This window comes from Cryptomeria japonica, chromosome 4 (genome assembly GCF_030272615.1).
Source record: "Cryptomeria japonica chromosome 4, Sugi_1.0, whole genome shotgun sequence".
In the NCBI taxonomy this organism is placed as follows: Eukaryota; Viridiplantae; Streptophyta; class Pinopsida; order Cupressales; family Cupressaceae; genus Cryptomeria; species Cryptomeria japonica.
In genome coordinates, this window is record NC_081408.1 from 490,688,605 (window position 1) to 490,832,783 (window position 144,179).

Here is a 144,179-nt window from a genome sequence, read left to right on the forward strand (position 1 = left end):
CTCTCACCTCTCTCCTTCCATTCCTTTATAGATACTTCCCTCTCCCCCTCTCTCCACCCCCTAATTACTCTCTCTATCTCTCTGTTCACCTCTCTCCCCATCTCTCTTCTCTCTTTGTTGATACTTTCCCCTCTCCCCCTAATAATCCCAAACTCTCCCTCTCATTCTCTCTTCACCTCAATCACCCTCCACCCCCCCCCCCTCTCTCTCTCTCTCACACACACACACACACACTCTCTCTCTTCCCCCCAATTTCACTCTCCTTCTCACCTCTCTCCCCCTCTCCTTTTGTTGATACTTCCCTCTATGCCTCTCCTCGTCCCCTCTGAATTTTGTTGCTAGAGATGGGAAGGAAATGTAGAGAGACTAATCTAGATCTTAGGGAAGAGAGAGTGAGATAGAGGAGGAAGTGATGAAGAGGTAGACATATAAGTGTAGATATTGAGAGAAGGAATGAGGGATTCAATGAGAGTTAGAGAGATAGGTCTAGAGAGAGATGTATAAATATGGACAAAAGAGGGAGGAAGAAACAAATAGGTGGAGTTATAGGTTTGCATCTTAGGAGAGAGAGGTAGGAAAGGAACAAAGAGAGATAACATGGTTTATCAAAATTTATTAATCTCAATAAAATTCCTAATTTTTTTTTATTAATTACTTATTTAGTGTTTCAAATATTTTGAGATGATTGTTACAAAAAATTCATGAAAGAGGGAATTCATGTGAAAAAGTCGTAAGCTTTTGATGTTTTAAAAATGAAGGATGAATTTAAATTAATTATAATTATTTTAAAAGAAATATGTAGAAACACTACCTATTCCATATCATAGAGCTCTGAATCACCTTTCCAATGCCTATAAAAAATCAAAATTTTGATATGAAACACAAAAGTTATGCCCAATTTACTAAAATATGTTTTTTAAATATTTTTCATAATGGATATCCAATTTAAACAAATATCTGATTTCAAATAACATAAATTTTCCCTCCATTTTTTGCTCGGGATTGCTTTGGGATTTGGCTAGGACATGCTAAGCTTGGAAAGTCAACACAAAAAATGTGTTTTTGAGTTTTCCTTGTTTTTCTAGACTTCGCCCTAGTGGCTGACGACTTTTTTTTTAGCCGAAATTGATAAAATGAAAAGGGTTTTTTAAGGACATTCTCAACTTTCGAACAATATTAATTTTTGCTTATTTTGAATTTAACAAATAATTATTATTCATTTTCTAGTTGAATTTTGACTAAAGTCCTAATTGATAGGCTAATTGAAAAACATCTATAACTTTCAAACGGTATCGCATTTTTTGAATCTGAAAGATGCGTCACATTCTCTACTTCACATACTATAGGATTTTTAAAAAAATTGAATTTCATAAAGTTTTGACCAAGTTAAGGTGGTCAAACACACGAATTTTTATATTTCTGAAAACTTGTAGTAAAAAAATAATAATTAATTATTTACTTACAAAAAAATATGTGACACATCCGGACATGAGTCTACTACTTATATTTAAAATCTTATAAAAAAAATATTATGATTTGATTTGTGGTTAGGGTGGTCAGACATACACCTACTTCTAATCTTTTTCCTTAATTTTTTTCGTGCTACTGCATTGAAATTTTAAATTTTCATCAAATAGATATTTTTTTCAGAAAAAAACTAGTAGCTTAGAAACTACATTCAATTTGCTACAAATTATGTTCTTACATATTTTTTAAATAATGTTCATAATATATTCAAATTTTCATGTCAAGTTGCATAACTCTATTTTTTCTGAAATTTCATTGCCACTTAAGAGCCTTCTTTGGCCCACCACAATCCTACACCTACCCTTATAAGACTTGCTTTCTCATGTGTGCCATGTATCTGAGTGTTTGGTCTAGCTTTGGAGGTTGTGGCAATATTGTTTTAGGATGATCTAAGTCTTGATGGGAATTGCAATGAGTCATGCCTCTTGATAGATGTGTTTTTGGGCCGTTAGTAAAGGGCTACATGTTTCATCTATATGTTACCTTGTTGTTGACTTGGAGTGATTTGCGTCAATGCTTGGATAAATTTGCATGCTTGGGAATGAGTGTCAATGATGTTTTTGGTCCTTTTTATCTTTTGTATAAGACTACAATGGGTTTTGATTGCTCCATGAAGATGTTTTGGGTTGACCTAATGCAAGTTTCATGTTTCCCTTCATTGACCAACTTGGAGAAGGATTATTGAAGGTTGTGGAGCATATATGTTGAAGATCATTTGTGGTAGAGGTGTGTGGTGATTGTGGTAGTTGTGAAGTGTGCCCAAAAATGCTTTATGCATATTGGAAGCAGTTAGCTTTAGGTATCTACATTTAGATCTAGAAGTTTGCTAAAGGCAGTGAGCTGAAGGTAGTTGATGGTGTAGAAGTGTTGCAGTGGAATACTCATCAATCATTCATTATATTTGAGGTCGTTGCCTCCTCTGTAAGTGTGTGATATTCAAGGAGTAGTGAAATTATTTTGGTTGTAGCGATAAAACTGTATTTCTAGGGAGTTGTATCTTCCTTGGGTTGTATCCCTAAAACAAAGTTGTAAATATGTTTTATTTTTGTGAGGCTATATTTGGGTAGTATCTCTTCTCGCCGTGGTTTTTTTCCTATTTTTTTTTTTTCACGTACATCTGGTGTTCTCTTGTGCACTTGTATTGATTGCTTTATCTTTCATTGTTGTTGACTAGTTTAAAGATCTGAATTAATAGTTGGATCATAAAAGATTAAGTTTTAAGGGATACTGATTCACTCCCCCTTCTTAGTATCGGGTGTGTTCAACATTTCATACATCAAAAAGCATAAAATTGGGTTCCCTATATTTTTATATTTCAATCCTACTCCAATATATATTCCCAAAACTTATAAATTTTATGACCTTAGTTCCACTAAGTTTTTTCCTTCACAAGTAACCCTAGTTTTACATTCCTACAATAACTAGCTCTCTCAAATTTGAGTGCATTTTTTTTGTTCAATAATTCTTTTGTTTTCAAAATATGATTTAGTTTATTCAAACAAATTTCATTATTTCACACCATAGATCTAGGTTCATTAATTTACAAAAAATTAAGCATTATCTATATTCTTTAGTGAACAAGAATCCTACTTCAAATTCCTTGTAAAATTTGTCACTTCAACATAAGGACCTAAATCACCTTTCTAATACTTATACTTGTCACACAAGATAACCTCATAGCAAGATCCTTATTTGCATTGTTTGGAAACAATTATAATGAAAGACGATATAACCATCATTAATAACTAACCATGACTATGCAATCACATATTATACACAAATTTGTTAAAGTTACAACTTACACTCAAAATAGAACATTAAAGCATATCCAAATTGCCAAATCATGTAATCACATTCAAGGGACCAAAAATGAGGGATGCTATAGGTAAGTCTTAGCAATGATAGAGGGAGGAGAGGAATGCATGACATGTGTAGAATAGGATGGACACAGGACACTAATAGGGTGAATGTAATGAATATATGCGATGGTAGTATGATGAAGATTAGTCATGATAGCATGAGAAACATCAAATTTAGGAGGGATAATTGTATAAAAAGGTTGCATGGTAGCAAGGAAAATACACCATACAAAGTACTTGAAGAAATATCCTTAGCACCAATGTCTTAAATAATTTTAAGGCATAGGGCTTATTAATCAATAAAAGTGAAGAGAATCCACTGGACCTACGTGGGACTAGCAACACTAGCCAAATTGACAAGCTCATTAGAAATTAATTGTGTACAGTAATAAAGCAATGTCATGCCTATTCATCTATTCCAAGTGTCCCTTATGTTCAAAGATTTCTTCATGATGAGTGTTATACATTAGATAATCAAAGATTCCATTTTCAATTTGTTTCTTTGCTATTGTGGAATTTAAATGGAGGCTCCTTCTCAAAGGCAAGATTGGATGAGAATGAGGCTTTGACATAAACTGAATATACAAACCCCAAAAAGGAATAAAAATGATGAAACAAGTATACATAAACCCTAAATGACAAGACTTAAGGGGGTTTAAAATTAGACATGTTCAACAAAAATGAAAGGAAAGAAAAATAAACTTTCATATAATGTAGGGGTGAATAAGGCAAAATAAGTGAATACTAGTAAATACCCTAGATAAAGTAGCTAGCACAATGACAACCCTAAACATGCTTTGCCAAATGACAAAGAAGGGATCACGACTTAGCTTTGGAAGTGGCAACTATGTATTTGTCTATAGACTAGTCTCTATGGTCCAAAACTCTACTTAGCAATCAAATATGTGACTAATAAATTCTAATAAAATGGATATTGTATTTTTTTGTTGTGGGTTGAACTTACACATGTGGAATTGATCTCTGCATCTACAAAAATGACCTCAACTCATGGATTCAATCTATATTGACAAAAAACAAATTGTGCACTTTTGACCACTTGGAATATGTTAATCTTAGTGTTTCGAACCTATGTCTAAAAATAAGAAGTGCTGACAAACACTTAAGGGAGTTTACTAAGTGATGATCCTTCTCCTTTTGGTAAATCTTTGGATCTCAATCTAATAGTTTTGGAACAAAGATTGAAGATACATGCTATCATGCAATATGCTCTAGTCTATTAATATGTAAATGATGATGTAAGCTAATGATATAATGTGATACTCTTACATAATAATTAGTTGGATCCTGCTTCCTCTTGAATGTCTAAGTGAATTAAGGTTTGTCCATTTATACAACACCTAGCACACAAATTAATAGTTTTGTGCCCAAACTGAAAAGTTCTAGAGTCGCTTCTATAAACCACAAATTTGACCCAAGAAAGAGAATAGATAAATATAAAAATCAAAGATCAATCCTTAAAGATGTGTGAAAGCGTGGAAAAAATTAGGTTCAATTAATTTACCAACTTTTATGCAAAAACATACCATTCATATACTAGGCATTACATTAAGAATAATTTAATCAAAATAAACAAAAATGAAAGAAAAAAAATACAAAAATGATCATTTTCGCCCCTATAAAGTAAAGAAATTTCAAATGCAAATAAAAAGAAAAATCTGTCAAAATGTCCATGTAAATATATCTAATTTAACCAAATTTAATTATATAATTTTAAATTATTCTTCATGGACCCATATTTTGTGGAAAAATTTTTGTTTAAATAAAACCCATTTCCAATATAATAAAGATAATTTATAATTAAATAAAATAATAGAACGTTGGGAGCACGGGCTCTATTAATGAACCACCGGGCCTTCCCACAAATAAAATGAAACAGAATCCAAGGAGAGCATACAACGGTCAAAATAATCGACGGTTCGGAGAGCCTTGACCAGTCAATCCAACGGCTGAGAATCCACCATATTGACCGTTGTAGTATAGCCCTCGTATTCAATCTTAGTACGTCATTCCAACAATGCAAAGCCTATATACGGAGGATTATACATTTTTATGTTATCTCTGTTATTCATACGATTCACTGTGCATCACACTTTACAGTCTCACAGCTCACAATATTATCTACACATTGATACCGATCTTGAAGAATCTGTTGCGAAATACGCTTAGAATCGACCCAGTTGGTTGAAGTTTAAATACTTCTTGCGTGCAGGGTTGCTTGAAAGAGCTTCCACCAGGATTTGAGGATTCTTTTTCTCTGTTTCCTGGGTCCTTTCTTGTTAGATTTCACATTGCTTCTGCAGTATTTACTGATTTCTTTTTAGTTTTTGTTATTATTGTTGTTGTGGTGGTGTTTTGTTTTGCTTGTAGGAATGGATGTCTTGAATATAGATTGGAAGAATATTGACAGCAGATTTGTGAGGGATGAGTTTTATGAAAATATTCGGGCACCTAAATGGTTGGACTTCTTGGCACTGGAGGAACCTGTGGATGATGATGCCTGGTTCTGCAAGCCTGGTACGGTTTTTCAATCTATGTAATAAAGGGTTTGAGTGCTTTTAGTATTTAGGCCCTGCGTTTGAAATTTTGAGCGTGAAAATTAAAATTGGATAATCTTGCATGGTCGAGGATCCATAAATTTAATATCTTTGGCACCTAATTAAGGCCTTTAGATTTCCATGGTCCATTCTGTTGTGTAATGGTGTTTCTGGATTTAACCCTGTAGAGTTTTTCATCAATGTTTCTGATTATACTTCATTACCCATCATCACGAAACAGATGACAAGATGCATTCTTGAGCATGCATTGATTTCACTGTGAATGCAATTTGGTAGAAATTCCTGAAGTTCTTTGATGACCAGCTCTTTTTGGTTCTGATGGTAATATTTCATTGCATTCATAAAAAAGAGGCAACTCTTTCCATTAATGAAAAACATGGTTTGAGATTTTTGCACTCCGAAGGTGCATTCTTGAGCATGCATTGATTTCACTGTGAATGCAATTTGGTAGAAATTCCTGAAGTTCTTTGATGACCAGCTCTTTTTGGTTCTGATGGTAATATTTCATTGCATTCATAAAAAAGAGGCAAGTCTTTCCATTAATGAAAAACATGGTTTGAGATTTTTGCACTCCGAAGATGCATTCTTGAGCATGCATTGATTTCACTGTGAATGCAATTTGGTAGAAAATTTTCTTTGATGACCAGCTCTTTTTGGTTCTGATGATAATATTTCATTGCATTCATAAAAAAGAGGCAACTCTTTCCATTAATGAAAAACATGGTTTGAGATTTTTGCACTCCGAAGATTTTCAGGAGTCGGGATTTTAGAGGCAGGGTATCACTTATCTGATGGGATCTGGAAGTGCGATTCATAATTAGGCTTGATTCTGCTAAAACAATTATTGGTCCGGACAAACTACGTAGATGAAGCAAATTTGTTTATATCACCCTTTCATATTTAGCAGTTTTATAGTAGATTGCCCCAGTGTTTTATCCTATGCAAGGTGGAAAATCGTGGCAGTGAGTTGGGTTTGGTATGTGATCAAAATTGTTCAGATGGGTTGTGAGTTTCATAGCCCTCATTTTTTGAGATCTTCACATTTGTCTCGAGAGGTCTCCAAGAAGACATGAATCATTGGAATCAGACATTTCAGACGCATGATATTCTGTTTGCCTGTGAAAATCTCAAATCCTTAATATTGAGATCTTCACATTCGTCTGAAGAGAGGTCTCGAAGGAGACATGAACCATTGGTATCAGATATTTCAGACACATGATATTCTGTTTGCCTGTGAAAATCTCAAATCTTTAATATTGAGATCTTCACATTTGTCTGAAGAGCGGTCTCGACATGAACCATTGAAATCAGACATTTCAGACAAATGATTTTCTGTTTTCCTGTAAAAAATCTCAAATCTTTAATATCTTAAGTTTTTTATATCTTTAGTCAAAGGATTTGAGCATACGTGGCTTCTAATGGTGTATCAGTATGCATATGTTGGTGCACAGGGTTTATGTGTTTGAAGTTTGAGAAAAACTATGAATTGCATAGCCTTGAAGAGTATTAAAATCTCCACATTTGATCCATGATGTTGATATCTCATACTTGCAAGTTGCATAGTCATTTTTAGAGAGTTTGATGAACTTGTTTAGGACAAGCATTATTTGTTTATCTGTTAGCAAACGAGGATGTGATTGTTCTGATGGTTTTATCGGTTATCCTTGCAAGGTACAAAGTCATTGCAGTAAGTTAAATGAAAGTTTGTCTGTGACTGTTTGATATGAGATTGAAAAATTTGAGACGGGTTTAAGTTGCATAGCTAGGATGTTATTCAGATCTTCTCATTGGTCCGTACTGTTAAGTTGTGCCTAGTCATTCTCGTAAGATTCGAACATACATGGTGTGTGTTGGTGTGTGCCACTGCACAGTGATGGTGAGCATATGTGTAAATTTCGAAAGGGGTTGTAAATTACATAGCCTTGGTTGATAAGATCTTTGAGTTCAATTTGTTCTTAGCTTTTACTGTTTCAGATAAACATATATGCTATTGAAGAATTTTCGATGGAGTGTGATGCAAATGAAATTTTGTATTGCAGATTGTAATCATCCGAGAACTGCAGCCAGCTTGTTGGATGCTCCATTATTTGAGTCGCCAAAGGTTTATATTTTACTTATCAGTTCAAGTTATAATTTCTATATTTGGAATTGATTTCTGAGAGTTTCCTCTTAACTCACTAGCAAGATCCTAACATGTAGCAGGTAAAACAGCCAAGACCTGTTAGGTCTACTTCAGCAACAAGCATTTCCAGCACTACGCCACTAGGGGACAGGACTGCAAGGTGTGTATTTATTTTACCATATTAATCATTCAAATTTTTGTCTGTTTTTTCTGGTACCATTCAATGAATTGATATTTTGGGAAATTGAAATTGTTTCTTTATCTGTGCAGTACACGCAACTGCAAGAAAACTGGGGGTCCACTGTCAACTTCAGTAACTTCTTTGTACGAATTGAAGACAAAGGAAAATGCATCAAGGAATTTAAAGAAGCCATCACCTGCAGATAGAAACAAACATGCATCCAGAACAGGCAAATACCTTGCAGATGCTGAAAATGATAATCCCAATCGTCCACGTAGTGTTTCTTCTGTATCAAGCATGGGAAAGAATCCCAAATCATCCACACCATCAAATGTTGGGAAATCTGCCAAATTACAGGGTTCGAAAAATGTTTCAATTAGTCCTGCAAAACTTTCCAAACAGTATACTGCTGCCAAAGACTCTCAAAGTCCTTTGAGCATGGAGAAGAAAGGAGTTGCAAAACAAGCAATTGGTAATCTGAGCACTTCAAGTAATACTACCCCAGTAACAACCCCTGCAAGCAGTGAGAAGAAAGGGACTAAAAAGAAAATAGTTTATAATACTACTACTCCAGTAAAAACCCCTGAAAGCAGTGAAAAGAAAGGGATTAGAAGCCCTGAAAGCAGTGAGAAGAAAGGGGTTAGAAGCTCTACCGGAATCACTAAACTAACATCCAACAAAACTCCTACAAGTGATAATCAGAGTTCATCTCTGAAATCTGGTTCAGCAATTAAGGGCACATTTTCAGCAGGTAATCTCTTTGGTAAAACCCCAAGGAAAGATTTCTTAACACATCTTGCAGAGTTTTGCTCTGAAGTGAAGAAACTTGCATTGTATGGAGGTCAGAAAGATTCTGCCAAACAGTCCAACATGGCATTTAATCATGACAGCAATGTAGGCAGTGAGGAGGAAGGCAAACAGAATCAAGATGAAAAGATTAACTTTTCATATGAACGATCCAGTCTAAGTGGCTCCAAGGATCAACAAGTCATAAAAAATAGAATCATTGATGATCCTGATAAGTGCAGTAAGTCAGGACCAATGGAAATAGGAAGACTTCGATTGAGAAACAATAAAAAAGATGCTGCAAAAAGTTGTCCATCATCCAAGCAGCCAAAACTTAATGAGGAAGATTTTTCATCCCATACCAAAAATATAGTAAGTGATACATCGGGAAACATGGTGACAAACTTGAGTACTCTTCATGAGCATGAACGTGATGATTCAGAAAAAGTTGAGAACATTAAAGATTCCAGTGATCCTTTTCTTGAATTATTCTCTGGACCCATTCATGCCCATGAACAGGAAAATACTGCACATTCAGTAGATCCACAACTTGAGAAATATAAGGAAAGTTCAGAACATCTGGAAAAAGGCTTCATGGAACCACATAAGAAGTCGTTTCATGCAAAGATATTCAGCCCAAGTAGCTGGAAAAAGAAGTAAGTTTCCTGTTCTTAATTCTCATGTTGTTCTGTATTATTTTTAGCTTTAGGTCTTCTTTACATGATATGCTGCTTCTCTGAATTCAGAAGAACTGATGGTGTGGAACAAAGGGTACATCCCGCAAATAAGTATAGCTGGAATGCAGGCCAGAAGGTAAGGCTCTTTTGTGTCCTGTAGTATCATTCAGTATCATTCAAATATATAGCATAGTACTCTAATCTAGTACTCTAATCTGGTAAACTGACCTAAATTTGAAATATTATCCACAATTGCCATCATAACCTAACAATGGAGGATTGGCCTTGACCCTTCCACACACTTTCATTGCTTATGTACTGCTTGGTCCATCCAAAACGAACGAAGGTTAATATCGCCCCGTCCACTTATGCACTTAATTACTCCATTGATTTCAATGGGGTTTTTAAATATTTTCATGTGCTGATCATTTTTGTTTAGATAAGTGTAGCAAATTTTTGTTTTGGTATGTAGTTAGATGCATAGTAGAGTGGCGTATTCTTCAGTCCAGTTACCATTAAAGCAAGTGACTGACTTCAACTTTTGCAGGTACAATCTTGTCCCCCGTCTCCTCAACAGGTTTGTAGATTGTCCCAGACTTCATCGTCATCTAGCCAAGGCAGAAAGTCAACAACAACACCAATGCAACCTTTTAGGTTCAGAACCTCGGTAATTTGCCTCTTTATAATCAAATAGTTTGTTGAATTTGCTAACAATAAGTCCCTAATGACACCATTATTTTTGCATATTTGAAAGAGTTTCTTTTGTTTCATGACGACAGGAAAGAGGTGCTCTCAGAGAATACAGAAAACTGCAAAGATCTTCTTCATGTGCTGATAATGTTGTGGCCTCTCCAGAACCAAAGCTATATATGCCAGACATGTTTTGGTTCCTAAAACGTTGTGCATAGATGAATTAATAGATCATTTGTGTCGATCCCAGAATTGAGAGGAGAATAAACCTTAAACCCTGGGTACCATTCGTTTAGCTGGAAATGATTATGATCAGGATGAAAGTCTTATCTGTGGGATTATACCATCGCCCTGAGTCATATGCATATAGATCAGATGTTTTCCATTGCAGTATGCGAGAGGGAGTTCATGACAAACCTGTCAATATGTTTCTATCAAATTGAGTCATTGTATTCTATTGCAGTTTGTTAAAGTTTGTGACAAATCTGCTTATAGGGTTTTGCTGCTGTCATCCTCACGTAGCTGCCTCCATCTTGCCCCATTCTTTCTGGAAAGGTCTGGGGCAAGCTGAAATATTTGTGTTGGCTCATCATTGCTAGAGGTTTTTTGTATTATTTGGTCAAATATTTAATTCATTCATTCATTTTTTTCAAATCAGGTTCACCACACTGTTCAATAAAGTCCTGTTGTGCTGATTCATTCTGTGTTTTAGGGCTTCATGGTAGTTCCGATTACAGTAGTCTTCAATAAAAATAAAATAATGGTTGTTCAGTTAAGGTATTATATTATCTCATCAGTCTAGAAAATGTAAATATTGTCTGAAACAATGAAGAAGGGAGATGCATGCTTTGACCGTTACAAAATTTCCAGGAATTTCTCATTCTCTGGAAGCTGAAATATTTGGGTTGGCTCATCATTGCTGTATGGTTTTTGTATTTTTTGGTCAAATGTTCATTTATTTTTTTCAAATCAGGTTCACCACACTGTTCAATAAAGTCCTATTTTGCTGCTGCATTTTGTGTTTTAGGGCTGCATTGTAGTGCCAATTGCAGTAGTCTTCAATAAAACTAAAATAATGGTTGTTCAGTTAGGGTATTCTGTTGTTATCTTATCAGTCTAAACAATGTATATATTTTCTACGCTATTGTTTATCATATTAATTTATTCTTATTGTTTAGTTGTCCATTGCATTATTGTCAAAGTTTTTCACCTTGGCTATTTTGTAGGTAAGTACATTATATTAACACCTTAGCTATTTTCACCTTAGCTGCTGCATTTTGCGTAACAAACATATGTTAACTTCTCATTATATTTGCAAGGATTGCACTGCGGTTATGAGCTCCCTGTATATTTTTAATTTCTCATAAATTGTATTATATTCATCATAATAATATATTTAGATAAACAGACAGAAACTACACAAAAAGTACAAGTAGCATATTATCTAATTATTTGCTTTATGTACGTATATGTAATCTGATGTTGTCACCTTTTGCTATGGCATCTGTTGGTGTTGGTCTTTGATGATGAAAACAGCAACCTGTTTCGCAAGATTGACTATGATAGAGCTTTCAATGCTTTCATTACTATCTTCAATGAAGGTGTGCTGTCATTAGGGATCAAATGACGGATACATAGGATAGTTCTTTCCAAAATTATGGATCTGAAAGAATGAAGAGTGGAAATGCTACATGCTTTGACTGTTGCAAATTTTTCAGGAATTTCTCTTTCTCTGGAAGCGCACATACTTTATTCCTCAATTTGATTAAAAGTTTGTGATGGTTCTTTTTTAGCATTATAGATCTGAAAACAGGGAACTTGTTTTCCAGGATCAACCATGATACTTTCATTGCTTTCATTAGAGCTCAATATGATGGATACATATGATAGGTCTTTCTAAAATTGAAAATAATGATTCGAGCTTTCATTAGAGCTCAACCATGATGGATACATATGATAGGTCGTTCTAAAATTGAAAATAATGATTCGAGCTTTCATTAGAGCTCAACCATGATGGATACATATGATAGGTCGTTCTAAAATTGAAAATAATGATTTGAACTTTCTTTAGAGCTCAACCATGATGGATACATATGATAAGGGAACTTATTTTCTGGGATCAACTATGATGTAGCTTTCATTGCTTTCATTAGAGCTCAATATGATGGATACATATGATAGGTCTTTCTAAATTTGAAAATAATGATTCGAGCTTTCATTAGAGCTCAACCATGATGGATACATATGATAGGTCTTTCTAAAATTGAAAATAATGATTCGAGCTTTCATTAGAGCTCAACCATGATGGATACATATGATAAGGGAACTTATTTTCTGGGATCAACTATGATGTAGCTTTCATTGCTTTCATTAGAGCTCAATATGATGGATACATATGATAGGTCTTTCTAAATTTGAAAATAATGATTCGAGCTTTCATTAGAGCTCAACCATGATGGATACATATGATAGGTCTTTCTAAAATTGAAAATAATGATTCGAACTTTCATTAGAGCTCAACCATGATGGATATATATGATAAGGGAACTTGTTTTCTCGGATCAACTATGATGTAGCTTTCATTGCTTTCATTAGAGCTCAACTATGATCAATACATATGATAGGGAACTTGTTTTCCCGGATCAACTATGATGAAGCTTTCATTGCTTTCATCATAGCTCAACTACGATGGATACATATGATAGGTCTTTCTAAAATTATGGTTCTGAAACAATGAAGAATACAGATGCCACTGTTATTAGAGATTCTTATACAGATGCCACTGTTATTAGAGATTCTTATACAGATGCCACTGTTACTATAGATGGTGTTTGATGTTACTTTATGATTGAAAGTATGTGAAGATACAGAGGATGATTCTATTTACCATTATGGATATGAATAACCAAAGAGCTACTAGGCACTTTGACTGCTTTAAAATATGCATGAATCTCTTGGGAGGACATGTCCTCTGGTTTGTCTGCATGAACATCCTAATCAGTTTAGTCTCTACACAATTTGTGCAGAAACATTGATTGTGTCTTTGCTGTTTACACACTTTGTCTGTTTGTATCAATCAATATTCCCATTCCCCATGTAGATTATGTGCGTCTGTTTTCAATTTTGTAATCATTATTTTCTTGACGACTTTGATTAGATATGAATAACAATGAACTACTAGGAACTTTGACTGCTTTAAAATATGCAGGAATCTCTTGGGAGGACACGTCCTCTGGTTTTTCTGCATGAACATCCTAATCAGTTTAGTCTCTACACAAAAATTGTGCAGAAACAGTGGTCGTGTCTTTGCTTTTTGCACACTTTGTCTGTTTGTATCTATCACTATTCCGTTAATTCACCACGTATTATGTGCGTCTGTTTTTAATTTTGTAATCATTATTTTCTTGATGACTTTGATAACTGTTTGATGCTCGAACTTGAGTTTGAAGACATTTTCACTGTCAATATTTATATCTATAAAACACAATTCTAAATTCTAACTTTATTGGTGAACAATGACGAAATGTTACCTTGTTCTAGTTTACCAAACTTAAATTTCTGGAAGAAGAGAGGATGATGAGGGTGTGGATGGACGAGAATCCTTTAATTATATGTTGGGCACTTTGCCTGCTTTGAAATATCTAAGAATTTCTTGGGAGGACACATTCTCTGGTTTGTCTGAATGAACATCCTAATCACTTTATTCTCCATAGAAAATTCGTGCAGGGGTATTGATTGTGCTTTTGATGTTTGAATGCTTCGTTTTTTTATCAATCACTACATAGATGGGGTTTTGTAATCATTTTCTTCGACTTTGATTACCACCTGATGCTAAGTTCAAATTTGATGATAATTTTCACTACCACTGTTAATATGTCTCAAAATGCAATCCTAAATGCTTTAATGTTACACTTCATTAACCTTATGCTTCATCAAAATCTTTATGCCAACCAGTCTTAATGGTAGATGGGTTAAACATTATTGGTGCACAATGTTATAAGTTACCATGTTCTAGTTTACCAAACTCATATTTCTGGAAGAAGAAAATAGAGAGGACGACGAGGTTGTGGACGGGCCAGAAACCTTGTAATTATGATTTAGAATTTGTTATATACACTTATTTTAAATTGTTGTAGGTTGTATACACTTATTTGTCAAAGTGTTGCATGTTTTCCATTCCCACCTTGTTGAACTTACTTTATCACACAAATATAAAGAAGTCGTTGTCTATTGATTCTTAATGATGTTGCTTTACCTTCCTCATCCCCTTTCAAGTATTTTATCTTTCGATGTTGTGAACTTACAAGGAGCCAAAGATGATAATCAACTACTTATACGTTGAAGTATAGATATGTCAATGGATGAAAGTTATGGCTAACGGCTATACTTCTAAATCTGATACCCAAAAAGTTGTCACTGCAAACAATCAGCATGTTTTAGCAGGATGGTGTGAGTGTTGGACTTATCGTATCACACATAAATTCAAGGAAGTAGTTTTGTACAATATCCAAAGTGGCAGGCCTGCAACTTCAACATTTTATGGAACCTTTTTATTTATCATTGTTATTATTATTTTGATTAACAGTGTTAGGAACTTAAGATGCATTTGGGGCTTGATATGAAAAACTCCTGGCATGGTGGTTCATGGAACTATTGTTATCGTCCAAAGAAACTCAGAGCAAAATTAATGGTATAGTTAATGGCTAGGCTATACTTGTAAATCTGATACTCAAAATGTTGTTACTGCAAACATTCTGCAGGTTTTAGCAGTATGATTTTAGCGTTGGACTTACCGTATCGCATATATTTGCTAGGCAGTGGTAACATTAATGGAACCTTTTTATTTTCATTATTATTATTTTAATAATAAGATTCAATGAAATTTGAAATGGTTCTCGGTGTGGTGATCCATGGAACAATTGTTATGATCCAAAAAAACTGAGTGCAATATTATTAATGTTAGGGCTCACAATTCTTAACATTTTATAGATCATTTTATTTATCATTATGTAATACACGCAACCAAGTCGTATATAAAAAGTTTTACATAGTTTGGAATAACAGGCATCCCATAATTACATAATGACAGGAAGCCATGAGTGTAACTAGACCAAAACAGAGAACACAAAGCAGATCCCTGCACCCTACCCTTGCCAATATGCAATGAAACCCATCATAACAAAATTGTGGGCCAGGCATCATCACAATTTTCAACAAAAAATTTAATAAAGATTGAAGATGGACGAATAAACCCTTACATCATTGGAACAGATATACACCATCATCTCCAACCGGAACCGCCATGCCATGTTTGACAGCAGAATGACCGAAGAACCAGAGAATTGAAACCAAAATTTCAAAAAACATGACCCACCAGCCAAACTTAGTATTCTTCATAAAAGGCCTCCGAGAGAATGATCTCCATGAAGTCGTCCAACCACTGGAAATTGTCATAGGTGTCAATGTTTACCAACTTCCGCAGAAAGTCACAACCCATGCCAACCCATCTGCACTGTCTGTTAAGGCTAGCCACGTCCATGTTAAGAAAAAAAAGGTTGTCGTGCCACCACCAAACCAAGTCGCCATAGGTTAGCCGCCATCATAGCCTCAATATCATCCATAAGATACTTCTCTTTGAACACCTCTCGGAGGAGCAACGGAATGTTCACTGTATTTCCTTATGCGTCCAATAAGATGCCACGTCTACCCAGTCCTTAGGATGCACCAGCATGCAGGCATGCAGTTATATATATATGTAACATGTAATGTATAGATAACATGTATTGTATGCATAGGATGTGGTAGACGTTGCCATGCAATTATATGTATGTATAACAAGTAATGTATGTATAACATGTATTGTATGCATACGATGCTGGTGCATCCTAGGGGCTGGGTAGACATTGCCAAAAATGTGAGGTAAGATTTGAATTGACTCTATAACGGTTTGCAGAGACAAGAAATTCCCTACCCAGAATCATTTGAATGGCCTCATTAATGATTAAGCCAGAGATCTTGCTAATGGAATGCAGTTAGAGATCCGACACATAACCCAAAAACACCATCTGCCTTTTCTCACTTCTCGGTCTCATAGGGGAGAGACCCCAATACATGTGCACCCTAACTAAGGTCCATGTGGTGCCCAAAACCTTATTTTTTCGCCTTCCAATTGGACTGCTCATTGGACAAGCTGGTCGTATCATTTTTTTTTCCCTCTCAGACGCGTCTACCACATGTTCCAACCCCATTCATATACCATGTCCAAAAACACCCCAAATTGTACATTGTCTGAAACATGCGCGGGCCCACCTCATTAGCCTACCCCTAAAATATCCCATATCTGATAGTGTGGCCACGCGGAATCCGATCGCATGGCCACCTTATTGACCAACTTGCCTATTTTTACTACCCACCACCACCCTACATTATCTCTTACTCGCATTAACTCTGCATCGCTTCAACTTATTGCCACCTTACTGCCACGACATAGCTCAACCTTCCCAATCAAGACGACATTGAATGCACTTGCTTTTACGCCTTTCCTTCCCAACTTTCTTTTTGTTTTTCCTACTTCTTCGAGAGTTTACAGACCAAAACCTATTCACCCAACCATCATAAGATGCTCGCCTTGGTACTCGCTGTGTTGGCTAGCAATCTCCCTACATGTCCGCCGAAGTGTTTGGCTCCACTGAACATCGTTTCTTTCAAATGGTTTTGGAGTGAAAAGGTAACTAAGCACAAGTGCTTTTCCTTAAACGTTTTTTAATGGGTTTTTTGGACTGTATAACTTGCAAGTGCTTTGTTACTTCCCCTTCTTCACCTTGCAGGTAGTCGCAGAGTGGCTTGAACACGGATGTCTACCTTGTAGGGGTAGATTTCAGGTCTTCGTTTTCGACCTAGGTGAGGAATACTCCTCACTAAGACCTTGCATTGTTCGGATTTTTCTTATACTGTTTTGTTTTTGGTTTTTTGCTTCTTTTGTTTGTTTATTCTTTGTGTTTTACGTGCTCTGGGGTTTCTGTTAATTGTAAAGATGCTCTGTGTTATCAAAACATGCTCTATATCTTTTGGTTCTTCGTTTGTGGTTTTGTAAGGAAGAGGTGATCATAGTGTGCTATATATATGTGGGTTCTTCATCTGTAATATTTTTTGATGCATAATGTTGCTCTAGTCGACTGTGGTGATGATTAATCCTCACTAGGGCCTTTGACTAGTATTATTCATTTCATAGGGTTTTTTATTGTACTCTCCAATGCAGATTTGGACACTTTGCAAGTTGTAATGTGCTCTATATTTGTGGGTTCTTCATCCATTATATGTTATGATGCATAATGTTTAACGTTTTTTTGTTTCCTTGGTTGTTATTCGATATTGGTCGATTTTTTTGCGAGGGTTTGTGTTTTTTAACACAAAAATATGTGTTCATCAACACAAATATCTCCAAAAGGGAAATGTGGTCTTCGGTTAAACCTCCTATGTTGTTTTGCAAATGTAAAAAATTGGGGTATTTGTTTATGTTACTCTCCAGAGGGGTTTTTATTTATTATCTTCTAAAAAAACAGCCTACTTTTGATTTGTTGTATATGTGTGGCATGATTTCAAAGGCCTATTTTACATGTTGCGGGGTAATTTATGTTCTATAAGTTGATGAATTTTAATTGTTATGGTTAATTGTTGTAGTAATATGAGAATTACTATTAATAGTTTACATAAAAATAATAAGGATTAATTGTTCTAGTAATATGAGAATTACTATCAACAGTTTACATAAACATAATAAGGGTTAATTGTTATGGTTAATTGTTGTAGTAATATGAGAATTACTATCAACGGTTTACATAAACATAATAAGGGTTAATTGTTATGGTTAATTGTTGTAGTAATATGAGAATTACTATCAACGGTTTACATAAACATAATAAGGGTTAATTGTTATGGTTAACTATTGTAGTAATATGAGAATTAATATTAGCATAGTTAACATAACATACTTAACTGTTGTAGTAATATGAGAATTACTATTAACAGTTTACATAAACATAATAAGGGTTAATTGCTATGGTTAACTATTGTATTAATATGAGAATTACTATTAACATAGTTAACATAAGCATAGTGCATATCTACTAGCCTGTAATCAAATAAATCAAATCAGCCATCATCTCAATCTAATAGTCGACAAATACACACAAGGCATTCCAAGCAATATAATAGAGAAGTCTAGCAGTCACTTAGAACAGAGAAGAACTGCTATTAACATAAACATACTTAAATTTTGTATTAATATGAGAACTACTATTTATATAAACATATTGAGCCATTCCAAAAACATAAACATAAACATAAACACTAGTATATCTATATTTAAAAAATATAGGTAAATTATGTCGAGAGATATCTTATAATAGAAGGGAATTTGACGATTGCAACAATATTAGTAGTATACAAGTTTCAAAAATATGTACAATAATAGAGTTGCTTAAGTATGTACCAGCATTATCTAAGACGACAACATGAACCTAGAATTGAATCATTAGATAGTCACAATGCCAAGCCCACTCCTCCACTAACCTCTCAACGCTACTTGATTTTATTGATTGTTCCCTTTTAAATATTATGGCACTCTTCCACTATCATTTGAATGTAACAGTTTCATATAGTTGAAGACAAGTGGCAAGTGTTCTATTTTATTTAAAGTAGTAAAATAACACCTCCACAAAAACCAAAAGATGACATATTTCATGCATTTCCCTGCCATTTGCATGTCAAATTGTTTCAAAATCAAATTTTTGTTTACAAACATTTTGATGTCATTGTAGATGCCTCTCGGCATAAGTAACATATTAACATTAACATTAACATTACTATTAACATTACCATTAACATTATTATTAACATAAACATATTGTAGAATTAATATAATGAGTCATTCCAAAAACTGTATGCATATTAACCATAAACATATTTCAACCATAGATTGTAACTATTTAAGAGTCATTCCAAAAACTGTATCCATATTAACCATAAACATATTTCAACATATTTCAAATTGGCATGAGGAGGATCTAAATTTAAACATTAAAGAGTCCCTTAGAAAGGACCGTTATATGGGGAGAGAAGAACAATTTAATCATGACAGGTAAAAAGAATTATTTATGCCTTATTGGAAAGTCATCATTACTTGGCAAAGCGGCAGATCTCCTACAATCTTTAATTATTTGCCACACGCTTTGTGGGTAACCCGCTTCAAAATCTCAAGCAACTTTGGGAAAGAAGGAATTAGTTTGTAGAGAAACAGAGCAGATAGCCTGCACCCAAAGATGGGAGGTGACCTGAGGCGGGAGGAACTAGATAATACGTCGACTTGGAGAGCGATGCCAAAAGTCTAGGCGAAACTGGAAAAGGGTTCTCTTACTAGCTTCATGGAGAAGCTCGTGGACTATGACAAAGGTAGGGTCAACCTCGCCATTTCCAAGGATTTTGAAAACTGGTCAAATGGCTCTTTTAAAATCTATGGAGTCAAGTTTAAACTGGACGCTGGGCTCATATCTACTGTAACTAGAATACCCCATGTAGACACCTAAAATTGTCATGTCTAATTAAATAAATATTTTATTTATTTAATTATCTAAGCTTAATTCTTCTATTAATTAAATAAATCTTTATTTATTTAATTAATTCATTTATCCTCTTCTAGCCTTATTTCTCATTTAAATAAATACATTTATTTATTTAAATTATCATTTTCCTAAATTAAATAAATATTTTTATTTATTTAATTATCCCACTTCTTCTATTAATTAAATAAATCTTTATTTATTTAATTAATTCATTAACCTTTTCTACCTATGACACATGTCATTCATCTCTTAATTCTTACACTACCTACCCATTTCATTATTTTATTATTTCCTCTACCTGCCCTCTAATCCTAGCCGACCTCCTTTTTACACCTCTCAATCTTATCCCTCCATTTCATATTGTGTCTTCTATATAAGGAGATGCTTCCTTCATTATCAAATCCTAATCATTCATTCCTAATCAATCATCCTAATCACTCATGCTAATGATCTTTCATGCAACTTGCTACACTACGATCCTACTTGCAACCACATTCCGTTCTTTGTTGAGCTCTTGTGCATATAAAATCTGAGAGCAAATATATGAAGCAAGATCAATGGAGATAGGAAGAATGGAGATCAAAACTCTATTGGACATGTGATGGTATAATCTTTGTGATTTCATTTGATTTGCATTGTCTTAGGTAATCTTCATATGTTATGGTGGATCTTTGTTGATTGTTAGGCTAGGGTTTTGTGGTTGAATTCATTTAGCCTTTCAATATTGTTATTATTGTTATCCATTTTCACTATAAACATTTTGGCACGCCCCGTAGGACATGGATTTCTCTTAGATCTGTGTTTTTTGCAGATTTTTCTAACCCTATATTGCTATTTTGTAAAACAATTTGGAGAATAACCTTGTGCAGCTAGGGTTTTGGACACAAAATCAAGATCTTGGAGAGATTCGATCATATCTCACAAACGGCTAGGAAATTTTGCACCAAATTTTTTTTGCAGGTTGAAGAAAGTATCAGGAGCTCTCAAGCCAAAATTCAGAATTTTTGGAGCACCTTTTCATTTTCTATGAATTTTTTATGATTTTTCATAAAAAATTAATTTTGAGAGCAAATGAGAGAATTTTTTGGATTTTCTTATATTTTTGGAAATCTCTCATAATTATACATAGGATCTGTTCTTTGTGATTTTAATTTTGATGCAAAATATTTCCCTAAAAATCAGATCTTTAAAAATTAGGGTTTTTCCTTATTTTGATCAGATCTCACAAACCGTTTCTAATTTTGACATAAAAAATTTTGTGCAAGTCAGGAAACGTATCAGAAAGATTCAGTAAAAATTTCAGATTTTTTGGATCTATTTTTCATTTTGTATGAATTTTTTATGATTTTTCATAAAAAATTAATTTTGAGAGAAAATTAGCAAATTTTTTGGATTTTCTTACATTTTTGGAAATCTCTCAGGATTATACATAGGATCTGTTCTTTATTATTTTAAATTTGATGCAAAATCATTCCTCAAAAATCAGATCTTTGAAAATTAGGGTTTTGTATTATTTTACTCATATCTCACAAACTGCTTGGATTTGTTGCAGAAATTTTTTTGTGCAGGTTTGGAAGACCATAAGGACTCTCCAGTAAAAATTTCAGATTTTTTGGATCGATTTTGCATTTTATATGAATTTTTTATGATTTTTCATAAAAAATTAATTTTTGGAGCAAATTAGCAAATTTTTTGGATTTTCTTACATTTCTGGAAATCTCTTGAAATTTTACAGGTGGTCTTTTTTTATGATGAATCAGATCTTTGAATTGGTCAACAAAATGCATTATTGAAGGCCCCTATTTCACAAAGTCTTTTGGATCTAAAATTTACCTAACTTGTGTGCTTGCAGGAAGGGGTGATTATTTCAAACAATCCAAACTACTAATAAATCTTTGTTGTAGATCCTTGGCAAGGGTTTTTGGATTTTTATTGTGTGCCTTGTTTTCATAGACTAGCAAACACTTCAATTGGTGCACTAAAATTGAATCATTGTCTTTTGTGTCTTGAGCAATAGGCTCTTTTTGTTCAATCTTTAGAGGGCCTGTCTTCCCATGTGGTCATTAGGACTACTAGTGAGAAGAGAACGACCCAAGTGGTAGCGAGGAAAACCCACCTCTTCCGAACCACTATAATCAAATGTATTCATGGTGAAAACTATGGATAACGTGTGCTGATTAGTTCATACCGACACTATGTCTCCCCATAAACCCGTTTGATCAAATTTATTTGATCATTTGTAGGGCGTAACCCCTACCGGCTAGGAGCCTTCTGTATTTACAGAGCTGAAAGTGCCGCATGTATGGCCACACGAGCGGATGCCCTTACTAGCACCATTTTGTTTTAGAGGCCCAAATCCTTCTAGTTGTTGGGGCAGGAGGTCGGACCTCTGGTAGCGGCCCACACACATACGGTTCTTAGTAGAGATACAAAGTTCGCCATGGGGAGTTTTCATGGGGACTGATGCTTGGCTGACCCGAGAAGTGAGTGCCGAGGGTGGAGCCAGTGAGGTCAAGCATCTAAGTATCTACTCTGAATAGCGTAGCCTCGGGGGTAAAACCCCATGTGGGATCAACAACTATTGTCTTGGCCAGCCATAAGAATTGTGCTTGACTTATTTTAAACATTCAAAACATTCAAAACCAAACAACAAAACATTGTGTCTTTTGTGTTTTCAAGTGTATGCAAAACAATTTTACATCAAACAACACACTTTTCTTGGAGTCATTTTGAGTCTAAACACTTGCAAACATTGAGTCCTCAACAACATTGTGTCCTCTTGTCACGAAAAACAGTCAAACATTCAGATTTGGTCACAACCAACAACTTCACAAATTGGAAAAATTTTACAGTCCATCAAACAAGAGCAATCAGTTTTGGAATACTTGAGCTTCCTAGGTTGTTTCTCCAGGTTTCATCTAGCATTCAACCTGTCTTTGGGTCTCACACAGTCCATCATTGCTTCACATCTCATTTTACATTCACACTTGTCTAAACTTGAGTCAAAAGGTCACTTGCTTGTCCTCATCATACTTTGTCAACACACTACATACAACAACACTTTGCTAAGTGATCCCTCATCAAGGTTTCTTACCTTTGGGTCTCATTTGGTTTTACTTAGAGTCAAGGTCAACTTAACTCATCAAGAGAAACTATCCTCTCTTTGGAAGTCACACCTACTCTACTACATACATACTTGGTCTTACACTTTGGACATTACAAGTACACTTCAGACTCATTTACATTTCATCCAACTCTTGGTCTTCCATACTCTTTCCATTTTTCATCTAGTCTCACACATCTTGGTCAATACCTAGTTCATGGTTGAAACCCATCTTCAAAAATCTAGGAGAGAAACTAAAGAGGCTCAAGAGTCCGCAAACATGAGTTCTTATGAGTATGACAATGATATCTTTTTCCATTCTGATCATGCTACATTACCTGACATGGATGTCTATAGAAACATTCCAAATTTTGAGAACATGGACACTATAAACAATAATGCTACACAAAATGACAATGTGGACAACTTTTCTGTACATTCAGCAGATGTGGAAGAATCCATTATGAATCCCCATTTCAATCGATTGGTTGAGGAAATAATGAGGAGAGATAGACAATACTTCTTACACATGATGCCACAAAGTGGAGCCAAGATACCTCATGATTTTGACATGTCTCAAATAATGGAACATAGACCTTTGCAACAACCGCACTCCAATATGGATCAAAGGAGACCTAATAGTGGAGGAAATAGAGGACCACATATGGTACCTGAATCACCATCAGCTTTGCTTCAAAAACCAGAGGTCCCACATACACATGGTCAAACATATGATACTTACCTTCGCAGACCATTATGGAAGTCTTATGGAGAAAAATATGCTCAATCACATATCAATGCTAAGGATCAACCACCAAAGCAATGGGATATTCCAAGGCATGCTCAAAATTTGGACACAAGGAAACCTCATGTCAAATTTGGGTGCAACACATTAGAACATGACATGCCTGTAGAATATGGTATACATGTGCAAAATAGATATGGTGTTCCTCAACATGAATCTATACCAAGTGGTCCATATATGCAACATCATTATAGACCTCCTTCATATGAACATGTGTACGATCAATATCATCCATATATGCAACATGCACCTCCTCCAATGGGTACCTCAAACATAGGATATGGTCCAAGAAGTCGATCTCCACCTAAGAGCAATTTGGAGCAACAAATCAGGGACTTACAAAAGAAAATGGAGGACATAAATACACCGAAGCCAACATACACAATGAGAGACATATGTCCTTATCCATTTGACAAGAGCATTCCAATGCCTCCTTTTCCTACACACTTTGTGACGCCTAAATTTGATAAGTATAGAGGAAAAGGGGATCCTAAGGCACACATAAGACAATTTTTCACAGCTTGCATTGAGGTAGCAGCAGAAGAGACATATTTGATGAGATTATTCCCACAAAGCTTAGGCGATCAAGCTATGGAATGGTTCTCCCAACTTCCACCTGGTATTAAGTCATGGGGTGACCTAGCAGAAACATTTATTCAACATTTCTCCTACAATATAGAGATAGACATATCAGTCACTACTTTGTGCAACACCAAGCAAAAAGAGGGAGAATCTTTTGTATCATTTTTACAAAGATGGAGAAATCTAGCCAGTAGATGCTCTTGTGAAATTCCACAAAAACAAATGGTAGAGATGTTCACCCAAAATGTTAACAAAGAGATTGGTTATGACTTAAGGAAAGCTTGTTTGTCTACCTTCAAGGATGTTATCGAAAAAGGCTTAGCAACAGAAAAGGTCCTAATTGAACAAGGAGTCATTAAAATATTTAAGGAAAACAAAGATGACTTTAAAGGAAAAGACAAGCTAAGATTTTGGAATAAAAACAAGAATACAGTCAATGATGGTGTTGTTGATGCCAACACAATGCGACCTAAATTCATCTTTTCAGGATCAAGTTCTACAAACAATCAAGTAAATACTCAAACAACTTCCAGATCACGAAGGAAGTACACTCCATTGGGAGAACCACTTGAGTCAGTTTTCAAGAAGCTTGTGGCAAACAAGGTAATCACAGTTCCAGATTTTCCTCCATATGAACCAAAGGTTAAGCCGAATTGGTGGAATGATGATGAGTATTGTGAATTTCATAAGAGCAAGGGTCATAAGATAGGAAATTGTCATCGACTAAAGAACATCATACAAGATCTCATTGATAGAGGTGATATTGAGATCGAGGGACATTCATCCAATCAAGAACATGAGATGTTTAAGGAACCATTCCCAAAACATGACAAGGGAAAAGGTAAAGCCACAGATGATCAAGCCAACTATACTAGAGCACCTTACAACTATGACTCAACTATCAACTACATCTCGATGGACAATCATATCTCTACTATTACTATCAAGAACAAAAATCCTGAGAATCCTCCTCAGAGACCCAGGATTGTTCTAAGAGGTGTGGGATCTTCGTCCGAGTCTACCTCTGAATGTCATGTTACAACCCGTCGAGGTAAGATTACTTTGCCAGGTGCTTCCACTAAAAATGCCGCTTCTTCATCAACCAAACCAGAGTATGACCTTGTAGAACAGTTAGGGAAGACACCCGCGCTCATCTCCATCCTTGAGCTATTACGCATATCTCCCGCACATAAAGCTATTCTTGACAAAATCTTGAGAGACACTGTCGTTCCTACTGATCTGAACGTGGACCAGTTTCAAGCCATGGTGGGATACCTTTCCATTCCACACTCCCTTACATTCACAGAAGCCGATGACACCTCCGTAAGTCAGCCACATAATGCACCATTACACATTGAAGCCTTCATACACAAACATAGAATCAAACGAGTCCTGATAGATGGAGGAGCAGGTCTAAACATTTGTACATTGAGCACAATTAAACAATTGGGATATTCTGATAAAGCTGTGAATTCTACAAACAAAATCACCATTAAGGCATATGACGATGAAGAGCGTTCATCCAAGGGCACAGTCACCTTACCTCTCAGAGTTGGGCCAGTTACAAAGGATGTGGTTTTCCAAGTACTTGATCTGGATCTCACATACAACATATTGCTAGGACGTCCTTGGATTCATGAAATGAGGGCAGTCCCATCTACATATCATCGATGTATCAAGTTTCCACACAATGGAGTTGAAGTGACCGTCAAAGCAGATCCAAATCCATTCATATATTGCAACAATCTGCAACCTAGATCAGAAATAACAATCCCAGTCAATCAAGAAGCTGTTCCATCTTCAGCATATGTGGATCCAGAATCATTAAAAGCTTCTACATCCAAACAAGCAGAGCTAAAAGAAAAGTTCATGATTAAAGACATGGGATGTGGTGAGTATATCTTTCATGTTGATCAACTCCCACTGTCTCCTAAGCCATTCAACCAACAAGAACAATCTACAAGCAATATGCAAGACCAAGGAATTGGGTGTGAACCACCTAGTGTTGTGGCTACTAAGTCCGAATGCAAATCTCCTCTAGTGGTGCAAGCAACTCTTGATATCAATAGTCCTAAGAGTGGTTCCAACAAAGAATCTATTGAGTCTATCTCCAGCCCTCTTGAGAATTCACATAGCTTTACCATATCATCCACTCATTCCATTTCCACTCCACTCCCAGACTTGGATCAACAAGAATCACAAAAGCCCTTACTCATTAGGGATCAAAAATCAAGCTTTGAAAAGAAAAATTTAAAAGTCAAAAATAAAGAAAAGTGCTTCAGTCCAAATCAAAATCAAAAGCTATTGGACTCTACAAAAATCAAAGTCAAGGATAAAACTCATATGAAGCAAAAAGAGCAAGAGTTGATCTCCCCTAACACCAAAATAACTGGGGGCAAAAGTTCTACAATTTTAAGTCAAAAAGCATACTTGTTGATCCTAAGTATCCATCATGTTATCCTACTTTCACTTCTTTTCACAATCATAAGCCTTCATAACTCTTCCACTTGTTCCACACATCCATCCCCTTCTAGCGATACATCATGGACCTTTAATGGAGCTTCCTCGAAGGACTTTGTTATCAGGGATGCCCAAACTTCTTCAGGTGACACGCATACAGGCCTGTGTAGTCCACACACTAGTAATCCTATCTCAGTTCCTTTATCAAGGAAGACAGACACTCAAGCTACACATCATTCAGTCAAGAAACAATGCAACTACAATCACAAAGTCAAGCCTCGCACATTTGAGGTAGGTGACTTAGTTCTCCGAGAAAACCCCAAGAATCAGCAAGACAGAGAGAAGAAGGGCAAGTTTGAACCAAACTGGCTTGGTCCTTACATTATTACAGCAGTATATGGCTCTGGGGCATATCAGCTCTCAACTACAGAAGGTGAACCTTTGGAGGATCCTATCAACAGCATGCACCTTCGCAGGTTTTACACATAGCTCTTCAGAGTATCCTAATTCGAAAACACAAAAAAATCAAAAAAAAAAAAATACAAAAAAAATTATAAAACAAAAAAATCGTTACTTGGTGAAAACCTGGCAAACAGGCGCCTTGTGACACAAAAACATTGAAAAATCGAAAAAAGTAAAGAGAAATAATTTCGTCCAACGGTGAAAACCACTTCGGTGGCGCCCTGGGCAAGTACCATGGTGAAAACTGGGTCACCAGCGCCATGTGTAGAGACATTGCTCCTCCCTCCTTCAGGATTCTCTTTCATTATTTCACTTTGCGCACACTCACAACCTATTCGTTCATAACAAACTTACCCAGTCCCATCATGGCTTGTTATTGATCTACCCAAGATTGGTTAGCCATTCATAATAAACCTCCCTTTTCACATCCCTTTCCATCCATAATAAATCAGATCCTATCTGTGGCTAAGGCAAATCCTACGTCTAGTGATGGGTGTGGAACTGAGGACATCACATGTTTCGAGGAGTACAGTTTCTTCCAGCTTCCTTCAGTCTATTCGCGCACAATCCGCAATAAAGCAACATCGGCATCACAGATCCGCAATAAAGTTTCATCTTCTCCACAATAAAGTATCAGTTTCATGGATTCAGTCAGTTTCAGATGAGACACAGCAGCAACAATGGGCTTCAACAAATCAAATCTTTTCAACAGATTCAGACAACATTATGGTTCAGTGCTATCTATCCATTTTGTGAAAGTGAACATTGTGACCACAATCAAATAAGACTTATACAAGTGACAAGAGACACTAAACTTGAGGACTACAGTGGATGTTGGTGTTGAATCTTGGTTTTCTTTTGATTTCATCTTTTTTGGTGACATGTCTTTTAGCTTTTCCGGGATGTCTCTGACTAGAGATTCTATCTCCAGGATGTCTTTGACTAGAAAGGCGAGGATGAGGTATCGTCACCCATTTTCTCTTGCTGTCTGTGGATTGTCTCTTAGTAATGCTATGACTTGTCCAAGGATATGAGGACACTATGATTCTAGTATGAACTGGGGCATTCCTTGTTTGTGACTGTCTTATCTCCATGCAAACAGGTACAATGACTTTCTGGGTCGAACATATGCCTCGATTGTCATAACCTATTTTGCCATAATAAAGCTCAATGATGATAACGCACAAGAAGCTCTTTCACTTTCATATCTTCTGTCTTCCATCCCCCTTTCTTGATTGACTTCCATCGTCCTTCTCAAGTCCGCGTAGTCTGCTATCACATGACTGAGTATAATGACACACCAAAAATATTTGCATTTCATGTAGTTGCACCTACATTACCACATATAAGTATTTCATACATACATATAGATATCACAACTGCCTCACATCCTGCACACAACACCTGTTAGCACAATTTACATTTGCATTATCATATTCATCTGCATTACTTACATTCACATTTGCATCATGCATACACATATAAAACATAAAAGAACAAAAATATTGCATTGCATCATATACATATTTGCATCCATATCATAAGCATCACATAAGAACATCTCATCACATAGGTACACATGCATATAGCTGCCGCAAAGATGCATCATCTCATATATATATATAAAGTGTCATGATACAATAATGTCAAAATCATATGGCTACAATCACCCGCAGGTGTCTACATCATTATACAAAATGGTACAAAACTGATACAGAGGAACTCACTGATCACTTCTGCCAACACTATTGGTAGTGCTAATCCTATCCATGTCATGGTATCCCATGCCACGTGTCCCACCCTCATCTCCAGTCTTGGATCCTAGAACACTCATCTAAGGGCATCCCTGTCTCCGTCTCGATCGTACGGAATCAGCTCCCCATCAATCGGTATCCGCATAATCCTATATACATCCTCCAGGGTGACTGTCATCTCACCCATCGGCAGATGAAACGTGCATGTCTCAGAGTGCCATCTCTTAGCCAATGCAATTAGCAAACCCATGTTTGCCCGAAACTCAGGCACATATAGTATATGTCTCAAGCCCATCTCCTCGATGGCAGCTCGGTCCCCAAGTGTCAACTCAGGTCGCAACCTCTGCGTCGACGGGAATCTCTCCCATGACTCTAGCATCGACAAATACTCCTGCAGTCAAACAACTCAATCATGTCAGTTATAGTGACACTCACTGTTCATCACAAAGTGTTGCTATTTATCCTAGTGGTACTCACTGTTCATCACAAAGTACTACGTGTGTGACACTCCCTGTTCATCACAAAGTGTTACTCACATTTGCACTCCCTGTTCATCACAAAGTGTTGCTCATATTTTAGTACTCCCTGTTCATCACAAAGTACTCTATCTTGGTACTCACTGTTCATCACAAAGTGCCTTGATCTATCCTAGTCTTCCTAGAGGACCTGCTTGAGTGTATCCTCTCAGCAGCTTATCCAATCGACAACATATGTTCATCATAGAACTGCCGATTTGACCTAGAAGATGCAAATTCATACTTTTCAAATGCAAATGCGCTTACATGACATAAACGTGCATTTATTACATTACCTAGCATGCATTAATGACAACAATTAAATGCGTCAAAGTACAAGGAGGTTTGGTGGTACTTACCGGCTCTCCTGCCTCTGCTGGCCTCTAGAATCGGCGAACACGGTCGAATCTGTGAACAAAAGCCATCGCTGCTGACTGCTGCTGCCCTTTTCTCTCTCTGCACTCTAATCTTGTGAATGTGTAGATGACAATGAGGATGTATTTTCCCCCGTGGTCTATCTTATAGCCTACCCTAGCCCTCGCCTTCATTTTCTGAGTCAGTCTTCGTTATCCCGTGACTTTGTCACTTTATCCGGTCAATCCATTATATCTTGTCTTTCTTATCGAGAGATTGTCTGCAATCTTTTCAGACATTTTCATCCAATCTCTCGAGGGGGCATATCATTCCCATTCTGAGGCAACTCTGTATCAGTTCATCTTATCTTCTTTGAAACAACGCGACAAGCCGCATTGTCTCAAAGAGGGGCAAAATGTAGACACCTAAAATTGTCATGTCTAATTAAATAAATATTTTATTTATTTAATTATCTAAGCTTAATAATTCTATTAATTAAATAAATCTTTATTTATTTAATTAATTCATTTATCCTCTTCTAGCCTTATTTATCATTTAAATAAATACATTTATTTATTTAAATTATCATTTTCCTAAATTAAATAAATATTTTTATTTATTTAATTATCCCACTTCTTCTATTAATTAAATAAATCTTTATTTATTTAATTAATTCATTAACCTTTTCTACCTATGACACATGTCATTCATCTCTTAATTCCTACACTACCTACCCATTTCATTATTTTATTATTTCCTCTACCTACCCTCTAATCCTAGCCGACCTCCTTTTTACACCTCTCAATCTTATCCCTCCATTTCATATTGTGTCTTCTATATAAGGAGATGCTTCCTTCATTATCAAATCCTAATCATTCATTCCTAATCAATCATCCTAATCACTCATGCTAATGATCTTTCATGCAACTTGCTACACTACGATCCTACTTGCAACCACATTCCGTTCTTTGTTGAGCTCTTGTGCATATAAAATCTGAGAGCAAATATATGAAGCAAGATCAATGGAGATAGGAAGAATGGAGATCAAAACCCTATTGGACATGTGATGGTATAATCTTTGTGATTTCATTTGATTTGCATTGTCTTAGGTAATCTTCATATGTTATGGTGGATCTTTGTTGATTGTTAGGCTAGGGTTTTGTGGTTGAATTCATTTAGCCTTTCAATATTGTTATTATTGTTATCCATTTTCACCATAAACACCCCACACTAGGCTTAATTTCTTTCGAGACCTCAAAGTCTCCAACAATGCGGTCAATCTATTCCCGCAGAAAGAGAAAGAAAGGGTTAAAATCGGCAAAGCTACTAGGGGCTACTACGAAGCTGCAAACCTTAAGAAACTGTGGGGTTGAGTTCTGAATGCAATTATGGAATACATCACGGTTGAAGGTTAGTTCTCCAGGGCCCACACCTACCATTTCGTTCTCTTAAACCATTTCAGACACGACAAAAAGGTATCCCTGCCCTACTACCTTTTCAGGTCACTCTCCAAGTCCCTTAATAAACATAGGAATAACCCTTCCAGCCTGATTCTCCACTGCGGGATTTTTCTTCTCATCTATGAGCATTGCAAAAACCTCACCCTGCTGGAAAATAAGAGGATTTCGGCCTCTCCGAGTAAGAGAAAGATGGAAGAAGGAGACTCCAACAAGGAGAAGGCATCCTCTAGCAAAAAAAGGAAAAGTGCCTCTGAATTGGAAACAGAGAAAATTGAAAAGGAAAGCAGCGGTATGGAGACAGACGACTCCATCGGTGAAGACAGCTGGAAAGATGAGGAGCTGGGTAATGAGGAAGAAAGTGGTGGTAATGAGCCTGGTCATGAAAGCCCTATCCTCAGTGATTGCCCTGGTAAGGACAACAACCATCCGATGGAAGAAGTGGATTTCAAGGATAATGAGGAGATGGATGTGAACTCCAAGAGGGGAATGAACAAAGATTTTGAGAAGGACCGGACTAAGGACAGGGTTAGCGAGGATAAGGAAAGTGCGGGTAAAGGGCTAATCTTGGATAACCTCAAGAAACTTTCTGAGGCGAGAATGGACTTCGACAGATGGACCTATGAGCACCTGAAGAACCTGGATAAAAAGGGGAAAAACATGGATGAGAAGAGGGAGGTTGAAAACAGAGAGTAGCTAAACTGGAAGCAGAATATGGAGGATAAGGTTAAAACGCTGGAAGATGGGAAGGAAGCGATGAAAAATCTTATGGGTGTTATCCTGACTTTCCTTTCTACTGTCATTCAAAACTTGGAGGATATCGATAAGGTCTGTGACACTCCAAAACTAGTTGTGGATCTTGACTTGGATGAAGAGACCATCCAGACTGGTAGCGGTGATGCTACTCCGGTGGGTGGCACTACGAAGAGGACCAGGGCCAGTGTCAAGAAATTTGTGGCTGCTCCTGCAAAGAATCTCCCTAATCTTAGGGATAACATCAAAGAGCTGCACGAAATTAGCAACACTCTGGCAAAAGCTCTGGAAAAAATCAACTAGTATCTTCTGGACTCTAGATGGCCTGCTGGCTTTGTGGGGCTTTTTCTGGTTTTCTGCTGGTTTTTCATAGGCATGCCCTTTTTTGTTTATTGTCATTTTGTTATTTAAATTCGGCTTGTAAAGGGTTTCGGGGCCCCTTCAAAACCTACTTTTACCTTAATCAAAAACCATTTAAGAAGCCATAAGCTTCACAGGCTACAAAAACTGCTAATATTGTCTTCATAAACTACTCATAGAGTAGACTATTAGGTCCTGGAGACAACTGAGAGGGGGGGTGAATCAGTTGTCTAATAAATTCAAACCAAAAACAACTTAACCAACTTAATGCTTAATACTGGTAAACCAAACTAATATGCCGGTAGACAATTTTAACAGTTGATTGCAATACCGATAAGGATTAATGCATGAAACATAAAGACAAAGTCATCCACAACACATCACACCAATATTTGTACATGGAAACCCTGTAAGGGGAAAAACCACGGTGGGAAACCTTACCCATAATCAGATGATACTACTGCAGATAGTAGGTGTATACAAATGGGGTCTGCACATGCAGAAAGGCCAAGCGCCTAGAGCTCATTGCTCGATCACAAAATGGGAGTCACACTGACTACAATTGGATGGTTAAATCCAATAAGAATGTATTGCTCAAAATAGCATCTTCATATGCTGGATTCAATGCCGGTGTAGTTATGATTGTCTTCTCAAAAACCCTCCTTCAATCTTCAAATGATGTGTGCATGTATAGCTATTCTTATTCTCGCATATACCTTCACACAATCCTTTTTCGCATTCCACATCCGATCTTACAAATAAGATCTTACATTTATACCATAACCTAGGACCAATTTTAGTAGGTCGGCTCTACAAGATACTACAATAAAATTAATTTACATATCAATTAATACCCGATGCAATAACTGATTCAATATGTCGGCTTAATGCATTTACAACAATAATAAGTCATCTCCATAGCGTGCCATGCTGATCTAGAAAAGATAAACCTGCCAGTGTAACCTGAACCTATTTGCCGGTAACAACAAATATGCAAATGCTAATATACCAATAAACAAAACTCCAAGACAAAGTGTCCACACGATGTCTTCGACATAACCAAGTGTTTTTCATATCATTCCAAATGCTGGTGATCATTATACCTTGCCGGTGTACCAAATACTGGTGATTGTGCATGAGTCACTTGCTTGCCGGTGAATGTTGTTGATTCTCCAAAGTCCCAGAGTTGATAAGTGTTTAGTAGGTGTTGACATCAATGACAAAACCATACCAAAATACCAACAATCTCCCCCTTTGACATTGATGGCAACACAAGATGGAAAAACCATCAAAGTGCCAAAACAGAAATGCCAAATACCAAAAATCAACAATCTCCGAAAAGAGATCATAACTAGAAATCAAAATACAGATACAAAGAGTAATAATCTCTCCCAAACAACAATCTCTCCCCCTGGGAGCAACATGTGTTTTCCTTGTGTTTTTCCATACCAATCTCTCCCCCTTTGACATCAAATGCCAAATTTATTACCAAGCCAAGTTCATGTACAAAATACCAATCAATTTAGTATACCAACTACTCCCCCTGAGAAGTAGCTTCCTCATCAAAGCTGGAGTAAAAGATTTCTCTGTTAATTTTGTCGGTTGATGACAATCATCAACTTCCTAAGTCTCTACTGGTGGAGGTATGACCCCAAGCTGATCTCTGAGATATTCAAAAGTCTCCTTAGGCAGAGGTTTAGTAAAGATATCTACAATCTGCTCTTTTGTATTCACATAAACCAGTTTTATTTCCTTTGCTTCAACATTTTCCCTTAGAAAAATCAGTTTGATAGAAACATGTTTGGTTTTAGAATGTAATACCGGATTCTTAGATATATCAATTGCTGCAGTGTTATCACAATAGATAGTAATAGGTTCCTTGCATTTTACCTTTATGTCTTTCAACATTTGTTTAAGCCATAATACCTGTGTACAGTTAGTTGCAACTGCAACATATTCTGATTCTGTTGTTGATAAAGATGTACAACTTTGTTTCTTACTCAACCAAGAAACTAGTTTGTTTCCAAGAAAGAATGCTTCGCCGGTGGTGCTTTTTATATCATCCACATCTCCTGCCCAATTTGCATATGTGTATGCACAATTCAAAGTTTTCATCTCTAGGATACTATAATCCAAGATTTATAGTGCCTTGTAAGTACTGGAAAATCCTTTTTACTGTTCATTCATGATTTTCTCTAGGATTACTCTGAAATCTTGAAACAATACATACTGCATTCATAATATCAGGTCTGGTTTGTGTCAAATACAGTAAACCTCCTATCATAGATTTGTATCTAGTTGGATTAACAGGTGTAGATTCATCACGTAGTGATAATTTGTCATTTGTAGTCATTGGTGTGCTTACCGGTTTAGAGTTCTCCATCTCAAATTTATTTAGTAACTCTTTTAAGTACCTGGATTGACTCAAGAATATACCTTTATCAATCTGTGAAATCTGCAATCTTAAAAAGAATTTTATTTCTCCAATCATAGACATTTCAAATTCTTGCTGCATTTTAATAGAAAATTCTTTACATAATCCATCTTCTCCTCCAAAGATTATATCATCAACAAATACTTCTATAACCAAGATGTCATCATTAGTCACTTTATAATATAAATTGTTGTCTACATTACCTTTAGAAAAACCAATCTTCAAAAGATACTTATCCAATCTTGCATACCAAGCTCTTGGAGCTTGTTTCAATCCATACAAAGTTTTTCTTAACCTGCAAACTATATCTTTGTTATCTGTCAAAGAAAATCCATCAGGTTGTTCAATGTAAACTTCTTCTTCAAGATCTTCATTAAAAAATGCACATGTAATATCCATTTGATATACTTTGTAGTTCTTATGTGCTGCAAAAGCCAAAAATAATCTGACTACCTCAATTCTAGCTACCGGTGCAAAGGTTTCATTATAATCAATTCCTTCTTTCTGAGAATATCCCTTACACACTAGTCTTTCTTTATTTCTGATAACCTTACCATCTTCATTAAGTTTGTTTCTCAATACCCATTTAGTTCCAATTACATTTTTATCTTTAGGCCGGGGAACTAATGTCCAAGTGTTATTCTTCTCAATTTGTTCTAATTCTTCTTCCATAGCTTTAATCCAAAATTTATCTTCACATGCCTCATTAACTGACGATGGTTCAATTTGAGAAATAAGACATACCTCTTCATTTGCTAGTCTTCCTCTTGTCATAACTCCTTTAAACTTGTTTCCAATTATCTGATCTTCAGAGTGATTCAGTCTTACATACCGAGGTGTCTTTGTTTGTTGTTGTTCCTCAGTTATTGTGGAATTTTTAGATGATACTGGGATAAATGGATCTTCATTTTGTACTGGTGGATTCAGAGTAGGTTCATTTGTCAAGATTTATGTTGCCGGTTTAGAGTCTATATATATTGAAGTTCCTCTGAATTGTCCATCAATCTTTACATTTGTACTTTCAACAATTTTTTGCAATCTTTTGTTAAAACATCTATATGCCTTGCTCTTAGATGAATAACCAAGAAATATTCTTTCATCACTTCTAGAATCAAATTTGCCAATATACTCATCTCTTCTGATATAACATTTACTTCCAAAAATTCTGAAATATTTAAGAGTAGGAGTAATACCAAACCATAGTTCATGAGGGGTCTTACCGGTTTCACCTTTGATGTGAACTTTGTTGAATGTATAGACCATTGTACTAACTGCCTCTCTCCAATATACATGTGGTAGGTTTGCTTCTGATAACATACTTCTTGTTGCATCCAAGATAGTTCTGTTTTTCCTTTCAACAACTCCATTCTGATGTGGTGTCTGAGGTGCTGATAGCTGTCTTCTGATTCCATTTACTTCACAGAATGTATTAAATTCCTTAGATGTAAATTCTCCTCCTTGATCTGATCTTAGACATTTGATTTTCTTATCGGTTTCATTTTCTACCATTGCTTTGAACAGTGTGAATTTCCCAAGTGCTTCTGATTTTTCTCTGAGAAAAGTAACCCAACACATTCTAGAATAGTCATCAATGATTAGCATGAAATATCTATCACCTTGTAAGCTTTTAGTTCTAGCTGGACCACATAAATCAGTATGAATTAAATCAACAACATTATTGGATTTCTCTGGAATACTTTTGAAACTAGCTCTAACTTGTTTTCCAAATTGACATTCCTTACAGACTGTATTGTGAGGTTTGACAATTTTAGGTAAGTCTCTAACTGCCTTAATAGTGCTGATTTTCACCATGCAATCAAAGTTTACATGACAGAGTCTCTTATGCCATAGCCAACTTTCATCAATATGTGCAATTAAGCATGTCTTTTCACTGTTATTCAAATGAAAGATATTACCTCTAGTCTGATTACCGGTTGCAATTTCCAAACCAATTCTATTCATGATTTTGCATTTACCATTTTTGAATTGTAACTGAAATCCTTTCTCAACTAATTGACCAACACTCAAAAGATTATGCTTTAATCCTTCAACATAATAAACATTGTCAGTGTTATGCTTACCATCAAGAGATATTCTACCCTTACCTTTGATCAAACAAGCTTTGTCATCTCCAAATATCACTAAACCTCCATTGTATTCTTGAAAGTTCAAGAATTTACCTTTGTCTCCTATCATATGATGTGAGCATCCTGAATCAATGATCCACTCATCCTTTACTTCAACTTTAGCTGCCAAGGCCTGTTCTACCGGTTGAGCAGTAGGTGCTGGTTGATCTTTTGTTATAGCAACAAAAACCCATTCATTGTCTATCGGATCCTCATCAGAATCATCAGTCACTCCTTCGTCAACAATGTAACAAGATTTGTCTTTATTCTTCTTAAATATGTATCTCTGATATTCAAGGTTAGGCTTGTATGTTCTTCTAGCTTCCTCTCTTAGTCTAGCATGTCTATCAAGGCATCTTGAAGCCACATGACTAATCTTTTTGCAGTTAAAACATTTAAAGGGCGCTTAACCTTCATACTTACTTCCAACTAGACCTTTAGGCATTTTCCTTGCAAATAGTGCTTCAAGTTCTTCATTTTCTTTCCTGCTTTCTTCAAGTTCTCTTGCATAAAAGGCTTTCCAATCAGATTTGTCAAATGATGGAGCAGATGATGTTGATGCTTTAAAGGCTAAATCTATCTTTATAGTAGCAACAGGACCAAATTCTTCAATTTCAAAAGCTGATAGTTTTCCAATCAATGTATCCCTAGTTACTGATGTATTAGGCATTGTTCTTAACTCATTTATAGCAGTGACTTTCATTTTATATGCCGATGGCAATCCTCTTAAAACTTTTGAAACAATTTCATCCTCACTTAAGGTTCCTCCACAACATTTAATACCCAAAACAATCTCATTTACTCTTTCCATAAAAGCAGAAATCCTTTCATCTTCTTCAATTTTCAGATTTTCATACCTGACTTGGAAGCTTTCAAGTTTTGCAATTTTGACCGTGGAATCTCCTCCATTCAGTGTTTCCAAATGATCCCAAATAGCTTTAGCAGTAGACCTATCTGATAGTCCCATGATTTGTTGATTAGATAATGCGTTCAAAAGTGCTTCTCTTGCTTTGGAATCATTTTCCTCATCTTTAGTCAAGTTGGGTGGATTGGGCTACTCTGAGTAGGAGCAGTATAACCATTCTTTGTAACATCCCAGATGTCCTTTCCAAAGCAATTTAAATGTGTCTCCATTCTGATCTTCCATATGCCATAGTTGGTTCCATCAAGTTTAGGACTGTCATTCCTGAAATAGTTAGTAGACATTGGATCTCCTCAAGCTGTTAAACTTCTGCAAAAGAGGACTAAGCTTTGATACCAATTGTTAGGTCCCAGAGACAACTGAGAGGGGGGGTGAATCAGTTGTCTAATAAATTCAAACCAAAAACAACTTAACCAACTTTATGCTTAATACCAGTAAACCAGTCTAATATGCCGGTAGATAGTTTTAATAGTTGATTGCAATACCGGTAAGGATTAATGTATGAAACATAAAGACAAAATCATCCACAACACATAACACCAATATTTGTACGTGGAAACCCTGTAAGGGGAAAAACCACAGTGGGAAACCTTACCCACAATTAGATGATACTACTGCAGATAGTAGGTGTATACAAATGGGGTCTGCACATGCAGAAAGGCCAAGCGCCTAGAGCTCACTACTCAATCACAAAATCGGAGTCACACTGACTACAGTTGGATGGTTAAATCCAATAAGAATGTACTACTCAAAATAGCATCTTCATATGTCGGATTCAGTACCGGTGTAGTTTTGATTGTCTTCTCAAAAACCCTCCTTCAATCTTCAAATGATGTCTACGTGTATAGCTCTTCTTATTCTCGCATATACCTTCACACAATCCTTTTTCGCATTCCACATCCAATCTTACAAATAAGATCTTACATTTATACCATAACCTAGGACCAATTTTAGTAGGTCGGCTCTACAAGATACTACAATAAAATTAATTTACATATCAATTAATACTCGATGCAATAACCGATTCAATATGTTGGCTTAATAAATTTACAACAATAATAAGTCATCTCCATAGCGTGTCATGCTGATCTGGAAAAGATAAACCTGCCGGTGTAACCTGGACCTATTTGCCGGTAACAACAAATATGCAAATGCTAATATACCAATAAACAAAACTCCAAGACAAAGTGTCCACACGATGTTTTCGACATAACCAAGTGTTTTCCATATCATTCCAAGTGTTGGTGATCATTATATCTTGCCGATGTACCAGATACCGATGGCTGTGCATGAGTCTCTTGCTTGTTGGTGAATGTTGTTGATTCTCCAAAGTGCCAGAGTTGATAAGTGTTTAGTAGGTGTTGACATCAATGAAAAAACCATACCAAAATACCAACATAGACATGAATATATAACTACCATATTACATAACATATAAAAAATCCATACACTTAATACTGCAAGCATAAACATATAACTATTAATAAGTCTAACATATGGAGATTTTAGCGATACAGGTATTTAATGCCCTCCCCTATTTCTTTCACCTTGTGTACCATTTCTTCAAGGAGAAAATCCTTGTTTGCTTGCATGAAAGCAACAAACTCATCCAAACTGTACACTTTTCCCACTCCATTTTTGAAATGCCTCCAAGCCTTAGTCATTTTCATTTTTTCCCTTTGGCATTGAGATCAAAATATCCCACCATTATACCTGATCCGGGGATAGTTTCTAAAGTCTCCAAGGCCATCTTCATGCCCTCAACATTTTCCTATCTAACCATACGGTGGACAATGTCGTATGTGTGCAAAGCATGTCCCAGAATTTGAACTATGGGATCAAATAGAGTCTTATACACTTGTCCATCGTGGACCCATTTGACCAGAAATCCAGCTCCATAATCTTGATCAATGTCATTTTCTCCTTCTCCTATGCTTTTTGAAATAGTCTATCCACCTACTCCTCTGTGTCTCATTAGTTACCCCCTACGATGCACATATGCACTTCACCCCAAACACTTTTGTCATTTTTGTTTTATGGGCTTCTTCATAGTTACCCTTGCCTAAATGGTGTAGGAGCACCCAACATGTTCCATGCCTCCATAAGGAAATTGTGAATCTTTTAAGTCTTATTTTATGTTAAGGTTCAAAATCAGATCTTAGGACCATCTTGATGATGTTTTGAATTCAAAATAAAGAGTCGTGTTGTTTAAGGGATACAATATGACAAAAGTTGTCATTATGTAGCAAAGTTGTTATCATGTTGTCAAGATGGAGTAAAGTGTCTTAAGGGATCCATGTCTGTGTTTAGATGTATTTTCAAGGTCCATTGGATGTAATAAGGCCTAACAAGTCCATTTGTCAAGGTACAACGTCAATTGTGCAAGTTTTAACAAAATTGCTAAGTTGTCACCAATATTGTTAAAAGTTGTCATTGTAAAAAGTTGACAAATTGAAATCTCAACAGTTATATGGTTTGAAAAGTGGTTAAAGGTAATTGAAACTATTGTAAGAGGATGAGAAGACCCTTGAGAAGTTGAATGGGGGGTTGTTGATGGCAGATGTACATTGCATTCAAGAAGAAATCAAGAAATTATTGACTTTTCTAGAAATTTCACTATTTTCTCACGTTGCAGCAAATTGTACTTTTTATACAGCCTGAATAGAGAAATGGATGGTTGAGATTAATTCTTCTTCTTTTGAGAGATCATCCATGCCTTTATGCATGAACGATCTCCCAAGGGGGCATTATCATATCGAATTTTCATATCAAATCAATTATTCATATCTGGGGCATCATATCAACAATTTTGAAGACATCATTATCATATCGAATCTCCATATCAGTCTCATATCAATTTTCATATCGAATCAATTCTTCATATCTGGGGCATCATATCGACAATTTTGACGACAACATTATCATATCAAATCGACATCATCATCAGTCTCATATCGACCGATCAAAATCACATCAACATATTATATCGAAATCATTTTTTTATATCCAGGGAATCATATCAACAATTTTCGCAATAGAACCATATCAAAAAATTTGACAACAAATTGAGCGTTTTTCTTTGAATCAACATGTGGGCACACGTTGACTCAAAGAGGGGCAAAATGTAGACACCTAAAAGTTGCACAATGAATTAAGTGAATTTTATTCATTTAATTATCCCTAATTTTTTCGATTAATTAAATTAAGATTTAATTAGTATCTCTATTCTTCTAATTGACCTTTTAATCAAATTAAAGATTTGATTAAATCTCCTTCTTCTAGCCTAATCTATTAATTAAACTAAGGTTTGATTAAGTACCCTTAGCGATTTGATTAAATAAATCTTATTTATTTGATTAAAATCCCTTTTCTCCCTTTTGATTAAATTCACATTTAATTGAAAATTCCCTTTGCAAATAAATAAATCATTATTTATTTGTGAATAGTCCCCCCACTTTGCAAAATCCTACAAATGCAAGTTGCATCCATTTTGACTAAATTAGATCATTTTAACTAAAAATACCTATTTTCCTCACCCACTTGCATTCTCCTACATTCCCCCAATAATCCTTCTAGAAACCTCCTAATCCCATCCTAATCATGTCTAATCTCCTAATCATGTCCTTTCCCTAAATTTGGGGGAGTCACTTCTCCAAATTTGGAAGAATATCTGCCAAATGCATTTAAGACTTTATCTATTTCAACAAGTTAACTTGTTGAGTCTTCCAAACATATAAGGCTCTTACATAAACCACTAGTGGTTTTCCTCTTTGGGAAAGTTAGCCTCCAAAGTCTTCAAAAGGCATTTAATGCCTCTTACAAGCACACCACCCTTAGCTATGATGGTTGTCCCTTTAACCATTTTCCCATGTTGCACAGGAGTTTACCTCTTGGGTAATAGCATGCCTCTTTGGTTAATGACATTATCCAATGATGGCACTCCTTGAGGTTATCCCTAATTGCTTGCTTAGCATTTAATACTTGTTTAGCATCCTCTCAAGCCCTCTCAAGGTAAAATTTGTCAACTTGGGATTGGATTGAATCTCTCCCATAGATTGATAACTTTCAATCCTATCCCTTGTTGAGATTACTCAATCTCAACCATCCATTTCTCTATTTTTCGTATAAATAGAGCCCATTCCTTCTTCAATTCATCAAGTCTTTTGTGCATCAAAATTATAGTCACATTGCAGGTTAAGGAGCTCTTTTGTCATCACCAAGCATCAACATCATCCTCAAGCATCCATAGCACATAGTTTAGCTTCATTTAGTTATATTTTAATCTTCCATCCTAGCTTAATTTCACTTTTATAATTTTTGCATTCTCGTCTTAGTTTAATTAACTCACATAGCATACTTAGCTTTCAATTTGGAATATATTTTGTCTCCTAATCACCTAGCTTGCATCCTTCATCTTCATCTTCATCTCTTAGCACTCACTAGAATCCTAGTTGCATCCATTTCAATTCTAGTAGCATTTTTCATATAACTCATTCTCTAGGTTGTCATCTTGAGGATCAAGTGCTCTTCCAAGTGAGGGTGACCTTGAATCTTATGGATCTTTAGAGATAGAGGACAATGAGGCAATTTTAGAGTTTTTTTAATCTATTCATGTGTTTTGATTTTTAATATCTAATGCAATGCTTCATTGGTGTGTTTGAAGTGTTTTCCCTCTTGTAGGTGGAAGGCCACATTTTTGGCATACATTAATTGGCGCCCATCGTGGGGCTGGACCCCTGAAATTTTAAAATTTCTAATATTTTTCCATAGGTTCACACCCATAAAGTTTCACCATGACAGTTTTTCTCGCGCATCTGACTATTCTTATCGCTCATCTAACTGTTATTTTTGCGCATTTGACTATTATTTTTGCACATTTGATAATTATTTTGGTGCATTTAATAGATGTTTCCGCGCGTACGATAGTTTTTTTAGCGCATTTGATCTATTTTTTGGCACATTTGGTCTGTCTTTTAGCGCATACGATCTTTATTTTCACGCATATGAAATAGAGGATAAATTTTGTAACCCAAGTTTGAATTTAGGCTTGTGTAAGCCCACCAAAGGTTTTTATTTTTCACTAACTTCTTTTTCTTGTGGGTTACTAATCATTTCTTGTAGGTTGTAAGAGTTAGAATTAGGAATTTTGATTTCTTTCTAGCTTTTCAAGTTAGATTAAAAAGAACTCATTTTCCTTTGGATTAAAAAGAACTTCATACTTTCATTTTGGGCTTAAAATAAATCAAACTTTCCTTTGGGCTTGAAAAGAACCTCATTGCAAGGTAAAAAGAACAACAAAAGCACACTTTTGCTTTCTTGCAAATTAGGACAAACTTTCAATTTTCTTGCAAAAGGTAAAAAGAACAATCCACATTTTCTTGCAAGATTAAAAAGAACAATCAACTTGTCCATTTCTTACAAAGCAATTTACTTTCAAGCAATGTGCCTTCATTTCGTTGACCAGGATTTCCATTCCTAGTTAGAAAATAAATTGCCATGTGGGACTAAAATAAACACCATGCTTGCTGGATCAACATTTCCAAATAAATGATAGATCACATTGCTATGAAAGGGTAAAAAGAACACTTGTATTCAGTGTCTCGAAAGTGGTAGGTATATTCTCTCCCCTTAATTGGGTGACCAAAAATCCAAACCCACTCTTTTTCATGCTTTCTTTACCTTCAAGCATTTTACAACCTTTAGAGGGTCTTTCTTTCCGAATGCCTTGAGGGGACTAGTGAGAAGAGAACGAACCAAGTGAGTACGACTAAAGCCAAGTATTCTAACTCACTATAATCAAATCACCTTTTGAGATGAAAATATTGAGGGACAGAGCATATTTGAGTTATATCTTTTGATTTATCTCATATCAAGCACTTTGTAGGGCCTTGAGGTCTCAATCACGCTTGCATGACTACATCTTGTTTGTTACTTTGTTGGGATATAGGCCTCAATCATGCTCGCGTGACTTCAAAGGGTATCTTCGAACATAAGCCTTTACTAAAATCCATAACGATAGAGACTTTGAGCCGAGTTAGTTGCCAAACATTGGCAATATCATAATGCAAGGGTGGGGAAGAATCCTCCCCCAATATTACTCACCATATATCTCCCAAGATAGCTACCCAGTTGTGAAGCAATTCACTTTGGGTTCATTTCTAGAAAAAGGTAAAAAAATGGGTGCCCTTTAGAGGGTGACAAGGTTGTTTGAGCTGACAGAGTATTGACACTAGTGGGCTATGATATTGTTAATGACCTTTGAATAAAGAGTCTATCTGATGTAAATCCAAACCAGTGAAAACATCGGGGACTTGAAAACATCCTCAAAAGAACATACACTCAATGTTTAGCATTAGGATGGCCATTGTTTTCAAGCGTGCTATGTATTCTTGTCATAAATGCTAAAATATCTTGCAAAAACATCCAAAATCAAACTCAAAAATCAGTTCAAAAACAAGGAAAAGTCATAGGTGAGAGAAATTTTGAATCCAACCAAGCACCTTTTGAGGTGGTTATCAACATTTCAACTATCTTTAGGTGAGATTTCCATCCAATCAACATAGATGGGCATCAAAACCAAGTGATCAAGAGTTTATCATCCAACTATCTCAATGACAACAGTACCTATCTAGGTATTCAAGTTAGTCAAATCAAGTTTCCATATCGGGAGAATTTATCCATATCATTTGATGTGCTTTGTCATAGGGACCTATCAAACAAACCCTCTGTTCAACTTAGTAAGCTTGAGTATCCAAAACAAAGTATCCATCAAGTCAACAACATCAACCTATCCAAACTGAAACTTTTATCACTCATGTGACCATCTCGTGTCGCTTGAAAAAGAAGAAGCTTATTCAAAGGAAATGAGTCCTAGCCTAAATCAAGATCAAGATATCATGACTCTCCAATCTAATCCCATTTTTTGTCAAGATCCCACCTATCCATAATCTTATGATGATCCCCTAATATTTTGGTATTCCATCCACGATGATCCCCTTTTATCTAAAAAGTAGAGTCCCATTCAACATCCACCTCCTTCACTAATCTAATTCAAAATCAATAGAAAAGCACAAACTCAAATGATCCTACTCCAAGTCAAGATCAAGATCAAGGAATCCTTTCGTCCTCCAAATCCATTTTAGGTCCTTTCATTCCAAAGTCAAACTCTTCATCCTCCAAATCCATTTTAGGTCCTTTTATTCCAAATTCAAACTCTCCATCCCTTCCATTCATCTTGGGTACTTACCTCCCTCCATCCACCAATCCATCACCTCAAATGATCCATAAGAAAGATCAACAAAGGCACATATCTTTGAACTTCTTTCAACCATCTATCTAAACATCTTTCCAAAACTATTCTTCCATCATTTCCTTTATCTGTTTTGGGTCCTTATGTCCCAAAATTCAATTTTCCTCCATCTCTTCATCACTTCTCAAGTTGTGTACCAACACTCATTTTGAATACATTTCCATCTATCCTCAGACAAATATTCAAACTTTCTATCTATTATCCAACACCTCTTTTCTATCCTTCCATACCTTTCATTCAATCCATTGCATAAATTCATCATCTATGAAATGGGCATTTGTGTCATTTTGTCACATGCTTGCCCTTGCTCGAATCTCATGTTCAGTCCTTTTCCTAGATATCTATTCATGAAATGCTTAAGAATCCGAGGTTGTTCCTCTTTAATGTTTTCTTTTGGTTGGGATACACACTCAATCTAGAAAAGAACCACTTATCGTATCTTGGTACATACATCTTTTGATTACTATATCTCATACACTAAATCAATTGCTCTAAATCATTGTGATCTCTTAGTCGAAGACATGGCTAGTGAAAAATCTAAAATCTTGCTTCAACGCCATTGTAATTATCAGACCCATGTAAGTTTCATCACTTGCAAGCCAATGCAAGAAAAATAAAGAGCAAAAAGACAATATCAAAAGATCAAAAGCATGATCAAGAAAAGAAAAAAAAATGCAATGAAATGGAATATCAAAATTCTTGGCTATGGGAACATGCGAGTAACTCCATTGGGGCTATGGATGGTTGGCTGGAAATGGAGCAATATTTGTGATATTACAACGATAACCTCGTCGAGGCTATGGATGCTCGCTGGTAGTGAGGCTTTATCCAGGATGATTTTGAAGTCAGGGTAACTCATGTAGCTAGCCACGTTGGATTCTAAAGAGTACAATAATCATATGAGCCGGAATAAACCCATGTGCACACACATGGGTAATTAAAGACTAAATACCTTGATCCAGTTTGGGATTCTTCTTCCCTTTTGACAATGCTTCCTAGTCGCTAGACATGTTTGGTTGAACTTTCTGGAGGTTCTAAGTGTGGCTTGGGTCTCTATCTTTGAAAATTTCAGGAACACTTATTCGGGTGGTGCTAGATGTTGTGACAATCTTACATATTGCCTTTTTGCAAATGGAGACCTCTATGCTTGGGGGCAAAGTTCATCCACTCTATTCTTCATACCATATCTCTCATTATCCTTCCTCCAATATCCATTACCCTATCTAAATTCATCCAGTGCTATCTACGATCTTGCTTCACGATAATACATACCATCTATCCTAACTATTCATTTCTTCCATCATCTATCACTATCTATGATCTTGTTTCTCCTATCCATATCATGTCTCCATCCATATCCCCTTTTCCATCCTTGATCTTGATCAAAACTAAGGACAAAAACATGATTTCAAAAAGCTCTTGACGTGTCTCCTCATAAGCTACCTTCATCTTTCTTCTATCCATTTCCACCTCAACGGTTCAGTCATCCATTCACAATATTCCCTATCTTTCTATACATTGGGGAAACCAAATACATCTTTCTTCTAAAAGCTCCAAAAATAAAATAAAAATGTCTAAAAAAATTTTCAAAAATCAAAAATCAAAACATGAACGCATGGCCCATCCATCAAATCAACAATAGGAAAAATCTCGAAGTCTGCAATCAAACTGATCACATGTCTTGTTAATCAATTCATCACTTGAAATCTATTATCATCAACATGTCTTATACAGGGATAGGTACACTTGAAACCAAACATTCTTATCAATCATCAAGTCTTGTTAATCAATCCATCTATCAACATCAACATCAACATGTCTTATACAAGGGATAGGTACACTCGAAACCAGACAGATTGGTCTTATATGGGGTACTCAATCTTTGAAACCAAACATTCCTATCAATCATCGAGTAATCAAAACAATGACATAGATCAGTATGACAACCAAATTTTGTTCTAGTTAGTCTTATCTTTATCAATTGATGGCAGTACATGTTTCATCTTTAAAAAAATCAAAAACAAGTCAAAAAGTGCAATAAAAACAAGTGGTGAAAACCTGGCAATAAGAGCCATTTGTGAGAGAACCACTCCTCTATCTATCAGTGCTCATACCATATCTTGGGCTCCACCTGATCTAAGCCAATAGCCATTACAGAACACTTGTACACGTAGTGTTATCCTGGACATACTTAGCGTAGTCACTATCCTTGATTATCTGAATTAGTTATCCGACTCATATCCCACCATGGCTTGGTGATCAGTGTAAATATCCATATCGAGGTAGTATCAATGACAAGGGGTAAAATCTTGACCTCGTTGGGGGCATTTTGCCTTGAGGGTTTTAGACATCAAACCAAACACATAGAAAGACAACAAGTATCAAAACAACCAATAGTGACCACAACGACAATGCAAGAAGAACTAGACATCATAGAATTGAACTAATTGGAATTGAACAAAAGATCTATTTGCAAGATGTTTTACTTGACAAGAATACATTTCCAATAGCATGCATGCTTACTTTTGGTTGTTAATTTTTGCTTATCATATCTCCTAAGTGACTCAAGGATGTCTGAATGAATAGAGAAGCAAGGAAGGAATATGATGTTTTCTTTGTTTGTTGTTTGGGAGTGAAGTCTTCTACTATGCAAATTTGTCTTACGATGTGATCGGATAACATATCATTGAAGACATTTTGGATTTGTATAGGAAAAAGGTTAAACTCTTGTTTGTTTTACACAAGAAACACTCAGGTCATCTTGGTTCAATTATACCTCGACGCTTGTGTCATCTTACAATATCAAAATCCATATGTTATACACACGTTGTTATGGTTCAATCATACCATAACACTTGTATCAACTTTCCACAAATCAAGACCCGATGATGACAACAAAGGAAGCATTGACACTTTGATCAACACAGATGGAAACATTTAGGGAATGAGAATGCATTAGTATCATTTCACTATCTTTATCATCTTAATCTTCATTTAGTTGCATTATCATATCATGGCATTTAGTTGCATATCATCATCATCATTGCGTCCATCACATGCATATCTCTCTCATCATCATGGAATCTTTCTTCACTTTCATATCTTCATCATTCATCCAACTCTCATCTATTGTGTCTTATACAGGATGTATCTTTCTTGAAACCAGATGTTTTGATTAGGTCTTATACAGGATATATCGTTCATTAAGCCAGACATTTTGATCATCTTTGTCTTTTACAAGAGGTGTCATTCCTGAAACCAGACTTAATCTCAATCTTATCAATTATATCAATCCTTTTCATCTGATGCATTCTGTCATGTCTTATACAGGATGTATCTTTCCTGAAACTAGACTTTTTGATCAGGTCTTATACAGGATATTTCTTTCCTGAAACCAGACATTTTGATCAGGTCTTATACAGGATATATCATTCCTGAAACCAGATGTTTTGATCATCTTTGTCTTAAACAAGATGTATCATTCCTGAAACTAGGCTTAATCTCAATCTTATCAATTCTATCAATCCATTTCATCTAATGCACTCTATCATGTCTTATATAGGATGTATCTTTCCTGAAACTAGACATTTTGATCAGGCCTTATACATGATGTCTCTTTCCTGAAACCAAACGTTTTGATCAGGTCTTGTACATGATATATCGTTCCTAAAACCAGACGTTTTGATCATATCTGTCTTATATATGAGGTGTCATTCCTGAAACCAGACTTCATCTCATTCTTATCAATCTGGTCGATCTTATCAATCCAATTAATCTGATCAATCTTATCAAACCCATGCATATCATCAACTATCCACTATTCTATCTTCACATAACATTATTCTTCTTTCGAGAGATCATTCATGCCTTAAGTGAATGCATGATCTCCTGAGGGGGCATATCAATATCGAATCTCTATATCAGCTCCAAATCGACCAATCAATCACATCAGCGTATCATATTGAAATCATTTTTTTATATCCAGGGGATCATATCGACAATTTTGGCGACAACATTTTTCTTTGAAGTAACATGTTGTCACACGTAACTTCAAAGAGGGACAAAATGTAGAAACCTAAAAGTTGCACAATGAATTAAGTGAATTTTGTTCATTTAATTATCCCTAATTCTTCCGATTAATTAAATTAATATCCCTATTCTTCTAATTGACCATTTAATCAAATTAAAAATTTGATTAAATCTCCTTCTTCTATCCTAATCTATTAATTAAACTAAGGCTTGATTAAGTACCCTTAGCCATTTGATTAAATAAATCTTATTAAAATCACTTTTCCCCCTTTTGATTAAATTCGCATTTAATTGAAAATCCCCTTTGCAAATAAATAAATCATTATTTATTTGTGAATAGTCCCCCCACTTTGCAAAATCCTACAAATGCAAGTTGCATCCCTTTTGGCTAAATTAAATCATTTTAATTTAACTAAAAATACCTATTTTCCTCACCCACTTTCATTCTCCTACATTCCCCTAATCATCCTTCTAGAAACCTCCTAATCCCATCCTAATCATGTCTAATCTCCTAATCATGTCCTTTCCCTAAATTTGGGGGAGTCACTTCTCCAAATTTTGAAGAAAGTCTTCCAAATGCATTTAAGACTTTATCTATTTCAACAAGTTAACTTGTTGAGTCTTCTAAACATGTAAGGCTCTTACATAAACCACTAGTGGTTTTCCTCTTTGGGAAAGTTAGCCTCCAAAGTCTTCAAAAGGAATTTAAACCCTCTTACAATCCCACCCCCCTTATCGATGATGGTTGTCCCTTTAACCATTTTCCCATGTTGCACAAGAGTTTACCTCTTGGGTAATAGAATGCCTCCCTGGTTAATGACATTATCCAATGATGTCACTCCTTGAGGTTATCCATAATTGATTTCTTAGCATCTAATTCTTTTTTATCATCCTCTCAAGCCCTCTCAAGGTCAAATTTATCAACTTGATATTTGATTGAATCTCTCCCATGGATTGATAACTTTCAATCCTATCTCTTGTTGATATTACTCAATCTCAACCATCCAATTCTCTATTTTCCATATAAATAGAGCCCATTCCTTCTTCAATTCATCAAGTATTTTGTGCATCAAAATTATAGTCACAATGCAGGTTAAGGAGCTATTTTTGTCATCACCAAGCATCAACATCGTCCTCAAGCATCCATAGTACATAGTTTAGCTTCATTTAGTTGCATTTTAATTTTCCATCCTAGCTTAATTTCACTTTTGTTATAAGTTTTGCATTCTCATCTTAGTTTAATTAACTCACATAGAATAATTAGCTTTCAATTTGGAATATACTTTGTCTCCTAATCACCTAGCTCGCATCCTTCATCTTCATCTTCATCTCTTAGCACTCACTAGAATCCTAGTTGCATCCATTTCAATTCTAGTAGCATTTTTCATATAACTCGATCTCTAGGTTGTCATCTTGAGGATCAAGTGCTCTTCCAAGTGAGGGCCACCTTGAATCTTAGGTAAATTTAGAGATAGAGGACAATGAGGCCATTTTAGAGTTTTTTTAATCTATTCATGTGTTTTGATTTCTAACATCTAATGCAATGCTTCATTGGTGTGTTTGAAGTGTTTTCCCTCTTGCAGGTGGAAGACCAGATTTTTGGCATACAACACTAACTCTCATTGATTTTGGTAGAGGGATGAATTGCCTTCTTTTTGGTGTTGATTTGACTCAAATCCATTGAGTATTGAGGGTGATATAAGTGTTTTACTGAAAGCGGGTCTAAAACCCTCACAAACTAGGGTTTGTCACCAAAATGTAAATAAAATCCCATTCCACTGTCGGGAAAGGCTAGAACCTAGTGGAATGGTAGATTTAGGATTCCTTTCAATGATCTTTTTGGTTTCAATGTAGGGGATCAAGTCTGGAGCGGGTTTGAAGTGAATCTTTCCTGGCATCTCTATGTGATAAGCTTGTAAAGGGGTAAATTGTAGGCTTGAGTGAACCTGTTGCAAACCTAAGTGTTTGGGTTCCCAAATCCAGTTGATTTTGTGGTTTGGTGATTCATGAAACCAATTGGATCTATTGGTTGAATATTTGTGTGCATTTGAGAGGTAGTTGCCTTGGAGAAGAGGGCTAATTGGGGCCCTAGTGCAGTGATAGAAGCTAATTTTTGATAAAAATACTCCAAAACAACTTATAGTCACCTTGAGATATGATTTTGGGATCTGAAAAGGGTACTCAATTCTAGTTTCAAATTTTGGAGAAGGGGGCTGCATAGAGAGATCTTTCCATGAGTCCTAAAAAGGAGGGCTGCTAGGAGTTGGGGTGATTGTGAAGTTTTTCATCATTCCACATTCTAGATACCTTAACCAATGCTTGGAACATGTTTGTTTGTATGCCCTGAGATGTTTGGAAGCTTGTTCTTGAGGTCCTAATTCATGTGAATGTCCACACCAAATTGAGTCCATTTGCCTAGGTCTAGGAGGCCTAGTTTGTTAGGTGAGTTGGAATAAAGATCTCCTTACATGATTGCTTGCCTTGGTTATTTGAACCTTGGTTTGTAGAAGATCCTAAGAATCCTACCACCTCTACATCACTAAAATTATGTGGCTTTCTTCTACTTGTGTCCTCCTACTTTAGGGACATACCATTGCTTCCTTGCCTTTTTTGCACATTTTCCTATAGATGATGTGGAAGGATAACGTTCTACTCCATTGTCCTCACAAATCTCAAATTGGATTCAGTCGGGATTTTTTTATCAGAACACTTTCTATTTTTTCAGTCCTACCTCTCATGTTTCTAACTGTATCCTTTTTTGGGGACTTCAACTTTGACCTTCCATCATGCCTTATTCTTCTCACTAGCCTAGGTGTCCTTTATCTCTGTATAATTTTGTTGTCATGTGAGGTTCACATGTTATGCTTTTTAGTCATCCCAACCCTGCCTTATTTGTGTTTTGTATTTCCAAATGGTCACACGTGACTGTCTATTATTAGTTGATTCTCTCCACATCATGGATCACACACACACTCGTATGTGTGTGTGTGTGTGTACACATATGTATATGTATATGTATATATGTACATATTCACAGATTCCTTGTCCAAACTCAATTGTAATTGGACTAACAATTCTAATTGGAGTTCCAACTCGAATTCCAATTGTAGTTGGAATTGCAATTGGGATTCCAATTGTAGTTGTAATTCGATTTTGTGTTGGTTATAAAGGTGACCATGTGTTTGGATTCCACGCGGCCACCCTATCAGCTACAGATATTTTAGGGGCAACCTAAGGAGGTGGGTCTATGCATGTTTCAGACAACACACAATTAGGGGCATTTTTTGGACACATTGGATGAATGGGGTAGGAACATATGGTAGATGCGCCTGATAGGGAAATAAACAATACCAATGACTTATCCAGTTAGAGGGCAAATAAAAAATATAAAAAAAGGTTTACATGTAATAGTAATTGTATTTGTATATGTTTGACTATATATCATACATATACATATATATGTGTAGTTGTGAACATCATAGGAAACCTTTTACACTATTCAATTATGTAGCATTCTTCCAAGTCAGATAGAATTATGGATATATGTCTCTATGAGTTTCTGGATTTGATTGTGTGAGCCTTTTTGCATCAACGTTTTGGATCACACTTTGTGATCCATCATCAGGATGAAAGTAGAGAGCACAAGGAGAAATGAAAAATGTTGTAGACCATACACAATAAGAAGAGGTGGAGAGAGAGTGTGTACCAGGTTAGGACAAGTGGCAACACAAGATAGGGAAAACAAATAAAACATAAAAAGTAAAAAGTTGATAACCCAATTGAAAACACAAGGAAAAATGAACCAAGATCATAACACTAGAAATGGAAATAAAAACCACAAGAAGAAGAAGACAACAAGTTAAACAAGAAATCAACAATTACAAAATTAAAAAAATTATATATATATCCCACAAAAATAAAATAAAACAAAATAAAAATATAAACTAAGACTCAAAAAACAAACTAAGGGAAGCCCTAAATGAATATAAATGAATGAGAGCAACAACGAAAGAACTAAGAAAAAGAGAAAAAGCAAATGCATACAAATATGAGCATAAATACATAAATGCAAATATACAACTATATACAAAGACAAGCACTAGAATAAAAACTCGAAAATAATAAGATGAATAGGCACCAAAATACACAAATGAAAGTAAACAAAAAAAGGACTCAAAAATTAAAAATGGAAAAAAAAATACACAAGCAAATATACCTATATACATATACATATACATCTATATATATGCATATGTATATACGTATAGAGAGAAATGGGGTACACACACATGAAATACACACACACACACATATGAAGAAAAAGATAAAGACAAAATGAATAAAATGAAAACAAAAACCCAAACACAAGACACCAACCAAAAGCAATAAAGGGGGGAGGACAAAAGAGGAGAAAAAGGGAAACAAAGAAGACAAGGGGAACAACCTCAAAGCAAGGGAACCAAAGGCGAAAGAAAAAGAAACAACAGGGGGAAACAAAGACCAAAGAGAACATGAACACCAATGAAGAAGGAGAGAGAATGTAAAGGGAGGCCAAGGAAACCAACCTAGAAGCTGAAAAAGGACAACCAAGGGGGAGGGGGAGTCAAGACATAAAGGGCAAGGAAACCTCAAGATGAGAAGAACAAGGAGAGAGGGGAAGAGAAGAGGAAGGGAAGGGAAGAGAAGGAAGTGGACAAGGAAAGGTCAAGAATGGGGATGACAAAGGTTCCTAATGCTAGCAAGCAACGGTTGCCAGGACATGCTTAAATTCCATCCTTCATCACGATTAAAGTTCAAGGGGTGGTTATTGATTTCTATGGCCTCCTTAAGTTTCCTCTTGAAGAAATTATCTTATTTGAACAAGATTTCCATATTTTCAAGACAAATGTGATGCTTGGTAGATCTAGAGTGCTCAACAAGAGCAGATTTAAGGACACGTTCATGTTTAATGTAGGTACTATGTTCTTGAATTCTAGTGCCAAAGGAATGACTTGTTTCACCTATAGAAGGTGCACCACAAAACACGTCACCTTGTAGACTTTCAACTCCAAAAGAATGTCCCTAGAGTCTTTGAGAGGGGGAATTCGGTTCCTAAGAAACAAGAAAGGCTTGAAGGTACATACTAATGGATTGTGGAGATCTACTAATATTGATTGTGGATATATATTAAAATTTAATTGCAATATTTACATCATATGAAACCATTTTTAGTACAAAATTATGTTTCATTCTACCAATTCAGTCTTAATTGTAGATATGAAACATAATTTAGTACTAAAAATGCTTTCGCATAATGTAGCGACTTCCATAATAAAAAATGGTTTTTATGATATGAGAGTCTTTATGTGCACACACTATCCTGAAAAGTCCAAAAGAACCCACAAATATAGAGAACCTTATTGCTTCACATCGACATGGTTTATTTAGTTTATTATAAATTATACATTTATATATACGTATGCATACATGTACATGTATAATTGTAAGTTGGTAGTGCTTAAGGTGACTATGATTTGGCAGTGTTTTACATCCTAACATCATATGAAATGTTTTATAGTATTGAATTATGGTGCATTGTACCAATTTAGACTGAATTTTACATATGCAACATAATTTAATACTATAAAAAAATTCACAGAATGTTGTATGTAAACCTAGTCATAGTTTGTGAGACCCTTACTACTTAGTACTTTACATATTCAGTTATGTTGCATGGTGTAGAACAATGTTTTACATCATTACATCATAGGAAACCTTTAGTTATGTGTTGAATGATGTTGCATTCTATCAATTCAAAGATATTCAATTATGTTGCACTATGTTACATATTTGTTTATCAAGTTGATTTACATCCTCATGGTTTATTTACATGTTTCATATCATTCTTTTTCCTAAACATAGGAGCATCTCAATTATATTGATTCTTAGTTTGAGACATTTCATAGACATGGCTCTGCAAATGCGTAGGGGAGTGGGGTCAATACGTGCACGGGGTCATAAACATGTCAAGTGTAATTGAGTTCATTTACAGTTATAGGCATTCTGACAACACTTATATCATCTTATGATACTTATATAAAATCACATACCACACTGGTATTCGGTCTTAGCAATGAGGGCATGCTGCTATATGAATCCCTTTTGTTGTTGAATTGTGCTGCACTCAACCATTCAAAATGAATGGGTGAGTCGTGCAACACAAATCAACACTAATAGACCTTCAAATGGTTGTGTGTTCTCATTGCACTACTGATTAATAGTGGAAGGGAGAGTGGTAGCCATCCCCGATGTTGAAGGGAGATCTGTACCCAAGGCGACCATGTTTTGATGGTTGGGTGAACATGTTCTAGTCTGTAAACTCTCGAAGACTTGAGATGAAGTGGGAGGAAACAAAAAGGAAGTTGGGAAGGAAAGGCATAAAAGCATGTGCATTCAATGCCAAATTGATCAAGAAGGGTGAGCTATTTCGTGGTAGTAAGGTGAAGTGACACAGAGTTAATGTGAGTAAGAAAAAGAACGTAGGTTGGTGATAGGTAGTAAAAACAGGCAAGTTGGTCAATAAGGTGGCCATGCATTATTTCAATGGTTTGTAAAGACAATAATGCACTATTGCAATATTGGAGTATTAGTAACACATAATTGCATGAGATGCAATATTGATGTTACATTATTGCACTATTGCAGTAGTGCAGTATTGGTAGCACGTAATTGCATTATTGCATAGTTCAAAACACACTATTTGCACTATTGCAGTATTGGTAAGACAGGCTGAGATGACTACAATTTAGATGGATTGAGAACACCATGCCTACACTTGAAATGCAAATATGTATGTCCATGGTAGATTTATTATCATTGATCATGTTAACATGTTCAGTGTGACAAAGAAGTGAAAACACTAAGTCAAACCATTTGCAATGCCCATGGATTGAGAACACCATGCCTTCAGTGATGGGACATCCATTTTCTTTTTAGGTGTCAAGCATGGTTTTTTTAGTCCATCTACAGGTTGTGTCATGGTAGTTTATAAGAATATGTTCTTGCGTTATTGCAATATTGAAATTACAATATTGCCCTATTGCAATATTTCAATATTGGTAACACATATTTGTACGAGATACAATATTGATGTTGCATTATTGCACTATTGCAGTAGTGCACTATTGATAGCACATAATTGCCAAAATGTAGCATTCAAAACACATTATTTGCACTATTGTAGTATTGGTAACTCATAATTGCACTATTGATTTCAATTGTACATATAGATATTTTTGCATATACCAATAAAAACAAAAAAATTAAGGATGGATACATTGTCCACTATCCACCGTATAAATCATTTGGACTAAAACAAACAAACTCACGATAATTGCAGTGTTGATTGCAGTTGATTGCACTCACATTTGGTAGTATAGGTCTTAGAACCAACAAAGAAAAAAAGATGGATGCATTGTCCATTGTCCACGGTATATATCATTTAAACCAAATAGGAAAAGGAGTAGCAGGTGATGCAGGTTGGACCCTTGGGGATGCAATGGGAGCCATGTTCTCAACCCCTGATGTTGGTACTTGAGTTCTATTCACTTGGCTCAAGGTTGGACTGCCATAGCCACTGCTACTGTGTTGACTTCGAGATGATGTGCAATATGCACTTCTCATCATTGATGGTGGGATGCCTACAACAAAACTCATAGGAGAAAATAATTCAAGTGGTAATGAGCTAGTTGGATAGTTCATTGCATTTGTAAAGTTGGGTAGGTTCATGTTAATCAAATCCCACAATATAGGATGGCTTTTGGGCAAGGGAGTGGTTGGATTTGATGCACTGGTCAACCGCCTTTTCATTGCCAAATCCCTTGCCTTATTGTGGATGGCCCTTTCCTCTGCCTCTTGTTCCTTGAGTGCCTTCTCTTGCTCTTTCCTGGCCTCCTTCTCCCTCTTCTACTACTCTCTTTTCTTATCCTTTACTTGACGTGCAATTTCCCTTTCTATTCTCTCATGTTCCATCTTTTCCTTTGCCAAAAGATGAGCTTCCTTATTCTCCTTGCTTTGTTCTATCTTTTAGATTTTGGTTTCCTCAATCTCTTTCGTCTTCTACTTCTCTACCATTACAATGTTCATGTAGTCATCCGATGTGAGTAGCTGATATTGACGGCTCAATCAGATACCTTTATCAATCCCCTTTTGATGCTTTTGGTTGACAGTGTGCACTAGAAGTTTTAAGAATCTACTGATTAATGGTTTCGATTGAGAAGTTTGCATGTCATTATCTTGGGAGGCTATGTTGGCATCCACATCAACAACATATACTTATGTTTCTTGTGTACATTTTGCATCAAATGCACAATCGACATTGTAATGCACCACCTCAGATGGTAGGGTTGGTGGTGGTGAGGGGAAACTAAAAGTCTCATGTGCATCTTGGCCCTCAATGTCAATACCTAGGTTGATGGCACCTTCTACCACCCAAGTAGGTGGTATTGACTCAGAGGGAAGACTAAGACCATCCCCACTATTGTCCATGTGACTTTCCACCATTTGTTGATGTGGTTCATTACTGTCTATTTTTGCATTTTATTTAGATTGGGTGTTGTGAGCAATGGCATTCTTGCCTCTTGGATTGTTGCAAATGCAACATACCTACCATGACCATCGAATATCGGCAAGTGCTTGTTGATGGTCGAGACACCCCCTAGAACAGACCATGCAAAATGGTTAAACCAATTGAGGAAGAGTTCCTTTGTCATCCAAGCATGAGACTGAGCTGTCATGCAAGCATCTAGTTCACACTTAGATATGCAATTATGTAACTGCCACTTCCCCTTAAACAAGTAGGATCTTGGAATGCTTTGTCCAACAACATTAACACAACATAGAATGGTGATCCATTCTCAACTCTTGGGAATGATGTAGGATACACTCCTACTTCCTCTTCTAGCTAGAACCTGCATGGCCCCATTTCTACCTACTTGGATGCTTGTTTCATCAAAAATTTGTATGTGAGCAGGACCATATGGATTTGTAGAATAAGCTTTCGAGAGTGTCTCATAGAAACAAGAGACAACAAGTCTAAGGTTAAGTGCCATGTCTTTGTCAAGACCTTCAGTAGTCCACAAAGTGAGTTCTGGATGTCTGCACTTAAAACCTAACCACCGAGACTTACTAGGAAGCCCATTCTTGAAAGGGTTGGGTCTAGTTTGGAAAATTTGAGTGACCTCTACCTTCAAATTGACAATCTCCAGTCCATGTCCAATTGATGCCATCTCCTTGCACCATTCGACTATTAGGTCCTTTTCATGAGGGTTGAGGATTGTTGGAGGACCTTTCTTGGAGGTGGTTATGAGACCACCAAACCATTTGGAGAGTGTGGTTGTTGGAATGCCCTATTTTTTAAATGTTGCCTTGATAGACATGTCGTTGTCCTTGACATATTTCAGCGCCCCTTTCATGTCTTTTGCAAACCACCGCTTTTGTGGCAACGTAACTATAGGCAACCTCTGAGATGGAATATCCTCTCCCTAAGAAGGAGTAGCCTCCTCTGTTAGTGCTATAAGTTGTAGGGTAGTCACAATTGGGTCGACATCTTCAGTAGATGGGGGGAACTTGACTCCTCTTTTATGGCTCACCCACCCCGTTGATGCTCTTTTCTTTACAACTAGCTTTGTCCTCCAATCTAATCCCCTCTTCATCTACAGACATTACATAGAATCAGGATGTCGATTATGGGAAACTATGAAATGGCACAACTAACAGTTATGACTAACTGTTGTGGATGAAGGATGTGAACAAACCATGAGGATGTAAAATAAAAAGGGATTGAAAAGGCAAATAAACCATGAGGTTGCCAAATAGTAAGGGTTTTAAATACTGTAAAGGAAATAATGGAGCACAAATCAAAATATTGGAAAGAATGTGTAAACATGATAACAGTAAGGGAAGCTAGAGAACAAAAAATGTAAAATCGCATACATATGATTCAGTATAAATGAAACAATTTAAGATTAGGTGTAGTAAATTGGTAGATGAACCATTCTGAAAATGCAGACCTTAATTTGTTAAGGTGAAAGGAACAAATGAATATGTAAGTATTGGGTGAAGGGATCTAAATAAATCATATGGTTGTAAAATAGTTACGGCAAGCATAATCTAAATAGGAAATAAAATTGAAGGAAACAATGGTACATGAAACAAATGTGTAGGAGAGAACATCAAAACTTGAAAACACATAGGGATTACAAAAATGAATAAGAGGGTTTGTAAAGGTTGAAAATAGTAAGGGTTTGTAAAACAGAGAAGGAAATGATAAGGAAGAAAACAATAGAATGTCAAATGAACATGAAAACATGGAATGATGAAAACGGTGAGGGAAACTTGAGAATAGAAAAAGTAAAAACACATACATAGGATTCAGTAGAAATGAAATAGTGAAGGTTAGATGCAATAAATAAAATAGTTCAGTATTAAGAAAATGAAGGCCTTAAATAGTTAAGGTGAAGGGAACAAAATGAATCTGTAAATATTGGGTGAAGGGATCTAAATAAAACATAAGGATGTAAAATAGTAAGGGTAAGCATAAACTGAACAGGATATTAAATTGAAGGAAACAATGGAACATGAAATGAATGCGTAGGAAAGAACATCAAAACTTGAAAACAATAATTATAAAGTTGAAAAGGAAATGAAGAGGAAGGAAACAATAGATCGTGAAATGAACATGAAAACATGAAATACTGTAAAACAAAAAGTAATGGATGAAGGGAAGTAAATAGAACAAAAGGAAATGAAGCAAAAACTCAACTATGATGATGTAAAATAGTAAGAGGAGTTATAAATTGGAAGAAAATAAATAAGAGCATCTAAAACAGTAAGGGGGAAGACAAGGTTTAACAATAAGGGTAGTTATAAATTGGAAGAAAATGCATACTTGGATGCTTGTTGCGTCTTCTTTGAATTTTTCAATGCCTCTTGTGTCTCCCTTCTCCTATTCGATGTCTTTTGTGTCTTCTTTGTGACTCAAATGATATTATTTCATTTCTCTTTGTATGATTTAAACATAATACTTGTTTGTGTGGCCTCTTTAATATCTGTACCCTTGCTATTTCAATTTTTGAATCTGGATTGCATTTACAATGCCCATTTGATATCGTCATTTATGTCTGAGTTGATTGGTTTTTAATGGAAAATGGCGACCTTACACAATTTTGTTGTGGATGTAGGTGGGAGAGGTGGTGAAGTGACTAGTAGATGTGCGGTGAGGTGACTAGTTGGTGTCCTGGAGAGTTGGACACATGGGATAGAGGGCCCTACAACGTCAGTTGTGCATGTCAGTATCTATGATTGTTATGAATAGTTGGTGACCAATATGGTCGTACTTGTTTGACTCCTTTGTTCGGTAAATGTTTTCATTCAATATATATATATATATATATATATATATATATATATATATATATATATATATATATATATATATATATATATATTTCTATCAAATTTTAACCAAAATATGGCCAAATTAATGTTGATTCATTTCTGGGTTTAAAAAAATTGATTATTAGTCAAAATATGGACATGTATTGGGTGGTCAAGTGCACCTCAATGGTTCCCTAACTACCCACATACTATAGCATGTTTAAGGCCATGTACACGTATTGGGGTCTCTCCCCTATATGGGCTCAACTCAATAATTGATAGACTAAGGGACCTTGACTCTTTAAATACCCAAGGTTGAACGCCTCACACGAGCCAATCTGTATGTGGCTATCATATCATTTAATGCTCATACAAGCATAAGTGTCAAACAAGTTAAGAGAAACTAGCTACACAACACGAAGAATGCCCCTAGTTCCTAGCTTAGGCCTCTACCTCTGTCACCCCTACTGTACGGATCTGTGTGCTTCCTGGGATCGTTGCCCACCTCGGGAAATAATGCCTTTTCCTTCATGTCACAAAATTTGGGAAGTGTCGCTAGGAAAGGAGGAGGGTATGGGCCCCCATAGGCCCCTCACTTCTCTTTCACCCCACGGGGAATTTGGGGAGGGGGACTAGGCCCACAGGGCTACGGGGACCCTCCCTTTTTTTAATAAATTTTTAAAAATCAAAAGCCCCACCATAATTTAAATAAAAATAATATAATATAATATTTATAATTAATAAAATAAAAAATAATATAATATTATAATTAATAAAAATAAATAATATAATTATTATTTTTAAAACAATAAAAATTTCTATAAAACATGAATAAAATTAATAAAATAACATTAAATAATATAATTAATATAGTATTAATAAATTGTAATGATTAAATGAAAATAATTTATTAAATAAGTAAAATTAAAATAATAGAATATTATAAATAAAATATAATTATTTATTTTTAAATCATTATAATATTATTTCTTGCTTCCTTGGTACATGAGTAGTTTTCTTTCTAAGAATAATCAGAAGACATGCATATATTAAAACTTTTATGCGGATATGCCACACATGGTTCTTTATAGCCAATTTATGTTCGCTATACATTGTAGTATGAAAGGATGGATAAGTAGCTACTCAAGTCTTCATCATCTTTTCTCTTTGTTGATCTTCTAATCATGAAACTCGAAACTTGCATATATGATGTATATAATTTTTGAGTTCACATGGTAACTCATTAAGAATCTTCACAAATATTTCCAATGAAAGATTATTCAAATCTATACTAGTGTATGATGATTACTATCATTTTTTACTACTTTTTCCTTCATGTATAAATTAAACATATTGATGAAAAATAAAGGGAACTTCTTTACACTACTCTAACATGGTTTACCAAGCACCGCATAAAATCTATTTGAAGATGGAATCGCATGACATAATATTAGTAGTTCTTTACGACCACTCTCAGATGTAAAATAATTCAAACCAAGGTTTCAATCAAAATTTTATTAGTCATTCTTAATGTGACTCCAAAATGTGCATATTCTTGATGCTTAAAGTGACTATTAAATAAAATATCTTATGTACATGTGTTAAACTGTTATACTTTATCAATGAGAGATTCAGTAAATGATGTGCATCTAAGACTATGAGTGATATGTTGTGGATCATACTAGTTATTTTATGGAATCTCTTCATCAAAAAAATGTTACCAATGGATTGGCATGACACAAAGATATATCTCTAGAGTGTGTTGTACTCACAAAAAGTATGTGTGTGTCATTGTGATGATAATATACTTAAAAATCACTTATGAAATTTTTGTCAATGCATGCATGTACCATACTAAAAGGACTATTCATTGTGTATAAGAAGAAAATTAATAACAAAAAAAAAGGTAAGAAGATATAAGGGTAGAACCATTTAAATGTTGAGAAGGTTGAATAAAATTTACCACCTTATAATTCTAGTGGAAAAGGTTTAAATTCAAAAACATGTCAATAATATTATTAATTTTGCTTAATTATGACATTGAGAGTGAGCTAATCATTAAGGTATACATTCTAAATTTACTTTAAAAAGTACAAAAAAATAGAGATGTTAAGCTATGTTTGCTTGAAACTCTGAGAGGCTCTACCAATTTCTATTCCCTTGTAATTATATAGAAGAAAAAAATGATGTACATATATAATATGAAAGTCAAAAGTACAATGTACAAATGATGTTTCTATTGTGAATCTTGAACCTACACCCTCCTTGCTCTCATTGTTAAAGTGGAAGGTAATCAAATTTACATATTGAAACAATATCTTTCCTCCCCAATCATTAGTGTAGAAAATTATTTGTAATAGTGTTGATCATGATCATCCATTATACTATCTTCAAAACATGTACATTACATACTTTAGTTATAAATTAATTTATAAATTTAATCTACAAACTTGTTAGAAAAAAATTTCATAATTTTTTACCTTCTCTAGTTTGCATTGCATTTGTTGTTTCTAGTGTTTGGTTAAGATCAATATGAATTGGGAAGCTATGTTGTCCACTATTTTGTTGATCATCTAAAACTACAATCATATGTATATTCAATAAATCAACATAGAAAAAGTGTCTTGTAAGATTGCAATATGCAGATAAAGTAAATAATATTGACATTGTTAATTACCTGGAATGGTTTGTTGAAATGTTTATTTGGTAAAACATTGATAGCTAATGATAATTGAGTTCCACAAAATGTGCCTGCTAATTGTTTGATTAAGTATAGAAAAGAGACTAGAAATAAAAACTTAGCAATTTTACAATTTATGAATCAATGCATTTAATAGTTAGAAAATTACCATCTATAATTTGCATGTCATCTACTATTGATTGGTTCAAATCAATATAGAAGAGGAATCGACGTCGTCGAGTATTCTCTTGATCGTCCAAAGCTACAATCACATATTTTTTACATATGAAATAACAACAAGAATTACATTACAATGAAAAACAAGAAAATAAATTAGAATAGATGTACTCACTATGTTGTTCCCTAATAGTAGCTACTTCTTGTATGGCAATGCCTGGATGATTTAAGACCCTTTTTTTCTTTTGTTTTCTTCTGTGCTTGTACAAGGGAACTCGAATTCTTCATGCTTTGGTGCTCTTTCATTTAAATCTTGATGAATGGCATTTGCATCTTTAATGAAGAGAATGGCATTTGTAGATTTTGCTTGGACTAAACCATGGTGATTTTCGTCTCATGGACATGTCCTTTGAGCCAGGAATTGATGAAAACTTTGAAGAGAAAGAAAGAGATGCATGGAAATATTTTTTTAAATCCCTCAACACATTCAATAAAAATGAGTTTTTCATCTTCTTTGGTTGGTAGATTTTGCAATATTGAGTTCATATAGTCAACAAGACTTTGAAATTTATCATTGGAAGCACAAAATGAATTCAACCCATCTACAATAAAAATAAAAATGATTTAGTAAAAAGAATATTAAAAATATTCAATATTCTATTAAAAATTATGATATTGAAATTTACCAGATCTTTGGTCTTCACCACTTGCAATCCCAATTACATTTTGATCTTCTGATGGATTGCAAGTATTTCTGATTGGACTAATAATTTATTAAGTTTAAGAACCATAAAAATCAATAAAAAATTTACTATGAAAACTATATAAACATTACCAATGATATTATTCTCATGACTAGAACTCCCACTAACATCATTATCACCATCAACTAATAGAGAAACCATTTGTAATTCAATGAAAATATTTTAGTTAGTTTAGAGAAAAAATAACAATCATTTCAAGATATAAAAAACATACTTAAATGTCAAAAATCACTTACCAACAACTTGACCTTGTTCATTTGTTCGGTTTATCTTTACAAGATCTAAAATCTTCAACACATGTTTGCATGTGTTACCTCATTTTGCCCATTGACAATCACATATATGCAAATCTGGTCCAAATTTTCTGACAAGGTACCATTTTGTTGGATCTATGTGGCTTTTTATTTTATATATGTTGGGGAGGATATCATATGGACAACAATCTCTATCTGTTATTGCTTTCGATCTCTCAAAAAAAATTTAATATATTTCCTTCTTGAAGTTAGTAAAGAACCTAGATAATTGCAAATATCTTTTATTTTTGTAGAAGGGCTCCACCCTATGAAGAAGCCTATGGATAAGTCAATCCATTCTCCTTGTGCATTTCTTAGAACAATCACTTGGATGGTGACTCTTGTTGTGGTAGTGATATGACTCTGTGGAAGCATTGATTTCTTGATTTGCATGGGGAAAACCTCTAAAAATATTTGCCCACATCGCTATACAAACAAACATAATGATGCCTTAACATATACACAATAAACAACTTAAATAATGCTAATGCATGGATATCATAAATAATAATTCAATGATCTTACCAATATGACTCTCATCATGCGGCCAAGTTTTCTAAAAGTAATCAATAAATTTCTTCTCCTCTTTGAATTCCTCCATAAAAAAAATTAGCAAGCGGATAGTGATGTTTTCATTGTCGTCACTCATTTTATACATTATCTGACCCAATCTATCGAATATAATTATTCTAATATCCTTATTACTGACATAACTGGATTATAAAACATAATATCAAGCTTATGATGTTCAAGAATATAACTTAATCCATTTTTTTAATTAAAGATTGACTTACCTATACACATTCTTCAACCATGCCCTACATACATGCCAAATACATAAAAGTACTAGGCAATCAAAGGATAATCTACAATATATATTATTAAAGTTTATAGTAGCATTATATAAGAAAATGAACTGTTAAATTCAAACTAATTTATGTTGAAAATTACAAATAATATGTTATTATAACCTAAATAATAAGCAAGTACAATCACATAAATATAAATTGGAGGTAATAAAACTTGATTGTTTCAATCTCAACACTAGCATTATCTGTCATGAATGTGTTGACATGCCAATCTTCTTTACATTGTTTTCCTCTTTTGTAAATTCCAGTTAACCATTTATGAATATCCTCAACTTTATTTCTTGAGGATATGGCCCATGCAATAGGTATGTCAGCCTCTTGTTCATCAAAGACAAGCAAGGTATATAATTGATACTGCACATGAACAAATCTATGACAAGTTAAGTTTTTTAGATAAAATAAACCAACAACTAAATTAATATCCATAAATATATAATGAACATTGCTCTACTTACACCATATTTATTTGTTGAGAATGTGGAATCCATTGTGATAATTGAGTGATGTGAATGTTTCACCATCATCTCTCACATCCATGGTGTTTGGATGCCTACGATAAATGGAACATTTTCCACACTGTTTGGTGTTTTATAACAGAAGAAGTTTTCTTCCTCCTTTGCATTCCACAAACCTACACTTTTTGCATCGACTTCATTTTTCTGTGATCGAAGGGAGTGCACTCTTTTTCATACATTCATTACATCTTTTCTCAACAAACATGTGTCCCTCTTATTCATCAACTTTGTAAGACCATGTTCTAAGTAGTGTTGTTTGCATATAGTGTTAATCCCCACACCCATTAATAATAAATATTCAATATATGATTTAGATTCATTTGATAGTCTTGGTGCAACTCTGCTTCTTAGATCACCAGAAGGATAATCTTTTCCATGACAAAATTTGTCGTTCTCATCTTGATGGCTAAACTCATTGTACATGATAATTGCAACATTTGGTCTACCATGCATAACCCTAAAATGAACGTGGGTTTGACAACCCCTTTTTTGGGTAAACCTTTGTACCCTTTCCACATCTTTAGGTTCAATGTTTCTTGTATCTTCAAGCCCAAAAAAATATATTAATTTATATAAAAAATGACAAATATAAAAGATGACATGTGATTATTAAATTAAATCTAAGCAAACCTTGAATACATCTTAGTAGTGTGGTTAGTAGGTTTTGTTGAGTTGTACTCTTTATGAAATTTGTGTACAAATATTGTCTCATTTCCATCCACTAAACCTTCTCCTTGACAAAGTGAGGGACCGTCTCAAGAGGGATAGCAACACATAAGTCCAACTCTTAGATTTTTTCATTTCCAATAGGTGTCCTTTCAATGCCATCCATTGAAAAAGGATTTCCTCCATTGGGAACATCTTGCACTTCTAGTTGGATGAGTGATTCCCATTTATGATTTCTAACTATTCTAAATAATAATAGGATGGTTAGTGACCCGCTATCTTGTTCACATATGTAAGAACAACTATATTGATATCATTATATCATCAACAAAATGTTTTACTATTTCAATATCATATAAATACCATGATATTCTCAATAACATATAAATTCATTATCCCATGATTGAAAGTTTGGTTCAATATTTACTTGCAAGTGGATGTAAGATATCTCAATTCCATGTATAGATACTCTTAAAGTGGCAGTGGTATGATATGAAATTATGGTATAGATGCACACTGTCATCGCCTAACATAAGATGATGGTATTCTTAACTTTGGAGATAAATATTTATAAAGGTGTTAGCATAATTTGTAGATTGAAGAATAATATATACGCATGCAAACATAGGATATATAAGTGATAAAACTAGGAATTCACATGAAACTACAACTAGGAACAAGATGCAATAATCTAAAAAACAATAAAACACGTGAGAGTAGTAATAAAATGAATGCAAAGATTTAAAAGCTTCCACCAAAATAATAATAAAAAAATCATTTAGAGTCCACTCATGAAAATTACACCAAAATGATTTAAAAAAATTCATATAGTGTCCACTTCTCATGAAAAACAGACCAAAATAATAATAAAAAAAAAGTTTAGATCAATACCTTAATACTCAAGCTTGCTTCGCCATAAACTTCACCAACTACAATAGCTCCACCTCCTTTGGCCCAGTCTTAAATCCCTCTCTGTTAAAATGAGTTAAAATGGGGAACTCTTGCAAAAATGTATAGCAAAAAGAGAGGGAAAAAAAATAGTAGTTGGCGTCTGCATTAATTGGCATGACAATAAAATTGTGTGTGGGGGGGAGGAGAACCCTTTCTTCCATTATCACAACCTCTAAATTTAAGGTGGGGCAATAAAAATGTGCATCGCTGAATTTAATTTATATGTCTCCATTTATATTTTTTAAAACGTGAAGCCCCATGGCAAAAATGTTTCTTCTTAAAAACGACATAGTTTAGGTAAGTTTTTTTTAATAAAAAAGAGGGGGGTCCCTATAGCCTCGTGGGCTAGGGGCCCCCTCCACAAATCCCTTGTGGGGTGCGGTAAACACCCTTGCACCCCTACAAGGGATTTGGGGAGGGGGGGGGCAACTCGTAGGGCTGCAGGGGTCATCCCCATCCTCCTCTTTTGACAGTAGGTAGCGGCAAGGAAATCCTCTAGCAAAAAATGTGAAGCCCAAGGTGAAACGGAAAACACGACGATGAGCCCAAGTAAAGGGTAGGACAATTTCCCAAGGTCTTCGTACAATGGGATTGCAGAGGATAGGAGGTCTATGGGGGCAGGGAAGTAGGGGAATTCTTCATGCTACATAGCCAGTTCCTTGTTAAGCCATCATCAATCCAAGAACTAACTCAATTCTCGATGGGAGAATGACAACATTTGTACTGCCAACACGTCCTCAAACTGCCACACAAACATCACCATAATGCCAAATTTGGAAAAATCTATCTTTTCAATACAAGGCACGAAAAAACAATCATTCTCTCACACATTCAACTCTGATTAGCAACCCAACCACGGATAGTAAATCGTACAAAAGCTTGGCCCCTAAGAAAGAATGATGTCTTGAGAGTGTCCTTTCATGATTACCATCTCAACCATGGAAATGTAAATTACTTGCATGGCATATGCAGTCTATGCCCAAGTTGATCTAATTGCTCCCAACTCTCGTCCATCAACCACTACGTTGGCCAATTCATCGGCTTCTTTGTTCGCCTCCCTTGTAAGTGTGATTTAGAATAAATTCCTCAAAGAATTCAAGTGAATTCATAATCTTCTCAACTAGTGCCTTCAATCTCCAATTAGGTGTAGTGCTTGCCCTGACAACATTAATGGCCAAAGCTAAATCACCCTCAATAAGTCTAGTTTCTCAATCTCAAGATCCTTGTAGAACAAAAGACCTTGAGTCAAAACATTTAATTTTGCCATATTATTAGTAGATCTTCTTCTAAGGGAATGGCTAGCCTACCCACAATGTCTCCATCCTAAAGCATGATAATGCAATTTGCTCTAGACGACCCTGAGTTATTGTAAGAGGCCCCCTCAAAATTTAATTTGAACCACCTAAATCTTGGTGGTTGTCATATAGCATGGTGCCTTTCATGTTGGGCCTCATTCCCTCCCTCCCTAATAGATGGGGAATGCAGGGACCATGCTAATTGAACCTCATTCTCCCATCCCACTTAGTAAATTTGCCCTTCTACTTCACGGACATATATCCTATTATTAACCACTTCTACTATAGCCACTTCCACATTGTTTTGAAAAGAAGTAATGGTCATGTGTTTATCCTCAAATATCCTGCAGTTTCTTTCCTTCCATATCTCCCAAATCATCAATCATTTAACATTATTATTTGGATACATTTAGGGTCTAAAATTGAAAAGTCCTAGAATAGTGATCCATGGAACAATTGTTGTTATCCCTTCATCACTCTAGACACAATCCATAATTAGAGAAGGAAGAATGGAATAGGTGAAATGAGGATAAAGGTGGAACTCTATTAGAGGCACCAAGTTTGTTCTTCATCTTAATTTTCTTCCAATTCCATATTATGTCATTATTTGTTAATGGAGATTAATTATTTATAGTCAGGAACTCCATATTAGATCAACCAAGGCAATAACATTAATAAATTGGTATTGTTTCTTGGCATTTGATTTGTTTGGTGGTTAAGTCACGACATGATTAGGTGTTCAAGTCAGTATCACAAGTCATGTGAGTTTATGTAATTCAACAAAAGAAAACCACAACAAATTGGAAAACCCTTAACAAAATAAAATAAAAAAGATAGACAATTTAAAAAATAGAAAATAAAACATTAAGAAAATAAACCACATGAATTAAAAAACCAAGAATATTATAAAAACAACTAAAGGCCTATAACTTATGTATAAAGGAGTTCGCAATGTGCAGATAGATAGTGAAAAATCAGATTAGGCTTTTGCACAAGGAGATAACAGCAGATAACCTAAACCCACAAAAGAAGGGCAAAATTAATAATGAGGATAAAGACCCCATACAAGCAATCAACCTCATGAAAGAAACAAAACTGGATCTTGATTTTTTGGAAGACTTGGTAGTTATCTGCAAATTCATTGGTCCAAGGAAGGATAGGGAAACAATCAGACAATGGATTAAACAATATCGGAAAACTGAAGAAATCACACAGTTTCTACCAAAGGGCTAATTCATTGTGATTTTTGCGAACGAATCAAAGAGGGAAAGAATATTGACGGGAGGACTTTGGTCAATGGGAGAATGCCCATTGTATATACAAAAATGGCATCAAAATTTTGACCCCCTCAAACACGAGCCATATGATAAACCTTTGTAGATATGACTAAACAATTTGCCAATGGAATATTGGAAAACTAAAGAAATCACAAAGTTTCCACCAAAGGGCTAATTCATTGTGATTTTTGTGAACGAATCAAAGAGGGAAATAATATTGAAGGGAGGACTTTGGTCAATGGGAGAATTCCCATTGTATGTGCAAAAATGGAATCAAAATTTTGACCCCCTCAAACACGAGCCATATGATAAACCTCTATGGATATGACTAAACAATTTGCCAATGGAATATTGGAATGAAGAAGCATTGCAAAAAAATGGAAGATCATTAGGAACCCTAATTGACATAGATGCAGATTTGGCGAATGGGGACTCATATTTGTATGTGCGAATTAAAATCGCTATAGTAAGGAAAATTCCATAAAAATAAGACTAAGGGTGGGAGAAGACACATGAACACAAAATGTGAAAACTGAGGACAAGAAGTTCTATTGTCTAAGATGCAGAAAACACAATCATATGATCGAGAACTATAAAATCCCTATTAGGACAAAAAAAGTTGGATCCCCAAACAAAACCCTAACAATTAGAAATCGTCAAAGGAGATTATGCAAAAGAATAATGTAGAAAACCCTAGAAATGAGATGACATCCCAAGTGATGGATAAAATAAAAAAGACCCGAGGTAGCGAGGAGATCAAGGATCAAAATGTGGAAAAGAAAATAGTGATAGTTACATATAGCAAAGAGGAGGACGTGGTTGATAGTGCCGCCATGAGTTGCCAACAAAAAGAAGATTCTGATGAACAAGCAGAGGAATATTGGGCTTCAAATGAGAAACTCTTAGGCGATGAAGAATTATGAATAATTGAACCTTGTGAAATTAGCCAATTGGAGTTGAAGATGATAGGAAAGGTTAGGATGAACTGAGGAAGGAAAACCAACAAATAAAGAAGGGAGGATGAGGCCGGAGAGAAGGGATTGATCAATGTAATTGACTTTTTGAAAACCAAGGGAGCGAGGGCCTCCCTTAGAAAGCCATGAAAATCACTACAAGGAATGTCAGGGGCCTTTTTGCCCCTGACAAAAGAAGGATGCTTGAGCACCATTTGGAAAAAATGATTGGAAGTATAATACTACTATAGGAGATCAAAGTATCAGAAACAAAGGGAGACAATTTTATAAAGTACTGTTAAGCTTGGGAAGGAAGATTTCGAGGCATGGAGGGCCACACTAACGGATTGGGAATATTGTGGAACCCTAGCTCTTATAAGGTATACCTCTTAGAATCTAATAGATGTTGCATGCTTAGTGAGATAAAATACAAAATATCAAATAAAATATTTCATCTATTTAATGTTTATGGCCCTACACGGATGGAGGAGAAAGTAGTGCTAAGGGATATATTAGTAGAAAAAAATGGAATCTTCAATGATAAAAACTACATCCTGGATAGCAACTTTAATGCAATTTTGGATACATAGAAAAAAGTAGAGGACTAAATAAAATTAACAAAGTAATAATAGATTTTAGGAGGTTTGTTGAGCAAATTGAGGTTATTGACCTAGAACCAAGGAATGGCAAATATGCATGGACAAATAGAAGAATGGGTTTCACAAGCATATTGGAGAGGTTAGACAGTTTTTTTATAGATCTAGCATGGACATCTAATGATGTCATTTTTTCCTCCACAATATTATTGATAACTATGTCAAATCACTTTCTTGTACAGATGTCTATTGGCCAGAGTCAAGAGCTTTGGGGGGGGGGGGTGGATCTTAAATTCAAAAATATGTGGTGGCATGATAGTTCCTTGATGGAAAACTTGGAAAATGGTGGAAGGAGAGCAATATATTTGGCGGCACAATAAGTTTTTGTTTTGTCAAAAGATTACACTTCCTAAAAAACAAGCTTAGGATATGGAATAAAGAAGTGTTTAAAAACATCTTCGAGGAAAAAGTTGTGGTGGAAGGGGAGCTAACTACACTCAATGAAAAAAATATAAAAAAATGGAAGGTATCATGAGGATTGCATTAAAGAAAAGGAACTTAAAAATCAACTGTCAAAATTATTAAACAGAGAGGAAATTTATTGGAAAGATAAGGCTCGAGAGAATTGGATCAAATAAGGGGTTACAATTCAAAATTCTTCCATGCATCAATAAGGGCAAGAAGGACCCAAAATCGGATTGAAGAAATAAAAAATGGATGATGGATCACAATGTCAAGACAATTATAGCATTGGAAAGGTATCGGTGAAATATTTCCAATCAATATTGGGTGGCGGTTGTGTCTTGGATAATAGAAAATGGGATAGTTTATTGGAGTCTATCCCACAAATTATAAAAGTAGAAGGTAACAAGATGTTGATGGAGCCTTTTTCACAAACAAAAATCAAAGACATGTTTTAACTCCATCCCAAAAAGACTCCTGGACCGGATGGATTTACAGTGAAGGTCTACCAAAACTACTAGAAATTCAAAGGGGGAGACATTTACAAATAGGCGGAAGAGGTCAAACGGAGTGTCAAATTTATTATGGAGCTGAATAGGATAGTGATTGTCCTTATCCTTAAGAAAAGTGAATGTAAATCACTGGAAGATTATCGACCAAAATCTCTATGCAACACAATCTACAAAATCATTTTCAAAGCTTTAGCGAACAGGTTGAAAGTAATCTTGGGGAAAATAATTTCAAAAGAACAAAATGGATTTACCCTTGGAAGGGAAATTGCAGACAACATCATCCTTACAATAGAAACATTGCACTCTATCAAGGAGGAAAGAATTAAAGGTATGGTAGTCAATCTAGACATAAGTAAAGCATGTGACAAAGTTAACTAGGATTTTCTAGTTAAAATTTTGGAGAAATTTGGGTTCATTGCATAATGGATAAAAAATGTATAGGCATGTATTGAAACCCCTCACTTTTCTGTTTTGGTCAATAGAACGATGCATGGTTTTTTTTAATGCAAGAATGGACTACATCAAGGAGATCCAATATCTATGTTCTTGTTTGACACATCACCAAATTAAGAAGGTTAAGAGTCTGGAAATGAATCACGGTGGACAAGGATTTGGAACCAACAATTCACCAATGATACAATTTTGTTTGGCGAAGCTACGATTAAAGAGGTAGAAGTAATAAAAAAATCAATTGGTGTATTCTTTTTCAACACAAAGAGCAGTTTACAAAGGAAATTTGCAAGCACGTTGGACTATTCCATTGCCGAACTGCCAACAAAATAATCAGGGGTACCGTTGTTCACTAGTTCAAAAACAGAATTATGGGAAGATCTTATCGACAAATGCAAAACAAAAGCGAAGGAGTGGAAGAACAAATGGTTGTCGCAAGCAAGCATAATATTGGTGATCAAGTTAGTACTGGCAGTTGTGCTGATTTACGCCATGTCGTGTTTTAAGTTGTCCACAAAAGTAATTTGGGCCTTAGAAAGCTTCATGAAGAAATTCCTTGGTGAAGGTTCCAAAGAAGAAACGGATTCCATAATTCACTAGGAGACTGCTTGCCTATCCAAGGATGCAGGCGGGGCGGGCTTAAGGAAAATGGACTTACAAAACACAACTTTGGGAGAAAAGCTATCCTAGAAAATCTTCAAATATCTGAACAAACTATGCTGCAAAATCATGAGAAAGAAATACCTTGACAGTGAGGAAAGCAGGATATTGACTTAGCCAAACTCTAATGGTGAATCTATCATTTGGAAATTCATATGGGAGAGCAAACATGAGATTACTGATCATCTCTTGTGGAGGATAAAAAATGGACCAAAAGCAAGATTTTGGCAAGATTCTGGGCATGGACATAAAGCATTAAAAAATCTATTTGAGGTACAAGATTGGATCTTTGGGACATAACAAAATCAAGGGATATTCATAGTAGACTATGTGATGGTAGATGACAAGAAAATCCTGTGGATCCCACCCTTAGATCTTCCCATTCTCGATTGGGTTAAACAAATCCTTGAGGAAGCATTAAAAGATTGAACCATTTTCATTTCAAGAGAAGTTGACGAAATCATATGGTGTACCTCAAAATATGGACAATATATGGCAAGATTCAAATATGCAGTTCAAAGGAAGCAACAAGGAATGAAGGAATGGTCAGCCCAACTATGTGGCACAACTGCATGTCCCCTCGAGCATGTCCATTCCTATGGATGGCTTTGCAGTAGCAAATATTAATTGGGGACAGATTGAAAAAAATATGGGATATCAAGTCTAAGCATCTGTCCATTATGTATGTAGTATGAGGAAACGTTGAATTACCTCCTACTCTTGTGTTTTTATGCTAAGATGTGTTGAGATTGTCTCCTTTCTTTATTAATTGGTCAACATCTCAAAATGATTCTCTACTAAACATGTTATTGGGTTGGTCGAAAAGGGGTCAAGAATCATTATGGGGAAATTTATGGATTGTAGTTTTCACTATGATTGTTTGGTACATATGGAAGGAGAGGACTAGACGAATCTTCAATGATACAATGTTAATTGTGGAGCAAATCATAAACAAAATAAAAGAAGGAATTTGTGAAGTCGCAAATGCAAAAAGATATATGAGGAAGGTCAAATATATTTCAAATTGGGATAAACACATCCAACTCAATTGGAACTTGCTTAAGCCACGTCTCATTAATATCACAAGAAAAGCATGCATATGGAAGAATGCAAGATGGATAAAACCAAACAAAGATAGGTACAAAATAATTTTTGACAGGGTGGCCAAAGGAAATGCAAGAATGGTTGGGATTGGTTGTATCATTCAGGATTGTGAAGGGAGATGTAAGTGGATTTTATATAGTTCAATTGGAATGACTTCTAACAATGAGGTAAAGATGATAGCATTAGCAAGGGACTTGAAACTATGTATAGACAAAGGAATCTAGGCAACATATCAAATTGAAAGCTAAAACAAATAATGAATAGCATCATGGATTCTTTTAAATCAATAGAGGATTGTACCATTACTCATATATATAGAGAAGCTAATTCTACAACAGAGTTCATTGCAAACATGGGGATTATCACAAATCAAAAATAATTCGTCGAGAATCAAATAGACACTTGGCCTATGTTGCAGAAAACCCCCTACAATCAAGAGTGTTATATGCTCAGATTTGTCTTTCAAAGATCACTATCACAATGGTGATGTACTAGAAGCTTTCTTCGTCAATGTCATTCAAACAACTAGTCTAGATTATAAAGGGACTGGGTTCACTAATAAATTGCTAAGGGAGGATTTGAAAGTGGCGGTAATCATTGTAATGACAAAGATAAAGACCAACCCCAAGAAGGGCTTCATAGCTGGAGCATTCGACATGGAAGTTGTGGGGAAGAAATTCTTATAGGTAGGGCCTAGAGAATTTTGATACAGTTCCCTTTGCTGACTATGTCAACAAACATGGAGACCTATTTTCTACCTCTCAGTTGGAGAGGATAAATGTTATGGCGGAAGGGATGGATACCCTCGGATGTTGGATGTATTAAGTTTGTTAAATTAATAAAGGGATCTACCCCCATGGTAGAAACTTATCTAAAAAAACTAAAGACCTATAACTAAAAGAAATTCAAAAGAAGGATGAAACAAAAATAAATGCAATAGGTATGCATAGAAAAGAAAGAGAATAAAAGAAAAACCAAAGACTAACAAAAATTATATATGTGTGTGTGGGGTTGTAGGGAGAAAATAAAAATAAAAACTTAAAAAGGACACTAACAAAAGAAACACAAGGAAAACGATAAAAAAATTGAAAAGAGAGATGAGGAAGGAGGAAATAAATCCTACGAAAAAGAAAAGGCTACAACATGGAGCTAGGAGAGAAGGGGAGGTAAGGGGGACGAAAAGAGGGAGGAAGGGAGAGGGTCAAACAAGAAGGTAGAAAAGGAGGAGGGGGGGCCAGGGGGAGGGGGTGAGGGGGAGGGGAAGAAGGGGGAGGAGAGAAAGTAACTCAAGGAGAGGTATCCAAAGTAAGTCTCGGGCGTGGATTTGTAGGGGATGAAGGAAACAAATGGATTTGGAGGTGGGTTAATAATGGTTTCCAAGAAAAACTCAAACACCAACCCACATTACGGTTAAGACTAGAGAGGTGTTGGTTGATCTCGGTGGCTTATTTGAGTTTTCTCTTGAAGAAATCATCTTCCTTGGTCAATATTTGAGTATCTTCCAAGGGTATATGGTGTTTGGTTGAAGATGAATGTTCACCGAGGGCCAACATGAAAATCGGCTTATGTTTGATGTCATCATTGTTCTCTTTGACACTGGAATTGATAGACTACCCCATTTCACCAATATAATATGATGTGCCATAAGAGCAAGTTACTCTGTAGACACCAGCATAGTGAAGCTGATCAAGATGATCCTTAAGAGAGGGGATGCAATGTCTAAGGGTGTGAATCGTCTTGAAGGTGCAATGGAGGCCCTTACTACGAAAAATCTTGGAAATTTTGTTTGAGAAACCTTCAATTAAGGGGAGGGAGGCAATAGGGGGGTCAATAGGGAAAAGGTTTGTTGGGTTTAAAAACCAAATTGACTTTAGCTTGTTTGATGGCCTTATAAATATGCTTTCTTTTGCGCCCATTAAGTACAAAAACTTTGATAAGGGGGGTGATTTCTTGGTTGTTTTGGTCACGATCATAGATTCTAAGGGCCTTGGTAATTAAGGTCTTGAGGATACTTGCACCCTTGTTGAGCTATCAACTCAACAACCTCGTGAAATATGGAAACAATCCCAAAGTGTGGGACCTACCCTCGATAACAATAGGCTTATAATCACCATTCTTTATAGACAGGTTCATGTTCTTCTTCAGTTGATCATTTGAATTGAAATGCCCTCCAAGATAACTAGACCTTTAGGCAACTTGTTGGAGTTGAGTTACATGATCTAATTTCCATATCGGTCTTGTAACATAGACTGATTTTTGATAGATAATTATGCTTCATTTTGCAAGAAATTGACGATTTGTTGATCTTTTGAACACCTGCCAATTTACTTGATTGTTTGGGATGACAGGACTTACAACAAACATGATGTGTTGTTCCTTCTTGCTTACAACATGTGTTGGTGTGTCAAATTGAGCACCGAATGTTGCAAGCCTATCAACATGTCTATTTTGACTCCTAGGAATGCTTTGGATGTTGAAGGCCTCAAATCCTTCAATCAAATCCCAGGCCCTCTGTTTGTACGATTTGAGTAGGTTGTTCTTTGTTATGCTCTGAGCCCTAATATGATTAACAACCAACTCACTATCCCCAAATACTTGCAAAGATTTGATCTTTCTTTTTTGTGCAAGTTGGAGACCTTGGATCAAGGTTTCATACTCAGCCACAATGTTAGTGCAGCCAAAATGAAGCCTAAAAGAGAAAAAACATTTCTCCTACTCAAGAGAAACGCATCACACCAACACCCACACCCACACCATTCCTATTTCTTGAACCATAAAAAGAAAAAGCTTTGTAACCCCTTTGAATCTTCTTGTGTCTTGATGAGGTTAGGAATAGGAGTATCCTCTGCATGAATGCAATAGGTGCCAAGCCCGGTCTCTTCAACTTCACTTAATGGATCAAATAGATCAAACTGAAAAGTATTGGCCCATTCATGTAGTAAGAAATTGAGAACATCTTTTCATGCAAAGTACAAGTCATGTTTATGGGGGTTGGGGGTGTAGGGCTCAATGTGGTTATTTGCAATGGGTTATGCTTTTATGGTAACTTTGGTACCATACTTTGTTTGAAATAACATGTGGGACCAATCAGAAGACAAATATCCACCTATCTTCGCAGTGAAGTCTCTAGACAAACAAATGGCAAAGGTAGGGAGGTCAATGATTGATATGTCTTGCAAGACAATGCAACTAGGGCATGCATGCAAGGTTAACTTCAATTTTTTTTCAACTCCTACTGTCCTAATAGAGGTACCATCCAATCGGACAACCCCTTTAGTCACAAGTTCGTATTTAATGCCAAGAAGATCAATTACCTTCTTAGCCATGACTGAACTACGAGCTCCTGAATCTAGCATGGAGTTGCAAACTAAATTATCTCCCATGATTAAAGAGAGATAGAAGGGAAGTTGCTTATTGATTTTGCTTGAATCTTCTTCCTCCTTAGGTTGTACCAAACGGGTTGGAATTGTCTTCTTGTTGGTCGTTGCCTCCCCATTTTGTTGGTTGATGTCCCTCAATGACTCCTTAAGTAAATCCCTTTGAGATGGGATGGATAGGACTTCCCACAAAGTGATATTGAGGTTGGCCTTCTTCATTTGGTCAATTATGTTCAAAGGAACACCAGATGATTTTGAAGGCCCCTTTGGAACAAGGTATATCCTTGTTCTTGGGGCGACCTAAGGCTCATGCCTCTATCCACCTTGAATGGTATTCTAACTTGTATGTTGGATAGTTGCTTTGGGTGTTGGAGCTTGGGCTGCCACTGAAGGTGGGGCACCTTCTATCACTCTCTTTTTTGTCCTTTTGTATTGCACCATAGTATCACCATTTGTCTTATTTACACCATAAGATTCTACTTATTGCCAATTGACAAAGGTAGAATCTCCTTGTATATGAGCTTGATTACCAACACTTGGTTGATTTGGATCATATTGCTAGCCAGAGGTGGTTGGCTCATTTTGCACTACTGGTGCTTGGACAAACTCTCCACTTTAGCATCCACGTTGGTTGTCTGGTTGATTGCATGGTTGACACCAATCCTACTCTTGGGCGAGATTGTTTTGCATTGAAACTATTTCCTTTGAGTTACTAGCAGTTGTAGGGTTTGCACTATTAAAGGGCTTGAAATGACTCCATTGGTTTGGCTTTTGAAAAGGTGGCCTATTCTACTAGTAATTCTGATTTTGTGATTGATAAGGCCTACTATGTTGAGCCTGTTGCCTCTTTACTGTCACCAACTATTGCCAAAGTTCTACAATAGAGTCTTGACCTCATGGAGCTCATTTGAAGATGAAGCGGATGTGGATGGTTGATTTATAGATACCATGGGAATAGGAGCCAACGTGGGTTGTTGCGTAGGAGCTTCTGGGAATAGAGGCTTTGATAGCCTTGGAGTTATCTTCTCAACTTGTATTAAACAATTTTCTACCCTTATGGCTATATCGTATGCATTTGGTAGAGTCATCCCCCCATTGATTGTATGATGGCGGCTATATCACTATTGAGAGCTCTTAGGTAATACAAAAAGACATGATTGGGAGATGGCTTTACTAGGGAGGGAATTTCATCTAGAATCTAAAGTTAAAGTCTCCCATGAATTCATGAGGTGCCCTTTTGATTGTAGTTAGCTACTTTACAAGTGATAGGTGATCACCTTTGTCTTCAAATTGTTCACACAACTTCTCCCCTAACTCGTCCCAATTGTGAATGCAGTTAAGCTGCAACCCCCTATACCATTGCAAGACTTTTCCTTTCAAGGATGTGGCCAAGGGTCTAATAGTAACATCATTCTGAATGACATTATGGACAAAGAAGATGTTTGTGATGTCTTGAATGTGCTCTATGGGAGTAGTAGTTGTTTGACCAGTGAAATAAGGTATACCTTTTAATGCAGCCACTTGTATATCATTTCTTTGGGTTAAAATGAGAGGACTTCCTCCATTGAAGGTAACAAAAACCTGATTTTTGGCCATGTGAAACAATGGTCTATTGATATGAGTGGTGGAAGCCCTAGATTGCAACGGTCTTGTAAATAGAGGGGTAGAACGAGACTTGGGTGATGGAGTGCTTACAACCTCAACACCCCTAACTGGTGACGATGAAGGTCTACCTCTCTATCTTCTAGAACTTGAAAATGAGATTTTTTGAAAATTAGAAATTACCTCTAGATGATGCCCTTGTATGAATTGTGGGCATGGAATCAACATCAAGTCATGAACATGAGATTGGATCTATGAGCAGAGTTACCAAGTGATTGAATGATGAATGCCTCCAAAGGCTAAGATGCTAAGAGTAGCACTGAATCCTTAGCATGAAGGTTGAAAATTTGTCCCACCAAGCATGCCAAAAACTGTTGTCACAAAATTTTGCACCCTTGTTAAGCTATCAACTCAACAACCTCATGAAACATGGAAATAACTCTAAAGTGTGGGACCTTGCACAAGGGGTTGAATCTCCAGAGATGGCCGATTTCCCTCCTTATGTAGTTGCAGGTGTTGAACCAACTCGACACTCTAAAATCTACTTCTAAACCTATTCTAGCAGTTTGTAGGAGAAAATGGAAGAAGGAAATGTAGAAGATGAAAGAAGGGTGATGCATCAATATAAGAGGTGATGTACCAATATAAGAGATGTCTCTCTTCCCGCCCCAAGATGGCACCAAGAATGAACCAAAATACCTTGGAGATGCACAAACTTCAATTGCATGAATGACACCAAACACATGTATGGAGGTTAGGCTTGTTGAATGTCAAAGGGAAGAAGATTTCCCTCAAGTCACACTCAGAAACAAGTTTGCACAACATATATATGAGAGAAAGCCACAAAACATACACTTATATTGAAGGTAAGAAAACATACAAAACACACATAAGTCGAAGAGAGGCAAGAATGATGATTTCAATTTATTCTCAGGCCAATGGCCAAACTTAGAGTTGCATAAATGCAAAACAATATACAAATCTTCAAGAGAAGTGAAAGAAAAAAAGTAGCTCAAGTTAGTAGGGAGAAAACTCTTTACAATGAGGCTTGATAGCCTATATATAGCAAACTGGTCACAGAGAAAAGACCAGGGGTCAAAGAGGGGAAACCTTGACCCTAGCATACATAGAGGAATGTCAGTTCAAGAAGGTAGGGAAGTGCACAAATATGACATGGTTGTGCATGCAAGAAACCCATCCATACCCTAACAAGGCAATCCCAAGAATAAAAGTACTTCTAGAAGGTGGATTGTTTGGCATTCCAAAGTCAAAGCATAAAAACCTGACATGAAGGCCATCAAGTAACCATAAATAAGCATGGCCTTAGACTCTACTTGATGGCAATCCTACAAAAAACATTAAATGAACCCATGTATCTCCATGAATAAAAGTAGACAAGTCACAAGAGTTGGTGAAGCATTAAGAGCCTTGAGTGTTGATCACGCCATCTGGAAGTGTTGTAGTCACTAGAGTTCAAGCAGCGAGCCCTTAGGAAATTGTTGCAAAGGGAGAGGAGTCAGGAAACCCATATTCCAAAGGGATCAGAGGGAGGAGATAGGAGGACTTTGGATTTTGGAGTTTGGGGAGACAAAATGCCTCTTCCCAAAAAGGGAAGGGGTAGATTGGTTCACTGAATCCTTAAATCTGGCAAGGAAGGGAAGTTTGGGTTTTGAGGTTCGGTAAGACAGGATACCTCTTCCCAAAAGGGAAGGGTTACACTGGTTCCCCAAATCTCGAAATCCAAAAAGGAAGGGAAATCTAGGTTTTGGGATTCGAGGAGACAAGAGACTGGTTTCCCGAATCCCGAACATTGGAAAAGAAGGAAAGATCGGGTTTTGGGATTCGAGGAGACATGGTACCACTTTTCAAAAAGGCAATGGGTAGACTAGTTCCCCAAATTTTGAAATTCGGAAAGGAAGGGAAGTTCGAGTTTCAAGGCTTGAGAAGGCAAGATACCTCTTCCCAATAAGGGAAGGGGTAGACTAGTTCCCTGAATCCCAAAATCCAGAATTCCTAAGAAGGAAAAGGGAAGGATAAAGGACCAATAGACTCCAAGGTACGAAGGCAAGATGCAATGGTGAAGGGAGAAGAGCCAAAGTCTGCCCCAGCAGGAGAACACTTAAACATTTTCTTGAATTATTGAATTGGTGGTTGATCAACTGGGGCAGTGCTAGTCCATGGAACATATCTCTGATCGATTCTCATTGATGGACCAAGGGTGTCATAAAATGACAATAGATACCAATTTTTTGGGCTAGATGATGATGGGAGGAAGCATGCAAGTAAAGGTCAGTGTGGGTAGCTTTGTGAAAGACTTGACATGCTAAGGAACCATCAGGTTTTCTAGTAAGCAAAATATGAAGGAAGGGAAATTGGTTGTGGGATTCCAATTCTTTGGTGAAGGAAATGCAAGGAGCAATGTTGTTTAGGTGAGAATGGAACTCCTCTAACTTCTTTGGACCATGTGGCCAACAAATGTTGGTATCATCAACGAATGTTGTTTATTGAGTATTTTAAGCTTTGTTATATTTGAATGAACAAAAAGCTTGTATGCTCTTTTTTGTAGATTTAACTAAGTTCCCAACAAGCTCATTCTACACCATTTATCTTTACAAATAATATCTAACATACATAGATATCAGAAGAAATCCAATGGTATTTAGTTGAAGCTTAAAAATTGCCGAAATTTGGATGGTTAGTAACATTCGAGATGGTGTAATTCATTCTATAATTGAAATTGTTGGCATTATTGTCAATTATGTCAACAAGAGTTGCAGAGTGGATGCTAGAGAGGTTGTAGATTGGAGAGTGCAGAGAAAGAAGTGTTGCAAGTTGCAGATCGGAATAGCTATACCGATCAAGTGTTGTGCAGGTGAAGTGGTCGTATCGGGATAACAATACTGATACCTAGTCGTGTGGAGGAAATTGCTATCGGCATAAGTCAGGCTGATGTTGGGTCAAAGGGTGATATTGGGACGGCAATACTCATTGTAATCTTTGAGTGGGTGCTCAGAGCAGGGGTTGGTGCGCCTTTGAGTAGGTGCTCATAAAACTAGGGGTTGGTGCTCAAAATATCAGGGGTTGATTCTCCTTGGGTCAGTGCCCTAAACATATTGTAAACTATGTAAAGTGGAAAAATTGAACCCTAGTGACTCCCCACCTAGGAGAGAGAAAAGAACTCACTATGATGATTTTTCACTTGGGAGAACTTTACATTCAAAAGAGGGGCTTGAATCCACTAGATCCAAATCTAAGAGAGACAAGGATGTGAATTCTTGCAAGGGTTGAAGTGTGATTTATGCTCTTTGGTAATAGATATGTTCGCTTGTTGACTATGTGGAACAAAGAGAGAATTTGAGTGGATCGCGCTATAACTTTGGATATGAGCTAATTACATTGATACGGATCTACCCTGCAAATTTGGAGAAAATTCATCGGGACCGTGGTGAAAGTGTACATGGTCCTCCGAAAAATCCGCGAAACAAAAAGGGTTCTTCCGCCTTTGTAAATGGAGTCCAAATCTGAAAATACGGCTACGAACTGGTAAGCTACACACAGAAAAGAAGGGGAGAAGGGTTGTGGATAGGGGTTTGCCTCAGTCAAACCCCGGTTGAGGAATCAACCTTGAAAGAAAGTAATTGCAAATGCTGAAATGTAAATAATGGAAGTGTATACCTTGTAGATCTGCAATTTGTTGATGATGATTGCTTTGCTTCTTGAATATAATCACAAGTGTTGCATGAAATGGCATGTAACATGACAAAACCCTAACACACACACACACACATGCTTGCAAATAAATATTGTAATGTTGCTCCAATGGATGAATGAAGAAGACACGTGAAGAAAGAAGACTTGATGAATGCTTGAAGACTTGAATGCTTGATGACGATAATGAAGACCTTCCACTTGAATTCATGTCCCTGCAAATGAGAAGACCAATTCCCTTTTTATACATGCCTCAGAAGATTAATTCATCTCACCAAAGGCTGACATCGGGGAGATTTGGGATCCCGAAGTGCAGACAGGGTCGGGGGGACCTATCTTGGGGCCGCCCTACGAGGGTGGGACAGGGGCGCCACGCCCCTATCCTGCCCTATCTTGGGGCTCAGATAGGGTCCTGAGGTTATCTCAAGGCTCAAATAGGAAGGGGTGAAGGGATGAAAATGCAAAAAGAGGTCTTGGTCAGAAAGGAGGGTGTCGTAGCCAAGGTGAGTTCTTCAAATGTGGTTAAAATTGCTAGGGTTGAAATTTTATGACACTACATTTAGCCTCCACTTTAGCGGGAGTATGACTTACGCCAATAATGTTGGTAAAGTAGAAGAAAGAAAGAGAAGAATATGAGAGATGTGGAGAAAGATCACAAGGGGTATAAGATGTCACTAATCTTGAGGAACCAAACCCCCAATCTTGGGATCTTAACTCACTCAAACATATGCAAGAGCACATAAAACAAAAAAGGAACAAGACCAAGCACAAAAGACACACAACGAAGACAAGACACAAGACCACAAACCAACTAGCCGAAGAGTCCTCAATATGCAAATGTCTCAACTAATTGAAACACAAATACAAATGCCACCACATAAACACAAAAGATCACATAAAAGACCAAAGCTGACATCATCCATGAACCATCAATAGCAAAACTATGGGTTCATGAGAGGAAGAAGGGAGAGGACATGAATACACACTTTGGTGATTCATGAGAAGAAAGGCGAACAAGAGAGAAACCATAGACATCTCGCCCCTAAAACTAGGTGATCCATGGAGAGAAGGACATGGAAATCTAGCCCCCAGAGTCTGTCTGGGTGATCCATGTAAGGGAGGAGAGTGGGAACACCGTTAGTTCCACTCAACCTCAAGCGCATGTGTGCAAGTGAGGTTTGAAGCGCCTCATAGGAGTCTATGCCCGAGTACGCTACAACCTATATAGAATGTATAGTACAAATGTCAAGAAAGGCGTGATATCTCGCTCTAAGAGTCTGTGCTTTGGTTCCGAGAATAATCACCCTGCATAGGAGAAAAGTGGCATCATCTTGCTCTAAGAGTTTGTGCTCTAGTTCCGAGAATGACCCACTGTACAAGAAAAGAAGTGAAGACATCTCGCTCTAAGATTCTATGCTCTGGTTTTGAGAATGACCCACTGTACCAGTAAAAAGCAGCGTCATCTCGCTCTAAGATTATGTGCTCTAGTTCCAAGAATGACCCACTGTACAAGAGAAAAGTGATGACATCTTTCTCTAAGAGGCTGCCCTCTGGTTCCAAGAATGTCCCACTGTACAATGCACGAGAGAAGTATAGTACAAAGAAGTAGTGTGGGTGCCCCCCCTTTGATGTTGATATCTTAAGGAAAGTAGAACAAGGATACCTACCTTCATCACAAAGAAGATATCCGTTATGCAACAATGTCATAAATCCAAGCAAGAGAGTGAATACTCTTCAAACAAGGATAAGATAGTTGAAAAGAGATATCTTGTTGTAAGTGTAAAGGTTATCCTTAGAGGAGAAGAGATCTTTGTTCAAAATACATATATCCCCAAGAGGAGTTTGTCTTAGACAAATATAACATCTTCTAGAACAAAGCAAAGGAGAGAACAAGAATACAATCCTTCCTCCTATTCCTAGGTGAAAGGGATTCTTGATGAGGGATGACCCACTTTTAGCCCCCAAAGGGATGGGTGAATTTATCATAGATGTACATTACCAAGTGTGAAAGAGGTTGTAGTCAAGGACTTACGCCTCTTGTATAAGAGAGAACCCTTGAGTGAACAACAACAATTCCACACAAGGAATGACATCAAGTAATAAAACTCACACCATCCACAACGTAGGAAAGAGTGGATCCTTAGAGAAAGAGAGAGTGAGAGAGATCATTGCCCCCCAAGTGTAGGACAATGAGAAGAATTACAAAACTTCTAGAGAGAGATTACTCATAAGAGACGTACCATTTCAAGCAAGGAATACATCCTAACCAAGGAACAGACATGCACTCACATGAAGGATAACTCCATTCAAGAAAGGACATCAGGTTATGAATAGCACAATAGAAGAGGTAATTTTCAAAGAGAGAAAGAAAAAGATTCACAAAAGTTCTCTGAGGAGAGATTGTTCATAATAGACGTACCGTTTCAAGCAAGGAGAAGATCTCACTCACGGAACAAACATGCGCTTGCATGAAGGAAAACTCTATGCAAGAAAGGACATCAAGTTTATGAATAATGTACTCCATAAAGAAAATATTGAAACCTTAGAAAGAGGAAAAGGAATATTCTTGCCCCCCAAGCATAGAGGCAAGAATAAATAGGCTATTATGTTGCTCACTAAGTATGATTGCACCTGAAATTGTACCACCACGAATGACAAGGAGCCCCCAATAAGTAGGCTAACTATGTCACATAGTGAGGAGCAACATAATAGAAACTTGAACGTTATTTTAAATGATCATGATGAATATATCATTCATTGTCAGATGTTATTTTTAACATGCCTGAATCAATTTCAAGATTTGTGTTGAGAAAATTTTGGAATATGAAATTCATGCATCTTAGACTTTCTAGAAAAAGTAGGAGTGAAATCTAAGGACCCCCAATCATCCTCTAAGAGTCCTTCTTTAGGAACTTCTTTGGTAGTAGATGGTGTATTTGAGTGAATTGAAGAGAGGATTGTAGGGACTAAGAAAGCATATGATGCTTCTCTTATGTTCTCATCAACTACCTCATTAGTATATGTGTAAGGCACAACATCATAATCAGGAAATTTTTTGGGTGTCCTAGGAACATGAATGGAATTGATTTGATTTTTGTTGGGCTCTTGATTTTTGGGAGAGAGAGCATTATGATGAGAAATAATATCATCCTCTTTTTCTAAGGTATCTTTATGTTTAAGACACTCATTAGGAAAAGAACTATCATATGTAATTAATGCTTCATCTCTAGAGGGAAGATCATGAAAAGAAGGTATGGTATCACTAGGATAAGTAGCCATAATATCATCCTCTTGCACCAAATAATCCTTATGAGGGAGATACATTTTAGGAGAAGAAGGAACACGATTCTCCAAAGATTCATCTTTAGGAGGGAGATCTTTGAAAGAAGTGTCCATATTCCCTTTTTGCACCAATGTGCCCTCATTAATGAGATCAATTTTGGGAGAGGGTAAATCATAGCTATGAATGAAAGGGAGAACTAAATTATCATCATATGCATGAAAGGGAACATCATGAACATCTTTAATATAACTTGAAATTGAATTAGCAAAATAAGACAAGAACTCCATATGCACTTACGATCAAACAAGAAACTCATGTGTCATTGAACCATAATAATGTTCACCCCATACATGCATAGAAAATTGAATAAAGGAGGAAAAGTGGAATTTAAATTGCAAATTTGAAATTTGAATTTGTGTTCGACCTTAGAGGGTGTTAAAATTGATAAAGTACGCCAATTTTCTGGATTTAAGCAGAAAAACACAATCAATTTTGTCTCCTGAAATTTCGGGAAAAAAGACAGGACCGTGGCGAAAGTGCACGCGGTCCGACCAACTATTTTTGAATTTTTTTAGGGATGATAGGTATTATGATATTATTGTGGAATCCAAAGAGAGCTGATTTGGAGATGTCTAGATCGATCAAATTGCAGTCAAATGTCAAAAATAGAAAGATCTTAAAAATTAGGGTTTAATTTTTAGAATAAAAAGACAGATTTGAATTGCAATTTTGAAATGAAAATCAGATCTGAAACAAGTAATTAAAATTTTACACTTCACAAGCTTAATTTGCTCAAAATGAAAAATTAAGGTTTTTATGTAATTAACCTCTAAATTTTGCAAAAAGATCAAACTTGGAAATGAAATTTTTAAACTCAAATTGCAATTATTCAGATCTAACAAATAAGAAATCATAATCAAGATGTAAGACGTCAGGTTCACCAAAATGTAAAGTGGAAAAATTGAACCCTAGTGACTCCCCACCTAGGAGAGAGAAAAAAACTCACTACGATGATTTTTTCACTTGGGAGAACTTTACATTCAAAAGAGGGGCTTGAATCTACTAGATCCAAATCCAAGAGAAATAAGGATGTGAATTCCAAGTGGATTGCAAGGGTTGAAGTGTGAATTACCCTCTTTTGTAATAGATATGTTGACTTGTTGACTATGTGGAACAAAGAGAGAAATTGAGTGAAATGAGGAGCTACCGGTTCAGGATCATGTTGTAACTTCGGATCTGAGCTAATTAGACTGATATGGATCTACCCTGCAAATTTGGAGAAAAGTCATCAGGACTGTGGCAAAAGTGTACACGGTCCTCCAAAAAAACCACGAAACGAAAAGGGTTTTTCCACCTCTATAAATGGAGTCCAAATCTGAAAATACAGTTGTGCACCTGTAACCTTGTGTGTGTGTGTGTGTTTGCATCACATCCTTAAAATCTGAACATTGAACTTAAAGTTTTGAGATACATTGATTCACACCCCCCCCGCTCTCAGTGTCCATTTGTGTTCTTCAATTAGTATCAAAGCCCTAAGTTCCCCAGTAGTAAAAGCTTTCTCTAACTTGAGTAGATTCTGTTTAGTGAACACAATAGCTAGGAATGAATCCTCATCTTCTAAAGCACCTATCTTTGATGGTACCAACTATGCCTCCAGGAGTAGAAGAATGGAAACCTACATGTCTTCCCTAGGATTTGATGTATGGATGTCAATAAAAAATGGTTATACTATTCCTCAAGTTCTTCCTACCGGCCTTGATGCTAAAAGGGAATATGAGAATGATGTAAAAGCTAAGAATGCAATCTTAAGTGGTCTGTTAGAAACATGCATTGCACATCAGCAAAAGAAACTTGGGACAAGCTATAGAGTGTATATGAAGGAAATACCAAAGTGAAAGAAGCCAAACTGCAAAATCTAAGAACTTAGTTTGAAAATCTAAAAATGAAAGAAGAAGAGAAGATAGTTGATTATCTACAAAGAGTGGATGAGACTGTGAGTGCTATAAGAGGACTTGGAGAGGAAGTCAAGGATGATGTTACTATTAAAAAGGTTCTGAGATCGTTAACCTCAAAGTATAATACAAAAGTCTTAGTTATTGAGGAAGCTAAAGACTTAAAGACTTTCTCTATGGATGAATTGTTTGGCTTTCTGTCAGCCTACGAGATGAGAACAATAAGTGTTGAACCGTAAGAGAGAAGTTGCCTTCAATACCACAAAGAAAGGAAGAGAACAAGCTACGAATGAAGATGAAAATTACTCTGATATTGTTGCAGCTAACTTTGTTAGAAAGCTCAAGAAAGGATCAAGCAAGTATAGAGGAAAGCTACCTTTCAAATGTTTTGACTGTGGTAAAATAGGGTCCATTTTGCTACTAAGTGTCCCTATAAGAAGAAGGAAGATAACTATGTGGAAGATGTCAAGGATAAGGGTAAAAGGTTTTATAAACCAAGAAGAAGAAACTATCAAAAGAAGAAAGTTCTTTACTCAATTGATAGTGATGTCTATGATGATGAAAGTGAATTAGTTGAGGAATATAGTGAAGATGAAAAACAATCTAATGTCTTCATGGCTCAAGAGATCCTTAATGAGAAACATATCTAAAAATTTAGATGACAGTGAGGAAGAAGATGCAGATGTTGTGGTTGACCTTGAAGGAGAATTGGTTTGTGCTCTTGAAGAACTTGACAAAGTAAGAAACGAGTTCAAGAAATACAAGAAGTCTGTCACAAAAGAGCATGACTTACTAAACAAGAATATTGAAGAATCAAATAGTTCTTGCTGCCATAACTGCTCAGTTGGAAGAAACCAAAAGAATGTATGAAGTGACAAAATCATATTTAAAAAACAAAGAAAATGAGTATCAAAAGATGGAGGAAGAATTTGTAAATCTCAAAAAGGAACTTGAAAAGTGCAAAGATGAACTCAAGGTGAGAATCAAGTATGAGGACAACATTGATGCATTGGACAAAATGTTGAATAAACAAAAGCACTCAAAGTATACAGAAGGAATTCGATTTGATGTCAGTCAATATTCTACTAGCAAAGAATCAACAAATAAAGAGATACATTTTGTCTCTTCAAGAACGAATGGAAATGAACAAACTTTCACTGTCAGCAAGCCCACTGAGAAGAAAACATATGTTGTTGTTACAAAGAGCAGTTATGCTGATCCAAAAGGAAAAGCCAAGATGGATGATGGAGGTTTCACAAGAGTCAAAGATATGAGGAAGAGCTCAAGAAGACAGAGTTATGTTGCTCTAAGGAGATCAATAAGAAATAATTTCAATAATGATTGGTATGTACCTCAGTTCCATAGCTACTGTTATAAATGCAATACTTATGGTCATAGAATTGCAGAATGTAGACTTATGCGTAGGTCCCCTCCTAATTATGAAAGTAGAAATCATTTTGATGCTCTTAGAGATGCAAATATTATTTGTTATCATTATAATGGTATTGTCATAGAAGTTATGAATGTAGGAGATAAGGTTTCCAACCCTATGACAGTCCCTTAAGTTCATCAGTCAAATGCTATCAATAGAAATGTCAAATGCTATCATTGTCAAAACTTGGGCCAGATTGCAAAACATTGTAAGCTTAGGAAATAAGCAAAAGAAGAAAATGTCATCTTTGGAACCAAAGATAGAATCAAATCAGAATATGACAGTAAAGAAGAAGCAAGAAACCAAGCAAGTTTGGACATAGAAGGATAAAGATAAGGTCGAGTCAACTTTGATTGTTCAAACTGCTCTGCATGCTGAAAGGAAAAACTTATGGGTGGTAGATAGTGGTTGCTCCAACCACATGACTGGTGATAAGAGGAAATTCATTAAGCTTGAAGATTGGAATGGTGGCTCAGTAAGGTTTGATAACAACTCTTCAACCAAGATAAAAGGCAAGTGCACACTAAATATAGATTGCAAGATGAAAGCACATGATGTATACTATGTGGAAGGTCTGAAACACAATCTGCTCAGTGTGAGTCAAATGTGTGACAAAGGATATAAGTTTACATTTGATTCGAAGGGATGTCAAATCAGAAAAGAAAGAAATAGACAACTTGTTGCTGAAGGCAAAAGGACAGATGGAAATGTGTACAACTTGAAAGAATGCTTTGAGTCCCAATACATGATGGGACAAGTTGATGAAAGTTGGTTGTGGCATAGCAGGCTTGGTCACATTAATTTTGATAATCTTGCTAAAGTAAGCAAGAAAAGGTATGTTAAGCACATACCTCAGATTATCAAACAAGCAAGCACCTTCTGTGATGAGTGTCAAAGAGGAAAACAAACTAAAGAGAGTTTCAAGTCAAAGGAGTACTCAACTACAAGGCCTTTAGAGCTTGTACATATTGACTTGTGTGGGCCTACAAGAACAAGAGCCCTTAATGGAGAAAGATACTTCATGTTGCTCATAGATGATTTCTCTGGATGACATGGATCACCTTCTTGAAAGACAAGTCTCAAGCCTATGGAAGATTCAAAATCATTAGGAAGATGGTTCAAAAGGAAAGTGGATACAAGCTTAAATGTTTGAGATTGGACCGTGGAGGTGAGTTTACATCAAATGAATTTGAAGACTACTGTGAGAGACATAGAATTAGAAGGCAATATTCAGCCCCTAGAACACCACAAAAAAATGGTGTTGTGGAAAAGAAGAACAGAATAGTCAAAGAGATGGCAAGGACAATGCTGAATGAAGCTAATCTGTCTAAGATATATTGGAAAGAAGTAGTCCATACTATTGTATACACATTAAATAGAGTTCAACTGAGAGTGAACAACAGAATGACACCTTATGAGTTATGGTATGATAGGAAACCATCAGTCAAGTATTTCAAGGTGTTTGGTAGCAAGTGCTTCATCAAAAGAGATGAAGATGGATTAGGAAGTTTTGATTCAAGAAGTGATGAAGGTATCTTCTTGGGGTACTCTACACACAACAAGACCTACAAATGTTTCAACAAGAGGCTAAAGAAGGTGATTGAGAGTGTACATGTAAGAGTGGATGAAGATCTACATAAAGAAAAACAGAGCATAACAAATCAGATTGAAGAATCGCATTTTGAAGATGATGAGCAATCTGAAAGTGAACAAGAAGAAGTACCCAACAAAACTCCAAATAGATATGTGCAAAAGAATCACCTTGAAGAGCAGATCATAGGCAACAAAAATGAGGGTGTGCAAACTAGAAGGAGAGCAAGGAACCTGAGCAAGTAAATAACTGCCTTATGACTGAAATGGAACCCAGGACATTTGATGAGACCAACAAAAGAAAGAAGTGTATGGATGCTATGGAAGAAGAGTTGCAGCAGATTGAAAAGAACAAAACATGGGAAGTGGTTACTAAACCTGCTGACAAAAATGTCATTGGGACAAAATGGGTCTATAGGAACAAGATGAATGAAGAAGGCAAGATAATAAGGAACAAGGCAAGACTAGTGTGCAAGGGATATGCTCAAGTAGAGGGCATAGATTTTGAGGAAACATTTGCACCAGTTGCAAGACTTGAAGCTATAAGGATGTTCTTGACATTCTCAGCATATAAAGTATATAAAGTATATCCAATGGATGTCAAATCTGCATCCTTGAATGACAATAAGTCTACATAGAGCAACCTGAAGGTTTTTAGCTGCATGAAGATGAAAACTTTGTATGAAGATTGAAGAAAGCTTTGAGGCACCTAGAGCATGGTATTCTAGGTTGGATAAGTACCTTCATCAACAAGGTTACAGAAAAAGGAAATGTTGACAGCAACTTGTACATTAAGGTGGATGGAGACTACATGATCATAGTAGTGGTATGTGTAGATGACATCATCTTTGGAGGCAATAAAGATGTTCTATGCAAAAAATTTGCTGATCAGATGTAGTCTGAGTTTAAGATGTCAATGCTTGGAGAGCTATCATATTTCCATGGTTTGCAAATTTCTCTGTTTGACAATGGGATATTCATCTCTCAAACCAAGTATGCAAAGGATATGTTAAAGAAAATTCAAATGGAAGACAACAAATCAGTTAGTACTCCCATGGTGACAGGATGCAAATTAAGCAAAGATGATGAGTCACCTAGTGTAAATCAAACCTTGTATAGATCCATGATTGGCAGTCTATTGTATCTTACAACAACAAGGTCTGATATAGTTCAAGTTGTATGCAAGGTTGCAAGATTTCAAGCTGCTCCAAAACAATTACATGTAAATGCAATTAGAAGAATATTCAAGTATCTGCAAGGAACACTTACTCATGGCTTATGGTATCCAAAGAATAGAGATTTCACTTTGCAAGCCTATACTAGTGTTGATTAGGCAGGATGTGTAGATGACAGGAAGAGCACCAGTGGTGAAGCTTTCTTCCTTGGAAAGAGATTGGTTTCATGGCACATCAAGAAGCAAGATTCTATTTCTTTATCTACGACTGAAGCAGAGTACATAGCTATTGCTACATTTTCACAGGTTTTGTGGATAAAACAAACCTTAAAGGTCATTCAGGTATCATTTTCAAATCCTACAGCTATTATGTGTGATAACTCAAGTGCCATTAACATTTCCAAGTATCCTATCATGCACTCAAGGACAAAACATGTAACAATTAAGTACCATTTCTTAAGGGAGAAGGTAGCTGACAAGGAGGTAAAGGTTGAATATGTTCCCACAAGTGAGCAAGTTGTTGACATTTTCACAAAACCTCTTCCAAAGAACACATTTGAGTATTTAAGATACAAGTTGGGTGTTGTTCCACCTTCTTTCAGCACTTAAACGTATTGCTGAGGTCTGTGGTTCAGGGGAGCATGTTGTTTTACTATTTTTTCTTCCTTGAACCTCATGTTTGTCTCAAGGGGGGTTCTGAAATTTTTATGAGCAGTATTAACACTGATGTTTATATTGTAATAATGGTTCATCTAATGGAGTTTACTAAAAACAACAATTGCTAGGCCTTGTCCAAGCTGAACATCTTTGACGAAGAAAGAGAAACCTCATGTTTGCAGGTCATGTGCAAATCCCTTTGCCATTGTTGTCAAAGGGGGAGAATGCTATTTGCTTATTTTGACATGAAAGGAGGAGAAAGAACCTCATGTGTGTGTTGTTGTTGTGTGTTGACATCAATGCCAAAGAGGGAGATTGTTGGCATTATTGTCAATGATGTCAACAAGAGTTGCAGAGTGGATGCCAAAGAGGTTGTAGATTGGACAGTGCAGAGAAAGAAGTGTTGTAGGTTGCAGATCGAAATAGCTATATCGATCGAGTGTTGTGTAGGTGAAGTGGTCGTATCGGGATAACTATACCGATACCTAGTCACGTGGAGGAAATTGCTATCGACATAAGTCAAGTCGATGTTGGGTCGAAGGGTGATATCGAGATAGCAATACCGATCACAGAGTTTGTGCTACACATCGGGATACCTGGCAAAGGCGGAGTAATGTTTTTGAGTAATATCGATAAAGTTATCTGCTCCGATATCAATATATCGGAATAGCTATGCCGACAAGGAGATCGTAGAGGTGCATCAGAATAGCTTTTAAAGGCATAATAATAACCTACCACTATGCCGATAGTGTAAACTATTCCGATGGAGGTTCTCATCGGAGTAAGCTATGTCGACGAAGGAAAAAGAAGAGTTGACCTTTTTTGTAAGATCATCGGTATAATCCATGTCGATATAGTTTATCACTACAGAATTTGATTATTGGAATAACATATGTCGATATGGAGGAGGTCTTTGGAGTTCGGTGTCCGAGTAGCTATGTCGATGCAGGTTCAAGTTGAGTCATCGGAATAAGGTTGTTTTGACATGATAGAGTTCAAATGTTAATCCGATAGTGCTAACTATTCTGATGGGTACGTGCTTCAGGATACCTTATGACGATGAAGTTTGTCACCACAGAGTTTGAGTTTTGGGATAGCTATGCTGATGAAGGGTGAGCAAACAGTATGTCATCGGTATAACTTATTCGGTCGATTTAGCATGTTCTACCTATGTCGATAGTGATGACTATTCCGATGATGATCGTTTTGCATGATGAGTTGCGATCGAGATAACTATGTCGATGAAGATGTGCTGACAATATGTCATCGGAGTAACTTGTTTGATCGATTTAACAAGTTTTCCCTATACAGATGGAGCCTTGAGAAGCCGACTTCAGGATAGCTATAGCGATGAACATTTTTTTCTAGACCGCATAACACGAGTCTCAACATGGAAATTGACTGATCTGTGCAACCCGATTGTACACATGGATCTTGACTGACCTTGACCATCTGAACTGGATGAAGAATAAGAGGACATGTGGCTCCTTGATGGAGAGAACAAATCAAATATGTTGTAGTTGATGACTATGGATATCTTATAGTCATCAAACCTGTCTGGGTAGATCAATAAGATGACAATAATCACATTAATGGCGAACCTTTTGCAGTATGTTGATGAGCTCGAGATGCTTGACAGAGGGAGGATCAAATTTGTAGTACAGATCAAGTTTGCTAAAAATAGCAACCTTGTGACAGAAAGAGAATCGAACATAACCCCAAAGGGAAGAAAACAGAATAGTGTCATTTGATTCAAAAGATAAATCAAATCTACTACAGACTGTATTCTTGAAGATCAGATTGAGATTACTAAGTTTAGTAATCTATGTTCAGACCGATTTGAAGACAGATAGAAGACATTTAATGTATGCAGCTAGTCTGAAATCATTTTGTGGACAAAGAATAAGATCTTGTTGAAAAAGAGAGCTAACAGTAGGTAGAGCAATCAGATATGATTCAATAGGAGTATTTGAGATTAGAGATATAGGTGAAAATAAAGATAACTCCACTGGTCAATGTGTATTATGATGTGTAAGGAGATGAAATGTTGAAGATGTGAGTATTGTTGTAGAGAGCTCATAGAATGTAATCTTCGGAAACAGAGAGAGTTTGAGAGAGCGTAGTTGTAGAAACAGAGCAGAGAAGGCAGTTGCAAAAGCAAAAGATTGAGAACAGAGTAGTCTGAGAAAGGTGAAGCTGAGGCAGAGAGGAGGAGACAATCAGACAGAAGGAGAAGAAAGAAACAGAGGAAGAATACTAGATTGTAAGTGTTGCAAAACCTCATTTGCAACAAGACATATAACTTGTATTTGAAATCTATACTCATTGTAATCTTTGAGTGGGTGCTTAGAGCAGGGGTTGGTACTCCTTTGAGTATGTGCTCATAAAACTAGAGGTTGGTGCTCCTTGAGTTGGTGCTTAGAATATCAAGGGTTGATTCTCCTTGGTTTGGTACCCTAAACATATTGTAAAATGTTATTTCCTGTGAAGCTGGATTGGAGCAGTAGACTCCAGCAGCTATTCTCACCGAGGTTTTTCCCACATTGGTATTTCCTCGTACATCTGGTGTTATGTGATGTGCTCTTGTGTGTGTGTGTTTATGTTTGCATTATATCCTTATAATTTGCACATTGAACTTAAAGTTTTGAAATATACTGATTCACCCCCCCTCTAGATGTCCATTTGTGTTCTTCAGAAACATCTAACAGTGATTTTCAGTTTCCATTATTCCCTGTAAATGTGATTATAGATGAACATATTGTTGTCACCAAGATTGCACCCGTGACGTTTAAGTTGAAATCTCGGCAATCTTGTGAAACATGGAATGATTTCCAAGCTTGTGGGTTGCCTATGGTGGAAATCAACCTCTAGAGTGAGTTGATTCTCTTTGATGAATCTCCTACAAAATGACTTTCTGATGGGAAAAGAGATAGAAGGAAACTTTGAATTGGAATCTATCCTAAAAGGTGATGCACCAAATGTTGAGAAGGCTAATCAGATGCACTAACTCACAATCAGCTTAAGAAAAGCAACCTTGCTTGTAACAATTCAACTAAGCATGTAATACATCAATATTTTATAAGAAAAGGGCTAATTTCAAAGTTTGCTTTTAAGGAAAATAATGTATTTTCACAGCTACAAACTACCAAGACCAGCTGAACACAACCTATGACCTGCATTAACTATGCATCTTCTTGCATCAATACTGTTTGAAAGAGACAAAAATTAAAGGATTCTAAAATTGAATCACAAAAACATCATCAAATCTTTCATTCAACACCAAATATAAGAAGTATTGAAAAGGAAAATTGGTGTTCTTTTCTTAAAATCTAGAAGGAATTGCTGATACAACTGAAATGCTTCCAAATGAGCTACAATCTTCATGCCTTGCTGTTGAAAGCAAAAGGTAGAGAGAAAAGAACTAGAGAAAAATGAAGAAGAGAAAAAGATAAATAGAAGAGAAAGCTGCACCTTGACTGGAAGAAGTAACTGAGGTCGAACTCCAGGTCTAACTGATGGTCTTCTTCTTGGAATCTTCATCATATTGCATGAGATATCATGAGATATCTGACTTGGGTCGAAATTGATTGAAAATCATGCATAAAGGCATCTCAAACTGCTGATAACTGAGTGTTTGTGGCCCCAAAATGCCTCTCAACTGATGTATGAGCCTTGTAGGGCTTTAACTGCACTAGAACTGATGGAACTGCTCTTAAATCACTCATTTTCAGGCCTTTAACTGCTCTTGTACTTAGAACTCCACCTTTTAATGCTTAAAGCTCATCATTGAACTGAGTATGAACTTGATTTCAAATTGATGCAAGAAATAAAACTTGTCCTTTGCCTTTGTGACTAAGCCTTCAACTGATTAGCATGTTATCTTATTTCATGGACCTTGAAGTTTGACTCCTTTTTCAGGCGTAAGAAAAGTCTTTGTTGCATTTTCATTTTTTAGTCCTCATGCTTCTATGTAATGGCTTTAATAGAAAAACATACTATTAATATTTAGTAGGATTGTAAATGATGAGTATGAATGCTTTCTGGACTGCATTATATAATCTTAATAAGATCCTAATGACTGGGAATCTTTTCAAAGTTTGAAACACTGTCAAACTGTGGTTTGCATCTCGTGGTGACTGCTCCATAGTTAACTAAAGTCTCTGTTATGTTTGATCTCTAATGCTCTTAGCTGCTATGACAGTCTTTGATACTACTGCTATACACAGGGCTTAGGGCTGCTTCTCATTGCTAGCACTGCTACACTATGAATTTGCTTTGCATTTTCATCCATAGTTACAATGACAGTGACCCTTGTAAATTTCAAAACCCTCCCTAAGACTGTCTTTTACATGGCATTTGTCAATTATGCGTGTGACTGCATTTTGATTGTTTGGTATCCCTTGGAAATGTGCATATACTTTTACTCTGTGTGCTGTATCTTTCTTCTATTTTGGAAGACTGTTCTGAGCACTGTTCTTTGCCTGATTTGGAAATGTACTTTTCACTTTGTCATTATTAACATCTTGCATACTGTATCTCATAACAGTGAGTCCTCTTCATCTTTTCAACGCTTACACTTTGTCATTGTTCATTGTAGCCTGCTCTGTGATTTGTCTTTAGAATATATACCTTGTGGACTGAATGGCTGCTCTAAGCATCTCTCTTACCTCTGTTCTGATCCAAAACTCGGCTATGACAGCCAAATATGACTGTGATTAAAGCTTCGTGCCTCTGTTATTTGACAGGGATATCTGCCATGGATCTGCTCTTTTTGCTCTGAGTTCCTTGATGAAGATTGTGAACTGTGTTGAGATTGCGACCTTCAGATTCCGCCTTGACAAGTCACAGTAGTGAAGATATGGGACTGTCTCTCTGAATAATGTGTCTGATAGCCTTTGGACTCCTTTGTTAGACTCATAAAGCTGCTCTATGAAGCTTTTGACAATTGTTTGAGTCTGTCATCATTAGGGCTTTTGTAAGAGACATATCACTGTCATATTCGTGATGTATGCTTACTGTCTTATATTTCAAAATCTGCACCTTATCTTAAAGCCATCTTCTTGTGACCCATTTGGGTATGAATGCTCTTGGCAAAGGCTGTCCATTTCTGTTTATAACTTCTTCCTCAACCTGTCATAACTTATTGATGCTTATCTTTCTAAATCATTTCTAGTGCTTTTTCACTGCAACAAGACTTAAATGATGCCCAAAGGTCAGTGTGATACTTCTTTGTATCTCTTTGTCTCAGTCTTGCTACTGTCATGAACAGGGAGCACTGTATTTCTTGTGCATCTGAAACCTATTCACTCAACAAGGTCTGCAAATAACCCTCTTATGGATCCCTTGTTATGACTGTAACAAACCCCTGATTGTGATCGAAGACCTCTGTGAGGAAATAGTCTCTTTGTGTTTTGAACAGTGATCTATTTCTTGCAAGCTTCTCAATTACTGATATTCTATGTGCCTTTTCCATGGGAAAAGAGATGTACTATTTTATGGTCTTAGGCCTTGTCTCTGTTTTGTGGCTGCATATCCATAGCTCCACAGTCTTGTAGGTTGCTTTGATCTCCTTTCTTGGGACTGCTATATTGTCCTCCATGATCTCTGTTCATATTGAAAAAGGCTTGACACCTATGCATTGATTGTGAAAACCCTGAATTACTGCCCCTTAATCACTGCTCTTAATGATTGCAATAACATCAGGTGATCCACCTTTGGCACTCATTGTGATGTGTATTATTAGCCTTACTAGCATTGCCTTGAATCATTGTTCTTTTGGCCTTTCAAGGTCTGTCCTCTGTCTTTCTCTGTCTTATATACCTCTTCTTTGCTGTGAGTGCTGTAGTAATCTCCTTGATACTCTGATAAATGACATATTCTCAAATCTTTCTCTTGATCACTGTGACTATGTTATGGGACTGAGAGTAAATCATTTCTTGACTGAAATATATTGTGTATGACTGTAATTTCATACTCTTTTTGTGTCTCTTGTCATTTTAGCTGCTATGAAATGATGATCTTCCATGACTTTTGTTGACTGCTGCAATAGAGTCTTTGATGCTGCTTTTGAGGTGGTGGTCACTGTGCTTGAGATCTGCTATACCTTTGTACTAGATTTGGGCCTTAGCTACCTTTCTCTAACCTTTTGGTTAGCATCAAATCATTTTACATTGAATAGACTGTGTCCTCTGCTATTACAAGAATGAGGTACGACTGCAACATTGACCCTGAATCATTATTGTTTCCTCTTAGACAGAGGACTGTCATTTACTACCCTTTTGTGCCATATAAAACTATTCTTTCTTTCTTGACAGAAACAAGATTTCTGTGTCAAAGGGTTGAAGGTCTGCTTTACAAGATTTGTGACCTTTCGTGACAAAAATCTCCCATCTATTAAGAACCCTAAACCTTTCGAATATGGATCTAAAATAGATAAAGAAAGCACCACCACCTTAACAAAAATTTCACAAACTTCATGTAATTTGATGCTAGTGAGATAATCTCAGAGAAATAAACTCGAGAATAAATGCAAAATAAGAAGCTAACCCGTGAAATACATGAAGCTTTCTCTCGAAGTATCTCTAAATTCTCCTGAACTCATGGTCCTTGACTGCTTTGTGCATGCAATGTGCTGTTTGCCTTCAATTTCTCTGTTCAAGGCCGCCATCACAGCATCAAACTGTAGCTTTCAAGAGCACCTGATAACCTAGGGCTTACTGCTGTTCGGACTACTTTGTGTGAACAATTTCACCCACTGTTTAGCCTCACTTCATCTCAACGCTGACCATGGTCAAAAGAGTTCAAAATTCCCTCCAAATGATGCATGAACACTTGTTTGGAAACTTTTTAGGCTTTTTAACAAAAGAAATACATCGATATTCACAATTACTTCTTTAAAACCATTCTTTGACTACATACAACGTGGATCCTTCCCCCTTTGGATAATTCCGAGAAAAGTATTAAAGTTAACCTTAGATTTTTTAAACACCTTCAAAGCGTTTTAATACAACTTTTCTCATGCTTTAAACTTTAAAACTCTCCAAAACCCCATGATAAAATGAAAAAACACTCTAGAAGACTATTTTTGGCCTGAGAGTCAAAAATAGGTAACACATATATTGCTACATGTATTTGCAATTTCACATCCACACTCCTGATATGCGTGGAATCTCTCTTACAATATAATATAACAGTCTGTGTCCATAAGTTATAAATCCTTCCTCTTGATATTGATTGGCATACATCCTCGACCCAAGTACCAGGTTGACTGATTGTTCCTGCAGCTAGAGGTACATAAGGGCACTGACAAGAATGTTATCATAGAAAGATGAGGAGACAGGACATGTTGGGGTTCTTTGAACTAGAAACTATGAGGATGTAAAGGTCCACTGCAAACCTTGCAAAACCTTAAGCATGTAGCTAGTAAGAGGTATTATGATTCCATCATGAGTTCAATTACTTCAAATATGGGGTCGTACAAAGTTCTGAAGCCTCCTGCATCATCTAATAATGCTTTAAAAGCATCACCATCTTCCTCCTCTGGGAAGACTGACTCTAAATCACCCAAGGATTTGTTACCCTCTTCATCCACTGATACACTTACTGTCACAATAAATGCACCAAGCCTCTCCACTTCTCTTTTTCTACTCACCTCACCAAAGATAACAGAAAACCCAAATATATCCCTGCTTCTACCCTCACTGCCAACCCAGGCCCTTGCCTTAACTCCTGGCGATAATAGACTGACCACTGTCTGTTGGATATCTTCTTTGCTTTGCTCCCACACTGGCACGTAGATGAGATGGAAACTTTGTGAGGCAAGCTCCACAAATTTCTTCTTCAGCATTTCCAATGAAGAAGAAGAAGACACCTTAGACTTTGCAAACAGGAAAGCCAATTTGGTATCAAAGGCTAGGAAGGAGTTGTCTTCAACATTCCCATCGGCACTGAGGAATTTATAACCGTGGTGAAAAAAAGCAGTCGATTTAGTTTCTCGGGCTACCAACTCAAAACCATCCCAATCAAAGGAATCTACCTCCTACAAAGGCAATTTCAATTTGTCAAACATCTCTAAATCAGAATATAACAGTTCTTAAAAAACAGCTTCAAGATTAAAAAAATGCTTATTGTATATCAAATTGATAATAAAGGCAGCTATTACAGTTGATTTGTCATACATCTCTAAATCAGAATATAACAGTTCTTAAAAAACAGCTTCAAGATTAAAATATGCTTACTGTATATTAGATTAATAAAGGCAGCTATTACAGTTAATTAAGAACCCAAAAACTTTAAAACACAGATTAATCATTTCTGAACGAAGTAAACATCTCAGACTTCCTCTCTACTTAGGCAATTTGGCACTTTTAGATGTTAGGTGAAACTCTAATAGCGGTGCCATTTTACTTCTAAGATTATCTAGCCTCATCCCCTTAGTCCAAGGTATTCATTAATGAAGAATATAATATGTAGTATTGACCCTTTTAAGTTGATTGTTTTGATACAACTCCTCCTATGGTTTATATTTTAGAAGAGTGATGGCACCAGTTTCTAGTTCCAGTCTCTATTGACTCCTTCATTTTGTTTGGTTTCTAGATATTCTCTTGCAAATACAGAAGGTATACAGAAGGATCGTGGATTTTAGGAAATGTCTCAAAGAGGTCATACAGAAGGAGCTTCAATTATGAGGAAATAATAAATATCACTAGTTTTGCATATGCAAGATGTATGAATTTTAAGGTGTAATGCCACATTTAGAAATGTGTCCTCATGGAATGTGTTATAGGATGAACACAAAATGGTGTTCTTGATGGGCCTTTATCTCTTTCTATCCAATGAAGTGCCTCGAAGAAAAGTGTTCTCTTGGACTGTAATCATTGCAATTGGTAGTATAACTCATCAACTGCTAGCCAAGAACTGGATAGACTTTCAAGACTCATCAAATTAATTAAAAGTGAATCTTTATCTGCTGTGGTGACTATTGACATGCTATGTATATTTATGCATGATATGATAATACAAGACACAAAATTGTTGTTGGCAAAATGTCTCAACCTATTATGGTATATGGACCAATTCACAGTTAGATATACACAAAATGAGCTTGAGCCGTGGGGATTTTCAAGCAAGCAAGCACACTTAGAAAGTACTACATCAGACATTATTCCTCCAAATTAATTTCAAGACTTCAGGCCTAGTTCAGTTCGGTTGAAAAGACTGGATGGCTCTTGGAGCAGATTTTTACGGAGCCATACTGATCTGAATTCACAAGTGAGTGATGCTATTCTTAAGGAAGGCATGAGCATTGCTGTCTGTTGAGCTAACCTACTCCCTTCTGGGTGGATATAACATAATTGCCTAAAGACATGGGCATAAGAATACCTGGAACTATGGTAAATTGATAGGGGCATGGCTATATTATATAAAAATTACTGGAAGATGTTGATAAGGGAATGAGGTCCTCATCCCTACCTATATTGGCATTTTTGGTGAGAATTCATCACAAAGATGCAGTACAGACATCATGGATTAGATCAATGCCCTGTTTCACCCAAAAGCTTTTCTTGATGATTGAAGTGATAATAGCATTATAGGCTTTGGAATTGGTTCCTTCACTAATTGTTTTGGTGACCATCCATTATAAAGATGTAATTACATATGGATTAGGTCAGTGCCCCGTTTCACGCAAAAGCTTTTCCCTGACGATTGATGTGATCCAAGCCATTGTAGGCGTTTAGAAAATAGTTTCTTCACTAATTGTTTCAATTATCACTATAGTTTATCGAGTGCCCTTTTAGTCCAGCTGCATGTACATCTTTTATATCCAGATGTAAAAATGTTATTTCTTGTCACACTTCAGATGTCTGAGTCAGACTGACGTGAAAATATTGTGCTTGAATTGGAGAGGTGCAGGACCAAATCCAGAGGGTGTAGAGTAAGTAGATCCCAGAGTATAAGCACAGTCAGCTGCGGTGGTCTCATATGCCATAAAAACTAATAGTCTGAGTACAACCAATGGGATGATGCTGATTTCATATATTGTAGTGCCTGGGGTTGTGGATCCTAAAATAGCCCATTCCTTTTCATTTTCTAGGTACAACCAGCCACCAGGTACCTCCTGACACTAACCCCGTAGGAGGCACTTGAATTGTCTAAAAAGTGCCAAATTGGTGATCTGAAAATTGCTTGTCTGAATGTTTAAGTCCCTTATTCTATTCTAGCTTTAAGTGTGGAGAATTGATGCTCAGTGCTCAATCCCATCGAGTTATTTACAACCAAAATATATAAATACTTTTATGAAGTAAATTTGTGTTTTCCTTTTATTTTTCAAAAAAGGAGATTGCATCTATCAAAAGAGTACAGATTTCATTTTTAAAAATCCCATTACCGCAGCTGGTCGCTGGCAGATGACCCACAATACATACTCTCCCTTGACTTGTTTCCACCGCTCTATCAATCGCCGACTCCCGGCAATATAGAGTAGCATTAAACCCTTAAGCCCCACAAACTTGTCTAGCGCACTCCCAATCAAATCACAATCTGCTGCATTCACAGCCTTCAAAGAAATCAACGATTCAAAATCACCTCCAACAGTTTGTAGCCCGTTGCAAAACTGAACATTGAGAATTTTCAGAGACTCCAGCGCTCCAAAGTTTTCCGGCAAAGACCTCAAATTCTCACAGCCGCTCAGATCCAGACACCTCAACGTTTTAAGCCCACCAAACGTCTGTGGAAGATTTTCTAGATTAGGGCAGCGCAGGCTTAGCTCTTCCAAACTAGAGAGGTCACCGAAGCTTTCTGGCAGGGTTTCCATGCCGGAACAAATTGATCTGTCCTGCAGGAATCGCAGGCAACGTAACGACTTCAGACTTCCAAATCCGACCGGAAGCCTCTCCAAATCCTCGCAGCCAGAAAGTTCCAGGGTCTCCAACGAACACAAGTTGCCGAAATTTGACGGCAAATTCACTAAATTTTGACAGAATTCGAGATTCAAAATTTGCAGTGAAGAGAGATTTGCGAATGTCTCGGGCAGAGATTTCAGAGCGTCGCAAAATGAGAGATCGAGACGCTGCAGGGAAGTTAGGGTTCCAAAACTCGAAGGCAGATTTCCTAACCCGGTGCAGTGGCTCAAATTCAAAATCTCCAGATTTTTAAGGTTTCCAAAGTTGGAAGGCAATTCTTTGAGATTTGGGCATCTTCGGGCGGAGAAATCTTTGACCGAAAGGAGATTGCATAGCTCTGAAGGAAGCTGTATGAGGGTTTCGCATTGGTCCAATCTCAGAATTTGCAGATTAGAAAGCCGATTGACTGTGGGCAATTGAGCCTCAATGTCTTGGCATCCGCTCAAATCGAGCTCAACCAGAGAAGAAGGATTTTGCGACATGTTTATCTGATTCGTTCTCTGAAAATTATTGCTTGCTAATCCTTAGACAGACCTCTCATCCAAAGATCACGATTGAGGACAGTTATGACGTCTGGATTATCTAAGCTTTCTCATAAGGAAAAAGTATTGAACGCCTTGTAAGGAAAATTATCGTTTTTCAACTTTAATTACGTTGAAGGCGGATGTTTTTAATTTAATAATTTAACAGGTCACTCTTTTTTTTTAATAATAATTTAACACTTTTTTAAATTAAAATAAATAATAAATTTTGGAAATATAGTATTTTTCTTTTTTAATACGATTATTTAATAATCATTTTAAATAACTGTATTATTGAAATTTTATGTATCATTGTTAATTTTTAATTCTAACAAAAATAATATGATTTGTATATTTAATTAACATTTTATATATTTTTGGTTTATTTTTTATTTCATTGTATTAAAATGATTTTAAAAATCATATATCAGAAAAAATATTAGAATAATTTTATTTAATAAATATAATTAATTTGTATTTTATATAGTAAATTATAATATTTTTAAAAGATATATTGATATTCAAATTTAATTTAATCATTATAATTTAGATTATTTTAATAGTTGCAATTCTATTGTAGCTAAATTTGCCTGGATTTTTTAATTTGATTTAATTATATTTTGTACTATATATATTTTGATTCTATTAGTTGTTCTCGTGAATCCTATATCTATATATTATATTTAATAATATTATAAAATTTAAAAAGAATAATTATAAAATTAAAATATCAATTTTTCCTAATGATTTCAAAATTATTTTCCAACAAAAAATCATTTAAAAATTTATAAAATTATTTTATTATAATATGTAGATTACTATTTTGACTAACTGAATTTCAATTCTCAAAATCTAAATATTAAAATATATTTACCAAAATTAAACAATATGTATCATTTTTTAATTGTAGCTAGGGTTAGGATTAGAGTTATTTTAAAATTAGGGTTAAGGGTTGGTAAAAATTAAGGTTTCCATTCTAAGATAAAGCTTAAGTTAGGGTTAGTATTAAGCCTTAATTATGATTAGAGTTAGTGTTATTTAAATTTAGTTTATTATTATAATAAAAATATAACAATTGTATGACTAATTAAAATTTTAAAAATATATAATATTTTATATAACTATCTTTACAATATTAATAGAACCTATTCTACTCTACAAATGTCGTTAGACATTAATGGCGGCCTTGAGGGAAAAGGCTAAACTCGGAGGAGATATGCATCGATTTTACAAAGGAATTGGAGGAGGATGTGTTCTTATGGGAAAAGCATGCGGTCATTGCAAGGATTGTCGGGTTGAATTGGTCAAGAAAAGAAATTAAAAAATGGGTGGAAGGCAGTTGGGGGTAGCAGACTATCATTAAATTCATTCCAAAAGGATTCTTCGTGGTCTTGTTTGAAGATGGCGAAGACAGAAATCGCATTCTCAATCAGGAGAATTGGTTCGCAAATAATCACGCAATATATCTGCAACCATGTTCTCGGAACTTTGATCCAATACCATTGGTTGTTTACTTTGCATCGGTATGGATTCGATTGTACAATTTACCCATTGAATATTGGAGTGAGGTTATTCTGGAAAAGATCGACAGAACCTTGGGGACTCTATTGGAAGTAGATTTTGATGATGAGGACGATCTCTGCAAATATGCCCGTTTGAGGATTGCAGCGGTTAAAAGGATTCCTGAGTTAGACACATTTTTAACTTCAAGCGGTGAATGGCGCCAACAAGTGGAAATTGAAAAAGAAATTAAACAATGTCCTAGATGCGAGAGCAAGTTTCATGGATTGGATGAATGCAAGATGTTTGTGAGGAAGGCCAGGAATGTCCTCAGGAAGCCAACCCAGTTTTGGAGGCGGAAGCCGGAGAACTCATTAAAAATGGTTACGGATCAAGAAGGGAAGAGATCGGGTGATGTTGGTCAGATACACAACCAAGAGATGAACCCTTCGACTTCTTTGAAATCAGCCTCTTGCAATTCGAAGGAAACAAGAAAGGATGATTCGATCATGGTCCTAGGTGATAATGGTGAATGTTTGAGATTGAATATTAATGCAGAGAGGGAGAATGATGCGGTCCCAAATACCCCGAGAATTGCCCCTTCGTGCAAAGGACTTTCAGACACTGAATTTGAATTTGAAAAGGGTTTGGATGATGATTTGTTTCAGGAAGATGAATTGGAAAACAGTGATCCAAGGTGTATCAGTCAGTCGGCTAATGCATTGTTGGGGAAGGCCAAAGGTTTTAGAGGTAAGAGGAGCAATCGTTAGAAAAGAGAGGAGAGAGCAGAGGAAAAAGGCATCATCAGTGTATTGGATTTTATGAAGAAAGCCAAGGGAGAAGGGCTCTCCCTTGGTAAGAGATGAAAATCACATCTTGGAATGTCAGGGGTCTATCGGCCCCTAACAAGAAACGCTTGGTCAAGCATTTTTTGAGTATTCACAATCCTGATGTGTTACTTTGACAAGAGACCAAGCTTGGTGGAGATAAAACTGGGCAGTTCATTAATTCTTGTTCCAAATAGGATGGTTTATTTCAAGATGCAATCAACACTGTTGGTGGCCGAGTGGTATGGAATATGGCAAATGTCGAGGTGGTACCCATTGCCTCCCATGAGAATTGGATGGCGTGTGAGATAAAAGGCATTGGTACAAATTTTCATTTTCCAATTTTTAATGTATATGGCCCAATGAAGACCGAAGACAAATTGAAGGTCTGGAGAGAAATTACAGTGCAAGCATCTCTAGTTGAGAAGGATAAAGCTATCATAGCAGGGGATTTCAATGCTCTACTGGATGTGGACGAGAAAGAAGGAGGTCTCAGAAAATGCTCAAAAGTGATGGAGGACTTCAGAGATTTCATTGAACACAATAAGCTTATCGATATTATCCCCAAAAATGGTAAATTTACCTGGACTAACAGAAGGTTGAACTTCTCTAAAATATCAGAAAGACTGGATAGGTTTTTTGCTGGAGATTGGTGGTTGTCAGGGGACTTGTTATTGGTCACTTGCATTATTCCCCAGTGCGGCTTTGATCATTTACCAATTTATTTATCAATCAGGAAGGAGACTCATAAACAAGGGAGCTACTTCAAATTCCTCAGTATGTGGTGGTGTGACCTGGGTTTTAAAGAAAAACTCAAGGTGTGGTGGCTAGAAGGAGACACTTTTGTGGGCACCCCTAGTTTCAGATTTGTTAAAAGGCTTTAATCTTTAAAACATAAGATTAAGGTCTGGAATAAATCGAGCTTCAAAAACATTTTTTTAGAAAAATTGAGAATAGAGGAAGAATTTGAAGCGTTAAACCAAAAAGTGATGTTGGTCGGGATGAATAAGGAGGAATTTCTGCTTGAAAATAATTTGAAGGAGGAGTACAATGAAGTTTTGAAAAGAGAAGAAGTTTTTTGGAGGGATAAGTCTAGGGAGCTATGGATTTCAGAGGGCGGTCATAACACCAAATTCTTTCATGCATCTTCAAAATCTAGAAGAATCCATAATAAGACTAATGCCATCAAGGATGAGAATGGTCACTGGAAGATGTTAGACGAGGAGATACACCATACTGCCCTTAATCATTTTCAAAGAGTTATGGGGAATGCTGACTTGGGAGGAATTGAGTTTGAGCACCTTGTCGACGCGAATATTAATAATAATCTGATTTCCAGTTCAGATGCAAAATTGTTGGTAGCTTCCTACACCATGGAAGAAGTTAAGGCTGCGATGTTTAGACTACACCTAAACAAAGCCCCTGGTCTGGATGGGATGACTGCAGATTTGTTTCAAAACTATTGGGAGTTCATGTGAAGAGACATTTGGATGATTGTTGAAGACTTCAAGAAAATACATAAATTTGTTAGAGAATTGAACCACACCATGATTGTGTTGTTTCCCAAGAAAGAAGATTGTGTAACCATGGTAGATTTTAGGCCTATCTCGTTGTGCAACACGATATACAAAATCATTTTGAAATCTATGGCCAATAGACTCAAGAAAATCGTGCCTAATTTAATTTCTGAAAACCAAAATGGCTTCACATCTCGTAGAGAGTTAGCGAACAACATCATTTTGGTAGCAGAGGTGTTGCATTCCATGTAGAAAGGCAAACAAAAAGGTATGACCATTAAACTTGATGTTGCAAAAGCTTACAACAAGGTGGTTTGGGATTTTCTTGTGTGTGTTCTTGATAAATTTGTCTTTCCTAAAGATTGGATTGATTGCATTAAATTTTGTATTTCTTTGGTGAGGTTTTATATGATTGCAAATGGAGTGGTCTGTGGATTCTTTGAGGCCACAAATGGGCTGCGCCAAGGGGATCCTCTTTCCCCTTCTTTGTTTGTCATAATGGTAGAGGTGTTCGGCAATTTCATCAAAAGGAGAAATAGTGAAGGTTTTTGGAAAGGCATCAGGGTGCATGAAAATTTTGAGGCCATCACGCATTCGCAATTTGCGGATGACACAATTTTTTTTAGTGAAGCTTCCATGAAAGAAGTGAAGGAAATCAAGAATGTCTTGGATATTTACACTCAAGCTTTAGGACAGGTGATGAACAGGGCAAATCACAGGTCTTCTTCTTCAACACTAGCAAACCTCTTCAAACCAAAATTGCAAACTTCTTGGAGTTTAAAATTTGGGTGTTCCCAATCAAATACTTAGGGGTTCGGATCAGCTCTAGTTATAGGTAGAGTCATATCTGGGAAGATGTGATTCATTTGTGCCAATCGAAGTCTGATAAGTGGAAGAATAGATGGCTCTCACAAGTAGGACATTTGACTATGATCAAAGTTGTCCTCTCAGCTATTTTGATTTACAGTATGTCTTATTTCAAGATGCTGCATGTGGTTGGGAGGAAGTTGGATGGTTTGCTCAAGAAATTTGTGTGGGAAGGTGCCAAAGATCAGGGAAAGATTCCCCTAATCAACTGGGATACCATGTGCCTCCTCAAGGAAGAAGGTGGACCAGGGCTGAGGAAGATGGATCTTCAAAACCTTACGTTGGGGGCGAAATTGACTTGGAAAATGTATGAACATCCAAACAAGTTATGGTGTAGACTCTTTAGGAGGAAATATTTGGATTTGGAGAATCCAAATAGGATCCTCACCATAGCCGATGCTACTAGAGGTTCTTCGACTTGGAATTTCTTGTGGGACTGTAGGAACATCATTACCGATCATATTGCTTGGCGCATTAGCAATGGCTAGACGGCTATGTTCTGGTGTGACTCATGGGAAGGTGAGCAGGTGCTTGGTGACTTATTTGCAGAACAGGAATGGGTCAAAGAGGTCAAAAGCAAGGTCGGTCTTTTTGTTAAAGATTATGTTGATGACGACTTGAGTAATGGTGGGGTGTTGGGGTGGAAAACTATTGATATTGGAGAGAGAATGTTGTGTTTGAAGTTGGCAGATCTTCTAAAAAATAGATGTGTCTTGCAGTCGGAATAGGAGGACACCATATTTTGGTGTGCATCCAAATCGGGTAAGTATAGTGTGAAATTGGGGTATGAGATTCAACGTCACAGATTGAGAGAAAACAAGTGGCCTTATTATCTTTGTTGGAACAACATTGGTCTTCCTAAAGCTGGAGCCTTTATGTGGATTTCGCTACTTGGCAAAATTCTAACTGGTGATAGATTGAAGCATATTGGGATTTCAGGACCAAGTTGGTGTGTTATGTGCAAAGGGAGTGAAGAGACAACTAATCATTTACTCTTTCATTGTTCCTTCATGAATGCATGCTAGGATTGGCTCGTGGATAAATTGTAGTTCTTTTTGGTTAAACTTGAGCTTCTTAAAGATTTACTTCTTGTGTGGCCTAAAGCAGGTCATTCGAAGTGGAGTGGATTGTGGTTGATTACCCATACTTTGTTAGTTTGGCATATCTGGAAGGAGAGGAACATGAGGATATTTAGAGAATCTTGTCTTTCATTGGAGGAGTTTATTTTCAAAATCAAGGTGGCAATTGAAGAAGTGATTAATGGCAAGCCCCCCAAAGTTAAATCATTTAGGTATTGCAGTTGGGACGGGGATATGGAAGACAATTGGTCTCTCAAGGACTAGGGTTTGGGGTGCCCTTCAGTTCCCAAAACCAATAGGAAGCTAGTTAGATGGATTCCTCCACAATGTGATTGGGTGAAGCTAAATTTTGATGGAGCGAGCAGAGGGAATCCTGGGATTTTAGTATTGGTGTGGTCATTAGATATTCCTCGGGACAATTGATGGGAGGCTTGTTTGGGAGTTTGGGCTTTGCCACAAATAATGAAGTAGAGATAAGGGCATTGGCGGCTAGATTGGACTTATGTGTTCAAAAAGGGTATGACAAAGTCATCATTGAAGGAGACTCATAGATTATCATTAACGGTATCTCAAAATCTAGCTTTCAAAATTGGAAACTAGGTAAATGGATACCTTATATTAATAAGCTTCTAGGATCTATTAACTCTTTTAAACTCAAACATACTTTTAGGGAAGGAAATAAGGTGGCAGATCTTTTGGCCAATGTTGGGATTGATAAGGATCTTAGTACAATCATATTCGACAAAGAGGATGCAAACACAATAGTTTTGGAAGCCATTCTAAATGAGATCCTAGATTTGACTCGTACGGGGGTTGGTTAGACATTGATTGATGTTAAAGCCTCTTGCGAACCGGACCATAGGTGGCATAGTTGAATGATAAAAGGGAAATTAGAACTGTGTTTCATCTCCTCATGATTCCCAGTCTACAGAAAGTGGCGGTGATAGGTACGAGTTAGTCACACCTTTGGCAGATCGAAGTATGTGATGGCAGGTAAGAGAGCAATGCACGGATCCCATAAGATTTCTTTGGAATGGGAGTTTGGATGTTTCTAGTAGTCTGCATTCTATTTAAGGAGGAACATGATAGAGATAGATGTATTATGATTGGATAGCCAAAATGCCGCCTTTTGTGGGTCTGAGCTATGTTAACTGTGGAAACTCTTTGGAGGGACAATACCTCAGCCTGTTCGTGTTGGAGGAAGAAATCTGTGGGGCAATTATCTCCCTGGTGGATTGTTCCTTGAGCTTAGAGCATCATTGGTGTGATGGGCTTGTTTATGGAGCGGTAATCATTCCATAGTGGATATCCTGGAGTCACATGTGGAAGGTGTCGGTTTGATGCAAGGATTTGTTAACCCGATGAACACCCATGTCATGGCGGATGCAATTTTTGAACCGCGAGAAGGGGTTAGAGAGAGCATCCTGAAGTTGTATTTTGAGCATGTCGATAACATTTCTTCCACACCTGATACAGAGGAATCATCGAGAAATGGGCAGGTGGAATCCGATGGAGATGAAGTCGAGGAAATGGATGCAGAAGGAGAGAAAGAGGAGGAAGCATATGAGGAAGAGGAGCTGTAAGAGGGCATGGAAGAGGTGACAGACTCGGACAATGGAGAGGAAGAGGAGGTTGATGGAGAGGTGGCTCGCAGAGCAGAGCAGAGAAGAAAGGCCTTGTTCACGAGAGAGGCTTGGTGCACTTTCAAGGCAGGTGTGTTGAGCGGCAACCTCAACAATTTCAGGAGGCTCCTGGATTCGGATGATTGGTGGCTTTCAGAGGGATCAACTGACAATCTCCTCAGCATAGGGGATGCAGCGGTGGATATTCTTTGCTTTATTAGACAAAATTAGGGAATAGGATACTGGTGTTCGGGCAGGTTAGGGTGTATTTGCCAAGGTTTTTTGTAGTCAGGTTCTAATTGTAGCTATGCTCTCTCCCTAGTTGAAGAGATTTTTGTATTGGAGATGTGATAGCATAACTATGTATTTATTTTCTTTTATTAATATAGGGTGCTATCCCCACAGCTGATAGCACTTACCTAAAAATAAATTAAAAAAATAACTCTTTACAATATTTGAATGGTCTTATAATTTTACTTTTTAGAAATAATAATTTAGATAAATTATCTTCTTTGACAAGATTATTATCATATTGTATAGTTTGAACAATAAAAAGTTCATTCTTATAGATCTAACACTACCTCTAAGATACTTTCTATTGTTCAAGTTTTAGGAAAAGTTCAATATTTCAAATTGGCTAATTATTTTTTCAAGAGTAAAATTTTGATTAATACAAATAATGTAAAACTTGCAATCTACTCCACCTAATACAAATAGTTTCAATAATTTAATAATTATTCTATTATAATTATTTTATTTTAAACAAAATATAAAAAATTAAAATAAAAAAATTAATAAAATTAAAACTATAATTATATTTAATATTAATATATTAATTACAATTCACTATATATTAGAGGCTTATGTAGTGGCATAGGTTGTGCTGGATGGTATTTTTTGGTTTTGTTTTTGTTTTTATAGTTTGGGCCATATCTTGTTGTGGATCGGTGCATATGTAATTCAACTTTTATCCATATAGGGCACTATCCCCATTATAGATAGCACTTACCAAAAAAAATAAAAAAAATAAAAAATAAATAAAATAAATAAATAAATAAATAAAATCACTATATATTACAAAAAAATATTTTTATTTTTATTTATCTACCTATCTTATTACATGTATTATTCGTAGTACAATATTAAGGTGACAAGTACTGGCCACTATATGGCACTTGTTGTAAATGTATTTGATTGTAATGATGTTTATTTAGTGTATCTTTTATAGTTGTTTAATAGAGAAAATCTTAATATAATGTTAAAATATGTAGTAAATGTAAAATATCAATTTAGTGATTTATCTTGAATGTTTAAGTTACAAATAGAGACAATAGCAAAATAGAGTTCTAGTGAACATAAACGAGTGAGTTTTTAGAAAATGTTAAAGAGAAATGATGCAGTAAGTAAATGAAAAGATTTTAGTAGTATATTATAATAACCATTGAAATAATAAGTTTGTATAAATAATTATGTAAATTCATGTTATTTGTAGTGGTAAGTGGACACTAGCATACATAAACAACATTTCAATGCTTCAAATGCTCTAGCAATAATAAATGAAGTAAAGTTTGACAAATAGGTATGCAACTAAAGTTCGTGGTTGGTCTGGTAATAGATTGTGATTGGTAGTGTTGAATTCATATGACATTATTTGAAATAACAAATAATGGTAGTGTAGGTACTAGAGATTCATAATTGTTCTTGGCACTTTATCACTTTGTATCTGCAAAGTTTTTGTTCAAGTATTTGTCAGAAAACATTATTTGATTTTGTAAGCAATTGCAAAATGTAAAAGCATGTAAACATGTAAATAGTAATCAAGATGAATAAAGAGTTGTATATGTATCTTTCCATTTGTTGTTTTTATTCTTGGTCAATGGAACTAGCATTGACAATAGAATTGATCTTATTTAATGTGAAGTGCCCTGTTACTGAGAAGTCGCACAATATAAAAATGATTGTTGATTTGTCTTCTATGTACTGTTCATATGAAATATTTTGCAGAGTAGGTAGCAACAACTTAATGATTGATTAATCTATATAATAATGTATTGTTTGTTTGTTTTGAGCCATCAGAATGGTTTTGAGATACAAAAAGTTGACTTAGTTGACTTCTCCATCATAACTAGGATAGTGGGTAGTTTTCCCATCAAGGGTGTCATAGTTGTCAAATTTGTAGTTACACTTTGGACAAAATACATGAAACGGATTAGACAGTGCATTGACCACTTTCAAAGTTCCATCAACCTATAGCATATGTTAAGATATTATTGATATTGAAAATAATTCTTTATTTAATAATAAATTTTCAAATGTAACAATTTCAAAATAATTACCTCAAATGTTTATTGCAATAATCGATTATATTTTTATAGTGATATTTTGCTTGTCAACTTGCAAATGAATGTGGATTGAGATGAATGGAGGATGTCATCCTATGTGTGTTTGACAATATTCTTTAATAGAATTGCTAGAAATTCATTTTTGTGCACATGATCCTGCATTGTTGTAAACTAATGTGCAAATTTAGGATGCAACTGTAATTGTTTGTTATTGGCAACAAAGAGAATTTTTTTTTGTTAAGTTATAAGAATTACAAAAAAAAAAGCGAAATTGAATTGAAGTAAAATAAGAGAGAGGGTAAGAAAGGTATTTGCACCTATGCCTTGCCCATATTAGAATCTCCATCTCCATCTTTGACATCAATCAACTATTGGAAAGTTGTTCTTTTGGCAGCCATCACCAATGCACCAATTGTTCCAACTGTATAGGGATTTGTGCTTGCAAGTAATTGTTTTATTGTAGTGCTCAGTATGAAGTTGTATTCTTCGCAAAGAAGGGGTATATTGTCAACAGTGCTTGTTTCTTTCAATATAATAATACAATCACAGTCTTCATGGTCATATTCAATTTTTGGGGCAATGTCAAAATCTAATATGGAAATTGCTGAGCCTTGCACTATTTTATCTTCAAAGTTTTGGATGAGTTGACCAATGACATATAAGGTAATTGTCATTTCACCTCTCACATCTGTTAGTTTGGCCTGTAACACTTTCCATGTTTTGGTGGTTTTGTCTAATACAACTTTATAAACCACCATGACATCACCTTCAAAAATATTTCCATATTTTCGAGCATTGAGATCTTCAATGGATATGGAATTTATATTTTTAATCTTCAATATGTATTGAACATGTTGAGCTTATTTGAAAGTTTGATAATTGAACCGATATGGTTTGTGTGCAAGTAGAATGTGTTAATTACCTTTTGGATATCCCCTCTTGTCTAGCTTGTGATTATTATCCTGGTCTTTCATTGGTTTCCATTATGTTGTTGTAAGACAATTACACATTTTCATTACGTATTTTCCAATTGCACAATTTTTTTTTGTATCAAATAATGTGTTTTTTTTAACATTGTAACATAGAATATGCAAACTAATTATCTATTTTGGTTTAAATCTAAAATTAAACCATTTGGCATAGTCTTAATAATTGCTATTGTCAATGTGTGCAAATTGTTCTTATTCGAGACCCTCTTTTTGCAATGCTTGTATGTGTAGTAAATTTTTCTACATTAGGTAACAATTTGTAAGCTATATCGTTTTGTTATGTGGGAATTGAATTGGGGGGAATTCATTGCTAGCCTTTTTTGAAATTTGTATTTAACAAAAAATGTAGAACAAATATTTTAGTGGCATGAGAAATAATTTTCATAACCATCAAATGTAAAATATGGTGTTTAGCCAAACAAAGAGTTATTTTGTAATAACATTAGATTGATCCATATCTAATTAGATTATTTGAAAAATAATTTTCATAACCATAAAGTGTAAAATATGGTGCTTAGCAGAACAAATATTTCAGTGGCATGAGAAATAATTTTCATAACCATGAAATGTAAAATATGGTGCTTAGAAAAACGAAGAATTTTTTTCTTACTAGGACTAGATCAATACATATCTAATTAGAATTATTTGAAAAATAATTTTCATAACCATGAAGTGTAAAATATGGCGCTTAGGCAAACAAAGAGTTACTTAGTGATACCAATAGATCGATACATATCTAATTAGAATTATTTTGATCAATTAGTTAAAAATTTATAAAAATTTGATCACGATCAATCCAATATGCTTTTGATTTATAAAGATAACATGTTCAAGTATGTCTACATTACTCCATATATGATCAATTAGTGGTTTATATAGATTGTTTAATTTATGCAATTGAAAGTAGATGCCATTTTTTTGCATTTAGTTTAACAAATATTTCTTTTTTGTTGTTTTCTATGGACACGTTGATGTTTAAATCACCTACAATATATATAGTTATTGATGTATTTGCAAAGGAAAGTACTTCATTTGTTATTGTTAAAACTTTTGTAAATGGTGTACTAGGTCTTGCATATATATTACATATATTGATTTTAGTATTGATAAAAGTTATTGTTATTGTTATGGCCTCAACATTAGTTGTTTTATGTTTCTTTTCTTTTTAAACGAATAAGTTGTTTTTTGTAAAATTTGTTACACCATGTATATGCTATGTTGAGTAACAGTTAAAATTTTGTAATGGATTGTTTAAGTCAGTCAATTGGATATGCATTTCTTGTAAACAGAGAACATTAGATAACATTAGATCATTACCATTGAGTATGTCTTCTCTATGTGAAGGTAAGTTACAAGTATTTAATGTAGATAACAATAGAGATGTGTTACTAGTTTGTTGTGGTTGCTAATTTTCAAATTGCCAATATGAATTTGTTTCAACTCGTGGCATCTCAGTGATGATTTTTTTTTAACATTAAAGTGTGCATGTACTCAAGGTTTTAACCAAAAAAAAACATGTTTGAATTGATCTTGTTAATGATAATGTTGTGTATGTCAATCCATGTTTGTTTGTGCCAGATGGATTGAATGCCAATCCTTTCATAGTGAGTCCTTGAGATCTATGTATTGTATGAGCACATGTTAATTATATTGGGAATTGTTTTCCAATAGTCATTTTATTTTGTTTGTATAGTTGTTTGATAGGATTTGCGATGCAAATTATGGGTATCCAACTCTTGTCAATGCAATCCATATAATATTGTTCTAGTTGTTTAGCTTGTCGGTGTCCAATTTGTGGATCATTAAATTTGATCCAAACAATGTCAATGTTATTACCTTTGACATATGCTTTGAATGTCCCATCTGATCCATTTACCAAGCCATCTTTTGTATCATAGTTACCAATGTACAATTCAACTAGCATATTTGGTTTCAAGAGTATCTGTGATGGCAGGTTCATTGTGTGATTGTAAATTTATGTTGTATTGCAATTTTGATTGTATTCGTCATTGCAGTCAATGTGACTAGTTGCCCAAGTGTGTTTGATAGCATTTTCTGACTGTGTATGTTCACATATTTTCTCATATAGAAAATGAACAGAAAATTTGGGTCCATTGGTGGTGGTTGCAAGGAATTTCTATTTAAATAGTGTAGGTCATCAATTGTTTGTATGCCAATGTGTATTCTATTGAGTACCTTAATAAAGTAATCATCTTTTTGTTGCATAGTCAATTGTAATGCATAACATTGTATGTTCTCTTTTCAAAAATTGTATGACATTAATTCATTTAATGTTGGAGAGTTTTCAAATACTAGTGAATCTTGTACATGTGCTTGATAAAGATTGCCACAAAAAATGGTATCAAGATTTCCAAAGTAGCTAGTAGGTGTGTGCATTATGTCTCATAGTCGCTTATCTATGAAGCGCAAAAACTTTGAACCTACTAAGGAAATTTCATCTAGCAAGAGAACTTGTAATTGTTGATAATGTTTTATCATTGCGTCTAGTGTTTGAACACTCAGTGGGATGAATTATGACTTGTTAAATGACATGTGCAATGTCAAGTGTATTGTCATGCCACCTTTATTATATGTCGCTTTTCTTGTAAAAGCAAGCATTAAGCCTTTTGGTTTATCTGGTTCATTGTCAATAGAGTTGTAGTATTTGCAGATCAATGTTTGATGTATGAATTTTGTAGTAAACATTTTTCCTATTCCAACTCCCCCTATCAGAAACAAGTGTAACAGTATTTTTGGATTTTTCATTTTTTTCAATACAATGTCTTTTATGATTGCCTGTTGCTCTTTATTCATTCTTCTAAGTCTATAGTACTCAATAAATTGTCAATTATGTGAGGATGTTTTGTAATTTCAAATACATTCTGGCTTGTTTTCTTTGATTTGTTGACTACTACTTATTCGATGTCTGATTGTATGTTATATTGATCATTTTGCAATCTGTCATTTTCTGCAAACAATTGATTCTTGTTGTCATTATTTTTTGTATTGAGTTCATTGATAGCTTCGTCAATATCACCCCATGAAGGATTGACATTGTAATTGTATCTCATGTGGTTCATTCTGATAGTTGTTTCATGATATAAATAAGCATTGTACCATGTTTCAAAACCATTTATGAGTGCTTTTTCACTAACTGTAAATGGACCGTAAAGTAGTAATCATTCTCGACAATAATTTTCAAAATCTATATGTTTGTGGAAGTTAACAAATTATATAACACTTTTTTTATGCATTATGCAATTACCTACCATCCTTTGTATATTTTGATACAAATTATGCAAGACTGATGTGTGAAATTGTTTTAGGCCTTGCGAGATAGTAATCTATTAATGAATTAGATGTTACATTTTTTATTCTTTTGGTTCTTTCTCCAATTGCTTTGTTGTTTTTAGAACAAATGTTTGATCATCTTCAACTCTTGTATCAATGAATAAACACTTGCTTGAGCTATAGTTTAATGGAAGTGATAAAACAATGTGAGTTGCTTGTTGTGAAGACATTTGTTGTAAATTTAGTAATGCATTGACAAGTTTACTTATCATTTTTTATGGCATCAGTATTATTTTTTTCATGGTCTTTACGAATTCTTTTGAATGTAGATGTCATTGACTTGTCTACTTTTGTCATGTAGGAGCTGCAACATATGCATTCAAAACAAATTGTGCATCTATAGTTGCTTTTCATATTTTTGGCAAAGTTGTTATTCCATATTTCACATAGTTTTCTTCTCAAAAATAGTGTAGGCCTACGAATTGTAGATCTAATAACATTTATGTAATTATCTTCAATAATATGTATTTCTTCTAGAAACATTTGAAACAAGAATAAATTGTCATCTAGTTTGCGTGTTGTAAAATGCAAATCACATTTTTTCCATGGAAACTACTTTTTCTTCATTGTCTTAAGTGGTTCAAGTATTTTAGTTTTTTTCATTGGTAGAAATGGAGAATTGTATTGATAGGTTTTTTTTATTTTATTTCCTGTATTGTTTTGTATGGTGATGTTTGTGTACTTGACAACTATTTTGGGGTCTAGTTGTTAAGTGTTACGAGTAATATAGTTGTTTGCAAATGCTTCAATAGGTGTATCTACAATCCATAGGAGGAAGTGATCATGTTAATTTCCACAATTTTGAAATTTTGCTATAGAGAAATAATTTGATATAGTAGCAAAAAATGAGTTATTTGTTAATATCAATTTTTTTATTGCATTAATTCTATGTCTATAATAATGTGCACATGTTACAGGATTTTTTTGTACCAAATAAGATTTTTCATCTTTGTTTACAATATTATGTTGTTGAAATGTTCTAATCTGATGTGCATTATGTAATTCTTCAAGTGTTTTTGTTAATGGTTCCTAATAGTGTTCAACACTAGTAAAAGTAATGAAAAAAGTAGGTGGTCCAAGTTGTCATATCATTGTGAAGACATTTTTTTTCAATTCATGCAAATAATCTGGGGATATTCTTATTCTTTTGAAATCTACATACCCAATATCGGATTTAAGTAATCTTTCTAAATTAGGTTTATGTTTAACATCTTTTTTTAAGAGCTTTCATCCTTTTAGTTGCCCTTTGCGTAGTCTTATCCAAATTGTAGACATGACTTGTTTTATGAGTATTTTAATGGTCTTGAAAAGTAGATTTGTTGTATGGTAGGCAAATGCTCTATTAGAGTGTTGTAGTTCCTATTTTGCAATTCTTGGTATGAATATTTGTTTGTAATTTCTTTGTCATGTGGGTTTCCAAAGAATAATATAGGAAAATTCATTTCTTTCACATATTTATCTTTGAAGATCCCAATAGGATTATGTCCTTATGTTGGTGCAACTTCTATGATCTTGTCTTGAATTTCATATGTATATTTAGATTTAGTGTAGCCACGCATCAATGTTTCACAAGGAATCTGGTTGTCTATGTCACTTTTCATGTCATTTTTACTTGTACTAGTTTCGTTAGTTTTGTCATCTACATAATTTAATTGAAGGATTTGTTTCCAATTGTTGTTTATTTGAACATTTTCCATTCTATATAATTTATTTTTATATAATTGTTTCAAAGCTTTCATGATGATACTTGCACATACCATTCATGTCTGATAAGCATTTTTGTATTCCATTCATCATTTGAGAGCAACAACAATTATCGATGTTTCATCAGTGGAGTGTGGTAATGTTGTTTGTATGATATCTATATTGACTAGTGCTTTATAATCAAGCTAGTTAAGCCTATTTGCAATTTTTTGTATCCTAGATGCCATATTTGTGCAAATGCAATTTTAAGTGGCACCAGTCTCTCTTATAATTGTGAAAGCATTGTTACATATCGCAATGGCTTGTTTGTCTTAATATAATTGGTGTTGCATATTCAGGTAATTTACATCGTTTTAATGATACATTGCATTCGGAGAAAATATAGTTTGTTGATGTTAGAGGTCTATTTTTTTGGTCAAATTTTATGTTTGCATTTCTTTGTTTTTGAAATTTGCAATGTCTTTCTTTAAATGTAACATTTGACAAATTGAACATGTATATCTAGGCATATCTAGAACTTGTTTCTTGATCAATTCTATTAGTGACATTTTTTCTTTGTTGAGGTGTGTAGGAATTTTTATATGTTTTGCACGTATTTGTTTCTTGATTTTTTGAAATGATTTGAAGTTATAATCTATGTTATTCTCATATTGGATATATGAAGTTATCTTATGCTCATTATGAGTTCTAATGCTTTGTTTAATTTTTCGAAGTGTTATTTTTGAATGGATTTTTGTTTGTTGTGTTTTAGATGGTAAATGTGGTTCAAAGTGGCCACAAAGAGGATTTGCATCATGGAAGATGATAGAGAATGACTCTGCACTAGGTGACTGGTTGAAATGCAAGTATTTATTTGATGTTTTTAGTGACCAAACACTTATTTATATATCTATCCACTTTGACAACCATTTAATACAAAATATGTCTCCCCATAATCCAATTTCTTCATTATTTGCATTTGGGACAGCAGATTTTCTCATTTTATGGAAAAATGTTTTGACATCATCTATTCTATGTAGTTCATATAGCATGTGTGTAAGGACCTCCATAATTTCAAAATAATGTAATACATATGATTCACAAAGTTACACATAAACAAGCATACATCAATACCACATATCCAAATGTATAAGATTAGAAATGAGATTACATTTCAACATAAAGTCGGATTACATAAGGATTAGTACATAAGCTGATATCAAGGTAGGACATAAGGAACATATTCAATTACACTAGAGCACAAGGCCAATTACAACGAATATATATAAAGGACAAATAATGAAACTACCATAACACGAACTCTAACATATGTCTCCCTTGAGCACCTCATGAGTGAGAACATTGTTGGAGCATGTATTTCACTTCCCCAAATTCTTTCATGACATGAAATATTCCTCACCCAACACGAGAGAGACTAAAAATGCAATTTGGTAGTAGTAATAGAATCTTGCAATATGACATATCTATATCTAAGTTAATATAACAACATCATGGTTACATAAGAACACATATTAAAAGCATACATAGTGTGTAATATCGTCAATCCTTGCACTTGATAACTTATCAAGAATCTTATTTTCAATCAAATCTCCATTAATTGTAAAAGCGAACCAGAACCATAATTCAATTTACTCAACTTTTCAACAAATATGTAAGAATAGAATCATAAGCGATACTGCAACACATATTTGCATACATAAGTTTACAAGAGTATTCAAGAGTATCTACATGAAGGCATATTTATAAGAGTCTCATAAAAACTATATAACAATATCAAACATGAAGACATAGAATGGTCATTCATGAATAGATCATGAGCTTTCTTTAAACAATGTCTACTTGTGGTCATGTCTCGTCTTTAATACCTAGTAGTTATATTATGACATCTAAGGCACAATTCAAGTATAGATCATTACTCACAATTTAAACCATCATGAACAAACAATTATTATCTTATAACCATAACCTAGTTTCACCAAAATATTGTATACTACTAACCTATCGAAACATGAATTTGTCCCATTGAACAACTACATCTCTAATACACACAATTCTTAAATTTAAAATGTGCCCTTCATATCAGGTTTGAAAGAATATCAAATTAGTGCTTTAAGATGTGCAACTATAAATGATTTTAAGGATAATTCTTGTTGTTTATATAACTTATTATTCAAAATAAAAAAAAATCATAAATACTTTCCTTTTAGAGGTTAACTCTTATCCTCTTGGTATAGTTATAATCACCATAATGTTGTACAAGTTGATCTAAATCGTACAAGATTCATTGCATATATATATGTATATATGATTTGTTTCTCTCTTATTGTCTATTTTTGCCATCATAAAACTCTATTTTCATGGAACCCTCCCCCCGCTTCAAACTATCCATCCCAATTTATGATGGAAGTATATTTTTTTGTTTGGATAAAATAAATCAGATATTTACCATTTCAATTTTTTTGAATGATTATTGAATGAGATAAGATATTGTTTTCATTTGAAATTATCCATTCCATACAAGATCGATTTGAATTTATCTTCTCATTGTTTTTCTCCTTGCCAAAAACTATTTATTTATCTTCCCTAAATGTAATGCCTGCCAAAATACCCTAGAGAAATATACTAGCTAACATGCTAACAAAGATAATTTTTTTTAAAGCAACATTAACAACCATCTACTCATATGCATTTAATATCTACTAACAAGATAATCATCAGGGTTTACTTTAGTGGCAAATATTTGCCAATGTTGAATATTTCACATTGACGACCTGGAAAATGGCGAATATATTGTACCGATCAGGGGTGGCCATGTCGCCCGAACTTTATAAATATTCATCAAATGCATGGCCCAATCACCCATTGTTTTATGTAATTAATTGTATCTCTATCAAGATTTTGCCAACAAAATCTACGTTTTCCACACGATAAATTCAATATTTTCGCCTACACTTTTCGAGGTTGTCTTAATAGACGGTCATAATTCGCCAATAGCCATATAAAGATTTATTGGCCAGGAGGACCCAATTCGCTTGGCATTTTGTGGAAGCGTGTCTTAATTCACCTCAATTTTCACCATCTCTTTTATAATTGCCAATTAATTGGACGACCCATAATCGCCTCAAAAATTACATAAGACATGTTATAGTTAAGCGTGATTCGCCAAATATTCATACACCATATAAAATTCCTGCCGAATTTGCCAAATAAAGATTGGTATAAATACAGTCAAAGATCAGATTTATCTCTACACAATTTGATCGGTTATGAGCTCTCAATTCGGATCACTAGTGAAGTTTCATACTAGGAACAACCATTGTTGTTGACTGCATTGGTGACAACTAGTGACCTAAGGTAATTTCCCCAATTTTAATAAAGTGACTTAATTAAGTTAATTAATTAAGTGGTCCTAAATTTTAAATAATATCATAAGGACTTATTTGATTAATTAATTAAATTTTTAAATAAAGGGGCCCAAATTAATAAAACAATAAACTATTGTCAGCCTGCTTGTAACCCTTTAGGAAACTTCCCAAAGCTCTTTATATGGCTGAGTTTGGCATAGTTGTAGGCATGGTGAATTTTATATTTTCTTTGTATCTGAGAATTCCAGTTGGAGTTTGGCACTGTTGTAGTTTCGGAGGTGCAAGATCCTCCCTATTCTGTAATCACAGTTTTGGTGGTTAGCAACCACCCTAGTTTGTCGTTGGAGATCATCATTTATGATATTTCACTTTGTACTTCATTGTTGGATCTATCCTATCGTGTGGAAATATAATTACAAATATCTGGTTCTTGGTCATTCAATGTTGTTGGTGTATACTCTATGTTGATAATTCATTCATGTATTTGCAATAATCTTATCGACAGAGGAATTATCGACAATTGGATCCTTCAGTGGAAGTAACATTTTTGTACAAAGTATTTGGAAGTGTGTGGCTTTTGTACGAGTGGAACTTTACATTTGGAGCCGAAGGGTGTCGAGTGTCGTTGATTGAGGGTCGAATGTATTTTACCCTTGAGTGCTTCCCTCGAGTACTTCCCTTGATAATTGCCCTCAGGTACTCCCTTTGGGTACTTTTCCCTCGAGTATACTTCCCTTAGGTACTTCCCTTGGTAATTTCCCTCGGGTACTTTGCCCTTGGGTATACTTCTCTCAGGTACTTCCCTCAGTAATTGCCCTTGGGTACTTTGCCCTTGGGTATACTTCTCTTGGGTACTTTTCCCTTGGGTATACTTCCCTTGGGTACTATGTCGTAAGAGAGTGTCGGTACATTACAGTGGTACATGACGTGTGGTGGAAATTTGGGTATCGTACGGTTGGGTACATTACAGTCGTATCATAGCCAAAATCCTGCTAGCCTGTGGAATGCTTGGGATGACTACAAAAATGGAAGAAAAGGATAATGAAATTGCTGCCAATAAAATCACCAAGTGGTATAACAAATATCAAAAGAGGAAGAATATTCTGACATTTCAAGAATATCTAGTTCTGATAGGAAAAAGTATACCTGTGCATGAGGAGGTTATTAGAATCTTTGATGAATACTCAAGTGAACCTGAGGAGATCAAGGCTATCGAATCCTTTGATAGGTACTATGTAAGGAAAAGAAAAGAGGAGTTGGATCCTAAATTAGGAACTCAATCAGAATCAAAGAAAGATGAAGACAAGTTCACATGTTCACCCTAGTGACAGGAGGATATGGACAAGCCAGAGACAACAATTGTCCCTTCAAGTGGAGAACACTTAAACTTACATGACAACTGCAAGGATGAAGATGTTTGTATGAATTTTTTCAAGCCAACAGTGGTTGATCAACTTCATAGAGATGCGAACTCTAGCAACGATCCCTTATAGGAGAAATCTCTACAGTTGGTTGAATACGAAGTTTACCCTTTGGTTGCGCATGAGGCGTGCATGATTGTCATCTCTCCTTGTGAGTGGCATCTATATGAAGAAAGCAAGTTGGATTTTGATGAGTTATTCCTCAACTCTGAGTAGGGAAATATTTATATCAGAGTGGAGCAGTGCAAGCTGATTGGGGATTTGCAGGTGGTGCTTGCAGTCATAGTGCGACATCAAGCTTTCAGTAGATATGGCTACCAACATCCGCGCATGGTCTGGGATCCCAGAACTTGTCAGATGGGAGATAGTTACAGATTGCTTGAGGGCAAGCAATCTTTAGGCCAGGAGGACTGTAATGTCACCAATTTTAATAAAGTGACTTAATTAAGTTAATTAATTAAGTGTTCCTAAATTTTAAATAATATCATAAGGACTTATTTAATTAATTAATTTAATTTTTAAATACATGGGCCCAGATTAATAAAAAAATAAACTATTGTTGGCCTGCTTGTAACCCTTTGGGAAACTTCTCAGATCTCTTTATATGGCCAAGTTTGGCATAGTTGTAGGCATGGTGAATTATATATTTTCTTTGTATCTCTGAATTCCAGTTGGAGATTGGCACTATTATAGTTTCGGAGGTGCAAGATCCTCCCTATTCTGTAATCACAGTTACAGTGGTTAGCAACCACTATAGTCTGTTGTTGGAGATATCATTTTTGATATTTCACTTTGTACTTCATTGTCAGATCTATCCCTACCGTGTGGAAATATAATTACAAATATCTAGTTCTTGGCCATTCAATGTTGTTGGTGTATACTCTGTGTTGATAATTCATTCTTGTATCTACAATAATCTTATCGATGATTGGATCCTTCAATGGAAGTAACATTATTGTACAAAGTATTTGGAAGTGTGCGGCCTACTTTTCTGTACGAGTGGAACTTTACATCCGGAGCCGAAGGGTGTCGAGTGTATTTGATTGAGGGTCGAAGGTGTCGAAGGTACTTTTCCCTCAAGTGCTTCCCTTGAGTATTTTCCCTCGGGTACTTCCCTCAATAATTTCCCTCAGGTACTCCCCTCAAGTACTTTTCCCTCAGGTATACTTTCCTTAGGTATTTCCCTTGGGTACTTCCCTCTATAATTACCCTCGGGTACTTTGCCCTCGGGTATTTCCCTCGAGTACTTCCCTCAGTAATTTTCCTCAAGTATACTTCCCTTGGGTATTTCCATCGAGTACTTCCCTCGGGTACTTTGCCCTCGGGTACTATGTCGTAAGAGAGTACCGATACATCACAGTGGTACGTGACATGTGGTGGAAATTTGGGTATCATATGGTTGGGTACATTACACCTAAAGGTAAGTGATCATATTTTTGAAGTGCTATAATATTATTCTGAATTCATCTCTATCTGTTTGCATTGTTGAGTTCATTCTTATTCAGTGGGGACCCGTCAGTGGTCACTCGGGAGACCTCAGACATCTAGATTGTAGGTCATAGGGCCAATGAATCATATAGTCTATCATTACTTCTTCAACAAGTTGATAGTTTTTTGCAGCCTTTATTTCGTTGGAGATGTTAAATAGGAAGAAGGGTAGGAATCTTGAATTTGGGGAAGGCCAAGAGAGGCCTGCAAAATGCAGAACGTTGTCTTTGTACTTTGGCATTGGCAAAGATTATGGTGAAAATTAGGAAGGTACATCATCACAAGTACAAGTACAAGATTCACAACTTACACCGCATATTGAACAAGGCGGTGAACCTAATATCTCAGATCATGACGAACTTGAAGAAGATTTTTTGGTAGATACCTAGGTTAGCCAGAATGATATAGTCGACTTGGGTGATAATGCCATAGATGATAATGCACAGAAGGGAAAAAGAAAAGCCAAATCAAAAAAGGATCAACCCAAATCAAAAAAGGATTGGGAGTGGGATATGTTAGTGAGGAATTTTCAAATTAATTGGGTGTCAAAGTATCCATTCATTGAACCAGTGGAGAATCCAATTGAAGGCGAACCTCCAATAGAATGCAGGTGTAAGATTTGCAGTTGGAAACATAAAAAGGAAAAGAGATTGCAACTAAAAGTTGAAACCATAGAAAAGAATATGGGTAAAGTTTACAAAAAACAAATGATAGATGGAGTTGAAAAATCAGTGATAAGATGGAAAACAAAGGAGGAATGTAAGCATGTGAGGAATTCTGAAGAATTTTATTTTCAGGAGAAAATATAGACAAATCCTGCTGAAGTTAAATGTTCTACTGAAGCTATTATTGGAAAATCAATGCAAATAGAATAACTGGGAAAATTTGTCCAGTTAAGTGTTGTTTTTTATATTTTGAACAAAGGGTGTGCTATGACAAACTACCCATCAATGAGTGGTTTATTGCACTTTTTTAATTTCCTAACTATCATAATAGTCACTAGCCAGTAAACAGTGGATGGGAATGGGCAAGTTGTCTTGCTGAGGTTGAAAAAGAAGATGTAAAGGAAAAAATAAGAGAGTCAAAATTTATTGTGTTGTCTTTAGATGAAGTTACAACAATAGATAATACTTTATGGGTATGCATGCATGTTTATATTGTACAAAATCATGCCCGCCAACCTCATCTACTATCTGCTACTAAAATGAAGGATAGTGCGACATCGAAAAATTTATTTCAACTGGTAAAGAGTTGTTTAATTGAATATGGAGGTATGGATGACATGACGATTGCCAAAAAGTTGGTGTGTTGGAGCAGATGGAGCTTCAGTAATGTAAGGTCACAAGAACGGTCTTTGTGCAAAGATGGAAAGTTCTTATGCACCCTACATTACTAGAATTCATTGCATGGCCCACAAAATGAATCTAGCTTTTGGAATTGTGAGCAAGCATGCTCTAGTAAAAAAAATTGAACATTTAATGAGAGAGCTCTACTCACAGTTTTGTCGAAGTCCCAAATGATTTATGGAATTTCAACACTTTGCTGATGGAATAACCGATGGGAACAAGATTATTAAGGATAATGATGTCAGATGGATCTCTTTGGATGGACCAACGCATCGAGTTTTTTCAAAATATCCATCCTTAATTGGACTATTTCACACAAATCACAACAAATCCGAGAAACCAAATTTTTTTGAACTGCTTCAGAGGTTAAGTAATATAGAGACACTCTTAACTTTAGTGTCTCTTCTCCCCATGCTAGAGGAAATATGGAATATTATAAAAAAAGCTCAGCAAAGAGCTATGTATATTGCAGACTATGCTAAGCTCTGTAAGATGACATGCCTCACCCTCGATAATCTCTATGGATCTCAACCAACATTATCTAATGAAAAATTTGCTAAGTGGTGGACACTCACAGATTTGAACAATCTTGATAAATTTTTAGAGATCTGTGAAAACAGGGAGTTATGTGTCAGTGTACGTGGAGTTGAGATACCAATGCACTTCTTTTCCACAGTTGAGCTTGAGGAACCAAGAAAGTGCCCCAAGAAGCGACTAGCAAGAGTTACAAGGGAAGACTTTAGCAAGATTGTTGAGTCTGTAACTACTTCTGTGAAGAAAATTGCCTATGATCTTTCCTCACATATTAGAAGAAGATTCCCTCCCGAGAAACTACTTGAAGCCATGTCTATTGTGTTTCCTCAATATTGGAACCTCAAGAGTTCAATTGATTTTTGAACTAAGCTACTGAATTTGATAAATCAATTTTGTAAATCCAAAGAAATCAATGGAATAACTATAAATGAAATTTTAAACGAAACTCTTCTTAGAGAGCAATCAACCCATTTTGCATACACTATGAGGGAACAATATGACATAATGGAGAACCCCCACGAAGAGGAATTAGTAACAAGGCTTTGGACAAATCTAGGTCAGACCGAAGTGATGCGTGATTCAATATCAAAATATTTCAAGCTTATTGATTTATGTCTTACCATGATATTGGGTTCGGTGGAGGATGAGAGAGTTTTCAGTGCTTTGGGGTTCCTAAAATCAAAGATAAGAAATAAAGTAGACAAGAATTTGGAAAATTGCTTGAGGCTTTATACATCTAGGTATGAAGTCCACACTTTTCCTTCTAATAGGGCACTAAAAATTTGGAGGTCCAAATGTGAAAGAAGAGGTTTGGACAACACTTCAAACCAAAGTAGCAATCAGACAATTGACTCATGCACTGGACCTACTGGTAGCATTGAGATGCAGTTAAGTGGAGGTATGCAAACTCAGAGTGAATAAAACACAGACAAGAATCAATGAAGCTCTGAATTTGTTGAGGAATGACAACTTTAAGAGATTTAACTCTAGCAGTTCCTAGGTATTTATTAATCTTATTACTATATCTCATCATTCATATTACAAAAACATATTACCGTGGTTGATAACTTGATGATATTTTATATGTGTCAACTTTTTGCAATTAAAATTTAATATTGATTTGCAATTGCATTTTTCAACTTTCTAATTTCAGATAGAAAATAGCAGAATAAAAGAGCGTAATGTGTTTATTGATAGAGTGATGTTTATTTAGACATGTTGAGATTTTTATTAATCTTTTCAAAATATGGCCATATGATACAATTATACACAACTCTATGTGATTCTCTATGCAAAAGTCAATACGAAATTTCACAACCCTTTGCAAATGACCCTGAATTCTGTTTTATAGAAACAAGGAAGAAAAAACAACTTCAGGTCTATTTGCAACATGTGTAGACTCAACATCAAAATCAATTACCAAGGCACTGGATCTATTGTCCCATCAATATCACAAACTCAATACAATTTTACAAGGCTGAAGGTATCTATAACCATCATAGGCCAGATTAGCAATTTAGCAACTGCTACATGTCTCTGTTGGCATATGATGATGCAGTGACAAAGTATGTTGTCATTGATGTCAATATGTGTTCAAGAAGGTACACCGGTATGCATCGATATGAAGCTTGGAAGCGGTACAGGTCAACCGGTATGAAGAGATGTAGTGAACTGGTGTCTGGGTTTCACTAAGTGTGACTACGGGTTGGTAGTCTCAGCTTTAGGGTTTCCGGTTTGGCAATCTAGCTTGTGCGATGCAACCAATGATATTCTGTGATGAGTTAGCTAAGAAATAAGGATGAGATCAAAATGCCATGTTATTTTTGTGCACGTGAAGGATTTCCTTGAGGATCTTGCATGTGAAGATTGATTGCATTAAATGTCTACCTCAGGAATGAACATTCTTCTTAGTGGTATGAGAAGAAAGAGTGATGGGTTACTGATTTCTACGTGCGGTGAAGAATGGACGATGCAGAATGACTTGTGACCTGTTTGATATTGTTTCATTCTATGAAAAGTGTTCGGACAGTCAGGATTGGACTGCTTGTAATTTTAAACCTAAGATGCTTAGGGTTTAGGGTTTATGTTACCGACCTAATTCTTGTCTATAAGGTCGATGAGTTTTGATATTGTTGTGGTTGGAAAATGTTATGTATGTATCTGAGTGATGAGATACTTTCCAGACAAGTGAGTGAAAACTGCAGAGTGTGATTGTAGAGTAGAGGAACTGAAAAGGATCTGCCTTAACATATAGTGTTGTTATCAAATCAAAGTTTTACCTGTTGTCTTCTAACCATTTCAACATAAGGAAAATCCGTTTGTTGGGTAGCTTTAATAGGCTTACTGTAAATCCTCTAACTAGGTGACTCAAGTTCATTGAGCTCTTTAAATCCTCTAGCGAGGTAACCTTTAACAAGGTTTCAACCTTTAACAGGGTATATAGACATCCCTTAATTGGGTGATCTTTAATAGGATCGGTTCCTAGCATAACCTTATTGTAAATTCTTTAACCGGACTAGGATCCTAACAGATCGAGCTTCAAAAGAGTTCAAAACAAGCTTGTGGGTATTCATCCCCACCGTGGTTTTTCCCATTTGGGTTTCCACGTGAAAAATCTGTGTGTCATGAGTTGTGCATTTTTCATGTGATGATTAAGCTTTCTTTGTTTGAGTGATTATGCATGAAAAGCTAATGGTTATGGTATTTTTGATACACCACATGCATATATTTATGGGTGAAGTGGTTATCAAGTATTGAATGTATTTGAAAAGTTTAGTTTTACTGGTTTATGTTGTTTGAAGTCTTACTGTGTTTAACCGGTATTGCCATGGTTAAGTTCAGTAATGAAGACAAACGGTTAGCATTGTTTTAAATCGATAAGTTGAAGAGAAGTTTTTGTATGTACTGATTCACCCCCCCCCCCCCCTCTCAGTACCAGTTAGGGTATTTGTTGTTCATCATTATTCATCAATTGGTATCAGAGCAACTCCAGGTCCTCGGTGATATAAGCTTAACCGCTTGAGGTAAAAGATCCTGCCTTAATGATGAAGAGGGAAGGTCCTAAGTTCAATAGAGATAACTTCAAAATATGGAAGGACAGAATGAAGATCTATATCAAGATTTTGGGTGCTCAACATTGGAGCAATGTTGAGAATGTCAACTTGGGAAGATGTCTTCCTCAATTTTCAAAGGTAAGTCTTTTTCAGCAGAAAACTTACTTGATCTTATGCATACCGATTTGTGTGGTCCTATAAAAACTAGAAGTATTCAGGGAGATCTAGGTATTTCATGATTCTTACTAATGACTACTCAAGAATGATGTGGGTCACATTCTTGAAAGACAAGTCTAAGGCATTTGCAAAGTTCAAAGCCTTTAGAGCATTAGTAGAGAAGGAAAGTGGTCAAAAGATAAAATGCCTAAGAACTGATCAAGGAGGTGAATTCACTTATGATGAATTCAACAAGTACTCTGAAGATAGCGATATCAAGAGGTAGTTTTCTGCCCCAAGGAAACTACAACAAAATGGCATAGCAGAAAGGAATAACAGGACTATAGTTGAAGCGACCAGAACAATGCTAATCTAAGGAAAGGTTGCTCACACTTTTTGGAGAGAGGCGGTGAGCACTACAGTCTATACTATGAATCGAGTACTCATCAAGAAAGGTAAAAATAAAACCCCTTATGAGTATGGGACCGAGAAGACTCCCACTTTGAGTTATTTTAAAGTATTTGGTAGTAAGTGTTACATCAAGAGAGGTGAGCATCTGAGCAAGTTTGATGCTAAATGTGATGAAGGAATATTTTTGGGATATTCCACTAAGAGCAAAGCTCTCAAATGCTACAATAATAGGACTTAGAAAATTGTTGAGAGTATCAATGTCAGGGTTGATGAATCCCCTAAGGAGCTTGAGGAAACCTGCAGCGAGAAAGTGGAAGATGAACTGGGTATAGCCTTTTAGGAACCAGTTAAGAAAGAAACAAGTAAAGACCTCAGTGTTCCTGTATCGATAGAAGCTACAGAAGAAGAAGTGAAGAAGAAGAAGAGAAGCAAGAAGAACCAGCTAGAGTCATTCCTAGATATGTGAAACTACATCATGATCTAGAGCAGATCATAGGAGATAAAGATGCAGGGATACTCACAAGAAGAAAGGTGAAAGAAAACTCTTACATGATTTCTGAATTGGAGCCCAAGACTTCCAAAGAAGCACTTACAGATGAAGACTAGATTAAGGCAATGGAAGAGGAGCTAAACCAGATAGAAAAGAATGCAACATGGTCCTTGGTACCCAAACCAGAATAAAAGAATGTCATAGGTACCAAATGGGTCTTCAGGAATAAGCTAAATGAAGAAGGCATAGTTGTGAGGAACAAGACGAGACTTGTATGCAAGGGATATGCTCAGGAAGAGGGAGAAGACTATGGAAAAACCTTTTCTCTTGTGGCTACACTATAAGGTGTCTGAATGATACTTGAATTTGCAACATTCAAGGGATTTAAGGTATACTAGATGGATGTGAAGTCTGCATTCTTGAATGGAATCCTAGAAGAGGAAGTGTTTATTGAGCAACCTGATGGGTTTGCCTTATCAGAAGATAGTAACATGGTGTGTAGATTACACAAGGCCCTATATGGATTGAAACAAGCACCAAGGACATGGTATGAATGGTTACACTCTCATCTTGTGAAAATAGGATTTCAGAGAACAAGTGAGGACAGTAACATATACTTGAAATATGAAAGTGATCAAATTTTGATCTATGAATTATTTGTAGATGACATAATCTTTGGAGGAGATGATGAAATGAGTCATGCTTTTGCAGATGAAATGATGAAAGAGTTTGAGATGTCTTTGATTGGAGAGTCAAAGTTCTTCATTGGTTTACAGATTCAGCAAATGAAAGAGGGTATCTTTATTACCCACTCCAAGTATGTCAAAGAGGTATTGAAGACCTTTGGCATGGAGGAGAGCAAACCAGTTGGTACACCGATGGTGATCGACTGTAAACTGACTAAGGAAGATGATTCAACATTGGTGAATGAGAAGGATTATCGGTCAATGATCGGTAAGCTACACTATGTGGTGCACAATAGACCATATATTGCTCATGCATTGGGCATAGTAGCTCATTTTCAGAAGAGTCCAAGAGAATCCCACTTGGTAGTGGTAAAGACAATTATTAGATACGTGAAAGGGATTGTTGACTATGGATTGTGGTATCCATACAATGTTGATTTTAATCTCAAAGTGTTTACCAATGCAGATTGGGCAGGTAATGTGGACGACTTGAAGAGCACAACCGGTGGAGCATTCTTCCTTGGTAGAAGACTAGTCTCCTAGACAAGCTAAAAGAAGAGTTGTATTTCTCAATCTATAGCTAAAGCAGAATATGTGGCAACATTTATGAACTGCACTCAGGCAATCTGGATGAAGCATGTACTGAATGGCTTCAAAGTACCTATATCTGAACCACTGAGTATTTTCTGTGATAAAACTAGTGCAATCAATATTTCCAAGAATCTGGTATTGCATGCTAGAACTAAGCACATTGAGCTCAAGTATCATTTCTTGAGAGAGAAGGTTCAAAACAGAGAGGTCGTATTACAACATGTTTCCAGTAAGGAGCAACTAGTAGACATATTCACTAAGCCCTTACCAAAGACTACATTTACCTATTTGAGAGGTGAATTACGGGTTTTGCCCCTTCATGAAGTAAACTAAAGATGTGTGTTCCACATCAGTCAGGTATCATAGTGAAAAATCTTTCAGGATTGATGTGTTGAAGGATGCTACTCCATAGGGGGAGCAACATAGTGGAGTATGAAAGCTTGTGCCTCCACTTTGGCATTGTTGTCAAAGGGGGAGAAGATATATGACAGGGGAGAAGATATCTGATGAAGATATTTTAGATGCACTGGTCTATGATGTTTATAATTGCAATGCTACACTAAGTATTGCCATCAATTCCAAAGGGGGAGATTGTTGGCATATGATGACGTGGTGACAAAGTATGTTGTCATTGATGTTAATATGTGTTTAAGAAGGTACACCAGTATGCGCCGATATGAAGCTTGGAAGTGGTACAGGTCAACCGGTATGAAGAGATGTAGTGAACTAGTGTCTGGGTTTCACTAAGTGTGACTACCAGTTGGTAGTCTTAGCTTTAGGGTTTCCGGTTTGGCAATATAGCTTGTGTGATGCAATCGATGATATTCTGTGATGAGTTAGCTAAGAAATAAGGATGAGATCAAAATGCCACATCAGTTTTGTGTACGTGAAGGATTTCCTTGAGGATCTTGCATGTGAAGATGGATTACATTAAATGTCTACCTCGGGAATGAACATTCTTCTTAGCAGTATGAGAAGAAAGCGTGATGGGTTACTGATTTCTATGTGCAGTGAAGAATGGACAATGCAGAATGACTTGTGACCTATTTGAGATTGTTTCATTCTATGAAAAGTGTTTGGACGGTCAGGATTGGACCACTTGTAATTGTAAACCTAAGATACTTAGGGTTTAGGGTTTAGGGTTTAGGGTTTTGATATTGTTGTGGTTGGCAAAAGTTGTGTATGTATCTCAGTGATGAGATACTTGACAGACCAGTGAGGGAAAACTACAGTGTGATTGCAGAGTATAGAAACAGAAAAGGATCTGCCTTAGCATATAGTGTTGTTATCAGATCAGAGTTTTACCTGTTGTCTTCTAGCCATTTCAACAGAAGGAAAATCCCTTTTCCGGGTAGCTTTAATAGGCTTAATATAAATCCTCTAACCAGGTGACTCAAGTTCATTGAGTTCTTTAAATCCTCTAGTGAGGTAACCTTTAACAGGGTTTCAACCTTTAACAGGGTATATAGCCATCCCTTAACCGGGTGATCTTTAACATGATCGGTTCCTAGCATAACCTTATTGTAAAGTCTTTAACCGGACTAGGCTCCTAACAGAGCGAGCTTCAAAAGAGTTCAAAACAAGTTTGTGGGTATTCATCCCCACCGTGGTTTTTCCCATTTGGGTTTCCACGTGAAAAATCTGTGTGTCATGAGTTGTGCATTTTTCATGTGATGATTAAGCATTCTTTGTTTGAGTTATTATGCATGCAAAGCTAATGGTTATGGTATTATTGATACACCACATGCATATATTTATGGTTGAAGTAGTTATCAAGTATTGAATGTATTTGAAGTGTTTAATTTTACTGGTTTATGTTGTCTGAAGTCTTCCCGTGTTTAACCAGTATTGCCATGGTTAAGTTCAGTAATGAAGACAACCGGTTAGCATTGTTTTAACTTGATAAGTTGCAGAGAAGTTTTTGTATGTATTGATTCACCCCCCCTCTCAGTGCCAGTTAGGGTATTTGTTGTTCATCATTAATTATCAGTCTCCTCATCCTGTTCAAAAAAAGAAGTTTAAACTTAAAACTTAATTCAAGATATTACAAATTAAATATAGAGAATAGCAGTGCACAAAACCTAGAAATCAGAAATAGAGAAATGTAGAAAAGTTAAAATCTGAGAGGATTTGAGAATGCAAATTTTACAAGGCTAAAGGTATCTATGACCATCATTGGCCAGATTAGCAATTTAGCAACTACTACATGTCTCCTCATCCTGTTCAAAAAATAGTGTTCAAACTTAAAACTTAATTCAAGCCATGACAGATTAAATATAGAGAACAACATTGCACAAAACCTAGAAACCGGAAATAGAGAAAGGCAGAAAGTTAAAATCTTAGAGAATTTAAGAATACAAATGTACAAGGTTGAAGGTCTGCATCATAGGCTATATTAGTAATAGTGAGCTCTACATTTTTCCTATTCATAAAAAATAGTTATTTCAAGTGATGCCAAAAGCAAGAAACCCTTAAATTAAGAGTAAAAGTAGAAAACTATGCAATACATACTATGATTCATGAGATCTTTGTGCTAGTTTTTGTAGGGTGCTCTACTCTCTATCTGATGGAAGTCCAATTTATTTTAAAGTATAGTAAGTCAACTACAACTTCGTCAACAATCCATATTTGGAAGAGTGACTTGACTCCCTTATTTCACCCGATACTGCATACAAAGTTGTCAATGGTTTGATGAAATTCAAAAAGCTGTGAGAAGTTGTGTCCTGAGGAAGCAAGTCTAATTCAGACTTCATTTTGTCCTCCATCCATTTTTTGAAAACTTCTTTTCCAATGAATTTATTTGATGTGTCAACACTCTTCGGCAAACCAAGATTTAACAATTCGATTGTCTTTTCTTGTAGCTTAATTATCTTTTTCCCAACTTTATCCATAATTTCCTATGATTCCCTTAGTTTATGGCATTTTTGAATGATAGATGATGCCTTTACTGAGGCATCAATGTGGTTCTTAATTCCCTTGGATGCCAAATAGTTGTCACTAGTACTGGAGACTTCTTGCAAAATCTGTTTTGCAATATTCTCTTTTGAATAAACATTTCTGTTCTTCTCAATGTGGTCTTTGAGATTCCAAAAAATTACTCTCAAACTTTCATTCAATTCAAACCATTCAGACAACTTGTCACTCCTCTACATTATTTGCCCCCAAATTTTTTCTTATATATACTTCACTATATTTTTCATATTGTTTTTCGAAGTTTTAATTTTATTATTTGCATTTTGCAGTTCTTTCATTTGTGCACATTTTTCTCTTTCTTCCTATTCTTTCTATTCCAAATATTTTTCTTTTTCTGTCTTATACTCCAATTGGTTCTATAAATTTTTGTTTAAGGTAGCAATAGGCTCCAAAATTTTATATAATTTTTTTGAAGTGGCTCTTTCATCATCAGATTTTTTAATGCTTTCATCCAATTTTTCCCTCAGTTCCTTCATTTCTACCTCCATCTGTTCCTACTCTGTAATTGCTGATGTAGAGGCCAAATTTTTTATCCTTCTGTGTAATTTGTTGCACTTGTTATCTGCTGCTTTCCTCTTTTCTTTTTCATTTTCCAAGTCTGTATGTAACTTTTCTATTTGTTTCTCCAACTCATTTTTCTCCCTCTCCAACTTGAGCAGTGAAGTGTAGATCACTTTGTTGGTCTTTTTTGACACACTAATTTTTTCCATATTTTTAACTTTGGAAAAATGCATTTGGAGGGTGCTAACGTGAAATTCAAAGGGATCACTCTGATTCTGTGGTGGATTTTTTTCTTTATTTGGGGGCATAACAACCATGAACTCCATCATATCTTTGTTTGAGTCATATGTGGGAAATACCCTGTTAGATGCAGGTTGTTCCTTTAAAGTTGCAGTAAGGGCACCCCTCTTCAATGTCTTCTTATTTTCTTTATTCATATTTGTTGTTTATGCAAATTTATTAAAGAAATCATTGTAACAAAAATCTGGGTTTGTTGAAGCAATTGAATGTTTGAAAGGTGAAATATCACTTGTAGTGATGTGCATGCATCCACCTATGCCTGTGGTTCTAAATAATTCATTTTGAGGAGTAGCAATACCCATTCCTAAACCTACCCCATTGAAACTTGCAAGTGGAGTTTTTGGACCCTTTTGAGTGGTTTGTTCTGAAGCTGCAAACAATAGATTTGTACTTGCCATTGTTGTCATAAACTTTTGTTTCTTCACAATGCCTTGATCACTGGAATTTTGTATAGTATCTACTACTATTGGCCTCTTGTGAGAGATATCTTATTGTTGCACTTGTTCAAGACAACTAGTATCAATACCCATGCCATCCCCACCAGTGGCGGTGTCACAAGGTGGATTTGAAGCTCTAAAAAATTGAAATGGAGATGCAGGGGAATGAGTAGTACCTTTCTTTGATGAATTTGATGATTCAACTCCAATGACTGGTTTCTTACAATTTTTTGGTGGAAGTGGTGTTTAAATTGGAATCCAAGGGCCTTCTCCTTTGGGACCGAGACCACCACCTTCAAAACCCATTTTTTCCATAATGGTTGCCCCTTTTCTATATTTTTCCTTCATGGACTCATCGAATCTACTTAATTTCATAGAGACTGTAGTAGCTATTGGAGTGACCTCAATCTCATATTTTTTTTCATCATCACTTTTGTCATATGCTTTTGTGGGATGCTCCATATTCTACAATTTGCTAAAATCAATATCCTCATTGATTTGATCAAGATCTGCACTGGTCTTTGGTTCACCAAGATTCTTGCTCATAGTCCAAAAATCACTTATTTTGGTTTGAGTCCAAAGTTTGTCTTTACATTGTGTAAAGCAGAAAATCGATCAAACCCTAGTTGCTCTCCCCTCTTCCAACTCCAAGGAGAGAGAAGGGAGGTTGCTAGGGTTGATGGTTTTCACTTAAGGAGACTTTACATTCAAAAGAGGGGTTGAAACCCACAAGATCCAATCCCACACAATGCAAGATTGGATGCTAAATGCGTTTCAAGGGTTAAGACAGCAAGGCTACCCTCTTTTGTAAAGAATGTTGATAGAAGAATTAAGCTAGGAATGCATAGAAAGTGAGAAAGATTCGCTTATAAACTGAGATAGGGATATAGGATGAAGCTGCGGACCTGGAATTAGCAGTAAAATGTCGATACGGCGCTATCTTGCAAATTTGAGCGAAAGTTGATGGGACGATGGCGCCCGACGTGCACACGGTCCTCCGAAAAATCCGTGAAACGAAGGGGGATTTGTTCGTCTCTGCACAAGGATTCCAGATCTTCAATTTCAGTCGCGTACCTGCAACCTACACACAGAAAAGTGAAGACGATTGGGGGGTTAGGGATTAGGGGTTTGCCTTTAGGTCAAACCCCGGTTTTGGAATTAACCAAGAAATGAGAAATGCTGTAAACGTAAATGTCTGTAATGTAAAACAAGTACTAATACCTTGTTGTAAGGATGTTTGTATCCTTATGTGCGAAGGTATAGATGTTGTTGTTTGTTGTATGTAGCATGTAGTAAGTGATCTCCTCTTCAATGGTTGAATCCTTGTCTTGAATGCAACACTTAGCCTTGAATGGAGACTTAGAATGATCAATTGCTTGAAGGAAGGCTTGAATGCTTGAATGCTTGAATATCGTTTCCACCTTTTTCCATCCATCCAAATGAGAGAGGAAAATGTAGTTTATATACTTGTCAATTAGGGTTAATAGACTGATTTTCCCGACCTTAGGCCGACCAGGAAAGATAATTTCCAATTTGCAAACAAAAAGACCCGAAGTCCCATAGGAGACCGGGCCCAAAATAGGGCCAGGGACCAGGGCGCGCCCTGGTCCTGAAGGACCAGGGCGCTGGGCACTCTGGTCCCACCTCTCGGGATAGCAGGGTGCAAGGAGGGATCAGGCAGGGTGCTGGAAAAATGCAGTTTTTGATGTCATGGACAAGTTTCGGGGTCTCCATTCAGGTTCCGTGTTGCGTCGCTATCGTGAAGACCGAAATGCAGTCGAAATTGCAAGTGTCGCAATTTTAGGATGCTACACATTGTTCTAGTATATTTTTTGGAATAGCTTTCTTAGATGGATCAACAACTTTTTGGAAGAAAATGTAGGACACCCTATTTTTATTTTTATTTTGGATGCCTCGCTTTGTTGTTCTTGTGTGTGCAATGCCATAATTTGCGATGACAATTCTTCTATTGAAATTTTATTGTTAGAGGCAATTTTCTCCATCTCTTTTTTTTACTTGTCCCAGGAGTCCACGTTTTTAAGCTTTTCTAGCAATGGTTTACTTTCATGTTGAAATTTTCTTGCAAAGTTCCTATTTGTTGTAAGCCTTGTTTGGATGATGGTGATTGGATCATCCTACTAGTAACTGTCAACACCAAATCTAAAAATTGTCAAAAAATCATGTGCCACTTTCATTCCTTTTCTCTCAAATGTGAACCCTCCACATGAGAAAGGAAAGGAAGGAAATATGTTCTTCTTTTGCGAACTATGAAAGAGTAAATCTATACTCTCCATCTGTCATACATATTCCAATGAAAATACCGTCTGTCACATGTATTGGAAGTTTGTAGGGTTCTACTGCTGATCCATAAAACCTTAACACAATGTATTCTTCCATGAAGAACCAGTCAACCAATTGTATTTGACTTCCAAGTTGAATGCAATCTCTACAAGACATAGGCATTCTAGGCATTGGAGTGCTTGTAATTTCATGATACATTGGTACCAAAAAGAAGTATACAAAATGGTTGTAGTTCTTTATGTTATCATGCATCCTTATCTTAGGTGTCCATTCATATATTGGATACTTTGTTCTGTCCTGAGTCTTCTCATCAATCTTATAGACCTGAATGTCAAGCTTGTTGGTCTCGAATATTGCATGATACTTTACTAGAAGAAGATAGCACAAGTAGGTTGTGAACCTAAATATCTTACAAGAACCTCTTTTAATCATTAGTAATTGTTTTTGCATGGATTGAACAACGTGCTCAAAAAAATTAAATCTTACTAGTTCTCTTACACAATGGATATGAAAAATCATTTCAAGAAGGCTGGCACCCACTTCCCTATTATTTTCCAATCCCAGGAAAAATGTTAGCAAGGAAATAGTATCCTGAACCCATGGCACAAAAATATTATAATCATAAGGAGGCTTACGATTCTGATCCAATCGATCACCACGCACTGTTAGACCTTTGATAAATGAATCTTTAGTATTTGCTTCATTTCTCTCATATTCCTCTACCAGCTTTCCTAGGTCAATGTGGATGTTTGAGTTTTGTGCTTCAAACCCTAGGTTCAACAAACAAACAAGTTCTCCCTTGGTTATGGTTAAAATTTCCTCTTGAGTATTTTTATTGACAATTGCTTTTCTATCTTCATCATAATTTTGGGCGCAGACCATGACAATTTATGGGCAAGGGAATACTTTAGGTAACATCATGCATCCCAATCCAACATACCACGATGCAATTTTATTTGTACTTACATTTAATATTGTGTTAAAAATAGTATATTTTGCCCTATTTTGATCTCCCGCCTTATTAGACAATGCATATCTAATTTCCATGATTCACTTTGTACCATGGATAACACGATCATAAATATCATGATATTCATCAGTGAAACCTGTTGTTTTAACCATTTCGATTAAGTCTATTTTTTCATTCACTTGGCTTTTAGTTCTTCTATTTGGTTTCCCTATCGCTGGTACTGTTAATGGTTCAAAATAATGCTAGACAAGAAGTAACTACAAGCCTGGAAATGATAACCCTCAAGTTGAACCCCTAATTCTAGTTCTACAATATAAACGCTAAACCACGAGATTAAAAAATTAAAAACGTGGGATGTAGGTGTTCTGGATTTTACCTGGAATTTCTATTTGAGTAGATTGGCACAGATAGACTCTGTTGCATTCCTCAATCTAGTAGTCATTTCTGAATCTCCCTAGATTTACTGGTTTGTCCAAGAATCGAAATACCAATATGAATCCCTTAGTTTCAAAACCCTCAAAAGTCAAAAGTTCAAAACTTAAAAAGCAAAATTTGTAGAATCAGGTTGTAATTTTATAAATTACTATTAATAACCATTCGCAGCCATAGGGCAAAAAATTCATTGCTTCTTTCAAAATTTTGATAACTGATAGTCTAAGTCCTGACATGTCACACGTGTCACTTTTTCAGAATGTTTTTGAAGACTTTTTAATCCTTTACAACTTCTGCTCGAAATAGAGCTTATTACACTTAATTAAGTATACAATTACAAATTGAGAATTTAACTGTACTTAATTAAATGACACGTTTAGTTTTCGGTAGAAGTTTGTAAAAAATGTTTATCGTTCCCACATTCGGCCCAAAATACACCTTACATTGTTGATTTGTGCTCATCCAACGGACAACAATATTCATTGTTAGTTGTTGTGGGTCCCATTATCAATTGGTTTTTTGCCAGTTTAGGGGCCACATCACCTAACACTTCATCGTCCCATGGGTCATAAACTTTCTTTCATGTGAAGATTGACATTAAATGATGACACGTGCCCCTCTTTTGAAAGAATCATATATAAATAACCATGTTTAACAATATAAATGTTTAACCATGTACATTGTATACTATATAAATGTTTAACAATTAATTATATATTGAGAAATTTTTAACTATAATTTTAAATCAGTGTTCACGTTCAACATTTAATAATTTTTATTATAATATATAACTACTATACCTAGATTTAAATAAATCTATGTAAAATACGCTAAGAGACATCTATGTAAAATTTAATTTATGAATAATTTCTTTTTAAATATATAATTTTTAACTTAAAAAATTTATAATATTTATTTAAACTTTATTAATATAGTTTAAACCTATAAATTTATTTTTAAAACTTAAAAATAAAATAAAACAATAACTATTATTAAATATTAATAGTACTAATTGTATATGGTGAAAATGGATACAACAATAATAATATTGAAAGACTAAATGAATTCAACCACAAAACCCTAGCCTAACAACAACAAAGATCCACCATAACATATGAAGATTACCTAAGACAATGCAAATCAAATGAAATCACAAAGATTATACCATCACATGTCCAATAGGGTTTGAATCTCCATTCTTCCTATCTCCATTGATCTTGCTTGATATATTTGCTCTCAGATTTTATATGTGCACAAGAGCTCAACAAAGAACGGAAATGTGGTTGCAAGTAGGCTTGATTGCATATGCAAGTTCAAAAGCGTAGTCGGGGTTGAATGCATAGTGAGGGTTTAATAATGAAGGAAGCATCTCCTTATATAGAAGACACTATATGAAATGGAAGGATAAGATTGAGAGGTGTAAAAGAAGTCGGTTATGATTAGAGGGTAGGTAAAGAAAATAATGAAATAATGAGAGGGTAGGTAGTGTATGAATTAAGAGATGAATGACATGTGTCATGGGTAGAAAAGGCTAATGAATTAATTAAATAAATAAAGATTCATTTAATTAATAGAGGAAGTGGGATCAATTAAATAAATAAGATATTTATTTAATTTAGAAAAAGGA

The 144,179-nt window shown here is 35.7% G+C and overlaps 3 protein-coding genes across 6 annotated transcripts; 2 read left to right on the forward strand and 1 right to left on the reverse strand.

Moving 5' to 3' along the window:
- The first annotated feature begins 5,384 nt into the window (after window positions 1–5,384).
- LOC131060387 (uncharacterized) lies at window positions 5,385–11,117 on the forward strand. 2 transcript variants are annotated; one of them, XM_057993593.2, is made up of 7 exons: window positions 5,385–5,921; window positions 8,002–8,063; window positions 8,162–8,244; window positions 8,355–9,707; window positions 9,798–9,864; window positions 10,276–10,395; window positions 10,508–11,117. In XM_057993593.2, exons 1-7 carry the CDS (start codon window positions 5,777–5,779, stop codon window positions 10,634–10,636), a joined length of 1,959 nt encoding a protein of 652 aa, XP_057849576.1. In that variant the 5' UTR covers window positions 5,385–5,776; the 3' UTR covers window positions 10,637–11,117. The 2 variants fall into 2 exon arrangements, with proteins under 2 accessions (XP_057849576.1, XP_057849577.1); XM_057993594.2 differs by having other exon boundaries at window positions 5,388–5,921; window positions 8,165–8,244.
- A 52,454-nt stretch (window positions 11,118–63,571) lies between these two features.
- Window positions 63,572–105,391, reverse strand: LOC131060386 (disease resistance protein TAO1). 3 transcript variants are annotated; one of them, XR_009110348.2, is made up of 4 exons: window positions 104,265–105,391; window positions 97,349–101,915; window positions 63,911–64,337; window positions 63,572–63,820 (listed from the first exon to the last, which is right to left on the reverse strand). XR_009110348.2 is itself a non-coding variant. In XM_057993592.2 (2 exons), the coding sequence occupies exons 1-2, from the start codon at window positions 105,258–105,260 to the stop codon at window positions 101,310–101,312; spliced, it is 1,602 nt and encodes a 533-aa protein (XP_057849575.2). In that variant the 5' UTR covers window positions 105,261–105,391; the 3' UTR covers window positions 97,173–101,309. The 3 variants fall into 3 exon arrangements, 1 of the variants encoding a protein (XP_057849575.2); XR_009110347.2 differs by having other exon boundaries at window positions 63,572–64,337; XM_057993592.2 differs by lacking the exons at window positions 63,572–63,820; window positions 63,911–64,337 and having other exon boundaries at window positions 97,173–101,915.
- Window positions 105,392–106,476: 1,085 nt separating this feature from the next.
- On the forward strand, window positions 106,477–108,510 carry LOC131875181 (uncharacterized). Its single transcript, XM_059219222.1, has 3 exons — window positions 106,477–106,573; window positions 106,701–107,549; window positions 107,840–108,510. The coding sequence occupies exons 1-3, from the start codon at window positions 106,477–106,479 to the stop codon at window positions 108,508–108,510; spliced, it is 1,617 nt and encodes a 538-aa protein (XP_059075205.1).
- The last annotated feature ends 35,669 nt before the right edge of the window (window positions 108,511–144,179 follow it).

Excerpts from the sequence above, each read along its gene's own strand:
- LOC131060387 (XM_057993593.2), top strand. The coding sequence starts at position 5,777 with ATGGATGTCTTGAATATAGATTGGAAGAATATTGACAGCAGATTTGTG. Across the intron at positions 5,922-8,001 it reads TGCCTGGTTCTGCAAGCCTG|ATTGTAATCATCCGAGAACT; the intron begins GTACGGTTTTTC and ends TTTGTATTGCAG. Across the intron at positions 9,708-9,797 it reads CCAAGTAGCTGGAAAAAGAA|AAGAACTGATGGTGTGGAAC; the intron begins GTAAGTTTCCTG and ends CTCTGAATTCAG.
- LOC131060386 (XM_057993592.2), bottom strand. The coding sequence starts at position 105,260 with ATGTCGCAAAATCCTTCTTCTCTGGTTGAGCTCGATTTGAGCGGATGC. Across the intron at positions 101,916-104,264 it reads TCTGCCAGCGACCAGCTGCG|GAGGTAGATTCCTTTGATTG; the intron begins GTAATGGGATTT and ends TTGCCTTTGTAG.
- LOC131875181 (XM_059219222.1), top strand. The coding sequence starts at position 106,477 with ATGGCGGCCTTGAGGGAAAAGGCTAAACTCGGAGGAGATATGCATCGA. Across the intron at positions 106,574-106,700 it reads TCTTATGGGAAAAGCATGCG|ATGGCGAAGACAGAAATCGC; the intron begins GTCATTGCAAGG and ends TCTTGTTTGAAG. Across the intron at positions 107,550-107,839 it reads GAAGGCCAAAGGTTTTAGAG|ATGCAATCAACACTGTTGGT; the intron begins GTAAGAGGAGCA and ends GTTTATTTCAAG.